Genomic DNA, 144,179 nt, shown 5'->3' with positions numbered 1-144,179 from the left:
CAGACTAACAGGGCATTCCATCCAGCATGTAGACAACTTCACATCATCAAGCCACCCGGACCCCCACTTCTCTTGTAAAGTGGGTAGGGTGGCCAGCAGGGCCCAGATTATGGGATACTTGCCTATTCTTCCCGGGATCAGGGAGATTTACCTGAGATTCATGAATCTCCCTGACTTCCATGAGCGAAGGCAATTACAGTATCTACTTTATGTCATGGCACCTGGGGAGATTGGTGCAGATCAAGCCCCAGTTCTTACCCGTGCAGCCGCTATTTCAGGTCCAGCAAGCAGCTTCTGACACCCGGAGGTGCTCATTTCGCTCTGCAGCGGTGATCACCAGAGCCGGCAGCGGTGAGGGAGCAGAGTGTGCGGGCAAGGTGCAGGACTCTGGGCGTGAACTCGGCGGGTATCAGGGCTTGGTTCTCATGGTGTCAGGGCACAGGGGACAACCATCTTGCTCGGTGTCATGTGATTGGGTTCATCCAATCCCAGTCAGTTTAGGATCCAGCTTACAGCTCCAGACATGGCCACATGTATAAAACACCCAGAATCACTGGGCCAAGGTTGCCAGTGCCATAAGTCACACAGCTCTGTGTGTGAGCTATGAAGCTGCGCTCCTCTGGGTATTCCGTTACTGCACAGTAACTGCTTTCTCTGAGCTTCTGTATTTGCTATCTGCAATAAAGTACCATCCGCATTTCCAAGGGATCATCCAGTGTCATCATTCCGGATCCAGCCCGGTCAGCACTTCGGCCCCAATCAGTAACATAATCGGAGCAAGTCCGATACTCCTAGACCATTGGTGAAAGTCCGATACGCCTAGACCATCGGTGCAAGTTCGATATTGCAGTCATTGGTGCAAGTCCGATATCTTCATCCATCGATGCAAGTCCTGTATCTTCAGTCATCGGTCAAGTTCATTTAGCTACTGTATGCTACACTATTCAAGAGTGGCATCATAAGGGGGGTGCGGACTGCACCCAGGTGTCACCCGCAGAGGGGTGACACCAAAATGCCGGATCCTGCTCAGTGACAGGAGCCAGGTGCTGCACTGTAACGTGACATGCAGCACCTGGCTCCTGTAACCTTTCAGAAGCCGGCACTGCAGCCATATCACTCTCTGGGGGCAGCCCGTGTCTCCCGAACCCCCGGAATGCCAATAACGTGTGTTCAGACTGCGAGGCCATGCCCCCATCCCACTAAGTTATGCAAGGCCATGCTCCGTGTGGCCGGAGGGACCCCAGCCACGAGGAGAATGGCCGCCGGCGGCACTGAAGGGGTTAACCCCTAGTGCCCGGCGCCATTCTACAGGACAATGGGCGCTTGGCGCCATATTTAAAAAGTAATGGGCGCTAGGCGCCGTGTTTCTAAAATGTTTAAAAACAATGTATTTTATGGTTGTGCCGTGGTCCCGGACCTCTCCGGAGACCACGGCAGGGAGGACAGCCCCCGGCGCGCTCAGCAGAGTGTGCGCGCCGGGGGAGAGGAGGCAGCCGCCGACCGCCGGAGTCCGGGAGCTCCGCTCCCGGCAGCGGTCGATGCAGCCCCGGGCGCACTGGAGTGTGCGCGCCGGGGAGAAGGGTGAGCGCTGCGGCTGGGAGCTCGGCTCCCGCTGCAGTGCTCTCTGTGAGAGCCGCCGCTGGGGGCCGGGAGCTCTGCTCCCAGCGCCTCAGCCCAGCACGGGTGGCCAGCCGCAGCAGCCGGGACGGACGTCCCGGGCTGCTAGCCGGCGAGGGGGGTGCGCTGCAGCCCGGCTCCCCGCCGGACGCTGCAGCGAGGCTACCAGTCAGGCGCCGCGCATGGGGGACCGGGCTAGCCGGCTCCCTAGCGGCGTGGGTGAATTAGGCGGGCGAGCAGGCTGATGAACGCTGGGGTCCGGGAGCTACGCTCCCGGCGCCCCAGCGCCACAACAAAGCCAGAGTCACGGCGGCCGGGACAAGTGTCCCGGGCCGCCGGGCTTAGGTACAGGGGGGTGCGCCGCTGCGTGCGGCGAGGCCACTGGTTAGTGCCACACTGGGGGGACAGGGAGAGCCAGCTCCCTGGAACCCCAGAGGCAGGAAGGCAGGCTGGAGGATGGGGGAAGCCAGCCCCATACCTCCAGCACTGAGAGGGAGAGCCCTAGCAGCCAGGCTGCAGGGCTAGGGAAGGCACTGCAGTGCCTGAGTATGTAGAGTCTGTGCAGGGCACAGGCTCAGTGTATAGTTACAGGGAAATGTACAGTGTGATTTAAAATGTAATGTATTTAAAGAGAAATTGCACTTACTTGATTGTGTGTCCCAGGAGGGGGGAATCCATGGCTGTGCAGGCTGATGGATTCTCCCAGACCTTTTTCCCTAAAAACGGAATGCTTTCCCATCCAGCCTCACAGTTCCAATGGGCACAGGGAGAAAGAGAAGCAGCTTAGCTATAAAACAAGCTGAGTGGTTTCTTGGAGCTCCATGGAGATCAGCCGTAGTGGCCAGGAAACCTGGACCGGGGAGCCAGGCTGCCCAGCTCTGGAGCCCAAATCCAGGCTGCAGGCAGTGAGAGGGGTCCCGGGCAGGTTTCTGGAAGTCAGTTTAGGAGGGAAAACCTCCCCCCAGCCAGACTGAACGGCACCGTGGGAGTACCCTGCTCTCCCAGATGGGAGAGTCCAAGGAGACCGACCACTCCCCACTGTCCATAGGGACCAATGTTGGGTGTGCATGAGACCAGAGCATGCACAGCTCATGGGTAAACATTGATTGGTTGTACACCACAGGGCGGGCTTACCCCCTGTGGTAAGGGGTCTTGGAGAGGGATAAAAGAAGGGCAGTTGGCCCATAGGATTGTGTATTGTAACATCTTCTTCTGCTGAAACATCTTAATTGTATGCTGTTGCCCCTAGCAATAGGGAGGAGCCTTTTTAAAGGTTTTTGAGCAATAAACACCTTTGCCTCAAGAAGACTGCTTCATCTTGTGACCAACAGGGTTAGGCCAAACCTAGCCCCGTTCTCCGGCTGTCCAGGGAAGCACCTGACGTCTCCAAGCTCCGCCTTCCGCCAGCTACCGGTAGAGGCCTAGCAAGTGGCTAGAGGGGATTCGTCAACACCACACAGCTGTGGTAAGGCAGTGCGTCGGCACATACAGAGCAGAACCGTGGTTCCAAACGCCACGGCAGGTTAGGAGTTTGGTGGTGGCAGCGAGAACCCGCCCACAGCGCAGTGGGTGGAGTCAGTAACAGGCGGTTACTGACGGTAAGCGGGAATCCCCTATGTGGTCAGGCCTCGTGCGGCTTGACCTTCCATTCTGTGCGCAGTCAACGGGACGCGGCAAGCGGCGAGTGCTTCCGTACGGTACCGTCCTGTCACACTCCCATTTAGCGGTTGCCCGCACTGGGAGTAATCAGGGGTAGTGATGCCCCTACCGACAGTCCCCAACTAGATCTCTCAGTTTAATTTCCCTTTCTAGTCCTAGATCAGGTAACCCAGACAGGTGGCCGTGACCTGCCTGTCAGGTGAAGCGAAACCCAATTCCCCTTGCGGGGTTACATGGAGAAGACGACTGATGGGGTAAGACTCTGCGCCTCTGATCTTGGTCTAGTCAACTACCAGATGCTAGTTTTCGCAACCCTTAGTTCCCCCCTGGGGTAAAGTAAGTGCTGTTGACTCCTCTATGAGACGGATCTATGGGTGTTATTCAGGTTTGTTAGCAAACCAAAAAAGTTAGCAAGTGGGCAAAACCATGTTGCACTGCAGGTGGGGCAGATATAACATGTGCAGAGAGATACTAGATTTGGGTGGGTTACATTGTTTCTGTGCATGGTAAATACTGGCTGCTTAATTTCTACAACAGAATTTAGATTTCAGTTTGAACATACCCACGGTATTTTAGCTTAGCAGAAGTGCGTACGAAAGGACTGCAGAGCGGCTACAAAAAAAATATTGTGCAGATTCAGAGTAGCTCCAGACCTACTCCTAGCTTGCGATCACTTCAGACTGTTCAGTTCTGGATTTTACATCACAAACACGCCCTGCGTTCGGCCAGCCACGCCTGCGTTTTCCCTGGCACGCCTGCGTTTTTTTGAACACTCCCTGAAAACGGTAATTTGACACCCAGAAACGCCCCTTTCCTGTCAATCACTCTGCGGAAATGCATCGCTAGACCCTGTGCAAAACTACATCGGCCGTTGTGAAAGTACGTCGCGTGTGCGTATTGCGCCATATACGCAGAAGTGCCTTTTTTGCATCATCGCTGCGCAGTGAACATTTTTAGCTAGCAATCAACTCGGAATGACCCCCTTTATCTCTCTCCATAGTACCTCTGCCCCATAGGAGGAAGTTCCTTGTTGTTCTGATAGTGTACTTGTGTTAGGTGTATGTTTAAATAGGGCGCTACTGTACAGGATTGGGGGCACAGTCATGTGAGTGCAGGAAGAGGAAGGTAACATTTCTCTTAGGTACAGTACCACCTTGAGTATATCTTACAGGAATTATATTTTATTAGATAGAGGTGTTGGCTGCTCTAGTTCTAATTGTAGTACAGCAAAGTACAGCGGCAGCATCCAAATCTCTCTCCTACTCCTCCACTTGTTTCAGTAGAGACTTATAACATTGTAATACTTCAAATAGGGAAAAGGTGTGAAATGCTTGTCTCTAACATAGATAAAAATAATCATGGGGCATGGGACAACAGATGTTGTATTTTTCCAATAAAGCCAGAGATCTAATCATTGTCACCTAAAAAAAGTCAAAGGCATATTTTCACCATTCCTTTCCAAAGGTTAAGAAGCCAATACATTATTAGCTCTATTATCAGGTCTTTTAGTTTTACCATAATAGACTTATCTTGTTCGCCTGTGACAAATGGGCATTAATATGTTGGTGCACTTCGTTGAATTGTTTGTCCTCGGTCTTACAATAATGAATAATAAACACAGGACCTTTCTAGTAATAACTCCAGTGTTCTTAGATCGGTATAAAGAATAGATAATGTTATTTCTCCCAGTTCAGTCTTTGGGCCTAATTCAGACCTGAATTTTGCACGGCTACGATCAGTTACTCAGACATGCAGGGGGACGCTCAACGCAGGGCTTGTCCACCACGCATGTCTGGCTCTGCCCCGCCACACAAGTACAAAAGCATGCTTTTGTAATTGATGAATAGCGCCCTACCAGCGCAGCTACTGCGCGCTGGCAGGGAGCTACTTGTCGCTGTCCAGGTCGCAGCAGCTGCGTGTGATGTCACGCAGCCGCCACGGCCTGCCCCCCGCACGGTCAGGGCACGCCTACATTGCCCGGACTGTGCCCCTAAAACGGCAACCAAAGGCCGCCCTCCCGCCCAGCGACCACCTATGCCTGTCAATCAGGCAAAGGCGATTGCAGGGCTGGGATGGCCATCGGCTGTCTGGAATGCACCGGTGCACTGCAGCGCAGTTCAGAAAACGCACAGCAGCAATCATTTCTGAATTAGGCCCTTTATTCTCAACCTTGCATGACTTTATTAACGGACTGGTTTGCACTTTTTTCAAGATTTCCTGTACCCGTCAGGTTGTAAAATACATTAGAAACGTATTACACTGACTGTTACTGCCAGGGGAGTTCTTTACTTTACCAAAGTATTTCATGTGAACCTGGTGCGGTATACACAAACCGCCTGTTGCATTATTTGACACATGCAACATTTGACACTATGGGACTAATTCAGACCTGATCGCTCGCTAGGGTTTTTTGCACTGCTGCGAGCAAATAGTCGCCGCCCATGGGGGAGTGTATTTTTGCTTTGCAAGTGTGCGATCGCATGGGCAGCTGGGCGGTACAAAAAATATTTGTGCAGTTTCTGAGTAGCCCAGAACTTAGACGTCAGACACCCGCCCTGCAAACGCTTGGACACGCCTGTGTTTTTCCAACCACCCCCAGAAAACGGACAGTTGACACCCACAAGCGCCTTCTTCCTGTCAATCTCCTTGCGATCGGCTGTGCGAATGGATTCTTTGTTAAACCCATCGCACAGCAACGATCCGCTTTGTACCCGTACATGTGCAGTTCTGACCTGATCGCAGTGCAGCGAAAAAACCTAGCATGCGATCAGGTCTGAATGACCCCCTACGTGACTCTTGTATGGTATACAATTAGTATTAATACCTAATACTTCTGGTACTACATCAGTCTTAATGAGTCCTTGAACAATAAATACAGACCTGCTGCTTCTACTCAACTGTGGCAAATTACCTGGATCCTAAAATGCCTCAGACTAACAGGGCATTCCATCCAGCATGTAGACAACTTCACATCATCAAGCCACCCGGACCCCCACTTCTCTTGTAAAGTGGGTAGGGTGGCCAGCAGGGCCCAGATTATGGGATACTTGCCTATTCTTCCCGGGATCAGGGAGATTTACCTGAGATTCATGAATCTCCCTGACTTCCATGAGCGAAGGCAATTACAGTATCTACTTTATGTCATGGCACCTGGGGAGATTGGTGCAGATCAAGCCCCAGTTCTTACCCGTGCAGCCGCTATTTCAGGTCCAGCAAGCAGCTTCTGACACCCGGAGGTGCTCATTTCGCTCTGCAGCGGTGATCACCAGAGCCGGCAGCGGTGAGGGAGCAGAGTGTGCGGGCAAGGTGCAGGACTCTGGGCGTGAACTCGGCGGGTATCAGGGCTTGGTTCTCATGGTGTCAGGGCACAGGGGACAACCATCTTGCTCGGTGTCATGTGATTGGGTTCATCCAATCCCAGTCAGTTTAGGATCCAGCTTACAGCTCCAGACATGGCCACATGTATAAAACACCCAGAATCACTGGGCCAAGGTTGCCAGTGCCATAAGTCACACAGCTCTGTGTGTGAGCTATGAAGCTGCGCTCCTCTGGGTATTCCGTTACTGCACAGTAACTGCTTTCTCTGAGCTTCTGTATTTGCTATCTGCAATAAAGTACCATCCGCATTTCCAAGGGATCATCCAGTGTCATCATTCCGGATCCAGCCCGGTCAGCACTTCGGCCCCAATCAGTAACATAATCGGAGCAAGTCCGATACTCCTAGACCATTGGTGAAAGTCCGATACGCCTAGACCATCGGTGCAAGTTCGATATTGCAGTCATTGGTGCAAGTCCGATATCTTCATCCATCGATGCAAGTCCTGTATCTTCAGTCATCGGTCAAGTTCATTTAGCTACTGTATGCTACACTATTCAAGAGTCAGTGGCATCATAAGGGGGGTGCGGACTGCACCCAGGTGTCACCCGCAGAGGGGTGACACCAAAATGCCGGATCCTGCTCAGTGACAGGAGCCAGGTGCTGCACTGTAACGTGACATGCAGCACCTGGCTCCTGTAACCTTTCAGAAGCCGGCACTGCAGCCATATCACTCTCTGGGGGCAGCCCGTGTCTCCCGAACCCCCGGAATGCCAATAACGTGTGTTCAGACTGCGAGGCCATGCCCCCATCCCACTAAGTTATGCAAGGCCATGCTCCGTGTGGCCGGAGGGACCCCAGCCACGAGGAGAATGGCCGCCGGCGGCACTGAAGGGGTTAACCCCTAGTGCCCGGCGCCATTCTACAGGACAATGGGCGCTTGGCGCCATATTTAAAAAGTAATGGGCGCTAGGCGCCGTGTTTCTAAAATGTTTAAAAACAATGTATTTTATGGTTGTGCCGTGGTCCCGGACCTCTCCGGAGACCACGGCAGGGAGGACAGCCCCCGGCGCGCTCAGCAGAGTGTGCGCGCCGGGGGAGAGGAGGCAGCCGCCGACCGCCGGAGTCCGGGAGCTCCGCTCCCGGCAGCGGTCGATGCAGCCCCGGGCGCACTGGAGTGTGCGCGCCGGGGAGAAGGGTGAGCGCTGCGGCTGGGAGCTCGGCTCCCGCTGCAGTGCTCTCTGTGAGAGCCGCCGCTGGGGGCCGGGAGCTCTGCTCCCAGCGCCTCAGCCCAGCACGGGTGGCCAGCCGCAGCAGCCGGGACGGACGTCCCGGGCTGCTAGCCGGCGAGGGGGGTGCGCTGCAGCCCGGCTCCCCGCCGGACGCTGCAGCGAGGCTACCAGTCAGGCGCCGCGCATGGGGGACCGGGCTAGCCGGCTCCCTAGCGGCGTGGGTGAATTAGGCGGGCGAGCAGGCTGATGAACGCTGGGGTCCGGGAGCTACGCTCCCGGCGCCCCAGCGCCACAACAAAGCCAGAGTCACGGCGGCCGGGACAAGTGTCACGGCGGCCGGGACAAGTGTCCCGGGCCGCCGGGCTTAGGTACAGGGGGGTGCGCCGCTGCGTGCGGCGAGGCCACTGGTTAGTGCCACACTGGGGGGACAGGGAGAGCCAGCTCCCTGGAACCCCAGAGGCAGGAAGGCAGGCTGGAGGATGGGGGAAGCCAGCCCCATACCTCCAGCACTGAGAGGGAGAGCCCTAGCAGCCAGGCTGCAGGGCTAGGGAAGGCACTGCAGTGCCTGAGTATGTAGAGTCTGTGCAGGGCACAGGCTCAGTGTATAGTTACAGGGAAATGTACAGTGTGATTTAAAATGTAATGTATTTAAAGAGAAATTGCACTTACTTGATTGTGTGTCCCAGGAGGGGGGAATCCATGGCTGTGCAGGCTGATGGATTCTCCCAGACCTTTTTCCCTAAAAACGGAATGCTTTCCCATCCAGCCTCACAGTTCCAATGGGCACAGGGAGAAAGAGAAGCAGCTTAGCTATAAAACAAGCTGAGTGGTTTCTTGGAGCTCCATGGAGATCAGCCGTAGTGGCCAGGAAACCTGGACCGGGGAGCCAGGCTGCCCAGCTCTGGAGCCCAAATCCAGGCTGCAGGCAGTGAGAGGGGTCCCGGGCAGGTTTCTGGAAGTCAGTTTAGGAGGGAAAACCTCCCCCCAGCCAGACTGAACGGCACCGTGGGAGTACCCTGCTCTCCCAGATGGGAGAGTCCAAGGAGACCGACCACTCCCCACTGTCCATAGGGACCAATGTTGGGTGTGCATGAGACCAGAGCATGCACAGCTCATGGGTAAACATTGATTGGTTGTACACCACAGGGCGGGCTTACCCCCTGTGGTAAGGGGTCTTGGAGAGGGATAAAAGAAGGGCAGTTGACCCATAGGATTGTGTATTGTAACATCTTCTTCTGCTGAAACATCTTAATTGTATGCTGTTGCCCCTAGCAATAGGGAGGAGCCTTTTTAAAGGTTTTTGAGCAATAAACACCTTTGCCTCAAGAAGACTGCTTCATCTTGTGACCAACAGGGTTAGGCCAAACCTAGCCCCGTTCTCCGGCTGTCCAGGGAAGCACCTGACGTCTCCAAGCTCCGCCTTCCGCCAGCTACCGGTAGAGGCCTAGCAAGTGGCTAGAGGGGATTCGTCAACACCACACAGCTGTGGTAAGGCAGTGCGTCGGCACATACAGAGCAGAACCGTGGTTCCAAACGCCACGGCAGGTTAGGAGTTTGGTGGTGGCAGTGAGAACCCGCCCACAGCGCAGTGGGTGGAGTCAGTAACAGGCGGTTACTGACGGTAAGCGGGAATCCCCTATGTGGTCAGGCCTCGTGCGGCTTGACCTTCCATTCTGTGCGCAGTCAACGGGACGCGGCAAGCGGCGAGTGCTTCCGTACGGTACCGTCCTGTCACAGAAATTGGTGGCATAGTGGTGGGATAATCCCAGGCGGCTTTTCATCACCCGATTGGAGAAGCCGAGTTACTCAGGAGAGGAGTAACTGCAGCGCAGGAGAACGCACAAGATGGCGGAATTCAGCGGAATGTCCAAGGAGGATCTGGAGATCGTATGCCAGGGGAAGGGTGTGGAAATCCCTTTCAACGCGTCCAGGAGCGTCATGCAGGCGGCGCTCAGGAGCTGGGAGGAGTCTCAGGTGGAGGTGGAAAACACTGACGGCGTCAGCATCGCAGAGGACGACCCAACAGTGGACCTTCGCACAGGACCGGTGAGATCCACAAGCCCCGCCCTCTCTCACAACAGCCATATTTCCCAGCAATCCCTAGCAGGGCCAGGATCCCAACGTCCCAGGGGGGGCGACCCGGATACCCTAGCAGATCGGCTAGCGGAATTGGGGGAAAGGGCAACGGAGCAAGAACGCATGCTTGTCATTCGGATGTGGCATGCGGAGCGGGCATCACAGGCCGTGGTACCCCGGGAGCCGTTGTCAGCTGTTGTACACAGATCAGGACGAGTTCAGTTTGCCAAGTTTGCAGACAGTGATGGGGACATTGATGGACATTTGCAAGTCTTTGAGAGGACTTGTAAACTACATGATCTACCCAAGTCAGAGTGGGTGAGACACCTTGTGCCCACTCTGCATGGAGAGGCCTTGGAGGCCTATCGAGGAGTGGCGACGGAGGACTGTGGGAACTACGACGAAGTCGAGAAGGCCCTCCTCCAGCGATTCTTCATCACTCCCGAGTCTTATAGGAAGAAATTCAGAGACTTGCCCAAGAATCCTAGCAGCACCCATGAGCAGTTCGCCACCCAGCTGCGGCAGTACGTGGTGAAGTGGGTGAAGGATTCGGAAGCCACTACATGGGACGCACTGATCGACCTGATCTGCAGGGAGCAGTTCTACCGCCGGTGCGCCCAAGAAGTGAAGGAGTGGGTGCTAGATCGGGAGCCACCCAGCTTAAAGATGGCTGCCCAATTAGCAGACAAGTATGTGGCAATTCGGCCACGGGGGCAGAAGCGCCCCGCCAGCAGCCAGCTCCAACAGACTGTACCACCAAGGGGACCACCCTCTTCAGCTCATCAACCCCAAAGACAAGCATCTGCCAACCCGGGTGCTCTTGGCCAGCAACCGCACCGCAGCGTCCCTGCAACTGATCAGAGATCATCGGTGCCACGACTGGAGAAGAAGTGCTACGGCTGTGGGAAAATCGGACATCTGAGGATGAACTGTCCTGCATCCCAAGCACCCCAGACTCGTGCCCCAAATCCGAGTGCTGGAGCCCGGCTTGCTTGTTTGACGAGAGGAGATGAGATTACAGAGACTGTTCCCCCTCCAGTCAGTCCGATGGAGTGTGGCGAGAGACAGGTGCACTCTGCGGAGAGAGTCACCTGCATGGCCAAACAGCCCCTACACAACATGTGGAGGCACCTGCAGCCGGTCCACGTGGGACCCCTGCAGGGGGAAGGCCTAAGAGACTCTGGGGCCTCAATCACTGTGGTGAGCCCCCACCTTATAGATCCTGCTGCAGTATTGCAGGGTCGCACTGCCACGATCACCCTGGCAGAAGGAACAGAAAAAGCGGTTCCCATGGCAAGAGTCTACCTGGACTGGGGAGCTGGACCCGAGTTGCGAGAAGTTGCCGTCATGGATGGTCTCCCAACTGATGTGGTCCTAGGAAATGATCTGGGTGGTGGGATCGTCACTATGTTTGTTGGCGCCATTCCCCGGAGTCAAGTTCCAAAACCACCATTGACATCAGCTACTCCAGCACCGCCCAGCCCAGAGGAAAAGACTACAGCTGCTAGACAACTGCCAGCACAGCCAACCACAGCATCAACCAGCCCAGAGGAAAAGATTACAGCGGCTAGATCAGTACATCGACCCCGCATGCCTTTTGCCTCTGGTATGCCTACGTCCCCTAGCAACGCAGAGGATGTCGGTTCCAGCTCGTTTGATCCTGTGGGGGTGCCCAATGATGCTCCTGACCCAAGTGGTTTGCCAACTCCGGCGGTGAGTATGAGAAACCACACTGACTTTTCCATGACTGACCCCTACCAGACTGACCCTAGTAGTCCCCACCTAGATCCCCCTGTAGTGTGTCCCAATTTAGGAGAGATTGAGGGCCGCAGGCAGGAGTTTAGGGAGGCTCAACACTCTGACCCATCCCTGAAAGGCATGAGGCGCCACTCTGGCAGCGGCCTTGACAGGGTTGGGGCAGGAAGTTTGACCGGGCGGGAAGGGTTAAGGTACAGGGTAGACAGGAAAGTGGGAGGGGATAGACCAGATAGGGAATGTGTCCAACTGGTCCCCTCAGGGAACGTTCCTGCGCAACCGGTGTCGGTTGCCAGCGAAACCCCTTTGGACAGCAACCCGGAGACAGACCGTACCCTGAAGTGCCTGATACAGAGCTTACCCTGGTCTGGAATGTCGGATGACGCCCAGACCACATGTAAGGCTGGTGCCATGCGTTGGCAGCCGGGGCACTCCAGCGTTTGTGTTGTCTCTGGGCCTCTGCCCATAGGAGAACCCTTGCAGCAAGTTGCTGTGGACATAGCAGGTCCCCTGCCTGTGCACAGTAGATCGGGGAAGACACGCAGCCTCCCTGTAGTGGATGCCACACAGGATCCAGAGGCTGGTGGTCTGGCCGCCATCACTGTGGCACAGATAGCGGACGAGGAGGAAGGAGTAGGCCTAGGTGACAGGGTAGGTTTCCCGAGTCATAGGTCGACAGAGGAGGATTGGAGGGCAGGTCTGACAGTTAGGGCAGACAGTTGCCAGATAGGTATGACGGAGGTGCAGTGCCTGGGGCACCATGTGGGAGGAGACAGGGGTAGGCCCAACCCAGAGGGGGTGGAGGCAACCAGAGGCTGTCCCCGACCCACATCACCCAGACCGGTACTGACCTTAGAACCTGTAAGGCCCTACGGACATGTTGTCATTGACTTTAGTCCTGTAGTGAACCCCTTGACAGAGATGGCTAGGAAGGGCATTCCCAAGTCAGTGGACTTTGCACCCGCTTGCGAGTTGGCATTCCAGTCATTGAAGGAGGCTCGGGTACCCGCTCCAGTGCTGATGGCGCACATTCTTGACCAGGACTGTGTGTTACGAACTATTGCGCCACTGCACGGACTGGGAGCAGTACCGAGCCAGAAAGAGCCATATGGGCAGGAGCACCCTGTGGCCTGTTTGAGCAGTATACTGCTATTGTGGGAGGTGGGGTATGCCACAGTTGGGGCACCGTGGGTGGCACTTGTTTGTAACCGGCCCCCCACAGTGGTGACTTACCACCTACCTGTTAGGTGGCTGCAACCTACCTTGGGGGAATTGGACAGACTTTTGTGGTGGAGCCTTGAACTTGGACTTCAGGTGGACTATTTGAACATTGTGCACCCACGAAGAGAGGCCCACTACACTATGGATGAACTGTCTAGGCCAGAGCCTACACCCCCCAGGTAGCGTCCCCTTCACCCCAACGGACTGCGGGACCAGGACCCAAATCGTTGGGACATGGGTCCCTGGTTGACCCGCTTGAATGGGGGGGGAGGAGTGTGGCCGGAGGGACCCCAGCCACGAGGAGAATGGCCGCCGGCGGCACTGAAGGGGTTAACCCCTAGTGCCCGGCGCCATTCTACAGGACAATGGGCGCTTGGCGCCATATTTAAAAAGTAATGGGCGCTAGGCGCCGTGTTTCTAAAATGTTTAAAAACAATGTATTTTATGGTTGTGCCGTGGTCCCGGACCTCTCCGGAGACCACGGCAGGGAGGACAGCCCCCGGCGCGCTCAGCAGAGTGTGCGCGCCGGGGGAGAGGAGGCAGCCGCCGACCGCCGGAGTCCGGGAGCTCCGCTCCCGGCAGCGGTCGATGCAGCCCCGGGCGCACTGGAGTGTGCGCGCCGGGGAGAAGGGTGAGCGCTGCGGCTGGGAGCTCGGCTCCCGCTGCAGTGCTCTCTGTGAGAGCCGCCGCTGGGGGCCGGGAGCTCTGCTCCCAGCGCCTCAGCCCAGCACGGGTGGCCAGCCGCAGCAGCCGGGACGGACGTCCCGGGCTGCTAGCCGGCGAGGGGGGTGCGCTGCAGCCCGGCTCCCCGCCGGACGCTGCAGCGAGGCTACCAGTCAGGCGCCGCGCATGGGGGACCGGGCTAGCCGGCTCCCTAGCGGCGTGGGTGAATTAGGCGGGCGAGCAGGCTGATGAACGCTGGGGTCCGGGAGCTACGCTCCCGGCGCCCCAGCGCCACAACAAAGCCAGAGTCACGGCGGCCGGGACAAGTGTCCCGGGCCGCCGGGCTTAGGTACAGGGGGGTGCGCCGCTGCGTGCGGCGAGGCCACTGGTTAGTGCCACACTGGGGGGACAGGGAGAGCCAGCTCCCTGGAACCCCAGAGGCAGGAAGGCAGGCTGGAGGATGGGGGAAGCCAGCCCCATACCTCCAGCACTGAGAGGGAGAGCCCTAGCAGCCAGGCTGCAGGGCTAGGGAAGGCACTGCAGTGCCTGAGTATGTAGAGTCTGTGCAGGGCACAGGCTCAGTGTATAGTTACAGGGAAATGTACAGTGTGATTTAAAATGTAATGTATTTAAAGAGAAATTGCACTTACTTGATTGTGTGTCCCAGGAGGGGGGAATCCATGGCTGTGCAGGCTGATGGATTCTCCCAGACCTTTTTCCCTAAAAACGGAATGCTTTCCCATCCAGCCTCACAGTTCCAATGGGCACAGGGAGAAAGAGAAGCAGCTTAGCTATAAAACAAGCTGAGTGGTTTCTTGGAGCTCCATGGAGATCAGCCGTAGTGGCCAGGAAACCTGGACCGGGGAGCCAGGCTGCCCAGCTCTGGAGCCCAAATCCAGGCTGCAGGCAGTGAGAGGGGTCCCGGGCAGGTTTCTGGAAGTCAGTTTAGGAGGGAAAACCTCCCCCCAGCCAGACTGAACGGCACCGTGGGAGTACCCTGCTCTCCCAGATGGGAGAGTCCAAGGAGACCGACCACTCCCCACTGTCCATAGGGACCAATGTTGGGTGTGCATGAGACCAGAGCATGCACAGCTCATGGGTAAACATTGATTGGTTGTACACCACAGGGCGGGCTTACCCCCTGTGGTAAGGGGTCTTGGAGAGGGATAAAAGAAGGGCAGTTGGCCCATAGGATTGTGTATTGTAACATCTTCTTCTGCTGAAACATCTTAATTGTATGCTGTTGCCCCTAGCAATAGGGAGGAGCCTTTTTAAAGGTTTTTGAGCAATAAACACCTTTGCCTCAAGAAGACTGCTTCATCTTGTGACCAACAGGGTTAGGCCAAACCTAGCCCCGTTCTCCGGCTGTCCAGGGAAGCACCTGACGTCTCCAAGCTCCGCCTTCCGCCAGCTACCGGTAGAGGCCTAGCAAGTGGCTAGAGGGGATTCGTCAACACCACACAGCTGTGGTAAGGCAGTGCGTCGGCACATACAGAGCAGAACCGTGGTTCCAAACGCCACGGCAGGTTAGGAGTTTGGTGGTGGCAGCGAGAACCCGCCCACAGCGCAGTGGGTGGAGTCAGTAACAGGCGGTTACTGACGGTAAGCGGGAATCCCCTATGTGGTCAGGCCTCGTGCGGCTTGACCTTCCATTCTGTGCGCAGTCAACGGGACGCGGCAAGCGGCGAGTGCTTCCGTACGGTACCGTCCTGTCACACTCCCATTTAGCGGTTGCCCGCACTGGGAGTAATCAGGGGTAGTGATGCCCCTACCGACAGTCCCCAACTAGATCTCTCAGTTTAATTTCCCTTTCTAGTCCTAGATCAGGTAACCCAGACAGGTGGCCGTGACCTGCCTGTCAGGTGAAGCGAAACCCAATTCCCCTTGCGGGGTTACATGGAGAAGACGACTGATGGGGTAAGACTCTGCGCCTCTGATCTTGGTCTAGTCAACTACCAGATGCTAGTTTTCGCAACCCTTAGTTCCCCCCTGGGGTAAAGTAAGTGCTGTTGACTCCTCTATGAGACGGATCTATGGGTGTTATTCAGGTTTGTTAGCAAACCAAAAAAGTTAGCAAGTGGGCAAAACCATGTTGCACTGCAGGTGGGGCAGATATAACATGTGCAGAGAGATACTAGATTTGGGTGGGTTACATTGTTTCTGTGCATGGTAAATACTGGCTGCTTAATTTCTACAACAGAATTTAGATTTCAGTTTGAACATACCCACGGTATTTTAGCTTAGCAGAAGTGCGTACGAAAGGACTGCAGAGCGGCTACAAAAAAAATATTGTGCAGATTCAGAGTAGCTCCAGACCTACTCCTAGCTTGCGATCACTTCAGACTGTTCAGTTCTGGATTTTACATCACAAACACGCCCTGCGTTCGGCCAGCCACGCCTGCGTTTTCCCTGGCACGCCTGCGTTTTTTTGAACACTCCCTGAAAACGGTAATTTGACACCCAGAAACGCCCCTTTCCTGTCAATCACTCTGCGGAAATGCATCGCTAGACCCTGTGCAAAACTACATCGGCCGTTGTGAAAGTACGTCGCGTGTGCGTATTGCGCCATATACGCAGAAGTGCCTTTTTTGCATCATCGCTGCGCAGTGAACATTTTTAGCTAGCAATCAACTCGGAATGACCCCCTTTATCTCTCTCCATAGTACCTCTGCCCCATAGGAGGAAGTTCCTTGTTGTTCTGATAGTGTACTTGTGTTAGGTGTATGTTTAAATAGGGCGCTACTGTACAGGATTGGGGGCACAGTCATGTGAGTGCAGGAAGAGGAAGGTAACATTTCTCTTAGGTACAGTACCACCTTGAGTATATCTTACAGGAATTATATTTTATTAGATAGAGGTGTTGGCTGCTCTAGTTCTAATTGTAGTACAGCAAAGTACAGCGGCAGCATCCAAATCTCTCTCCTACTCCTCCACTTGTTTCAGTAGAGACTTATAACATTGTAATACTTCAAATAGGGAAAAGGTGTGAAATGCTTGTCTCTAACATAGATAAAAATAATCATGGGGCATGGGACAACAGATGTTGTATTTTTCCAATAAAGCCAGAGATCTAATCATTGTCACCTAAAAAAAGTCAAAGGCATATTTTCACCATTCCTTTCCAAAGGTTAAGAAGCCAATACATTATTAGCTCTATTATCAGGTCTTTTAGTTTTACCATAATAGACTTATCTTGTTCGCCTGTGACAAATGGGCATTAATATGTTGGTGCACTTCGTTGAATTGTTTGTCCTCGGTCTTACAATAATGAATAATAAACACAGGACCTTTCTAGTAATAACTCCAGTGTTCTTAGATCGGTATAAAGAATAGATAATGTTATTTCTCCCAGTTCAGTCTTTGGGCCTAATTCAGACCTGAATTTTGCACGGCTACGATCAGTTACTCAGACATGCAGGGGGACGCTCAACGCAGGGCTTGTCCACCACGCATGTCTGGCTCTGCCCCGCCACACAAGTACAAAAGCATGCTTTTGTAATTGATGAATAGCGCCCTACCAGCGCAGCTACTGCGCGCTGGCAGGGAGCTACTTGTCGCTGTCCAGGTCGCAGCAGCTGCGTGTGATGTCACGCAGCCGCCACGGCCTGCCCCCCGCACGGTCAGGGCACGCCTACATTGCCCGGACTGTGCCCCTAAAACGGCAACCAAAGGCCGCCCTCCCGCCCAGCGACCACCTATGCCTGTCAATCAGGCAAAGGCGATTGCAGGGCTGGGATGGCCATCGGCTGTCTGGAATGCACCGGTGCACTGCGGCGCAGTTCAGAAAACGCACAGCAGCAATCATTTCTGAATTAGGCCCTTTATTCTCAACCTTGCATGACTTTATTAACGGACTGGTTTGCACTTTTTTCAAGATTTCCTGTACCCGTCAGGTTGTAAAATACATTAGAAACGTATTACACTGACTGTTACTGCCAGGGGAGTTCTTTACTTTACCAAAGTATTTCATGTGAACCTGGTGCGGTATACACAAACCGCCTGTTGCATTATTTGACACATGCAACATTTGACACTATGGGACTAATTCAGACCTGATCGCTCGCTAGGGTTTTTTGCACTGCTGCGAGCAAATAGTCGCCGCCCATGGGGGAGTGTATTTTTGCTTTGCAAGTGTGCGATCGCATGGGCAGCTGGGCGGTACAAAAAATATTTGTGCAGTTTCTGAGTAGCCCAGAACTTAGACGTCAGACACCCGCCCTGCAAACGCTTGGACACGCCTGTGTTTTTCCAACCACCCCCAGAAAACGGACAGTTGACACCCACAAGCGCCTTCTTCCTGTCAATCTCCTTGCGATCGGCTGTGCGAATGGATTCTTTGTTAAACCCATCGCACAGCAACGATCCGCTTTGTACCCGTACATGTGCAGTTCTGACCTGATCGCAGTGCAGCGAAAAAACCTAGCATGCGATCAGGTCTGAATGACCCCCTACGTGACTCTTGTATGGTATACAATTAGTATTAATACCTAATACTTCTGGTACTACATCAGTCTTAATGAGTCCTTGAACAATAAATACAGACCTGCTGCTTCTACTCAACTGTGGCAAATTACCTGGATCCTAAAATGCCTCAGACTAACAGGGCATTCCATCCAGCATGTAGACAACTTCACATCATCAAGCCACCCGGACCCCCACTTCTCTTGTAAAGTGGGTAGGGTGGCCAGCAGGGCCCAGATTATGGGATACTTGCCTATTCTTCCCGGGATCAGGGAGATTTACCTGAGATTCATGAATCTCCCTGACTTCCATGAGCGAAGGCAATTACAGTATCTACTTTATGTCATGGCACCTGGGGAGATTGGTGCAGATCAAGCCCCAGTTCTTACCCGTGCAGCCGCTATTTCAGGTCCAGCAAGCAGCTTCTGACACCCGGAGGTGCTCATTTCGCTCTGCAGCGGTGATCACCAGAGCCGGCAGCGGTGAGGGAGCAGAGTGTGCGGGCAAGGTGCAGGACTCTGGGCGTGAACTCGGCGGGTATCAGGGCTTGGTTCTCATGGTGTCAGGGCACAGGGGACAACCATCTTGCTCGGTGTCATGTGATTGGGTTCATCCAATCCCAGTCAGTTTAGGATCCAGCTTACAGCTCCAGACATGGCCACATGTATAAAACACCCAGAATCACTGGGCCAAGGTTGCCAGTGCCATAAGTCACACAGCTCTGTGTGTGAGCTATGAAGCTGCGCTCCTCTGGGTATTCCGTTACTGCACAGTAACTGCTTTCTCTGAGCTTCTGTATTTGCTATCTGCAATAAAGTACCATCCGCATTTCCAAGGGATCATCCAGTGTCATCATTCCGGATCCAGCCCGGTCAGCACTTCGGCCCCAATCAGTAACATAATCGGAGCAAGTCCGATACTCCTAGACCATTGGTGAAAGTCCGATACGCCTAGACCATCGGTGCAAGTTCGATATTGCAGTCATTGGTGCAAGTCCGATATCTTCATCCATCGATGCAAGTCCTGTATCTTCAGTCATCGGTCAAGTTCATTTAGCTACTGTATGCTACACTATTCAAGAGTCAGTGGCATCATAAGGGGGGTGCGGACTGCACCCAGGTGTCACCCGCAGAGGGGTGACACCAAAATGCCGGATCCTGCTCAGTGACAGGAGCCAGGTGCTGCACTGTAACGTGACATGCAGCACCTGGCTCCTGTAACCTTTCAGAAGCCGGCACTGCAGCCATATCACTCTCTGGGGGCAGCCCGTGTCTCCCGAACCCCCGGAATGCCAATAACGTGTGTTCAGACTGCGAGGCCATGCCCCCATCCCACTAAATTATGCAAGGCCATGCTCCGTGTGGCCGGAGGGACCCCAGCCACGAGGAGAATGGCCGCCGGCGGCACTGAAGGGGTTAACCCCTAGTGCCCGGCGCCATTCTACAGGACAATGGGCGCTTGGCGCCATATTTAAAAAGTAATGGGCGCTAGGCGCCGTGTTTCTAAAATGTTTAAAAACAATGTATTTTATGGTTGTGCCGTGGTCCCGGACCTCTCCGGAGACCACGGCAGGGAGGACAGCCCCCGGCGTGCTCAGCAGAGTGTGCGCGCCGGGGGAGAGGAGGCAGCCGCCGACCGCCGGAGTCCGGGAGCTCCGCTCCCGGCAGCGGTCGATGCAGCCCCGGGCGCACTGGAGTGTGCGCGCCGGGGAGAAGGGTGAGCGCTGCGGCTGGGAGCTCGGCTCCCGCTGCAGTGCTCTCTGTGAGAGCCGCCGCTGGGGGCCGGGAGCTCTGCTCCCAGCGCCTCAGCCCAGCACGGGTGGCCAGCCGCAGCAGCCGGGACGGACGTCCCGGGCTGCTAGCCGGCGAGGGGGGTGCGCTGCAGCCCGGCTCCCCGCCGGACGCTGCAGCGAGGCTACCAGTCAGGCGCCGCGCATGGGGGACCGGGCTAGCCGGCTCCCTAGCGGCGTGGGTGAATTAGGCGGGCGAGCAGGCTGATGAACGCTGGGGTCCGGGAGCTACGCTCCCGGCGCCCCAGCGCCACAACAAAGCCAGAGTCACGGCGGCCGGGACAAGTGTCCCGGGCCGCCGGGCTTAGGTACAGGGGGGTGCGCCGCTGCGTGCGGCGAGGCCACTGGTTAGTGCCACACTGGGGGGACAGGGAGAGCCAGCTCCCTGGAACCCCAGAGGCAGGAAGGCAGGCTGGAGGATGGGGGAAGCCAGCCCCATACCTCCAGCACTGAGAGGGAGAGCCCTAGCAGCCAGGCTGCAGGGCTAGGGAAGGCACTGCAGTGCCTGAGTATGTAGAGTCTGTGCAGGGCACAGGCTCAGTGTATAGTTACAGGGAAATGTACAGTGTGATTTAAAATGTAATGTATTTAAAGAGAAATTGCACTTACTTGATTGTGTGTCCCAGGAGGGGGGAATCCATGGCTGTGCAGGCTGATGGATTCTCCCAGACCTTTTTCCCTAAAAACGGAATGCTTTCCCATCCAGCCTCACAGTTCCAATGGGCACAGGGAGAAAGAGAAGCAGCTTAGCTATAAAACAAGCTGAGTGGTTTCTTGGAGCTCCATGGAGATCAGCCGTAGTGGCCAGGAAACCTGGACCGGGGAGCCAGGCTGCCCAGCTCTGGAGCCCAAATCCAGGCTGCAGGCAGTGAGAGGGGTCCCGGGCAGGTTTCTGGAAGTCAGTTTAGGAGGGAAAACCTCCCCCCAGCCAGACTGAACGGCACCGTGGGAGTACCCTGCTCTCCCAGATGGGAGAGTCCAAGGAGACCGACCACTCCCCACTGTCCATAGGGACCAATGTTGGGTGTGCATGAGACCAGAGCATGCACAGCTCATGGGTAAACATTGATTGGTTGTACACCACAGGGCGGGCTTACCCCCTGTGGTAAGGGGTCTTGGAGAGGGATAAAAGAAGGGCAGTTGGCCCATAGGATTGTGTATTGTAACATCTTCTTCTGCTGAAACATCTTAATTGTATGCTGTTGCCCCTAGCAATAGGGAGGAGCCTTTTTAAAGGTTTTTGAGCAATAAACACCTTTGCCTCAAGAAGACTGCTTCATCTTGTGACCAACAGGGTTAGGCCAAACCTAGCCCCGTTCTCCGGCTGTCCAGGGAAGCACCTGACGTCTCCAAGCTCCGCCTTCCGCCAGCTACCGGTAGAGGCCTAGCAAGTGGCTAGAGGGGATTCGTCAACACCACACAGCTGTGGTAAGGCAGTGCGTCGGCACATACAGAGCAGAACCGTGGTTCCAAACGCCACGGCAGGTTAGGAGTTTGGTGGTGGCAGTGAGAACCCGCCCACAGCGCAGTGGGTGGAGTCAGTAACAGGCGGTTACTGACGGTAAGCGGGAATCCCCTATGTGGTCAGGCCTCGTGCGGCTTGACCTTCCATTCTGTGCGCAGTCAACGGGACGCGGCAAGCGGCGAGTGCTTCCGTACGGTACCGTCCTGTCACAGAAATTGGTGGCATAGTGGTGGGATAATCCCAGGCGGCTTTTCATCACCCGATTGGAGAAGCCGAGTTACTCAGGAGAGGAGTAACTGCAGCGCAGGAGAACGCACAAGATGGCGGAATTCAGCGGAATGTCCAAGGAGGATCTGGAGATCGTATGCCAGGGGAAGGGTGTGGAAATCCCTTTCAACGCGTCCAGGAGCGTCATGCAGGCGGCGCTCAGGAGCTGGGAGGAGTCTCAGGTGGAGGTGGAAAACACTGACGGCGTCAGCATCGCAGAGGACGACCCAACAGTGGACCTTCGCACAGGACCGGTGAGATCCACAAGCCCCGCCCTCTCTCACAACAGCCATATTTCCCAGCAATCCCTAGCAGGGCCAGGATCCCAACGTCCCAGGGGGGGCGACCCGGATACCCTAGCAGATCGGCTAGCGGAATTGGGGGAAAGGGCAACGGAGCAAGAACGCATGCTTGTCATTCGGATGTGGCATGCGGAGCGGGCATCACAGGCCGTGGTACCCCGGGAGCCGTTGTCAGCTGTTGTACACAGATCAGGACGAGTTCAGTTTGCCAAGTTTGCAGACAGTGATGGGGACATTGATGGACATTTGCAAGTCTTTGAGAGGACTTGTAAACTACATGATCTACCCAAGTCAGAGTGGGTGAGACACCTTGTGCCCACTCTGCATGGAGAGGCCTTGGAGGCCTATCGAGGAGTGGCGACGGAGGACTGTGGGAACTACGACGAAGTCGAGAAGGCCCTCCTCCAGCGATTCTTCATCACTCCCGAGTCTTATAGGAAGAAATTCAGAGACTTGCCCAAGAATCCTAGCAGCACCCATGAGCAGTTCGCCACCCAGCTGCGGCAGTACGTGGTGAAGTGGGTGAAGGATTCGGAAGCCACTACATGGGACGCACTGATCGACCTGATCTGCAGGGAGCAGTTCTACCGCCGGTGCGCCCAAGAAGTGAAGGAGTGGGTGCTAGATCGGGAGCCACCCAGCTTAAAGATGGCTGCCCAATTAGCAGACAAGTATGTGGCAATTCGGCCACGGGGGCAGAAGCGCCCCGCCAGCAGCCAGCTCCAACAGACTGTACCACCAAGGGGACCACCCTCTTCAGCTCATCAACCCCAAAGACAAGCATCTGCCAACCCGGGTGCTCTTGGCCAGCAACCGCACCGCAGCGTCCCTGCAACTGATCAGAGATCATCGGTGCCACGACTGGAGAAGAAGTGCTACGGCTGTGGGAAAATCGGACATCTGAGGATGAACTGTCCTGCATCCCAAGCACCCCAGACTCGTGCCCCAAATCCGAGTGCTGGAGCCCGGCTTGCTTGTTTGACGAGAGGAGATGAGATTACAGAGACTGTTCCCCCTCCAGTCAGTCCGATGGAGTGTGGCGAGAGACAGGTGCACTCTGCGGAGAGAGTCACCTGCATGGCCAAACAGCCCCTACACAACATGTGGAGGCACCTGCAGCCGGTCCACGTGGGACCCCTGCAGGGGGAAGGCCTAAGAGACTCTGGGGCCTCAATCACTGCGGTGAGCCCCCACCTTATAGATCCTGCTGCAGTATTGCAGGGTCGCACTGCCACGATCACCCTGGCAGAAGGAACAGAAAAAGCGGTTCCCATGGCAAGAGTCTACCTGGACTGGGGAGCTGGACCCGAGTTGCGAGAAGTTGCCGTCATGGATGGTCTCCCAACTGATGTGGTCCTAGGAAATGATCTGGGTGGTGGGATCGTCACTATGTTTGTTGGCGCCATTCCCCGGAGTCAAGTTCCAAAACCACCATTGACATCAGCTACTCCAGCACCGCCCAGCCCAGAGGAAAAGACTACAGCTGCTAGACAACTGCCAGCACAGCCAACCACAGCATCAACCAGCCCAGAGGAAAAGATTACAGCGGCTAGATCAGTACATCGACCCCGCATGCCTTTTGCCTCTGGTATGCCTACGTCCCCTAGCAACGCAGAGGATGTCGGTTCCAGCTCGTTTGATCCTGTGGGGGTGCCCAATGATGCTCCTGACCCAAGTGGTTTGCCAACTCCGGCGGTGAGTATGAGAAACCACACTGACTTTTCCATGACTGACCCCTACCAGACTGACCCTAGTAGTCCCCACCTAGATCCCCCTGTAGTGTGTCCCAATTTAGGAGAGATTGAGGGCCGCAGGCAGGAGTTTAGGGAGGCTCAACACTCTGACCCATCCCTGAAAGGCATGAGGCGCCACTCTGGCAGCGGCCTTGACAGGGTTGGGGCAGGAAGTTTGACCGGGCGGGAAGGGTTAAGGTACAGGGTAGACAGGAAAGTGGGAGGGGATAGACCAGATAGGGAATGTGTCCAACTGGTCCCCTCAGGGAACGTTCCTGCGCAACCGGTGTCGGTTGCCAGCGAAACCCCTTTGGACAGCAACCCGGAGACAGACCGTACCCTGAAGTGCCTGATACAGAGCTTACCCTGGTCTGGAATGTCGGATGACGCCCAGACCACATGTAAGGCTGGTGCCATGCGTTGGCAGCCGGGGCACTCCAGCGTTTGTGTTGTCTCTGGGCCTCTGCCCATAGGAGAACCCTTGCAGCAAGTTGCTGTGGACATAGCAGGTCCCCTGCCTGTGCACAGTAGATCGGGGAAGACACGCAGCCTCCCTGTAGTGGATGCCACACAGGATCCAGAGGCTGGTGGTCTGGCCGCCATCACTGTGGCACAGATAGCGGACGAGGAGGAAGGAGTAGGCCTAGGTGACAGGGTAGGTTTCCCAAGTCATAGGTCGACAGAGGAGGATTGGAGGGCAGGTCTGACAGTTAGGGCAGACAGTTGCCAGATAGGTATGACGGAGGTGCAGTGCCTGGGGCACCATGTGGGAGGAGACAGGGGTAGGCCCAACCCAGAGGGGGTGGAGGCAACCAGAGGCTGTCCCCGACCCACATCACCCAGACCGGTACTGACCTTAGAACCTGTAAGGCCCTACGGACATGTTGTCATTGACTTTAGTCCTGTAGTGAACCCCTTGACAGAGATGGCTAGGAAGGGCATTCCCAAGTCAGTGGACTTTGCACCCGCTTGCGAGTTGGCATTCCAGTCATTGAAGGAGGCTCGGGTACCCGCTCCAGTGCTGATGGCGCACATTCTTGACCAGGACTGTGTGTTACGAACTATTGCGCCACTGCACGGACTGGGAGCAGTACCGAGCCAGAAAGAGCCATATGGGCAGGAGCACCCTGTGGCCTGTTTGAGCAGTATACTGCTATTGTGGGAGGTGGGGTATGCCACAGTTGGGGCACCGTGGGTGGCACTTGTTTGTAACCGGCCCCCCACAGTGGTGACTTACCACCTACCTGTTAGGTGGCTGCAACCTACCTTGGGGGAATTGGACAGACTTTTGTGGTGGAGCCTTGAACTTGGACTTCAGGTGGACTATTTGAACATTGTGCACCCACGAAGAGAGGCCCACTACACTATGGATGAACTGTCTAGGCCAGAGCCTACACCCCCCAGGTAGCGTCCCCTTCACCCCAACGGACTGCGGGACCAGGACCCAAATCGTTGGGACATGGGTCCCTGGTTGACCCGCTTGAATGGGGGGGGAGGAGTGTGGCCGGAGGGACCCCAGCCACGAGGAGAATGGCCGCCGGCGGCACTGAAGGGGTTAACCCCTAGTGCCCGGCGCCATTCTACAGGACAATGGGCGCTTGGCGCCATATTTAAAAAGTAATGGGCGCTAGGCGCCGTGTTTCTAAAATGTTTAAAAACAATGTATTTTATGGTTGTGCCGTGGTCCCGGACCTCTCCGGAGACCACGGCAGGGAGGACAGCCCCCGGCGCGCTCAGCAGAGTGTGCGCGCCGGGGGAGAGGAGGCAGCCGCCGACCGCCGGAGTCCGGGAGCTCCGCTCCCGGCAGCGGTCGATGCAGCCCCGGGCGCACTGGAGTGTGCGCGCCGGGGAGAAGGGTGAGCGCTGCGGCTGGGAGCTCGGCTCCCGCTGCAGTGCTCTCTGTGAGAGCCGCCGCTGGGGGCCGGGAGCTCTGCTCCCAGCGCCTCAGCCCAGCACGGGTGGCCAGCCGCAGCAGCCGGGACGGACGTCCCGGGCTGCTAGCCGGCGAGGGGGGTGCGCTGCAGCCCGGCTCCCCGCCGGACGCTGCAGCGAGGCTACCAGTCAGGCGCCGCGCATGGGGGACCGGGCTAGCCTGCTCCCTAGCGGCGTGGGTGAATTAGGCGGGCGAGCAGGCTGATGAACGCTGGGGTCCGGGAGCTACGCTCCCGGCGCCCCAGCGCCACAACAAAGCCAGAGTCACGGCGGCCGGGACAAGTGTCCCGGGCCGCCGGGCTTAGGTACAGGGGGGTGCGCCGCTGCGTGCGGCGAGGCCACTGGTTAGTGCCACACTGGGGGGACAGGGAGAGCCAGCTCCCTGGAACCCCAGAGGCAGGAAGGCAGGCTGGAGGATGGGGGAAGCCAGCCCCATACCTCCAGCACTGAGAGGGAGAGCCCTAGCAGCCAGGCTGCAGGGCTAGGGAAGGCACTGCAGTGCCTGAGTATGTAGAGTCTGTGCAGGGCACAGGCTCAGTGTATAGTTACAGGGAAATGTACAGTGTGATTTAAAATGTAATGTATTTAAAGAGAAATTGCACTTACTTGATTGTGTGTCCCAGGAGGGGGGAATCCATGGCTGTGCAGGCTGATGGATTCTCCCAGACCTTTTTCCCTAAAAACGGAATGCTTTCCCATCCAGCCTCACAGTTCCAATGGGCACAGGGAGAAAGAGAAGCAGCTTAGCTATAAAACAAGCTGAGTGGTTTCTTGGAGCTCCATGGAGATCAGCCGTAGTGGCCAGGAAACCTGGACCGGGGAGCCAGGCTGCCCAGCTCTGGAGCCCAAATCCAGGCTGCAGGCAGTGAGAGGGGTCCCGGGCAGGTTTCTGGAAGTCAGTTTAGGAGGGAAAACCTCCCCCCAGCCAGACTGAACGGCACCGTGGGAGTACCCTGCTCTCCCAGATGGGAGAGTCCAAGGAGACCGACCACTCCCCACTGTCCATAGGGACCAATGTTGGGTGTGCATGAGACCAGAGCATGCACAGCTCATGGGTAAACATTGATTGGTTGTACACCACAGGGCGGGCTTACCCCCTGTGGTAAGGGGTCTTGGAGAGGGATAAAAGAAGGGCAGTTGGCCCATAGGATTGTGTATTGTAACATCTTCTTCTGCTGAAACATCTTAATTGTATGCTGTTGCCCCTAGCAATAGGGAGGAGCCTTTTTAAAGGTTTTTGAGCAATAAACACCTTTGCCTCAAGAAGACTGCTTCATCTTGTGACCAACAGGGTTAGGCCAAACCTAGCCCCGTTCTCCGGCTGTCCAGGGAAGCACCTGACGTCTCCAAGCTCCGCCTTCCGCCAGCTACCGGTAGAGGCCTAGCAAGTGGCTAGAGGGGATTCGTCAACACCACACAGCTGTGGTAAGGCAGTGCGTCGGCACATACAGAGCAGAACCGTGGTTCCAAACGCCACGGCAGGTTAGGAGTTTGGTGGTGGCAGCGAGAACCCGCCCACAGCGCAGTGGGTGGAGTCAGTAACAGGCGGTTACTGACGGTAAGCGGGAATCCCCTATGTGGTCAGGCCTCGTGCGGCTTGACCTTCCATTCTGTGCGCAGTCAACGGGACGCGGCAAGCGGCGAGTGCTTCCGTACGGTACCGTCCTGTCACACTCCCATTTAGCGGTTGCCCGCACTGGGAGTAATCAGGGGTAGTGATGCCCCTACCGACAGTCCCCAACTAGATCTCTCAGTTTAATTTCCCTTTCTAGTCCTAGATCAGGTAACCCAGACAGGTGGCCGTGACCTGCCTGTCAGGTGAAGCGAAACCCAATTCCCCTTGCGGGGTTACATGGAGAAGACGACTGATGGGGTAAGACTCTGCGCCTCTGATCTTGGTCTAGTCAACTACCAGATGCTAGTTTTCGCAACCCTTAGTTCCCCCCTGGGGTAAAGTAAGTGCTGTTGACTCCTCTATGAGACGGATCTATGGGTGTTATTCAGGTTTGTTAGCAAACCAAAAAAGTTAGCAAGTGGGCAAAACCATGTTGCACTGCAGGTGGGGCAGATATAACATGTGCAGAGAGATACTAGATTTGGGTGGGTTACATTGTTTCTGTGCATGGTAAATACTGGCTGCTTAATTTCTACAACAGAATTTAGATTTCAGTTTGAACATACCCACGGTATTTTAGCTTAGCAGAAGTGCGTACGAAAGGACTGCAGAGCGGCTACAAAAAAAATATTGTGCAGATTCAGAGTAGCTCCAGACCTACTCCTAGCTTGCGATCACTTCAGACTGTTCAGTTCTGGATTTTACATCACAAACACGCCCTGCGTTCGGCCAGCCACGCCTGCGTTTTCCCTGGCACGCCTGCGTTTTTTTGAACACTCCCTGAAAACGGTAATTTGACACCCAGAAACGCCCCTTTCCTGTCAATCAGTCTGCGGAAATGCATCGCTAGACCCTGTGCAAAACTACATCGGCCGTTGTGAAAGTACGACGCGTGTGCGTATTGCGCCATATACGCAGAAGTGCCTTTTTTGCATCATCGCTGCGCAGTGAACATTTTTAGCTAGCAATCAACTCGGAATGACCCCCTTTATCTCTCTCCATAGTACCTCTGCCCCATAGGAGGAAGTTCCTTGTTGTTCTGATAGTGTACTTGTGTTAGGTGTATGTTTAAATAGGGCGCTACTGTACAGGATTGGGGGCACAGTCATGTGAGTGCAGGAAGAGGAAGGTAACATTTCTCTTAGGTACAGTACCACCTTGAGTATATCTTACAGGAATTATATTTTATTAGATAGAGGTGTTGGCTGCTCTAGTTCTAATTGTAGTACAGCAAAGTACAGCGGCAGCATCCAAATCTCTCTCCTACTCCTCCACTTGTTTCAGTAGAGACTTATAACATTTTAATACTTCAAATAGGGAAAAGGTGTGAAATGCTTGTCTCTAACATAGATAAAAATAATTATGGGGCATGGGACAACAGATGTTGTATTTTTCCAATAAAGCCAGAGATCTAATCATTGTCACCTAAACAAAGTCAAAGGCATATTTTCACCATTCCTTTCCAAAGGTTAAGAAGCCAATACATTATTACCTCTATTATCAGGTCTTTTAGTTTTACCATAATAGACTTATCTTGTTCGCCTGTGACAAATGGGCATTAATATGTTGGTGCACTTCGTTGAATTGTTTGTCCTCGGTCTTACAATAATGAATAATAAACACAGGACCTTTCTAGTAATAACTCCAGTGTTCTTAGATCGGTATAAAGAATAGATAATGTTATTTCTCTCAGTTCAGTCTTTGGGCCTAATTCAGACCTGAATTTTGCACGGCTACGATCAGTTACTCAGACATGCAGGGGGACGCTCAACGCAGGGCTTGTCCACCACGCATGTCTGGCTCTGCCCCGCCACACAAGTACAAAAGCATGCTTTTGTAATTGATGAATAGCGCCCTACCAGCGCAGCTACTGCGCGCTGGCAGGGAGCTACTTGTCGCTGTCCAGGTCGCAGCAGCTGCGTGTGATGTCACGCAGCCGCCACGGCCTGCCCCCCGCACGGTCAGGGCACGCCTACATTGCCCGGACTGTGCCCCTAAAACGGCAACCAAAGGCCGCCCTCCCGCCCAGCGACCACCTATGCCTGTCAATCAGGCAAAGGCGATTGCAGGGCTGGGATGGCCATCGGCTGTCTGGAATGCACCGGTGCACTGCAGCGCAGTTCAGAAAACGCACAGCAACAATCATTTCTGAATTAGGCCCTTTATTCTCAACCTTGCATGACTTTATTAACGGACTGGTTTGCACTTTTTTCAAGATTTCCTGTACCCGTCAGGTTGTAAAATACATTAGAAACGTATTACACTGACTGTTACTGCCAGGGGAGTTCTTTACTTTACCAAAGTATTTCATGTGAACCTGGTGCGGTATACACAAACCGCCTGTTACATTATTTGACACATGCAACATTTGACACTATGGGACTAATTCAGACCTGATCTCTCGCTAGGGTTTTTTTGCACTGCTGCGAGCAGATAGTCGCCGCCCATGGGGGAGTGTATTTTTGCTTTGCAAGTGTGCGATCGCATGGGCAGCTGGGCGGTACAAAAAATATTTGTGCAGTTTCTGAGTAGCCCAGAACTTAGACGTCAGACACCCGCCCTGCAAACGCTTGGACACGCCTGTGTTTTTCCAACCACCCCCAGAAAACGGACAGTTGACGCCCACAAGCACCTTCTTCCTGTCAATCTCCTTGCGATCGGCTGTGCGAATGGAATCTTTGTTAAACCCATCGCACAGCAACGATCTGCTTTGTACCCGTACATGTGCAGTTCTGACCTGATCGCAGTGCAGCGAAAAAACCTAGCATGCGATCAGGTCTGAATGACCCCCTACGTGACTCTTGTATGGTATACAATTAGTATTAATACCTAATACTTCTGGTACTACATCAGTCTTAATGAGTCCTTGAACAATAAATACAGACCTGCTGCTTCTACTCAACTGTGGCAAATTACCTGGATCCTAAAATGCCTCAGACTAACAGGGCATTCCATCCAGCATGTAGACAACTTCACATCATCAAGCCACCCGGACCCCCACTTCTCTTGTAAAGTGGGTAGGGTGGCCAGCAGGGCCCAGATTATGGGATACTTGCCTATTCTTCCCGGGATCAGGGAGATTTACCTGAGATTCATGAATCTCCCTGACTTCCATGAGCGAAGGCAATTACAGTATCTACTTTATGTCATGGCACCTGGGGAGATTGGTGCAGATCAAGCCCCAGTTCTTACCCGTGCAGCCGCTATTTCAGGTCCAGCAAGCAGCTTCTGACACCCGGAGGTGCTCATTTCGCTCTGCAGCGGTGATCACCAGAGCCGGCAGCGGTGAGGGAGCAGAGTGTGCGGGCAAGGTGCAGGACTCTGGGCGTGAACTCGGCGGGTATCAGGGCTTGGTTCTCATGGTGTCAGGGCACAGGGGACAACCATCTTGCTCGGTGTCATGTGATTGGGTTCATCCAATCCCAGTCAGTTTAGGATCCAGCTTACAGCTCCAGACATGGCCACATGTATAAAACACCCAGAATCACTGGGCCAAGGTTGCCAGTGCCATAAGTCACACAGCTCTGTGTGTGAGCTATGAAGCTGCGCTCCTCTGGGTATTCCGTTACTGCACAGTAACTGCTTTCTCTGAGCTTCTGTATTTGCTATCTGCAATAAAGTACCATCCGCATTTCCAAGGGATCATCCAGTGTCATCATTCCGGATCCAGCCCGGTCAGCACTTCGGCCCCAATCAGTAACATAATCGGAGCAAGTCCGATACTCCTAGACCATTGGTGAAAGTCCGATACGCCTAGACCATCGGTGCAAGTTCGATATTGCAGTCATTGGTGCAAGTCCGATATCTTCATCCATCGATACAAGTCCTGTATCTTCAGTCATCGGTCAAGTTCATTTAGCTACTGTATGCTACACTATTCAAGAGTCAGTGGCATCATAAGGGGGGTGCGGACTGCACCCAGGTGTCACCCGCAGAGGGGTGACACCAAAATGCAGGATCCTGCTCAGTGACAGGAGCCAGGTGCTGCGCTGTAACGTGACATGCAGCACCTGGCTCCTGTAACCTTTCAGAAGCCGGCACTGCAGCCATATCACTCTCTGGGGGCAGCCCGTGTCTCCCGAACCCCCGGAATGCCAATAACGTGTGTTCAGACTGGGAGGCCATGCCCCCATCCCACTAAGTTATGCAAGGCCATGCTCCCATTTAGCGGTTGCCCGCACTGGGAGTAATCAGGGGTAGTGATGCCCCTGCTGACAGTCCCCAACTAGATCTCTCAGTTTCATTCCCCTTTCTAGTCCTAGCTCAGGTAACCCAGACAGGTGGCCGTGACCTGCCTGTCAGGTGAAGCGAAACCCAATTCCCCTTGCGGGGTTCCATGGAGAAGACGACTGATGGGGTAAGACTCTGCGCCTCTGATCTTGGTCTAGTCAACTACCAGAGGCTAGTTTTCGCAACCCTTAGTTCCCCCCTGGGGTAAAGTGCTGTTGACTCCTCTATGAGACGGATCTATGGGTGTTATTCAGGTTTGTTAGCAAACCAAAAAAGTTAGCAAGTGGGCAAAACCATGTTGCACTGCAGGAGGGGCAGATATAACATGTGCAGAGAGATACTAGATTTGGATGGGTTACATTGTTTCTGTGCATGGTAAATACTGGCTGCTTAATTTCTACAACAGAATTTAGATTTCAGTTTGAACATTCCCACCCAAATCTAACTCTCTCTGCACATGTTACATCTGCCCCATCTGCAGTACACATGGTTTTGCACAATTGTTATCTTTTTTGGTTTGCTAAGAACTCTGAATAAGGCCCTATATTTGCCGACCCAGTTTCCAGCCCATCACTACTCCAGCTGCTAATACCTCTGACGCTGGTCAGGAGACATCCACACACCAAATCCACACACTTTATATCTATATAGATTACAGAAAATTAAGGTGCACTGATGTAAACTCAAAAGAATTTACCAAACCAGTGCATCAGTCTAACTAATTTATATAATTTATTCTATAAAATCACATACCAACACATGAAAATTGGTTATCCACTTAAATGAGTATTCCCATAACCTTGCTATATAAATGAATCACATAAAAACATTGGTATTTGAATTACTCCAAAAATAACAATGTGTTGGCTACACAGCATCGTGTTGTAACAACGGGAACGGTATGTGATCTCGGTGGACGGGATGCCGGCAATCAAAATACCAACACCGGCATCCTGATGGTCAAGATCCTGACAGAGGTGAGGTAAGTATTCAAACAGCCCCTCCTACCCCCATAACCCCAACCCTTCCTTACCACAGCCTAACCCAAGCTTCCCACCTTTGGTGCTTAACCCTTACCCCCCCCCCCCTTGGTGCTTAAACCTAACCCCCCCTTTCTGCAGCCTAACCACCCCCCCCTAAGTGCCTAACACCTCCCCCATCCACGGTTGTGCCTAACCGTCCTTCCCACAGCCTGACTCTAACTCCCCCCCCCCCACCTCGCAAAGCCTAACCCTAACCCCCCTCGGTGGTGCCTAAAACTAAGCCTGCAGCCAAACCCTAACCCTCTGGGCTATACTTACCTTTGGATACTGGTGTCGGCATCCTGACCTGTATCTTGAACGTATACTCTTGAGCGTATACTCTTATAACATAACACAACACATGTTTTGCACTCTTCAATAACTTTTAATCTCTCTACAGTACCAGGAGTGTGAGTTGCTTAAGTCTACAGTGGTATTGTAAGTGCAATTAGCTTACTTATAGAGGATTAAAACAAACAAAAACAAAAAAAAATATTACGAAATAAACATACACTTCTCATATATAAATAACATACATTAAAACAACAATTCATTAATTGTATAAAAATATGTTCATATAAAACATCTCAACTGTAAAAGAAATTCATCTGGTGGAGATAATTTATATGAACAATTTTGATCCAATTAATTGTTGTTTTAAAATATTTTATTCATATATGATTAGTGTATGTTTATTTCGTAATAAATTGTTTTTTGTTTAAATCTGTTATAAGTAAGTTTATTGTGCCTCTTTAATGTCTAGAGTCAGCTTCATTTTTATTTTACTGTTTTGGCAACACAGTTTTGCCTGCTGGGGTGCTGCTTGATAGTTTTGTCTATCCTATTCATTAAGGTAGTACGGATTGCGCATGGATTTTGTTGTTTATTTCTACAGAGGTACAGTAAGTGCATGAGCAGACTGACTTGAGATTGCGACTTTATACTTTATTAAAACAATATTATACTTATACTTTCATTATACTTTATTAAAACAATATTGGGGGTAATTCTGAGTTGATCGCAGCAGCAAGTTTGTTAGCAATTGGGCAAAACCATGGGGGTAATTCCAAGTTGATCGCAGCAGGAATTTTTTTGCAGTTGGGCAAAACCATGTGCACTGAAGGGGGGAGGGGGCAGATATAACATGTGCAGAGAGAGATAGATTTGGGTGTGGTGAGTTCAATCTGCAATCTAAATTGCAGTGTAAAAAAAAAAGCAGCCAGTATTTACCCTGCACAGAAACAAAATAACCCAGCCAAATCTAACTCTCTCTGCAAATGTTATATCTGCCCCCCCTGCAGTGCACATGGTTTTGCCCAACTGCTAAAAAATTTCCTGCTGCGATCAACTTGGAATTACCCCCCATGTGCACTGCAGGTGGGGCAGATACAACATGTGCAGAGAGAGTTAGATTTGGGTGGGTTATTTTGTTTCTGTGTGGGGTAAATATTGGCTGCTTTATTTTTACACTGCAAATTAGATTTCAGTTTGAACACACCACACCCAAATCGAACTCTCTCTGCACATGTTATATCTGCCCCCCTGCAGTGCACATGGGGGGGTCATTCCGAGTTGTTCGCTCGTTATTTTTTTCTCGCAACGGAGCGATTAGTCGCTAATGCGCATGCGCAATGTCCGCAGTGCGACTGCGCCAAGTAAATTTGCTATGCAGTTAGGTATTTTACTCACGGCATTACGAGGTTTTTTCTTCGTTCTGGTGATCGTAATGTGATTGACAGGAAGTGGGTGTTTCTGGGTGGAAACTGGCCGTTTTATGGGAGTGTGTGGAAAAACGCTACCGTTTCTGGGAAAAACGGGGGAGTGGCTGGAGAAATGGAGGAGTGTCTGGGCGAACGCTGGGTTTGTTTGTGACGTCAAACCAGGAACGACAAGCACTGAACTGATCGCAATGGAAGAGTAAGTCTCGAGCTACTCAGAAACTGCACAGAGAAGTCTTCTCGCAATATTGCGAATCTTTCGTTCGCAATTTTGATAAGCTAAGATTCACTCCCAGTAGGCGGCGGCTTAGCGTGTGCAAAGCTGCTCAAAGCAGCTTGCGAGCGAACAACTCGGAATGAGGGCCCTGGTTTTGCCCAACTGCTAACAAATTTGCTGCTGCGATCAACTCAGAATTAGGCCCATAATTAGGCTGTAGAGTACAAAGATACTAAGAATATTCAATACTCCCCAAACTATTGATTACTCAATGTGATGCCCCCTTTAGATAGTAAAGGTACAAGAAGTTATTTGTGTGCAAACTATTGTGATGTGCGCAAATATTATACAGCATAGCAGTACACATGTCTGTCCAACAGAAGATGGTTTCCAGAGGAGGTGAGAGCTGAGAGGTCTACTGTAACACTATAGATTGTGACTGAGGATGGGTACAGTATAAATCAGTTTCTGGAGAACATAATAATAACAAAGTTAATCTTCAGTAGTCATAGAATGAACGCTGCAGTTCACTGGCAGAAAATAAAGTTGGTCACTATATACAGGGATTACATTGGATATAATGGAGCCGAGTCTATACTGTGATGCAGAAAACACACTAATACAATCACCTACCATAACAACAGAGTTTCATTCATAGGGAACATTGTAATTGTTAGTTACTGTACCTCAATTATGTATCTCTTCACTAGGATTTTGTGAGGAGCCTCCACACTTGTGCATCAGCTTTAGGCAAGGGCAGTGGCGTTAGTAGGGTTGGTGTCACCTAGTGCAAACCGGGAACCCAACTTTTGTGTGGTTTTGGCCTGTAAAGGGTGTGTGTCCTCATGTGGAAGGGATGTGGCCTTGTGGCCCACCATTTTCATCCTTCTGGGGGCATGTCCAGCCCTCCCGGAGATTCTGAGCTGCCCCCAGAGGCTCACCCCACACTGTATAGATGGATGGCATCTAATCACCTGCTGCTCTGCTTTTGGTGTTGCCTACTCGGATGGTGTCACCCAGTGCAGTCCGTACCACCCACATCCTCCTAGTGATGCTACTGGGCAAAGGAAAGAAGGGGACGTTTCAGGTGCAATACAAGTGCTAGAGCAAACTGTTGCCACCAAATATAGGCACACTGCTATATAATATGTGGGATGAAGATGAGGTTCTTAGAGGGTATATAAAAACAGTACACATCCATCAAATGTATCTAACAGGGCAATAATATAGTACAATGAAAAACCATGAGTGTTTTGCATTTAATATTTCCCTTTTATATCCCGAGTCCGTAACCGCTTTGAAAAGCTGTCTCTTAGCTATTATACTACTAATTGGGAGGGACCACTAGCGCAGAAATGGTCTAAAACCCCATTCATCAGGAGCAGCTAGGCTCAATGATAGTCTTGGCTCATAAATTAGTAAGCAGAAAAATACGTTGGAGTTCCTGCGCTGACCTTACGTCCTAACCCTACTCTTGGAATGTCCTTATGTGCCTGATTGCGTTGCTGTGTGTATATTGGGGGTAGGAAGGATGAAGAGTCAGGGGAGGGGGGCACCAATAATAAGGTCTGAACAGGAGGAGTTGATGAAGAGAAGGAAGTAGTGTGGTCATAAAAGGTGTGGAGAGCGATGAGTGGGGAGAGAGGGAAGAAGAGGGAGAGGGGGCAGGAAGAAGGGTGGACAGAGGAGGGGGTCGGATAAGAGTGGAATGGAATAGTGAGGTGATAGGAAGATATAGAGTGTGGGTGTGTTCTGGAGTGTTGACATCTATGATGAGTATAGAAGTGTTAATATTAATTGTGTGGTAATAATGCAAAATGAGGCTAGAAGCCTATCCTATGGTCAGTGACCGCCCCAATCTGGTTCGTCCTGCACAGCTGCTATATCCCTTGCTATACTTTCTCAGAAGACTTACAGACATAAATACCATTGCTTTCTTAATAGCACAGGAACAGAATGCACAGTAGCGTCAGGAAAGTGGTGCAGCAGTGTCAAACAGTGAAAATGAACATATGGCCATTTTAGACCATACAAAGTTTTTCCAGGTACAGAAGGGCAAATGTAGAGTCTCTATTATGTAAGAAATAGCACACATTAGAGACTCCTTACGTTTCTGGGATAGAATAGTAGAGAAATCCTGGAAAACGAGTATTCTGCTGTCTTGCACTACAAAGTTTTGGGATCTACACTAGAATAGAAGCATTTGTTTCTTTAGTTATATAGTCCAAGAACGTAGTTATTACTGGGCGTGGGTGTTGCCTGTCATCTCCCCTCTCTGGGCCCAGCTTTATGGCCTCTCATTGAGAGCATAGCTAACATGGGCGCAGTGAGTGCGGTTGCTACAGGGCCCACCTTTCCTTGCACGTAATCATGCATCACACTGTGACCACCGATGCCCAAGTTCCATAACTCTGCAGCACAGCTTAAAGATACAAAGGTGGTAGACCAGACTGCTCAGGATCTCCTCCCGACTTCCCCCCACCCAATGACACTGCAGCCATGCTAGGATGGACTGAGGGTGTAATGTAATGTGATGAGGCCAAATGTGACAAGAGTACACGTGCAGTCCACTGCTTTTTTAGCCCCATACAAGATGATCTCCATGCTGGGGGAAATAGGAGGGGGGTGGCATTGACAATTCAAGAACAGGGGTATCACAAAATTGAAAATTCAGAATGGTGGGGGAGGGGGGCTAGAAGGGAGGGCAGTAGCTTGCTGTGATGCCTGGTATCTTTTAGTTACGCCCCTGCTTCTCACATTCCCTCCCTGGCCCTTTGCCATTCTCAAGCACATCCAAAAATTGCAGATTATTTTGTAATGCCCATTTTCTAGGTCATCTACTTTACCTGAAGGGCCCTAGATTGGGAATCTACACCAGTTTGGCATGTGTGATTGCGATCCTCAGCATAATTTGTTCTGGATTCTAAAGCAGTGATGCGAGAGGCATGGGAACCTATGCGGACCAGGGAAGCTTCTAAACACATCTTTAATTCTCAGAATATTTATCCATGAGAGGCAGCATTAAGTCTGACATCTCCCACCTAGGCTGAGGAGGTAGAGGATTTGCGGGAAAAGGATTTCTGTGTGCCCACCTTGGCAGAGGAGATAGAGGATTTGTGAGAGGAGAACTTCTGTGTTCCCTTCTTGGTAGAGGATTTATGAGAGGAGGATTTCTGTGTGCCCACCTTGGTAGAGGATTTATAAGAGGAGGATTTCTGTGTGCCCACCTTGGCAGAGATGGTAGAAGATTTGAGAAAGGAGAATTTGTATGCAAACCTTGGCAGAGGAGGTAGAGAATTTATGAGAGTAGGAATTCTGTGTGCCTGCCTTGGCAGAGGAGGTAGAGTATTTGTGAGAAAGCTCTGTCCCTGACAATCCATTCCGCAGACTTCTCGGGGTACTTTTCACATAAAATACCCCTAGGTTGTGCTGCGACACCGCCATCACGGTCAGTTTATAGCAGACATCAGATGTTCGGAGGTCACAGTGCAGGATGCCGGTGATCAGATAATCGGAGACATGTGGGAGAGCATCGGGACACCGATCACCACACCAGGAGGGATGTAAGTATGTTTTGATTTATTTTTTTTAGGGTGAGTGGAATGTGGTCTTATTAGACACATATGGCTGATCACAGGAGCTGGCTCCCGACTGTACTCTGCCTGTCAGAGCGGAGTTTGGAGCCAGGAACCAGAGGGGACTGCGGATAATGCTGTCTGAAGATAGCGTTATTATTACAGGGCTGCCTATTGTATTTTTTCACTTCTTCTTCTTTTTTTTTTTTTTTTTTTGTAAATTCTGCCACATCACATTTCCCATTGCAAGTATGGGAAATGCGATCTGATTACTAAAACAAACTGCTCCAAAACCCCTTTAGTACATCCAGTGAAACTTAAATAATGTGAAAAGGGTGTGGCATTGCCCTTTACAACATCATTTTATTAAAAATAATATTAATAAATATGCCCAATAGTCTGGTAAGTATAAACAATAATAAAGAGAGCACTAAGTAGATATCCAGAAATTACAAAAGGCACTTATCAGAACCCAGCAGCAGAGGCAGAGGTCAAAGACATCTTGTATACTGTTATGGAGACCTCAGTGAGTGGGGAAGGTGTAGCTAGCAGCTATGCTCCTATGTAATTAATGGCTAACACTGCTCCTCACCTCTATGAGGGGAATTCAAGTGTGTTGCTGACCAGCGGACACTAGATGGCATCTGAAGGGGCAATTCAAGTGTTGCTCCATTCGGACGCACACAGCCGCCGGCACTGACATTACTGTAATGTTGTTCTGTCATTTTGACGGTCTGGTAACTAGTGTTACTCTATAATAAGATTAGGTCTGGTGATGACGGAGATGGCCTCTGCCTAATGCTGCATCAGCTAATCCATCCCCACCAACCCTCCTGTGTGTCCCTAGACATGGAACTCCACCATCGCCAGCTTTACCCGAGTGCATGGAGAGGTTTCTCCCCTCTCATATGCCCAGAAAGCAGCAGTGCCAGCACCTGGAGAGAGTATGGTGCGATTCCAAGATGGCAATGGCACCCGCACTGCTGGAGGTAAAGGCTGTTGCTTTGCCCGCGCTGACCTCTGCAGCATCTTTCCCTCTAACAGCCATGGCTTCACCCAGTGCCATAACTAGACATTTCCCACAGTGCCAGTAGCTCACACTTAAGGTGGAAACACACTGGTAGATATATCTGCTGATCAATCGATCTGCATATATATCTATAGCCAGATCGGGCAGTGGTGGTCATTCCGAGTTGTTCGCTCGTTATTTTTTTTCCGCAATGGAGCGATTAGTCGCTAATGCGCATGCGCAATGTCCACAGTGCGACTGCGCCAAGTAAATTTGCTATGCAGTTAGGAATTTTACTCACGGCATTACGAGGTTTTTTCTTCGTTCTGGTGATCGTAATGTGATTGACAGGAAGTGGATGTTTCTGGGCGGAAACTGGCCGTTTTATGGGAGTGTGTGAAAAAACGCTGCCGTTTCTGGGAAAAACGCTGGAGTGTCTGAAGAAACGGGGGAGTGTCTGGGTGAACGCTGGGTGTGTTTGTGACGTCAAACCAGGAACGAAACTGACTGAACTGATCGCAGTTGCCGAGTAAGTGTGGAGCTACTCAGAAACTGCACAGAGAAGTGTCTATTCGCAATTCTGCTAATCTTTCGTTCGCAATTTTGATAAGCTAAGATTCACTCCCAGTAGGCGGCGGCCTAGCGTGTGCAATGCTGCTAAAAGCAGCTTGCGAGCGAACAACTCGGAATGTGGGCCAGTGTGTTGTGCATATACACTGCCCGATCCATCATGACAGATGTTACTAACTGGTAGGACAATAGAACGGCTGATATATCGGCCAGTGTGTACCCAGCTTAAGACATGTCAGGATGTGTTCACTCTCAAGCAACAGCGTGAGGATCGCCATAAGCAGCATCTGCCTGTCATGAACAAACTGGATGATTTGGAGAATTGTTAAGATGGAACAACCTCCATATTGTGGGACTGGTTGAACTGGTTAAAGGAGAGGCCCTGACGTGCTTTCTGAATACCTCACTTTTGGATCTTCGTGCCTCCTGTTGTGATCTAGTGAAAGAAAGAGCACGGCGCATTGGCCCTACTACCCTAATGCCCGCCCTAGAGTTACCATCTTTCAGTAAAAACATATAGGAGTAATGACTCCTGGTGCTATGTTTATATCATAAAAAATCAGAACTTCCGTGCTAACTGAAAGCAAATAAATGACAGTTTATTGCATAACAGTAAGATTAAACTTCATATGGTGACCTTCTCAATTATGGTACCTGTATAATATAAACAAGGAGCCGTATATAGATCAATAGCCCTGCTTCATACAATCTATCTATCTATCTATCTATCTATCTATCTATCTATCTATCTATCTATCTATCTATCTATCTATATATATATAAATATAGAGGAGGTATCCTTCCCCACCTGTGGCTCAGGTGTTTGCAGCGAAGGAAATAAGGCAGCACTCCATGGACTTATGCAAAAAGGTTATTTGTATTTAAAACATGGTGACATCAAAATAGCATTGTGTCAATCAAAACAAAACAAAAACAAAAAACAGGTATCTTACCTTATATATATATATTTAGATAGAGATAGATGGTGATAGTAAAGTGATATGCTCGTAATAATAGCTCACAGAGCTTTTTGGTGGTACATAGGGATAAGGTGTTTTGTATCCGGCTGGAGATGCGGGAGTCGCAGCAGGTGTCAGCAGAGCATATCGGATAATGGCTCCCAAGCAGTCCAGCACACACAGGAACTGGGTCAAAGTGTTTAGAGCTATAATGAGAACAACAATATAAATGAATATAGATTAAAGGCATAAGATATGAATATTAATAATTGTCAATAAAAACGCAGTCTCATAAAATATATTTCATATAGTGTTTATACTACAATAAAAAGGGGAGGAAAATATTTGCACATGCACCATACTGCTCATGTGTAGAACAGGTCTGTGACGTAGGGTGCAGTAAGGCGTCAGACTGTAAGTGATTGACAGTTTGCTGCGATTTGGAGGCGGGGAGGAGGTGGCGGCTGCCTCCGTTTCTCATAACAGAGGCATGTCGCTGTCGTTATGGGGAAGTGCCAAAGACAGGATCACCAGCCGAGATCCTGGATTGTATAGGTGTGTGCCCAGCAGGGTTGGACTGGCCCACAGTGGTACAGGGGAAACCCTTGGTGTGCCCCACTGCCTAGGGGGCCCACCCCCTCCTCTAGAATCTTCCAGATTGTACACTTGAATTATAAATTAATTGCATATGTTACATTATACACAGGACTATGGTGTATTTTCTACAGTGCATTGCTGTTATTAATCTAGTACATTATCATGTGTGCGCTAGCAGTATTTACTAATTACTATATATATTATTTATCAATGGGCCCAGACCATGCACTAATGATTAGCCAAGCATCTAAGAAGAATGATTAGCCAAGCATCCCCTACCCCTGCATTTCCCCGGTGGGCCCTTCACGCCCCAGTCCGACACTGGTGCCCAGCATTACACACCCCTGCTCTATGAGTAGCTTAATAAGATACAAGTTTATATTGTTTTGTGTAAATAGTATAACAGAATGTGAAAGTAAATACAGAAATCATGAAACCTTCAGTGCTCCTCCCAGTCCGCACACAGGGTGGAAATAAGGTCATCCAGGGCCTTGTAATCTTGGCTCTCCACAAAGTTTTTGTGCTTAAGGCTTTCAAGATGCTGCAATATAATAATTTATATACAATATACAAAAAGTGTGAGAAAGCCAGAGGGAGGGGGTTGAATCAGGTGTGAGTAATCAGGAGGAGGAGGGGCTGACTAAAGCAGCTGGCTGAGCCTATATAATCAGTGATTAGACTCTTTGGAGTTTGTTCTTTGTAAGGGCTTGTATTTTAAACTGTTGCTTGGATTTGTAACTGTGAGTTGGTAACAGCAAAAGGTGAGTTAGAATACAGAAAAAGGTGAGTTTTATAATACACAATCAGGAACACACATATTTGCAGTACCATTACATTTCTGGTGAGGCTGCAAGGGGCTGACCTTGTGAGTGAGTGAGAGGGTCTCTTACTTGGAGTAGTAGAGGGGCTGTGATTGTGCGTGTGTGAGGGGCTTTTTATTTTATTTTTAGCAGGAGCTGTAAGCCGAGTGAAAAGGAGGTGCAGTGAGCTGGAACAACTGCAACTGCTAAGTGGAGTATCGGTGCCGCAGGAGAGGGTACTACGGCTGCATAAAAGTGGAGGACCAAGAACAGCACAAATATAGATAAGTATAAGCCAGCTTAATTATTGTATAAGTGAGATTGTTTGTCTTCTACTTTTTCTTTATGCTTCTTTTTGAGAGTAACAGGGAGTTAGACCTTACAAACAATATGGGAGGGGCTGTGATTGGGAACCTCACTCAGTGCAGGTCGTGCAAGATGTATGCACACCTGGAGCTACCGGCCCAGTGTGATTACATCTGCACGAGGTGTGTGCGAACGGTTGCCCTGGAAGCCCAGGTAACTGATCTAGAGCAAACCGTTACGCGACTGAGGGAGATTCACAATCTCGAGCGAAGTTTAAACAGAACGGTGGAGGAGTTGCGGGAGGGGTCACTGGTAGAAGAGGATGATGATCAGGTAGCCAGCTGGGTCACAGTTAGAAGGAAGAAAAAGAGGGGGAGGCTCGACATCTCCGAACTATCAAACCCGAACAAATTTGCCCGACTGGACGAGGAATCGGAGGATGATAGTGAAGAAATGATGGTGCCGGAGGAGACTGCTCCCTCTAGCATCCAGAAGAGCGGTCCCTCTGGCGCAGTTGGGATAAAAGATAGAGAGGTACCTAGTCAGATGGGGGTGGTAGGGGATTCTATCATCAGGAAGGCAGATAGGGCAATCTGCTACCGGGACCGTGATCACCGTACAGTCTGTTGTCTCCTGGGTGCTCGCGTATGGAACATCGCGGACCGGGTAGATAGATTGTTGGGAGGGGCTGGGAAAGACCCGGCGGTCTTGGTGCACGTTGGCACCAATGACAAAGTTAGCGGAAGGTGGGATGTCCTTAAGAAAGACTATAGGGACTTAGGAAAGAAACTTAAGGCAAGGACATCTAAGGTAATATTCTCCGAAATATTACCCGTTGCACGCGCTAGTCCAGGGAGGCAGAGGGAGATTAAGGAGGTAAATGTGTGGCTTAGGGATTGGTGCAGGAAAGAGGGGTTTGTGTTCCTGGAACACTGGGCGGACTTCTCAGTCAGGCGCCATCTCTTTTGTCGTGATGGATTGCACCTGACTGAGGAGGGGGCAGCGGTGCTGGGGGGAAGGATGGTTAGAAGGTTGGAGGAGATTTTAAACTAGGAGCCTGGGGGGGTTTAGCTAGAAACTACGGGGCATGCACTGAGAATAGTGGGGATGGCGGTAGTAAACGAAATGGGGGAGAAGTTGGGGGGAGGGTAAGAGCAGGCGGTAAGGTTACTAACATGGGTACTAAAAGAGATTTTACCAAAGCACTAACCAATGACGATTACAGGTCATCATTGCTACATAAGGTGAAAGATGTCCCTAACGCAAGGGAAAATACTTATCTTAGTTGTATGTACGTAAACGCTAGAAGCATTACTGGTAAAAAGGGCGAACTAGAAATACTTGCAGGAAGCAAACAGTATGATATTATAGGCATTACTGAAACTTGGTGGGACGAATCTCATGATTGGACAGTCAATCTAGAGGACTATACACTGTTTAGGAGAGACAGACTAAATAAAAAGGGTGGAGGGGTGTGTCTTTACGTAAAGCCGTTTTTAAAACCTGATATACGGGAAGATATTCAGGAGGGGACTGTAGACACTGTCAAGACATTATGGGTAGAAATTGCATGCGGGGGAAAAAGGAATAAAAAAGTTAGTATTGGGTGTATGCTATAGGCCGCCTGGTATCAACGTATCTGATGAGGAATTGTTACTGAAGCAAATTGAAAGAGCAGCAGGAGTAGGAGACATAGTAGTGATGGGAGATTTTAACTATCCAGAGATAAACTGGAAAAACGATTCATGTGATACTGCTAGGGGCAATATGTTTTTAAACACACTTAATGATAACTACTTAGTTCAACTAATTGAGGAACCAACTAGGTACAATGCAATCTTAGACCTGGTATTAACAAACAATGGGGATTTGGTATCAGGTATTATAGTAGGGGAACCCATAGGAAACAGCGACCACAATATGGTCACATTCAATATCAGTTTTCATAAACAGCCCTATACTGGCTCAACTAGGACTCTAAACTTAAGCAAAGCGAATTTTGAAAAGATGAGGGTATTTTTCAGGGATATTGAATGGGAAGGTTTGTTTTTAGGAAAAAATACTACGGAGAAATGGGAGGTACTAAAATTCCTGCTAGCTAAAAATACACTCAAATTTATTCCTACGAGCAGCAAAAAAAGGAATAAAAATCAGAAACCGATGTGGCTTAACAAAAAGATAAAGGAACTTATGGGCAAGAAAAGGCGAGCATTAAAAAAATACAAATCTGACGGGGAAGCAGAGTCATTTCAGCACTATAAGGAATGTAACAAAATATGCAAAAAGGAAATAAGAGCGGCTAAAGTAGAAACTGAAAAACTAGTAGCAAAGGAAAGCAAAGCGAATCCCAAAAAATTCTTTAAATACATTAATAGCAAGAGATTAAAGAAGGAGGGTATAGGCCCTTTAAAAGACAAGTTGGGAGTCTTAAGCAAAAATGATAATGACATAGCGGACACACTAAATGAGTTTTTTCAACAGTATTTACTCGAGAGGACCCAATTCAGGGACTAACACATAATCTCAATAATGAGAATATCCCACTGATAGGTACTTATTTAAGCGAGGAAGTAGTCTGTGCCGATTAAAACATTTAAAGATTAATAAGTCACCAGGTCCCGATGGTATTCACCCAAGGGTTCTAATGGAGCTTCACTCTGAACTTGCAAAACCGATATTTTTGATCTTTAAGGATTCAGTAATATCAGGTATGGGCCCTCATTCCGAGTTGTTCGCTCGCAAGCTGCTTTTAGCAGCTTTGCACACGCTAAGCCGCCGCCTACTGGGAGTGAATCTTAGCTTATCAAAATTGCGAACGAAAGATTAGCAAAATTGCGAATAGACACTTCTTAGCAGTTTCTGAGTAGCTCCACACTTACTCGGCATCTGCGATCAGTTCAGTCAGTTTCGTTCTTGGTTTGACGTCACAAACACACCCAGCGTTCGGCCAGACACTCCTCCGTTTCTCCAGCCACTCCCGCGTTTTTCCCAGAAACGGTAGCGTTTTTTCGCACACACCCATAAAACGGCCTGTTTCCGCCCAGAAACACCCACTTCCTGTCAATCACATTACGATCACCAGAACGAAGAAAAAACCTCGTAATGCCGTGAGTAAAATACCTAACTGCATAGCCATTTACTTGGCGCAGTCGCACTGCGGACAGTGCACATGCGCATTAGCGACTAATCGCTCCGTTGCGACAAAAAAATAATGAGCGAACAACTCGGAATGACCCCCATGGTTCCCAAAGACTGGCGTATAGCGGAAGTAGTGCCTATATTCAAAAAGGGAAGTAAAGCTGAACCAGGTAATTATAGACCAGTTAGTCTTACATCTATAGTGGGGAAAGTATTGGAAGGTATTCTAAGAGATAGTATTCAGAAGTTCCTTGAAGTCAATAAGGTAATTAAAAGGAATCAACATGGGTTTATGAAGGACAGATCCTGTCAAACCAACTTACTTGGCTTTTATGAAACAGTAAGCGCAAACCTAGATCAGGGTAAAGAGGTGGATGTAATCTTTTTAGATTTTGCCAAAGCATTCGACACTGTACCACACATGAGACTTATCTACAAGCTACAAGAATCAGGGCTAGGAAGCACAATATGCACTTGGGTCAAAAACTGGTTAAATAATAGGGAGCAGCGCGTTGTGGTTAATGGATCTTTTTCAACTTGGATTGAAGTGCTAAGTGGTGTGCCGCAAGGCTCAGTATTAGGACCGCTATTGTTCAATATTTTCATCAACGACCTAACAGAAGGTCTAGAGAGCATGGTGTCAATTTTTGCAGATGATACCAAATTGTGTAAAGTTATAAATGCGGAGGGGGATGCTGAGTCGCTTCAGAACGACTTAGTTAAACTAGGAGCTTGGGCAGCGAAATGGAGAATGTGCTTCAATACAGACAAGTGTAAGGTAATGCACTGTGGTAACAAGAACAAAAATAACACCTACCTACTAAATGGGGTAAAATTAGGGGATTCTGTACTGGAAAAGGACTTAGGTGTCCTCATAGATAGCAAACTAAGCAGTATTACCCAAAGTAGGACTGCAGCAAAGAAGGATAATAAGATATTAGCATGCATAAAATGGGGAATTGATGCTAGGGACGAGAGTATTATACTCCCGTTATATAAATCACTTGTGAGGCCACACCTTGAATACTGTGTACAATTCTGGGCACCTTACTACAAAAAGGATATCCTGGAACTAGAAAAGGTTCAAAGGCGGGCGACCAAACTAATTAAGGGTATGGAGACGCTGGAATACAAGGAAAGGCTTGCAAGACTAGGCATGTTTACACTGGAAAAGAGGAGATTAAAAGGGGACATGATCAACATTTACAAATATATAAGGGGACAATATACAGATCTTGCGCAGGACCTGTTTTTGGTTAGATCAACACAGAGAACTCGTGGACACTCGCTCAGGTTAGAGGAGAGGAGATTCCGCACAATACGGCGTAAAGGTTTTTTTACGGTAAGGACGATACATGTTTGGAATTCCCTGCCTGAGGGAGTTGTAATGGCCAACTCACTCAACACCTTTAAGAATGGGTTAGATAAATTCCTAATGGATAAGGATATCCAGGGTTACGGGGCATAGTCACGCACTATAGTTATTATAAAAAAAAGGGGTAAAACGTAACGGCAGTCATCAACTTCAGTCAAAATTTTATACAAAATAATCATGCATAGGAGACCACAAATAGGTTGAACTCGATGGACAATTGTCTTTTTTCAACCTTAGATACTATGTATGTACTATGTATGTATGTATATATAATAATTTGTATCCCAAATGAAAGAAATGTGCATCTGAGAATAAAGATCTTCATTTGTATTTTCTCCAACAGAAGACACATTAATGTCAGTTAGAAAGTGCAGGACCTGTATAATGATTAGGGCACAATTTTATTCTGGTTACTACATCCGTTCATTCTAGAATAAAGTTATTTAGAACAACATAAAGATACACATAGCTTTCCCCACTACCGAATTATTTATTTTTAAACTAGTTACCAACCCGTCAGAATGACAGAACAACATAACAGTAATGTCAGAAATGGTGGCTGTGCGTGCCCGAGCGGAGCGACACTTGGATCGCCTCCATCAGACGCCATCTAGTGGCCGCTGCCCTGCACAACACTTGAATTCCCTCCATAGAGCTGAGGAGCAGCATTAGCCTTTTATTATTTAGGACCGAAAAGTCCCTTGTGTTTAGAAAGTAATGTGAAAAGGTGTAAAAGGAATGGGATATAGACACATAATGGCTCTAACTGTGTGGAGTTTGTATGCTCTCCCGTGCTTGCGTGGGTTTCCACCGGGTACTCCGGTTTCCTCCCAATAAATATTTACTGGTAGGTTAATTGGTTCCCACCAAAACAAATTAACCCTAGTGTGTATGTGTGTGTACATGTGGTCAGGTCATCTTAATGTATAGGTACACTGGGCAGCTGCCCTGGGACCCACAATTCTAGGGGCCTTCAAACAGGGGTAGGTGGTGGTCACACAATCAGACCAGAGAGGACTCATACTCTACCTGCCTCCCAGCCTGGGGCAGCATGCTGATTGGTGGATGGCTGGTGCTATCCACCAATCAGAGTTACAACAGCGCATTTACTGTATGGAAGCTTGTTTAGAGACATTGCAGGACCGCAGGAGGAGCATGTTATAACTTTTTAATGGTTCCTGTGAATGGGTGTGTAGGGGTCCCAGTGCACTGCTTTACCCAGGCCTATAATGCTGTTAGATAGGGATTATAGATTGTAAGCACTGCTGGGGCAGGGATTTATCTGAATAGTCAAATATTCTTTGTAAAGTGCTGTGGAGTATGTGTGCACTATATAAATAACTGGTAATACATTAGTAAGGGACACAGCTTTACATGTGAGTTACCCAATTACCACCACAGTGATACCAGGTAATGCACATCCATGATCCCTGCACTTAGGGCCTTACAAGGTTTCTCTGCATTATTTGCAAAATTTTAGCCTACAGACCCACCCACCTTCTCATACCCACCAGCACCCACCCACCAATACCCACTTTTCAGCCCGTCTGAATTAAGTTTAACAAGGGTGCATCTCTCAGAGCTACCCTTAATTTTGAGATAAGTAAGCTCAGGGCTAAAGACTCTTCCCCTTACGCCCCAGACCCTGGCTCCCTAGTGAACTGCCTAAAGCGGCCTAATAACAGAGCCAGCCCTGCCTGCACAGTAAACCCTCCATAGAAAAATGCAGGGGGGTTCCAGTTGTCCAGAAACCACCCTCCTCTTAGCCAGCTGCTCAAATTATGACCACGATAGCAATAGTATATAATACGATTACTACAACTGTAGTACTACAGCTGTGTGTTGCTGCCACAACACACAGTTTAATTGACAGAGCAGAGCTGCTGCACATATCCAGTATAGCAGCTTCTTCCACCAAGCTTGCTGTGTGTGGAGATCCCAATGCTCAATCAGTGCACTACACCAGAGAGTAGCTGACAGGAAGAAGAGACAGGTGCTTTAGAATGTGTGCTTAGAAAGTGCAGTTCTGTGTCCTAATGGTTCTATTATGTTTCTTTCTTTCTTTCTTTCTTTCTTTCTTTCTTTCTTTCTTTCTTTCTTTCTTTCTTTCTTTCTTTCTATGTAACCTTTTCCTGACCACTTATGTTTACATTAATTAAATATGCTGGACTGTTAAGGCAGTGCCACTTTGGACGACATGAATGATGAACGATATTGTTCATTATTTTCCCTTGAACATCCCGGACTCCCGGATGAATGATAATGAACGAGATAGAGCGACTTAATGAACGACTGAACGATATGCATCGTGTCATAAATGATATAGCCAGAATTGAGCTGCAGGGACAGACTTCAGACAACTAGTTTGCGACGCGTCGTTCATCGTTTGTACCGGCCACACTGGGCGATATATTAAACTATGTCACTCAGAAGGGTGAAAATGAGCGATATAGTTGAAAATATTGTCCAGTGTGGCACTGCCGTTAGTGTGCCTTGAGAACTGAGGTTGGGATACACTGGTCTATACCATCTACACCATCTAGTATTAATTATTAATACTGTATTCCATACACTAGGTTCTTCTCCAGCAATCCCCGACTACTGCGCTTGCTCCAGTTTTCCGCAGACGGGAGATTGTTATTTCATTTGGAAACTCCCATCTAGAAATCCTGCATTTGCCCATGCACTCTGAACGCTGTACACAATTATCCTGCCCAAATAGGCAGGACATCCATACTTCCCTACTGTTCTGGATGCTTGGTAAAGTAGGCAACTCTCCCCCTTGTCCTGTGAACAGCCACCCACAGCCACCCACTTCCCGAGCACCATGTACCTTGCTGCCCCCTCCCAAAGTGAGGATCCCCCGGTCATCCGCTGCTCCTTACACAGGACTGTTACTAATACCTACTACACTAGGGCAGTGCACATACATCATTCAGTACTTACTTCTTCCAGATCAGGGTAGTTGCACCTGCAGCATTCGCAGTACCCTGGCATCTTGGTGGGGCCCTGGTGAGCTGCGGTCTTATGCTCACTGAGGGAATAACAGGCAGATTAGACACAATAAATACAACTACAGCAGCACATTACATGCCTTCTAATAGCGCCATAACCAAATACATAACTAAACCTAAAGAAAGAGTCCCCTCAAGGAGCAGTCACTGTCAGCAGCAACATGTTACACCTACATTATACACAGCTATACGGGGAAACAAAGCTGATTTATCAAAGAAACAGCAGTTGCTGGATTAGGGAATCTCCCTATGTACCATTCCCTGCAGCCTGTGATGGCCAACTCCTGGTATCACCACGCTGACCATCACCAGGGGATCTCCTGCAATAATTTTCGCTGGCAAAGCTGGTGACACTACTTGCTGCACATATATAGCATGACAGCGGTGTTACCTGTAGCACAGACTGCCCATCTCAGGGTGGTAATAGCAGATGAGGTGCTCACAAAAAAATTATTAGAAACATAGAGCATCTATTCTCTTCAGACTGGGGGCGGGATGTACTAATAATTTTTACGGGCCATCTGTGTTAATCGCATATGTACTAACGGGTGTAGTATGGTATGCCGGCGGCCGGGCTCCTGGCGACCAGCATACCGGTGCCAGGAGCCCGACCGCCGGCATACCGACAGCGTGGCGAGCGCAAATGAGCCCCTTGCGGGCTTGCTGCGCTCGCCACACTGCAGGCATGGTGGTGCGCTACGCGCGCCACGCTATTTATTCTCCCTCCAGGGGGGTCGTGGACCCCCACGAGGGAGAATACCTGTCGGTATGCCGGGTGTCGGGATTCCGGCTCCGGTATACTGTGCGACCGGGATCCCGACATTCGGCATACTGAAGACTACCCATACTAACATATGCCATTAGTAACGCAATGCGATGGCAGTGGCCCCCTGCAAAGATTGGGTGTGTGGGGGCCTCCCGGGGTCTCTGTCACCTCCCAGCACTGGAATGTGACATCTACTGTCAGTCCCGGGCTCCTCCTCCTCTTCCCTGCAGCTGGAAATACAGAAGGTTGTGTTCCTGGGGGTGGAATAGGCTAGGATCCGGGACTGCGACGGGAGCTGCCTGCATATAGGTATGGGGGATCCGACAGGATGCGGTAAGAAGCCCATAGGCTTCTATAGGGTATCTCCATAGAAAGATGGCGATACCTTCCGCAAAGAAAAGTGGCAGCCAGGTCTTAGTACATTTGAAAATGCGGTAAAACACCCATAAACAGGGGTTTTACTGCTTTTTTCCTTTAGTACACCCCGCCTGAAGATTCCACAGCTGTACATACGTGTGACATGGGTCATGTGTGCACAGAAGGACCCTGACTGGCCGCCAGAAAGCAGCTCATTAGATTTTCTATCACTCAAATTTGATAAGTGGACCCCAAAGTATAGCAAAATAAAACAGATCTTTCCTTGGTGTCCATCGGGTGACTAGGGCCATAGGGACACTCAAATATAAGGCGAAGCCCAAACAATGGTCTATAGTGGCTGTACAGGAAGATATGAGGTTATATTATTACAGTAGTGGTCGCTGACTGCACAGGAGAGTGTGGGAGGGCAGACAGTGATGGGACATACAGTAACACTCTCACCGCTCAGCTGAATGAAGAAGAAGAAGAGGAAGAAGAAGCTATTTGGGATTGCTAGTTAGAAATATGAGTTTTCTACACTGGTAAGAAAATGAAATGTATAAAACATATCACACATGTATATGCACACGTATGTGACACGTGACTAATGATCATACATTGAGTGTATGTGGCAATAACACTCACTGGTTGGCGTCTTCCACTTTAATAAAGGGATCCATCAGTTTCATAACTAACAGAGGAGAAAATGATTAAACAGATAAAACACCAAGTACGCGTCTTTTATCATTATTATCACTGAGTAAAGCAACATTTATATAAAAGATGATATAGAAGCAGAGGCGGATTGGCCATAGGGTTTACAAGGAAGATTCCCGGTGGGCCGACGCCCCCATGGGGCCTGTTTTGTTTGAGGACATGTGGTCCTTTTTTTAGACATAATGAATAAGATGCAAAATAATTTGCATATATGAAAATGTCTTTGCCACTTAGCCTGTGATTGCAGATGATCTAGTGTATGCTCTGTCTGCCTGCTTGGCTGACATATAAGATTGAGTGAATAGTGACTGGGATACGGTTGGTATAATAAGCAAGAAAATATATCTTTCTAAAAAATTATATAGTTTCCTAAATTCTGAAGGTGTATTATATAATGTGCTCATAATATTTAATTTTATTACTTTTTAACGTCCCCCTTGATGCTGGACATGCCCACTATCTGGAAAGTATTGGGTGCTGCCCATGTGGGGCCACTAGTACAAATTTTTCCAGGGACGCTTTTTGTTCCCAATCCGCCCCTGTATAGAAGCACAGACCTGGTATCGGTTTGGGCTCCGGCTCTTTAACCTCCTGCGCTCTAACCTGCTAAAAACATTTCAAATTGTGAAAATGTAGCATAGAATAACCCGCAACAGCCTCCAAACTCAGAAGAGGTTTCATAAACGGCACCAAGGAAAAAGTCTTGTGCTGAAATATATAAATATATGGCGTTAAAAAATCCCAAAACAAAACTCTGCAAAAGAAGACTACTAGGGTTAGGCTCACCATACTATCCCTTTACATCGGGCCACTCATGGATTACACAGGTTCTGCGGCTGATAAAAGCCAGATGAAATGCAGGATTAAAGTCATCCAGCCACAGAACCTGTGTAATTCATGTGTGTCCCAGTGTAAAGGGATAGTATGGGAAGCTTAAATATAGTGTACATTCTGTTTAAAGCAAGAGGTTGTTTTTTTTCCTATAAATATAATTATTTTAATTGTAGATCTCAGCATGCTGCATTATAAATCAGACTGTGACCGGTGGTCAGCAGACCGACGTTCACATGACCTCCCCCAAAATACCGCCCCCTCACTATACCGACGATTGGCATGCTGACCAACAGGGACTATTTCCACTCGTGGGTATCCACGACACCCATAGAGTGGGAATAGAACCCATGGCGACCGCAGGTCACCACCGAGCCTGCAAGGGGCTTGCTGCACTCGCCCCTCCCTGCTGGGATCCCAGTATCGGTATGCTGCTGGGCTCCCGGCGTCGGTATGCTGACCGGCGTTCAGGAGACCATCGGTCAGCCATACCACAGACTGATGGAGTTAGTTGGACACTGAACTGCTATAATTTTCCATTTCTTATTTAGGGATAGTCTATAGCAGAGGTTCTCAAATACTGTCCTCAAGGCACACCAACGGTCCAGTTTTTAAGTATATGCATGCTTGGCCACAGGTGACTTAACTAGCACCTCAGGCATTTTCATGTAACCATCTGTGCTGAAACCATGAATATACCTAAAACCTGGACTGTCAGTGCCTTGAGGGCTGCGGTTGAGAACCTCTGGTCTATAGCTTCCCTAAAAGCAATAGAAGATGCTGATCACATGAAAAAGCTGTGTTCTGCATTTACCTATTCAGGTGTTTGATACTATACAGCTTTAAACTATTACATCTGTAAAAGCATTATGGAGTATATATATTAATTTATTAACAGGTTTTTGTTTTTATAGTAAATGCTTACTGTTCATTGTTGAATGAGTATACGATGGATCCAATTTAATTATATTAATAGAGCTTTTCATATTTATTAAGTTATGTTGGAAATATAATTAATTGTTAATGGGGCCAAAATTGCAACACTAAAGGGCCCTACACACTGGCCGACATGACTGCACGATATGAACGATCTCGTTCATTAATGAACGAGATAATGTTCATATCGTGCAGTGTGGAGGCTCCAGCGATGAACGATGCGCGGTCCCGCGCTTGTTCATCGCTGGTCCCCCGTCGGCTGTGTATGCTGTGTATGCAGGCCAATATGGACGATCTCGTCCATATTTGCCTGCACTTCAATGCAGCCGGGTGACTTCACTCCCCCCGTCACTGTCCGACCGGCACCGGATCGCCCGTCGGCTGTATCCGCCATCGGGCAGATCGGCGGCGGATCGGCCAGTGTGTAGGGCCTATTAGAGGCAGATGTACTAATCCTTAGAGAGTAATAAAGGGAAGAGAGATAAAATACCAACCAATCAGCTCATGACTGTCATTTTTCAAAATACAAATATAGGGAAAATAGATGGTAATAATAATAAGAATATAAATAGAAATAATAATATTACCTTAACAGGTTTAGATTTTTTCTTATGGCTGAAACAGCAGCAAAAGCAGCTAAAAAACTGTCGAAACCTGGACGGCATGTCGGCAGTTATCTAGTCCAAATAACTAGTGAGCTTCAAACCCTTGAACACGGCAGTTGATGCAGTGAGCTGGGAGTTACCATGGAAACATCTATGATGTAACAATGGTGCCGGCAGTCAGGCTCATGGCTGCTCTCCATTTTTTATTGACCTTTTGTATATATTTTGTAAAAATTCATTTGTTGACTTAAAATAAAACCTTTTTTTATTCTGACCATTCTTCATAATTTATCACTATAACTGTAGTAATGAGGTATGTGAACGTATTTATACTTCATGTGCATCCCAAGAATTTATACATCGTCTTTCTGTCAGCTGGAATTCCTATGTCCATTCCCTCTCAGTGTATACTATTCCCAACTGCCTACGCTTATCTCATTACATTTCATCTGCCATAACGCCTAATTATATGTGTAGCAAATAACTACAGTGCTGTGTGTGTGAGTGACCTCAGTACCGGATTAAGGTCAGCGTGGGCCTGGAAATTAAATTCATGAAAGGCCTATTGTGTGCTGCCATAGGGGGTGTGACCAGTGCTGTGAGGGCGTGGTCTGCACAAGGGGGTGTGGCCTGTGCCATAGGGTGTGGCTAGCTCCATGCAATGCATCGCTAGTGTCTGCCTTCAACTTCATGTACTAAACATCAACAGAGTACATGTCAACATGTTCATCATGTCAACACAATGTCAGCATCTAACCCCGACATTTTCATTTTTTTAATGTGTCACATGTCGACAATTTGTCCATGTTGACATTATAATGTTCAATATTCTGGTGTCAACATTATTAATGCTGATCTACTGAGTGTCCACTTAGTAAATGCATGGCAGATATTTGTTAGTAAATAAGATAAATCTTGTGGGTCAATCCATATCAAATGGTCCAGAATTAAATTAATTGGTTGCTTGACCATTTTTTTAACAGTTATTTTTTGTGTGTGATGACCCCTGTAAGTTAGTAGTCAGAACCCACATTACTTTATTTTTATTTACCTTCATATGAAGATGGCGGCCATTTTTCTATCATGGCATATGACATTTTTCTGTTGCGGATGTTTGGAGTAAATGCAATATCTCAGCTGCATCTACTGTACAAGTAAACAGCGAGAGAGAGAACAAGCGAAAAATGCAAAAAAGAGCTTAAGCGACAGAGTAGAGACAAATAAAATACTAAAAATACTAACAAGAACAGCCTAGTTAGGAGACATGCAGCAAACACTTTGTTACCTAATTAGCAGTCACTCACAGGAGGTTCTGATCCCCTTTCTAAGACTGACCGTGGCTATGTAGCAACAAACGTCTGTATAATGCCATGGTACGTGACGCGGCTGTCACAGAGCCGCCACACACATCCTTTAGGTCAGTTTTTAGACATACTTTCTGAGGGGTCCTGAGGCCTCAGCTCCATCAAAAAATGGACACAGTGACGTGGATAACAGCAAATCAGAAGCGTATAGACTTTTATTGACAGTGCGGAGGATCAGTGATTATGATTTGTGAGAATAAGGCACAGGACGCCTCAGGCCCAGCTACAGATAAAACATTTCAGGCAGAAGTTTATACAAAATATACAGCATCTGTCTCTTCTCCATGAAATCCCAGCAGGGACCTTACGTCTTCTTTTTAAGGTCCTCCAGTCTTTTTGACAGATCCTCAAAGTCTATATCCTCATACGCTGAGGGATCAGATGTAGGGGAAATATGAGCAGGCCTGGCTGGTACAGATGGGAGCTTGGGCAGCGGCAAATGGTCATACTTCTCAGGGATGTGGTTTGTATTCCATGGAGTTCCTGGCTTAGTGTCAGCACCTACAAAAGACAATGGCCCTCATTCCGAGTTGCTCGCTCGCAAGCTGCTTTTAGCAGATTTACTCACGCTAAGCCGCCGTCTACTGGGAGTGAATCTTAGCTTCTTAAAATTGCGAACGACGTATTCGCAATATTGCGATTACAGCTCTCTTAGCAGTTTCTGAGTAGCTCCACACTTACTCGGCATCTGCGATCAGTTCAGTGCTTGTCGTTCCTGGTTTGACGTCACAAACACACCCAGCGTTCGCCCAGACACTCCTCCGTTTCTCCAGCCACTCCCGCGTTTTTCCGCACACACCCATAAAACGGCCAGTTTCCGCCCAGTAACACCCACTTCCTGTCAATCACACTACGATCACCAGAACGATGAAAAAGCCGTGAGTAAAATTCCTAACTGCATAGCAAATTTACTTGGCGCAGTCGCACTGCGGACATTGCGCATGCACACTAAGCAGAAAATCGCTGCGATGCGAAAAAAAATACCGAGCGAACAACTCGGAATGACCCCCAATATACTATTCCACCATTAACCATAGTTCCATACTATCCCTCATTATGCAGGAGACTCGCTGAAATAACAGCAATCTCCCTGCTTGCACCTTACCCCCATTATGTAGCTGTTATATTCTTGGGGAAAAAAAGAAATCAGAGATACATACATTGAAATGGGATCATCAGTGCAATTCCCCTACATTGGTTATATAAGGCACATTGATCCCTATGGCTGCATGCATTTTATATAAGGTTTCTCGTGGCCACTTACAGTATATGGAAGCTGTTGTAAAACACAATACACTAAAAAATCCGGCAAAATATCAGTGTATTTTCTTCAATAAGTAGATCTTACTAACTTTGGGGCTCATTTACATTAGTATGTAAGTCATTATTATGACACGCCGCGGCCTCACAGATGTAGTACACATCTGCGCTGATAGGTGTTACTTTCACAATCTCCCTAAAATATATTTTCAAAAGTAGGCAAGTATGCCATTAACCAATGTCATGTTCTGCTGCATTTCACAGTGAGGTAAAGCTCCATCCATTTCATTTATACCACAACCACACTGACAAAGTCCCTGTACATTAAACTTCTAAAGCCGGCTACACCGCGCAATCTAGCTGTTCTGTCTTATTGCCCAAAGGCCAGATCGCTAAGCAATTGGCAACCCAAGGTGTATAGATCTGGCAGGGCAGGCGCTGCACTCAGTGACTGTATTGCACTTGGTACCAGAACACTCGGTTCCGTGTCAGTGACATATACTGAGAATGACATGCTTTACAATGGATTACACAAGTGGTACTGTGCAGCTACCAGTGACATATACTGAGAATGACATGCTTTACAATGGATTACACAAGTGGTACTGTGCAGCTACCAGTGACATATACTGAGATTTACACAAGTGGAACTGTGTAGCTGCCAGTGACATATACTGAGAATTACATGCTTTACAATGGATAACGCAAGTGGTACTGTGCAGCTACCAGTGACATATACTGAGATTTACACAAGTGGAACTGTGTAGCTGCCAGTGACATATACTGAGATTTACATGCTTTACAACGGATTACACAAGTGGTACTGTGCAGCTACCAGTGACATATACTGAGATTTACACAAGTGGAACTGTGTAGCTGCCAGTGACATATACTGAGAATGACATGCTTTACAACGTATTACACAAGTGGTACTGTGCAGCTACCAGTGACATATACTGAGAATTACATGCTTTACAATGGATTACACAAGTGGAACTATGTAGCTGCCAGTGACATATACTGAGGAGATTTACATGCTTTACAACGGATTACAGAAATTGCACTGTGCAGTTTACAGTGGTATATAATGAGAATTACATGCTTTACATAGGATTACAGAAGTGCTACTATGCAGCTTTAAGTGACATGTACTGAGACTTAAATCCAGTATACAGTATTATATAATAGGTGTGGCGCAGCTCTCAGTGACATATACTGAGAATTGCATCCACTATACAGGAATGCTGGCTGTGTTAGGTATAAGAGAAATTATTGCAGCTGGTCTGTGGGTTACAGCTCCCAGCTCAGCTCTGCAAAAATAAAAGAGCAACAATGTGATTTGAGTGACAAGATGCAGAGATTAACCCTTTCTGTGACTGCTGCACAGGGATCACACAACCTCTTATCATAGGGCTAAATTAAATTAAGAGAGATGTTCTCACCCCGCCAGTAAGTGCAAGTATATACCGCAGTTACCATACCATTGGATTTGCAGATTTTTTTTGCAATACATCATATACATAGAAACAAAGCAGTTTACTATGGATAAGAACCACATGGCCCATCCAGTCTGCTCTTTAGAGTTAAGGCATTAGGGTTAGTTTAGGAGTCTGAGCTAGGGTCCAGGCTGGCAACAGTCATCTTCGGGCCCATTACAGACGACATGACTGGGGCCCCAGCAATTACCCTTGGATTACACGGGTGGTAGTCATGTGACCGCCGGTCGGCTGACCGACAGTCACATGACCTCCTCCGTGAGCCCGACGGCTCACTTTCCCGATGGTTGGCATGCCGACCAACAGGGACTATTTCCACTCGTGGGTGTCCACGACACCCATAGAGTGGGAATAGAACCCGTGCCCGCAGCGTGGCGAGCGCAGCGAGCCCGCAAGGGGCTTGCTGCACTCGCCCCTCCCCGCCGGTCGCCACCGAGCCCGCAGCGTGGCGAGCGCAGCGAGCCCGCAAGGGGCTTGCTGCACTCGCCCCTCCCCGCCGGGATCCCGGCGTCGGTATGCTGCCGGGATCCCGGCGTCGGTAAGGTGACCGGCGGTCAGGAGACCGCCGGTCACCCGTACTACACCCGGATTACACAAGTGGTACTATATTGTATATAGAAATAGGGTCGTGCTAGAGAACCATATTAAACAAACTGATTTGCCAGTGGTTAAATTAAAAAAGGTAACAATTTATTAGGTAGAATTCATATACACATATTTAAAAACCTAGATATAACAAGCAGCATGGGCCAGTTTCAGAGCATGGAACACTGCCCGCAATTCCAGAATGTTTATCAGGAGGAGAGACTACTCCCTGGTCTACCAATCCTGAAGAGAGTGTTGCTTCAACACCGCGCCCTAGCCCCTCAGACTGGCATCCGTCATCAGGAGGACCCAGTTGGAGATCCAGAAGGGACGACCCCTGCACAATTGTTGGTCCTGTAGCCACCAGCTCAGTGACAGATGAACCTCCGGAGACAAGGAGATCATGTGAGAACTGATCCAGTGAGACAGGCCATCCCACTTGGCAAGAATCAGCTTCTGCAGATTGCGGAAATGATATTGAGCGTACTCTACCATGTTGAAAACCGACACCATGAGGCCTAGTACTTGCATCGCCGAGTGTATCGACACTTGCGGGTGAGAGAGGAAGCATTGCATCCTGAACTGAAGTTTCAAGGCTTTCTCCTGAGACAAGAACGACCGTTGGTTGTGTGTGTCCAACAACGCCCCCAGGTGAACCATGCTCTGAGCAGGGACCAGGGATGATTTCGTCCAGTTGATGAGCCACCCATGGGCTTGCAGAAACTGGACCGTCAGATCCAGATGACGAAGGAGAACATCTGGGGAATTCGCCAGGATCAGCAAGACGTCCAGATACGGTAGGATACTGATACCCTGATGGCGGAGCAGGGCCGTCATCACCGCCATTACCTTGGCGAAGATTTGCGGAGCCGTAGTCAGTCCAAAGGGTAAGGCCCAGGAATTGATAATGGAGGTTAACAATAGCAAACCGCAGGCATAGCTGATGCGAAACGGCAATAGGTATATCTAGGTAAGCATCCTGTATGTCCAGGGATACCTTGTAGTCCCCTGGCCCCAAATCCAGGACAATAGAGCGAAGGGTTTCCATACAAAACTTGGAGACCCTTACAAACTTGTTCAAAGACTTGAGGTTGAGAATAGGCCGAGAGGAACCATTCGGTTTCGGAACTAGGAACAGCGTTGAATAGTACCTCCTGCCTCTCTGAGCCAGAGGCACCGGCACTACCACTCCTGTGTCCAGGAGGGACTGAACCACCAAACGAAGAGTCTTTGCCTTTACCTGATTCGAAGGGATGTCTGTCAGGCAAAAGTGATGATGGGGACGTTTCTTGAAGGATATGGCGTATCCATGAGTGACGACTTCCTGTACCCAGGCGTCTGAAGTTGTTTTCAACTCTGTTTTGGAAGCAGGCTGACAGGCAGCCCAGGCACGTTTAGGTTTGGGCTTAGTGGATTTGGAAGTGCGAGCCTGTATCGGGTACCCATGACCCTTTGCCTATTCTGGAGGTCGAAAGGAACGAAAGGAAGTACTCTTAGCCTTCGGAGTCGAAGGAGTAGTACTAGGCAGACATGCAGTCTTTTTTATTGATTTTGCTTGAAATGAAAGAAACATTACACAAAACAAACACAAACAGTAACAATAACTGTAACATATGCCATCAATAAACAGTCATATTGAGTATAGAGAAATGCGTGTGTGCGTGTCAAATCATTAGCCATACAGATCCAGGGTAAGTAATAAATATACCTTGAAAACAAAAAAAATTGGGAAATTTAAGCGCTTAATGGAGGTCTGCTCAGCCGTGAGCTACACCACCGATCCCACTTCTCCATAAATCGAGAGGCGGAACCTCGTACTTTAGACATATGTCTCTCATGTCTAACCACATCGTTCACCAAAGCCCTCCATTGTTCCACCTTAGGTATATCAGACGAGAACCAAACCCTTGCAATAAGAACTTTTGCCAGCGTAGTGAGGCATAGAACATATTTATACAACATAACAGAATGTGTTTCCTCAAGATCCAATCCGAACAAACATATACCAGGGTTAATGTTAGGGAGGGACGGAGCAGTTATAGTTATGTCATGCCACACCTTACTTCAAAAGAGAGAAATCATCCGACAGTCCCATAATAGATGCCAGAATCCGGCATCAACAGCCTGGCATCTGGGGCAGCAAGAGTTATCCCTAAGACCAGCCCTATACATAGTAACAGGAGTGCGATATACTCTGTGCAGAACATAAAAAAAACTTGTCTATATCTTATACAGGGCGTAGTACATTTAAGGCCAGGGTGGCCAAACCAGTCCTCGAGATCTACCAACAGTTCACATTTTCCAGACTACCTAGCTGGTGCACAGGTGTAGTCATTACTAATTAAGATGTGCTGCATTCATTCCTAACTGACAATTCTACAGGTCTCCAGGAGGCCTGGAAAACATGAACTGTTGGTAGATCTGGAGGACCGGTTTGGCCAGCCCTGATTTAAGGGAACCTAAAATTTGGAGCCACTGTTCATGAGACAAAGGTCCCAAATCCACCTCCCACTTTATGTGAAGATTAGTCAAATGATCAGGTCTAAATTTATCATTAAGAGCAGCGTACAAGATAGATATTTTCCCCCTTTGATTAAGAGAGGTGAGCAACACTTTAACTGGCGAGTCTAAGATTGCTGGGGAGCCATGAGGAAATTGGGCCTGCACAGCGTGACGAAGCTGAAAATATCGAAAAACAAAGCAGTGTTAGGTATATTAAATTCAAGTTTCAGTTGTTGGAAAGACTTGAGCACATCGTCATGGTATAGCTGATGCAGATATATAATACCCTTAATAATCCATATATTGTCCAATGATAACTTACATAATTCAGAGTATGTATCATTAAACCATAATGGAGTACAGGCATCCTGCCCTGACCATTCATATAAAGTGTGAGTATAACGCCAAATTAGTAAGGCCTGACGCAGCATAGGAGGTAAACCAGTAGTCGGATGACCAGAAAGAAGAAATTGAAGAGGAGAAAGGGAGAAAACAGGAGAACATTCCGTCCGCTCAGCCAGAAAACCCCGCAAAGTCGGGTCTAAGGATTCCCCAGTCCAATCTCGCAACTGGGACAGTTGTGCCGCTACATAGTACATTCTTAGATTAGGAAGACTCGCACCTCCTGAGAGTTGCGACCTACAGAGCGTCTTAATAGAGATTCTTGCTTGCCTGTCACTCCAAATAAATGAAGACAAAATGCCCTCAATAGCTGCAAATATCTTTTTCGGGAGATATACTGGAGAATTGTGTAGGGCATACAGGAACTTCGGCTGCATTACCATTTTAAATAGGTTAACCTGACCCAAAACAGACAGTGGTAGTTTTTTCCAGCTATGGGCCCTTTCCTTAAAAGTTGCCAAAATGGGGTCAATGTTTTGAGTCACATAACTTTGTGCCGTGGGTGTGATCCAGATGCTTAACTACTTGAACCTCAATGTCCACCGTTGGAGGTGCACCCTCTGTGTATCTTCAGGGATGAGACCAGAAATGGGGAAAATGTGCGACTTATTCCAATTAATTAACAAACCAGAAAAAACTCCAAAATCCCCTACCACCTGCAGCACAGCCTGTAAGGAATCCTTGGAGTCTTGTAGGAAAAGGAGCATGTCATCCGCGTATAGAGCCACTACATCTACATGATCCCCCACCTTAATACCCCGAATCCTATTGTTAGTGCGGAGCAGGCCAGCCAACGGCTCCACGGCTATTGCAAAGAGCGCAGGGGATAGGGGGCAACCCTGCCGAGTGCCCCTCCCCAATGCAAAGATCTTTGACATGAAACCATTAGCTGTCACACGGGCCACGGGCAGGGAGTACAATAACCTAAGAAACCGAATAAAACGAGGGCCAAAAGCAAATTTCTCAAGCACCTTCCACAGGTACGACCACTCCACTGAATCGAACGCTTTGGCCGCGTCAAGAGAAACCACCACTGCGTCCGACTCCACCAAATCACACCTCTGCAGATGACAAAACAATCTACGCAAATTCTGGGCTGTGGACTTACTCGGCATAAACCCTGTCTGGTCCGGGTGAACTATTGCCGTGATAACCAAATTCAATCTAGTTGCCAAGATCTTTGCCAGAATCTTGACATCAGTGTTTAGGAGGGGAAATGGGACGGTAAGACTCGGGCAGCCGGGGATCTTTCCCTGGTTTTAACAAAACAATTATGTTGGCCTCAGCCATAGAGCGTGGGAGAGTCCCACCCTCAAACAATGAGTCAAACAATCGTAAAAGATAGGGGGAGAAAAATTTACTATATTTTTTATAGACCTCTCCAGGAAGTCCATCTCAACCAGGAGCCTTAGACGCCGGAAGAGACAGAACCGCAGCCTCCACCTCCTCCAACGTAAACGGAGCATCCAAGGCCTCAGAGTCTTCCTGGGACAGACAGGGCAAATCCAACGAGCCAAATAGTCACTTAATTGATCATCAGAGTAAGTGGCTCGGGTGGCATACAGTGAAGAATAATAACTACGAAAAGTCTCCGTCACCTCTGAGCCAGAATAACACAATCGATCATTAGAATCCCGCACACACTGAATTACATTACTAGTAATCTCAGACCGAGCCAAAAAAGCCAAATAACTGCCATTTACCTCGGCCTGAAAATATCATTCATGTCCCGCAAAGAGGAGTCTACGCCTGGATTTTTCAAATAAGCAATCGGACCACTCCGCCTGCGCGTCCTGCCAGAGCATTTCATCAGACTGTAGCTGTGTAGCAACATAGCGGGACTCCAACCACCGACACGAGTCCTCCAACCGCACTTCCTCCTTCTTACTAAATAATTTAACATCAGAGATTCGTTTTATAAAGGAGCCTCGCATGAACACCTTGAAAGCATCATGTTTAATTGACAAATCTGCATATGGCAAATTGTCTACCTGGAACCCCTCCCAGGCAGCAATCAGATCCGCGCCCTCCCCTAATAAAGTTAGCCAAAAGGGATTAAGTTTCCACATTTTTGCACCCCGCTCCCAACCAATATTAACTATAAGGGATACAGGAGAGTGGTCCGATATACCCCGTGGAAGATAATCCACCGCTAGTACATCAGGAGATAAATCAGGAGAAATCAAAATCAAATCTATACGAGAAAGAGTATGATAAGTCGCGGAGTGACAGGAAAATTGACTAGCCGATGGATTACGACTTCTCCAAATATCCACCAGCCCCAGCTCCCCCACCAACTGTGCAAATGGAGTAGACAACATCAAAGGGGGAAGAGAGACAACTGACTCCCTCCATCTGTCTAGGGTATGATCCATAACATTGTTAAAATCTCCCAAACATATTATAGGGGTAGCGGGGGACTGAACAAGAAATCGGGCAGCGCAACAAAGAACCTCATTATTATACGGAGGGGGAACATAAACAGCCAATATATTAAACAATTTGCGATTAATATGGGCGCGCAGTAAAATGTACCTTCCATATTGATCCGTTTCACAAGCGTCCAGATGAAATTGTACAGATTGTCTCACCAGCACGGAGGCACCTCTAGCGCTACTAGAGAAAGTGGAATGGTACATATGACTAACCCAGGGCTTTTTGAGCGCCAACACCCTGCTACCAAACAAATGTGTCTCAGAAAGGCAAATTATATCCACCCGGTATTGTTTAACCTGAGCCAGGACTAGCGATCTTTTAATCTTTTCGTTCAATCCCCGGACATTCCAATTGAGCAGACGGAGTCCCTCAGAAACTACAGGCATAGAAATCAGAAGAAAAGAGGGTAACAGGATAGAACATAGAGACAGACATCAAAATATGGCAGTCTAGCATAGCGAGGCTGAGCAAACAAGAAACAAACAGTAAATGGGTATCAAGCAGTAATAATTGCACATACCAGAACACGCACATAAACAAGAAATGATGGCTTGAAAAAAAACAAACTAACCCCACCCACACCCTCCCTGTATGACCTAATAAACATAAGGTATAACTTTTATTATCATATAACTTTAAAAAAAGCCAATAACTGCGAAATATTAAAATAAAGACATACAAGTGCAAGACATAGTGCACCATATATTAAAAAGACACACTCCTTTGATCCAATGTGTTGTGCAATGTCGTGTATAATTTATGTAATTATCTTATGTTCTATGACCTTATATCTAAATTGAGTTGGTATTATCAGGAATAAATCCTATTAATCCTGGGTATATGAAGTGCGAGCCTAAGGTAAGTATCCTATAGGTGGTAAAAAATTCTAAATAGTGAAGTGGATTGAAGGTTTTTGTAATCCACAAAGATCAGTAAATGTATTGTGACATATCTCACTGTACAGGATACCTGCATTAGATGCCGCCTCCTAAATATAAAGGGAGGCCGTAATAATATATGAAAGACACTGCCTAGCATTATCAGGAAAATTAGACGGTAGTTCCGCCTCAACTTCCTGAACCCAGGCCTCTATAGCTTTAGCAGCGCAAGAGGCAACAATAGTAAGCATATGCATAGCTCAGGCAAGAGCGTAAATAGACTTCGAGCAACCCTCCACACGCTTATCCGTCGGCCCCCTCAGGGAGGTGACAGAAGTGACAGGCAGAGCAGATGAAACCACCAGAAGCGCAACTTGTGAGTCCACCGGCGGCGGTGTTTCCTAATTGTTACTTAACTCTGCAGCGAGGGGATAACGAGCTAGCATCTTTGTAGACAAGGAAAACTTCTTACCCGGTTTTCCCAAGATTCCTGACTAATATCAATCAAGTGGTCAGAATGAGGTAAAACCAACTTAGTAAACGTCTGACGTATAAACTTATCTGGTTTGCAGAGGTAGCTGGAAGCCCTTCATCATCATTGATTTGAAGTATCAGCCTGATAGCCTCCAAGCGGTCAGGAACATCCACCTGCGTCAGAAATTCAGAAGCATCTGCATCAGAGTCAGTGAAAGCGCCATCTACATGAGGTATCCAAAACATGTGTGGATTGTGAGGAAGTAATGGCCCATTTAGATGACCCCCTGGTCTTAAGCGGGCAAAAGTCAGGATTTTGCTTAGCAAGTGACTGATGTAATTGCTGTAACCGAGAGAACACAGTATCTGCCAACGGCGGATTAAGTGCAGGGACAATATGTGACTGTAATGGCACAGGAGGTCCCACAGGGGGAACAAGTCTAATTACTAGCGTAGTCAGTAAATGAGAGAAAACAGCCTAAGGTGGGTCTTGATTTGCCCCCGTTGCTGCAGACTGACAGTGGGGTAATGAATCCCCAGTACCTGAACCCTCAGCTGCTACGGTTTCCTCTGAGAAATCCGTGGCATCAACACTGCATGGTGCAGGATCCACCATGGATTTACCACCCTGTGTAGCAGACATGATATGTAAGCGTAACTCTAGGGTGTAACAGTACACGATAAGCAGACAAACTACCTGACAAAAATCCCCGGTATGGTGTGACTGCAAGGCAGAGCACAAACAGAGGATTATTGAGGTAAAATGTGAGGTAAAATGTGACTGAAAAACACAGAGAAAAATACAAAATCCGTATATTCTGTGCAGTGCTGTTTCTTGGGGCGGGCGAGACGTGCAACCGCACGGGGCTCCTGCCGCGGCACTTCTGCTGCTCTTTGCTTCCCCCTCCTCACTCTTCTCGAGTACCCAGCTCGGGGGGCAGAGTTTCGCGGAATGATGCTGTTTTGTCGTGACGTCACAACGCAATCGCGTCATTCCATGAAACTCCGCCCCTGAGCGGAGTACTGCTGACAAGAGGAGGGGGAGCCAAGCTACAGGAAGGGCCAGGCAGACGGCGCGACGAGGGAGAGGCAGGTCGAAGAACGGGAAGAACCTCTTCAAACCTAAGTTTCTCTCTCTCTCTCTCTCTCTCTCCTCCCCCCCTCCTCTGCCACCTGCCGTAATGTGTAAAATTGTAAAATGGGGACACTTGCCTACCTAATGTGTAAAATGGGGACTCTTACCTGCTGTATTGTGTAAAATGGGGACTCTTGCCTGCCGTAATGTGTAAAATGGGTACACTTGCCTGCTGTATTGTGTAAAATGGGGACTCTTGCCTGCCGTAATGTGTAAAATGGGTACACTTGCCTGCCGTAATGTGTAAAATGGGGACACTTGCCTGCCGTAATGTGTAAAATGGGGACACTCGCCTGCTCAATGTGTAAAATGGGGACACTCGCCTGCCGTCATGTGTAAAATGGGGACTCTTGCATGCGTAATGTGTAAAATGGGGACTCTTGCCTGCCGTAATGTGTAAAATGGGGACACTTACCTACCGTAATGTGTAAAATGGGGATTTAATGTATCAAGGGCATTGCGGTGTATGGCATAGTATAATTTTTTTATTTTTTTTCCTGTGGTGGCTGTGATCTGTTGGTGCAAGGTCAAAAACTAGGACCACACCCATTTTAATGAGGCCACACACCCTTGCCGGGAACGCGCGCGCATACTTTTTCTTTTTATATCTATATGGGGGGAACCACATTTTTTTTTTATGTCAATGGGGGGGGGGGGGGGGGGGGCACATTTTTAAATCTCGCACTGGGAGCCAAATTGGCTAGAAACAGCCCTGATCCTGTGAAATACCTATATTATCTAATAACCCTGATGCACGGAGCCCCATCAGGGTACAGAATATAGGGATAGCCATATGTGTGAGATACACGAAATAGAGACCACACAGCAGCCATTGGCACACACTCAGTCACATATACAATGCAGAGATTATTATCAACAATAAAACTGCACTGGACCAGCAATGCTAAGTAACTATACCACTGAGTAAAGCTATATAGATATATATATATACATATATATATATATATATGTATGTGTGTGTACCAGGAAAGCTATCAGCGCCACAGATGCAGTATCTTAAATATTAACACTAGTATGGGAGCAGTGCAGAACAAATGAAAAAATCCGCCTGAAAAGTGCACTCCCTATGATCTGCCAGGGTGTCAGCTTGTTTACCTTAGATAAATATAGGTACTAATATAAGTGCCTGTGGACAAAGAATGAGGTAGTAATAAGCGACCAATGGTGCCAAACAATACCAAAAACAGGGCGTGATATAAAAGGTATGTACAAATTTATTGCAATGGAAAGCACTCAAACAATACTGATTATAAAAGCATACAAGCTAATATAAACATACTAGGTGATTCATCGCGCCCTAAGGGCGCTCTTCACACCGTCGGTTGGGGCTACGCCCCGTTAACCCCTGCACGCCTTTGAACATACGCAGGCTGGTAAATAACAGAATCAGAAATGCAGGGCAGTATAGAGGGCATACAGAAATGGTGTCCGGTTGAGAAACGATAGAGAGGCGTGGGGGGGGGGGGGATGTAGAGAAACGCTGTACGATCAGTAAAGGATAGGGAGAGGCAGGGTGGTAGGGAGAGGATAAAGAGAGGGAAGGTGTTAGAGAGAAAATGCCGTTGCAAGAGGCTCTGACCGGTTAACACCTGCACGGGCTTCAGCTGTGCTATAATTGTTATTATATGGAGTATTACCTGAAATTTTTTTTATGGCAGTGGGTAAATATTGTAAGGGGGGAGGGCGTGCGATTGTCAAGGGGGCGTAGCCCTTTGTGAGGGCATGCAGAGTGGCCGCAGGGCACAATGAATAACATAGTGTAGTATATACTGCTAGTGTCTGCATCATGAAGTACCAGATGACTAACAGCAATGCACTGTAGATAAGACACCAAAGTGCTGTGGCCACAGGTAGCAGAGCCGCTTATACACACAATGGCCACAGGTAGCAGAGCCGCTTATACACACAATACCCCCAGGTAGCAGAACCGCTTATACACACAATACCCAACAGGTAACAGTGTCGCTTATACACACAGTGCCCACAGGTAGCAGGGCAGCTTATACACACAGTGCCCACAGGTAGCAGAGGCGCTTATACACACAATACCCACAGGTAGCAGAGGCGCTTATACACACAGAGCCCACAGGTAGCAGAGACGCTTATACACACAATACCTACAGGTAACAGAGGTGCTTATACACACAGTGCCCACAGGTAGCAGAGGTGCTTATACACACAATGGGCACAGGTAGCAGAGCCACGTATACACACAATACCCACAGGTAGCAGAGCCGCGTATACACACAATACCCACAGGTAGCAGAGCTGCTTATACACACAGTGCCCACAGGTAGCAGAGCCGCTTATACACACAGTGGCCACAGGTAGCAGAGCCGCTTATACACACAATACCCACAGGTTGCAGAGGCGCTTATACACACAGTGGCCACAGGTAGCAGAGCCGCTTATACACACAGTGGCCACAGGTAGCAGAGCCGCTTATACACACAATACCCACAGGTTGCAGAGGCGCTTATACACACAATACCCACAGGTAGCAGAGGCGCTTATACACACAGTGCCCACAGGTAGCAGAGACGCTTATACACACAATACCTACAGGTAACAGAGGTGCTTATACACACAGTGCCCACAGGTATCAGAGGTGCTTATGCACACAATGGGCACAAGTAGCAGAGCCATGTATACACACAATACCCATAGGTAGCAGAGCCGCGTATACACACAATACCCACAGGTAGCAGAGCTGCTTATACACACAGTGCCCACAGGTAGCAGAGCCGCTTATACACACAGTGGCCACAGGTAGCAGAGGCGCTTGTACACGCAATGGGCATAGGTAGCAGAGGCGCTTATACACACAATGGGCACAGGTAGCAGAGCCACGTATACACACAATACCCACAGGTAGCGAAGGTAGGTGTGCGAATGAGGGAAGGTGTCTATAGATGATGGTGGTGGGGGAGGGGCCGGAGGTGCAGTGGGTGGGGGAGTAGCGGCTGTGGGGGAGTGGTGGGGGTCCTGATGCACGGCGGGTAGGGGAGGGGCGGGTGCGGGGATCAGAGGGCGCTGTGGGTGGGTGAGGGGCTGGTGTGGGGTTAACGCAGTTGGGGAGGGCCAGCTGTGGTGGTGTTGTGGGTGGTGGAGGGGCAGGTGCGTGGGTGTTGGGGGGGAGGGGCAGGTGCTGTGTGTGGGGGAGGGGGCCGTTTGCTGGGGTGGTGCGGTTGGGTGGGTGGGAGGTGGGTGTGAGGGTGCCACGGTTGCGGGGGTGGGTGGTGCCGCAGGTAGGGAAGGGGTGGGGGTGCTGGAGCAAGGGTGCTGTGCATAGGGGAGGGGTGGGGTGCCATGGGTGGGGGGTTGGGAGCAGGGGTGATGTGGGTGTGGGAGGGGTGGGGGGGCTGTGGGAGAAGCTGGTGTAGGAGTGCAGTGCGTGGAGGAGGGGGGGGTGCTGCGGGTGGTGGGCTGGTGCCATTAGTGGGGGGACAGGTGCGTGGGTGCAGGGGTGCTGCGGTTGGGGGGTGGGAGGCGGCTGCGGGGGTTTCAGAGGGTTGGGGGGAAGGGGGTTGCGGGAGCAGGGGTGTTGCGGATGGGGGAGGGGTGGGTGCAGGAGGGGCAGATGCGGTGGTGGTGCGGGTGGGGTGGAGGGTGCAGGGGTGTAGCGGGGGGAAAGGTGGGTATGGGGGTGGGGTGGGGGTGCCGCGGGTGGGGGCCGTTTGCCGGTGTGGTGGTGCAGTTGGGTGGGTGTGAGGGTGCCATGGTTGCGGGGGCGGGTGGTGCTGCAGGTAGGGGAGGGGTGGGGGTGCTGGAGCAGGAGTGCTGTGCATAGGGGAGGGTGGGGTGCCATGGGTGGGGGGTTGGGAGCAGGGGTGATGTGGGTGTGGGAGGGGTGGGGGGGCTGTGGGAGAAGCTGGTGTGGGAGTGCAGTGGGTGGAGGAGGGGGGGGGGGGGGTGCTGCGGGTGGTGGGCTGGTGCCATGGGTGGGGGGACAGGTGCGTGGATGCAGGGGTGCTGCGGTTGGAGGGTGGGAGGCGGCTGTGGGGGTTTCCGAGGCTTGGGGGGGAGGGGGTTGCGGGAGCAGGGGTGTTGCGGATGGAGGAGGGGTGGGTGCAGGAGGGGCAGATGCGGTGGTGGTGCGGGTGGGGTGGAGGGTGCAGGGGTGTAGCGGGGGGAGAGGTGGGTATGGGGGTGGGGTGGGGGTGCCGCGGGTGGGGGAGGGGGCCGTTTGTCGGGGTGGTGCAGTTGGGTGGGCGTGAGGGTGCCACGGTTGCGGGGGTGGGTGGGGTGGGGGTGCTGCAGGTAGCGGAGGGGTGGGGGTGCGGGAGCAGGGGTGGTGTGCGAAGGGGAGGGGTGGGGGTGCCATGGGTGGGGGGTTGGGAGCTGGGGTGATGTGGGTGTGGGAGAAGCTGGTGTGAGTGCTGTGGGTGGGGGAGGGGGGGATTGGGGGGGGTGAAGGCGTGGTGCCATGGGTGGGGGGACAGGTGCGGGTGGGGTGGAGGGTGTAGCGGGGGGAGAGGTGGGTATGGGAGTGGGGGAGGGGCGGGGGTGCCGCTAGTGGTGGAGGGGCGGGGGTGCCGCGGGTGGGGGAGGGGCAGGGTTTGCTGCAGGTGTGGGGGCGGGAGTGCTGCGGGTGGGAGTGGATGTGGGGGGATGCGTTGGGTGCCGCGGATGGGGGGGGCGCGGGTGTCGGTGCTACGGGCGGGGACGGGAGTGCCGCGGGTGGATGCCGCGGGTGGGCGGCCGCGGATGTTGGTGCTACGGGTGGGGGAGAGGGCGGGAGTGGCGCGGGTGTTGGGTGGATGCGGTTGGTTGCCGCGGGTGGGAGGGGGAGCGAGTGCGGCTGTCAGTGTCAGCATTGTCCCCTGAACTCTGCAGCAGCCGCTAGTCTGTGAGGCGGGTAGTGTGAGTTCCGCTCACAGTCAGCGGCTGCTCTGTCACCAGGGAGTGTACGGGGAGGAGGGAGACAGGGGACAGGGCGGAGACGGGGAGGGGACTGGGCGGGGATGGGCGGTCCGAGGGAGAGGACTTCTGGTAGATCTGTGCCTGTGACTCCGCCCAGCGTAACGGCCAGGCACAGAATCACAGAGTTGGGCTAATTTATAGGAGATAGGACTCTTAAAAATGCAAAAAGGAGCATAAAAACATAAGAAAAAAAACACCTAAAAGCATTGAAATAGCATTCGACATAAAAGATAAAAAAGTAAAAGTTAAAAATAGCGTTCAAAGAGAGAAAAAAACTTAAAAAAGAGGAATAAAATATCTTAGCTTTTTAGTGAGTGAGGTTAGATCAAGGTAGCACCCAATGCATTTCGTCCTATCTGGACTTCATCAAGGGGTGATTTGAGACTGGAGACAGACCATATATATACTCAACCTGGAGGGGAGTATATATAAGTGATGTACACATCACTTCCTGTGATTAATTAGCACCAGTGGTTAACTATGTCCAAAATATATATTAGTTGACAAGTTAGTGTAGTTATATTAGTGAGAACCTTGAGACATGCAAAACTAAACACACAGGAAACCATCAGTAAAACATAAAAGACGCGCAGAGCCGCGGACTTCCTGTCCGGGTTATGTGCGACATCATATCCGCCCCACGTCCGGTATCCGGCTCGTCATAGTGCGCATGCGTTGGTCTCGTGAGGCGGAAGTCTGTATGCAGCTGGCATGTTGATATCCTGTCTGTGCTGAAGTTAGCACAGCGGGATCCAGCAGCAGCCATTTCTTATTAGGTCAAAGTCCACAGTTTTTGCGGCGGCCATGTTTTTGGAGTCCAAATGAATTGTTTAGGGAATTTTCATGACTTATCGCTTGGATCCAGTTCTTTGTTTATTCATTCGCTCCATGTCAAATATAAAATGAGAGGATGAAATCAGGAATTAGGGTAATGCAGTTCAAATACATCCAATGCACTAAAGTGTCTCGGTACTTCTATTTAGTGTTAATATGTAATATATGGAACTTCAGATTGATGTTATAGAGTATCCATATACCAAAGAAATTTTAATATAAAATGGAAAGAAACTGAAAAAAAATATATATATGGAGGAAAGTAGTGGATGGAAAAGAGAAAGTTACATATAAATATATATGTATACGCTGCACGGGTTGAAAAAATATTAGTCATTACTACAGGGTGAGTGAGAGAAAAATAGAGATCAGGGGATATCTGGGACCAGAGTCCGCAATTGGGATGCAAATCCCTAGAGGTGCATATAAGAAGTGGAAATTTATTTAGACGAATAGGAAATTAATAAGAGGAACATCAGAGGAGACAATTTCCGAAGTTGAATGCGTATATATACACACAGTCATTTAGAGCATTCCTCCAACATCCTTATGTTTACAACACCCGATCTTCCAAGGAGGTCTCCTATCCTTGTACTAGCCGGGCCCAGCCTCGCTTAGCTTCCAAGATCAGACGGCATTGGGCGTCCTCAGGCCGGTATGATTGTAATAGTAAGGTGGAATCATGGAGAGAGCCCACCGGTGTCCATGTATACAACGAGTTATTAGCAGAACCTGAATGCTTCTTTATTTTATTATAATAGTTTATCATAGGTCAGATAACCAAATGGAAGTAGACATATTCTACAAAGATCAAAGTGACAGTGATGAGTGCAAAAAGATTAGTGAACTTGAGATGGGGTATTCCTAGAATTCAAGTCTCTTGTAATATCTTTTTACAGCACCTGGTCTCCCCTGGAGGTCCCCCACCCAGGTACTGGCCAGGCCCAACACTGCTTCGCTTCCAAGATCGACCGGAGTTGGGCATGTCCAGCGTAGTATGGCTGTAATACTCATGAGACAGGGGTCCAACTCGGAAAGGGGAATAAAAAGGGGGGGGGGGGAGAAGAATATGCAAAGTGAGGAACGGCTTACATTACAAGAAGGGTGCTATCTCGTATCCTTCATTGAAGCCATCCGGATGGAGGGTGTTCAGTTCATAAATCCAGAACATCTCCCTCCTAGAGAGGAGGTTGGAAAGATCTCTTCCTCTTTCTCCCAAGGATACCAGTTCAATGTCTTTATATGTTAGTTCCTCAGTATCCGAATTGTGGCATTGGTGAAAGTGTCTTGATACTACATGTGTGAGAACTTTGTTCTTTACATTCCTGATGTGTTCTTGGATGCAAAGTTTCAGGGCTCTTTTGGTTTTGCCAATGTATTTCAATCCACACGGACATTCTAGAAGATATATTACTGATGTTGTGTTGCAGTTTATAAACTGTTTGATCCGATATTCTTTATTGATATTGGTGTTGTGAAAGGATTTTCTGTTCTGATGAAGATACTTGCAGATATTACATTTACCACATTTGAAACTGCCCACACATTTTGGCACGGTGTTCCTTACTTCAGGATTTCTTAGCATACTAGGTGCCACCAGATCTTTCAAGCTCTGAGATTATCGGAAAACCAATTTAGGTTCCTTAGTGAGGTATTCTTTCAAAATGGGGTCCATTAGCAGAATATGCCAATGTTTCTTAAGTGTTTGCTTGATGAGGTTCTCATGCCTGTTATAGGTAGTGATAAATTTGACGGTATCCACCGTGTTATCCTTGCATTTGTACTTTAAGAGTTCTTCTCTTTCTAGACCTTTGGTTCTAGCGGTAGCTCCTTCCAGGAGTTGTACAGGGTACCCCTTTTCCCTGAATCTTTCTTTGTATACCTCCAATTGTAAATCTCTGTCTTCACTATTCTTGCAGTTGCGTGCTATTCTATTGAACTGGGAGAATGGAATGTTGTCTTTCCACTGTTGTCGATGATTACTCCTGTAGTGCACATAACTGTTCATGTCTACCTTCTTAATAAAATTGCTCGTAATGATTTCATTATCTGAGTCTGTCAAGACCAGGTCCAGGAATTCAATTCTTTCTGTATCATCTACGGCCGTGAAGCTTAAGTTCATGTTATTAGCCGAAATGTGTGCTAAAAATTCCTTAAAACTTGGCTGATCTCCTTCCCACACAATCAAAATATCATCAATGTAACGCATGTAAAAAATGATGTTATGCTGGTATGGATTATTTGTAAAAATATACTTATTCTCCCATTGTCCCATAAAAAGGTTCGCGAAGATGGGTGCGAAAATAGTCCCCATCGCTGTTCCACAGATCTGAAGATAAAACCCCTCTAAAAACTTAAAATAATTGTGTTTCAATATAAAATCCATAATTTCACATAAAAAGAGTCTGTGGTCCTCTTTAATTAGATGGTCCTTGCTGAGGAAGTCATTGCAAGCCTCAATCCCCTTGTCGTGCTCTATGCAAGTATATAAAGATTGCACGTCTATTGTGACCCATCTATACGTGTCTTTCCACTGGAAAGTTTCCATCAGGTTTAGGACTGATGTACTGTCCTTCAAATATGCCAGCTGTTCCATCACATACTTTCTTAAAAATAATTCTACATACTCTGAGAGGTGTGAGGTCAGGGAATCAATCCCCGCCACTATGGGTCTTCCCAGGGGATTTTCCAGGGATTTATGTATTTTGGGGAGGAAATAAAAAATGGGGGTGGTGGGGTTGGAATTTAAAAGATACTGGTACTCATCTTTAGTAATTATTTCACGTCTAAAACCCTTTAAAAGCATTAATCTTAATTCCTCCACAAAGGTCTCCTTAGGGTCATTAGATAATGGAATGTATGAGGATCTATCGCCCAGTAGTCTGTTTGCTTCTATGGTATAGGCTTCTCTATCCATAATAACCAACCCCCCCTTTGTCATCCGCTTTTATAACTATGTTCTTATTTTCCTGTAGTCTTTTGATGGCTTCCGTTTCTCTATTTGTGAGATTTCTTTCCTTGATTGGTGTAATGTTAGCATCGCAGAGGTCCTTCTTTACTAGTTCATAGAACAGGCCCACATTATGTCCCTTGGATTCTAGGGGGTAAAACTTAGAAGTGGGTTTTAGGCCAGATTTAGATTGTTCATAATTTTGTATGACCGCATCTTCTTTTTTAAGGAAATGGCGTTTGAGGGTGATTTTCCGTATGAATTTGTACAGGTCTATAAAAACGTCAAACTTGTTCATTCCCTTTGTGGGTGCAAATGATAGACCTTTATTTAGCAGGGTGGTTTCATGGTTTGTCAGTTCGTGGCTTGAGAGGTTGTAGATGCCTTTTGATGTTGGGGGTTCTACTGTAGGTTTCGTCTTTTGAACAGGCTTTTCCCTCCTACTGCCACTGCATCCTCTTCTTCTTCGAGCCTTCTTTTCCGTGGAGATGTATTGGTGGTTCTCCAGCTTTCGGTTACCCTTGCCGTATCTCGATGGTGCTGAGTTGTGCTTGGTGATAAAAAAGGCTCCTCTGTGTTGGAGTCCAATCTCTGTAGTGTTGAGAATTTGTTGGTGGTTCTGATCGGGTTCACCTGTGTTCCCCTCATGTTTGTCCTGGAGCTTCTCGTTTTTTTGGGGATGGATTGCCAATAGTCCCTATTTCCTTTTGGCTCCTGTTGTCCTCCTCTATTGAACCGACTCCAGTTTTTCACCATGTTATTCTCGTAATCCTGTCTGTCTCTAGCAAATTTCCTTTCCTTGTTCTTGATCACCTCCTCCTCTATGCGTTCCAGTTTTTTATTTAGAACTTTTTCATTAATTCTGAAATCCTCTTTGTCCTTATGAACCTCCATTTTACTCTCAGCCTCTTTGATCTCTATTTACAGGGCTGAGAGGATACGTTTCTTTTCGGCTATTAATAGTCTCATAAGGTTAATGGAACAGTTATGTAATGTGTTGTCCCACTCCTTCATAAAATCCTGATTGTCCAAACCAAAGGTGGGCTGTTTAGATATCCTAAGTCCTCTAGGGATCCTGTTAACACTAACATAGTGCTCCAGGCCCTAATGTCCCACCATGCCTTGACTTCCTTTGTTAGGACTCTTTCTATGCTCCAGAACATGTCATCAAGATTGTTGCTGTTATGTTCAATCTTAGAAGTAGTGGTTTCATTGAAGATTTTTTGACATAAATTGCTCCTTTTATTAGAGTGTTCCTTTGTTCCAAACATGCTGTGTATGATACCGACTTCCTCCAGGCAGCTGAAAACAGTAATACCAGAAAAATCTTTATGCACTCATTACTGTCACTTTGATCTTTGTAGAATATGTCTACTTCCATTTGGTTCTCTGACCTATGATAAACTATTATAATAAAGAAGCATCCAGGTTCTGCTAATAACTCGTTGTATACATGGACCCCGGTGGGCTCTCTCCATGATTCCACATTACTATTACAATCATACCGGCCTGGGGACGCCCAATGCCGTCTGATCTTGGAAGCTAAGCGAGGCTGGGCCCAGCTAGTACAAGGATGGGAGACCTCCTTGGAAGATCGGGTGTTGTAAACATAAGGATGTTGGAGGAATGCTCTAAATGACTGTGTGTATATACGCATTCAACTTCAGAAATTGTCTCCTCTGATGTTCCTCTTATTAATTTCCTATTCGTCTAAATAAATTTCCACTTCTTATATGCACCTCTAGGGATTTGTATCCCAATTGCGGACTCTGGTCCCAGATGTCCTCTGATCTCTATTTTGCTCTCACTCACCCTGTAGTAATGACTAATATTTTTTCAACCCGTGCAGCGTATACATATATATTTATATGTAACTTTCTCTTTTCCATCCACTACTTTCCTCCATATATATATATCTTTTCCGTTTCTTTCCATTTTATATTAAAATTTCTTTGGTATATGGATACTCTATAACATCAATCTGAAGTTCCATATATTACATATTAACACTAAATAGAAGTACTGAGACACTTTAGTGCATTGGATGTATTTGAACTGCATTACTCTAATTCCTGATTTCATCCTGTGTGATGGAACTGCCGGCATATTTGAAGGACAGTACATCAGTCCTAAACTTGATGGAAACTTTCCAGTGGAAAGACACGTATAGATGGGTCACAATAGACGTGCAATCTTTATATACTTGCATAGAGCACGACAAGGGGATTGAGGCTTGCAATGACTTCCTCAGCAAGGACCATCTAATTACAGAGGACCACAGACTCTTTATGTGAAATTATGGATTTTATATTGAAACACAATTATTTTAAGTTTTTAGATGGGTTTTATCTTCAGATCTGTCGAACAGCGATGGGGACTATTTTCGAACATTTTTATGGGACACTGGGAGAATAAGTATATTTTTACAAATAATCCATACCAGCATAACATCATTTCTTACAAGCGTTACATTGATGATATTTTGATTGTGTGGGAAGGAGATCAGCCAAGTTTTAAGGAATTTTTAGCACACATTTCGGCTAACAACATGAACTTAAGCTTCACGGCCGTAGATGATACCGAAAGAATTTAATTCCTGGACCTGGTCTTGACACACTCAGATAATGAAATCATTACGAGCAATTTTATTATGAAGGTAGACATGAACAGTTATGTGCACTACAGGAGTAATCATCGACAACAGTGGAAAGACAACATTCCATTCTCCCAGTTCAATAGAATAGCACGCAACTGCAAGAATAGTGAAGACAGAGATTTACAATTGGAGGTATACAAAGAAAGATTCAGGGAAAAGGGGTACCCTGTACAACTCCTGGAAGAAGCTACCGCTAGAACCAAAGGTCTAGAAAGAGAAGAACTCTTAAAGTACAAATGCAAGGATAACACGGAGGATACCGTCAAATTTATCACTACCTATAACAGGCATGAGAACCTCATCAAGCAAACACTTAAGAAACATTGGCATATTCTGCTAATGGACCCCATTTTGAAAGAATACCTCACTAAGGAACCTAAATTGGTTTTCCGAAAATCCCAGAGCTTGAAAGATCTGGCGGCACCTAGTATGCTAAGAAATCCTGAAGTAAGGAACACCGTGCCAAAATGTGTGGGCAGTTTCAAATGTGGTAAATGTAATATCTGCAAGTATCTTCAACAGAATAGAAAATCCTTTCACAACACCAATACCAATAAAGAATATCGGATCAAACAGTTTATAAACTGCAACACAACATCAGTAATATATCTTCTAGAATGTCCGTGTGGATTGAAATACATTGGCAAAACAAAAGAGCCCTGAAACTTTGCATCCAAGAACACATCAGGAATGTAAAGAACAAAATTCTCACACATGTAGTATCAAGACACTTTCACCAATGCCACAATTCGGATACTGAGGAACTAACATATAAAGACATTGAACTGGTATCCTTGGGAGAAAGAGGAGGAGATCTTTCCAACCTCCTCTCTAGGAGGGAGATGTTCTGGATTTATGAACTGAACACCCTCCATCCGGATGGCTTCAATGAAGGATACGAGATAGCACCCTTCTTGTAATGTAAGCCATTCCTCACTTTGCATATTCTTCTCTCCCCCCCACCGCCCTTTTTATTCCCCTTTCCGAGTTGGACCCCTGTCTCATGATTATTACAGCCATACCACGCTGGACATGCCCAACTCCGGTCGATCTTGGAAGCGAAGCAGTGTTGGGCCTGGCCAGTACCTGGGTGGGGGACCTCCAGGGGAGACCAGGTGCTGTAAAAAGATATTACAAGAGACTTGAATTCTAGGAATACCCCATCTCAAGTTCACTAATCTTTTTGCACTCATTACTGTCACTTTGATCTTTGTAGAATATGTCTACTTCCATTTGGTTCTCTGACCTATGATAAACTATTATAATAAAATAAAGAAGCATTCAGGTTCTGCTAATAACTCGTTGTATACATGGACACCGGTGGGCTCTCTCCATGATTCCACATTACTATTACAATCATACCGGCCTGGGGACGCCCAATGCCTTCTGATCTTGGAAGCTAAGCGAGGCTGGGCCCGGCTAGTACAAGGATGGGAGACCTCCTTGGAAGATCGGGTGTTGTAAACATAAGGATGTTGGAGGAATGCTCTAAATGACTGTGTGTATATACGCATTCAACTTCAGAAATTGTCCCCTCTGATGTTCCTCTTATTAATTTCCTATTCGTCTAAATAAATTTCCACTTCTTATATGCACCTCTAGGGATTTGTATCCCAATTGCGGACTCTGGTCCCAGATGTCATCTGGTCTCTATTTTGCTCTCACTCACCCTGTAGTAATGACTAATATTTTTTCAACCCGTGCAGCGTATACATATATATTTATATTTAACTTTCTCTTTTCCATCCGCTACTATCCTCCATATATATATATATATATATATATATTTTTTTTTTTTTTTTCCGTTTCTCTCCATTTTATATTAAAATTTCTTTGGTATATGGATACTCTATAACATCAATCTGAAGTTCCATATATTACATTTTAACACTAAATAAAAGTACCGAGACACTTTAATGCATTGGATGTATTTGAACTGCATTACCCTAATTCCTGATTTCATCCTCTCATTTTATATTTGACATGGAGCAAATGAATAAACAAAGAACTGGATCCAAGCATTAAGTAGTTATCATGAAAATTCCCTAAACAATTCATTTGGACTCCAAAAACATGGCCGCCGCAAAAACTGTGGACTTTGACCTAATAAGAAATGGCCGCCGCTGGATCCCGCTCTGCTAACTACAGCACAGACAGGATATCAACATGCCAGCCGCATACAGACTTCCGCCACACGAGACCAACGCATGCGCACTATGACGAGCCGGATACCGGACGCGGGGCGGATATGATGTTGCGCATAGCCTGGACAGGAAGTCCGCGGCTCTGCTTGTCTTTTATGTTTTACTGATGGTTTCCTGTGTATTTTTATTTAGTTTTGCATGTCTCAAGGTTCTCACTAGTATAACTACACTAACTTGTCAACTAATATATATTTTGGACATATTAACCACTGGTGCTAATTAATCACAGGAAGTGATGCGTACATCACTTCCCCTCCAGGTTGAGTATATATATATGGTCTGTCTCCAGTCTCAAATCACCCCTTGATGAAGTCCAGATAGGACGAAACGCGTTGGGTGCTTCCTTGATCTAACCTCACTCACTAAAAAGCTAAGATATTTTATTCCTCTTTTTTAAGTTTTTCTCTCTCTTTGAACGCTATTTTTAACTTTTACTTGTTTATCTTTTATGTCGAATGCTATTTCAATGCTTTTAGGTGTTTTTTTTCTTATGTTTTTATGCTCCTTTTTGCATTTTTAAGAGTCCTATATGTTTATATTAGCTTGTATGCTTTTATAATCAGTATTGTTTGAGTGCTTTCCATTGCAATAAAGTTGTACATACCTTTTATATCACCGCCTTGTTTTTGGTATCGTTTGGCACCATTGGTCGCTTATTACTACCTCATTCTTTGTCCACATGTGTGTGTGTGTGTGTGTGTGTGTGTGTGTGTGTGTGTGTGTGTGTGTGTATAAAACAATGCACAGTAAAGACTGGATGTACATCACAGGGTACTTGTACTAAATAACCCTGAATGTATGCACTTGTTCTTAACTAACACTGTCTAGATGACATGTAGAATACTTATGTGCCCTGTAGATGCACAGCACTGATGAAGCAGGCGTCATTACAGAGGAGGCATTGCCCACCAGTCCCAGAGTCAGCGTAGCATGTGTGTAATGGCGCCCAAACGCTGACAGGGAGTGAGAGAGACAGAGAGATGCAGCTCCAGGGCGGGAACATTTACTCTAAACGGCACCCTGGGGCTGGGGGCTGGGCTACAGGTCAGAGCCTTCTGTGTGGTATACATTTTTTTTCCTGTCCGGGGCCAATGTGTTTTTTTTCCTGTAGGGGCCAATGTGTTTTATTGTTTTCTGTAGGGGCCAGTGTGTGTTTTTTTTCTGTAGGGTGCCAATATGTTTTTTTTTATGTGGGTGCTAATGTGTTTTTTATTTAATATCCTATGGGGGTCAGTGTGTTATTTTTTTTCATGTCGGTGGTCAATTTGTTGTTTTTTCTTGTGAAAGCTAGTGTGTTTCTATTTTATTTTTTCTGTGTTGTTCAATTCGGGTTTTTTTTTTCTGTAGGGCCAATGGTGTGTGTGTGTTTTCTGTGGTGGGGCAATGTGTTTGCTTTTTTCTGTGGGAGTCAAAAAAATTTGGGGGAATAAAACAAGAATGTATTGAGTGCGCTGTCAACAGCATCAAGTAAGGGATGGTCAGATCCCAGATGGTGTAATGGTTAGCATTACTGCCTCACAGCACTGAGGTCATGGGTTTGATTCCCACCATGGCCCTAACTGTGCGGAGTTTGTATATTCTCCCGTACTTGTGTGGGTTTCCTCTGGGTACTCCGGTTTCCTCCCACAATCCAAAAATATACTGGTAGGTAATTGGCTCCCAACAAAATTAACCCTAGATTGAATGTGTCTGTGTGTACATGTGGTAGGGAATATAGATTGTAAGCTCCACTGGAGCAGGGACTGATGTGAATGGGCAAATATTCTCTGTACAGCTCTGCGGAATATGTGTGCGCTATATAAATAACTGGTAATAAATAAATAAATAAATAATCCCTATATGTGAAAAAAAGAAAATATACTAAGGTATACCCGCGGTGGCTGTTAAATGATTATATCAATTCAAGACAGCTTGTTTAAAAAGTTATACCACATTTATTCATATAACACATTAAAATCCTCATAAATAAATTCACAAAAGGAGATATGCCACATGATATACTCGGCCCGTAATCATAATATCAAAGGAAAATAGTCCACAATTTGGATAGGACACACTTGCAAATATTTATCCCGATCTCAGAGGGACATTAATATTGAAGCACACCGAATAGCGGATCACCAAGATTCAGCATAAGGTGAAATTTGCATTACTGGTTAGGTCAGAGCTGAGATTGCAGTCCCATGTATATCAGCTGGATGGATTACTTTCAGTGCTGTAGGAATCAGTTCTGCCAATAAGGTGCTGGTGAAGTCCCAAGATTGCAGGCAAGCGGTGCAAATATCGCCAGTGGTACAGGTCAGGTCCAGATGCGGGCGTAGTGGCAAATTAGGCTCAACGCGTTTCGCATCCAGCTTCCTCAGGAGCAGATAACTAGTGGTCATCGGGGTCTCCTTTTATACCCCTCTAAGTAATAGAATTGATTACACCTTTATAAGGTCACACTATAATAAACAAGCCGTCTTACATATTTATAAAAACACATTCTAGATAAACACTCAAACAATCTGTATAGAATTTGTATTAAAACATCAAAATGAACACTTTTCGATATCTTTAAAAATAAATACCGTTATTAAATGTATTTCTCTTCCTGTTAAGATCCGATCACGTGATCCTAGTTGGAGCACATGATCGGAAATTGCCATTACATCACAGTAAATATCAGAATCTCATTGTTGGCAATTTTTTGGGGGGGCTGCAACTGCATTTAACTCAGAATCAGGCCACACCTTTGACATACCCCATCCCCTTTGACAGACCCCACCCTCTCAACAGGCCCCACCCCATTAGGGCTGCTTCTATCAATTTCCTGGGCTGGTTTTCCATCCCAATCCACCCCTGATCGCGATCCTCCATTCTAGCCTATGATGGGAACTTTGCGGTCTGCGGTTAACCGCAAAGTTAATTGGGGTCACCCACAAGGCTAGAATGGAGGATCGCAATGCAGAGCCTGATTGACAGGCAAGGAGCACACAGCCAATCAGGAGATCGCCATGACATGGCGCTCCCTGATTGGCTGGCGGGATCTCCAGTGACAGTAGTCACTGGGGGGTCCCGGCATTCAGAAAAAGGGGTTTTATGTGTAAACATGGAACCCCTTTAGTGCGAGGGTTCGGGTTTTGTCATTTTTTTTTTTTTAACCCCCTGGATGCTACATGAACTGAAGAGGACAGAACTACACCGGATAATAGGTGAGTATTTTGGGCATCTTTTAACAGATCCACCGTGGATTCTACGGGACAAGGGGACCGAGGGGCTCCGTGGGACAATAGGTAAGTATGTGAGCGTGTAAGTGTGCATGTATGTAAAATAAAGCTTTGCTTTCACGGTGTGTGTGCTGTGTTTTGTTGGGGAGTATTTTTTTTGTAGTAGAACTACAGGTACCAGCGGGCCCGTTATTTCCCCGCATGCTGGTACTTGTGGTTCTCCAAGTACCAGCTTGTGGGGGAGGCTTGCTGAGACTTGTAGTTCTACCACAAAAAACAATATTCTATTTTTTACACAAAGGCTATCAGCCTCCCATCCACCACCCACGGATGGAGGGGACAGCCTCGGCTTTCACCCCTGGGTGGCTGGAGGGGGGGACCCCTTGATTTAAGGGGTCCTCACTCCTCCAGGGTACCCCGGCCAGGGGTGACTAGTTTGGGGGGTAATGCCAGGGCCGCAGGGACCTATATAAAAGTGTCCACCGGCTTTGACATTATCTCTCTGGCTAGTGGAGCCCGGTGCTGGTTTGAAAAATACGGGGGACCCCTACATCTTTTCTTCCCCGTATTTTTTGAACCAGGACTGGACGCAGAGCCCGGTGCTGGTTGTATAAATATGGGGGGACCCCAGTCATTTTTCCCCCTGTATTTTTACAACCACCAACATTTTCATTATTCCCGTTTTATAGAACAGCCCCCAATATTGTATATGTAAAATTGTTTGTGTACAAATCAGCACAGGACTCTGATGAGCTGCTGAAGTGTGTTTTTCTACCTGCAAGTCATACTAAACAATAGCTGCAGCAGTACTTCCTGTATTACAAAACACATCCTGTATAATAAATACTTCCTGTGTGACAAAGGGATAGCAATGATACAATTCACATACAGTCAGAGGCAGATTTAGGGGTCATGCCGCTCCTAGGCACAATATTATTGGCCACCACCCCTCCTCCTTCAAAACTACCTCCAGTCTCCATGGTCATGGGCAGTTAGGCATAGCTGGAGAGTTAAGACAGGCAGCTCTGCATATACATGGTAGCAGGAGGAGGGGATGGTGGTAGTGGCAGGGGAAATGGGTAGAAGTAGTAGTAATTATAAAACACAGTAGTGCCCGTGACTCACATTATGCCAAATGTTGTGCCATTAATTCACATTATGCCACACAGCAGTGCCTGTAATTCACATTATGCCACACAGTAGTGCTTGCAATTCACATTATGCAACACAGTACTGTCTGTAATTCACATTATGCCACAATGTACTGCTCATAACTAAACATTATGCAACACAGTAGTGCCCATATTTCATATTATTCCATTCAATAGTGCCCTTATTTTACATTATTCCATACCGTACTGCCAGTAATTCACATTATGCCACACAGTAGCATCCCTCATTCACATTATTCCACAGTTCTGCCCGTAATTCACATTATGCCACACATTAGCATCCCTCATTCACATTATGCCACATGGTACTTCCCATAATTAAAATAATACATTTGTTTAAAAATCCACAATAAAAACACTGGAAGATAATACTCCAGGCACATACCAGCCACCTACTGTACCAGACAGCTGATTAATGCGCCTGTAAAATTACATAGCGGTGAGGCTCCTACTATAGATGAGAGTTCCAACACTGGTGACTCCTCCTGGTGGGGTACAATGAGTTTTGGATTGCAGGTGGCACACATCCCATGCCAAGGAAGGGGGTAGTTGGTGGGCAGCTGCTGGGTGCATACATCACGGTGAATGGAGGGGTTGCACATCACGAGTGAAAAAGGTGTGTGGGGGGTTTGTGACTGCCAGATATGCACATCATAGGTGAAGTTAGCACCAGCTTCCTAGTTGTAACCGGGAGGGGGGAAGGGGGGTGTACATTGCTGTATCCTATAACAGAGACAGCATTGAGCATGCCTCTAACAGATGCCACTGGCAGGGGGCCGATGGCAGGGCTCTCTCCAGCAGGTTCGATAGGAGTGGCCACACGGGGGGTTGGACTTCTAAAGGCGCCAGGCCATTACCTGCAGTGACATGCTCCTCCACCTCAAGCTGCTGGACTCCACTCTCCTGACGTCTCCCCCCGTGATACCTGCTGCTTCTCCCGTGACCAAAGGGAGCTTGTGAAGCGGGCACCAATCAGGGGACTTCCTATCTACCTGTGTCGGGAGCCGCTGTCCTTCAACACCAAGGCGGTGTTCGTGGTGAGCAGTCTGCTGCAGGGCTGGGTCGGGCGCTGGAGGTGAACCGGGATCAGGATGTTGTCAGTAGCAGCCAAAGCTGCTTCCACTGCAGTACTGTACTGCGTGGTGGTGATGGTGCTGAGCCCCGCAGAGCTAGAGGAGCGGGCAGCCGACCGCAGCCCATATGCAGCTGGAGAAGTTGTGTGAGTGAGAGAATGCCTGGATGGGGAACATGGGCTAAATGCCGAGGTGCTGTGGGCCCCACTGTTGCTGGTCCCAGGCTGTCAGCCCCCACCTCTTCCTAACCCCTGCCTTCCATTCCCTCTCCTTCTAGCCTGGGACCTATAGGCCCTGAACTGCAGCCGCCTGGACTAGAAGCGATTCCCTGGACTGGGTGATATGGATTTCCCTTCTCTCCCTCATGAGCTCAAAACTCACCCTCAGACACAGCACAGCAGCGGAACACAGCAGTGGGAGCAGCAGAGCCCGGCAGGCAGCGGCAGTGGTGAGTAGCATTACTGGGGGCCTATGTATATCTGGCACTATTGGGGGCATGTGTATCTGGGACTATTGGGGGAATATGTGTATCTGGCACTATTGGGGGGCATGTGTGTATCTGCCACTATTGGGGGCATATGTGTATCCTGCACTGCACTATTGGTCATGTGTAGCTGGCACTATTGGGGGCATGGGGGCATATGTGTAACTAGCACAGCTAAAGGCATATGTATATCTGCCGCTACTGGGGGCATATGTGTATCTGGCACTGCACTATTGGGGGCATATGTGTATATGGTACTGTGGGGGCATATGTATATCTGCCACTGCTGGGGGCATATGTGTATCTTGCACTGCTGGGGACATATGTGTATCTGGCACTGCTGAGGACATATGTGTATCTGGCACTGCTGAGTGCATATGTGTATCTGGCACTGCTGGGTGCATATGTATATCTGGCACTGCTGGGGGCATATGTGTATCTGGCACTGCTGGGGTTATGTGTATCTGGCATTGCTGGTGGCATATGTGTATCTGGCACTATTGAGGGTGTATGTGTATCAGGCACTATTGGGGGCATATGTGTATCTGGCACTTCTGGGGGCATATGTATATCTGGCACTGCTGGGGGTATATGTGAATCTGGCACTGCTGGGGGCATATGTGTATCTGGCACTATTGGGGGCATATGTGTATCCAGCACTGCACTATTGGTCATGTGTAGCTGGCACTATTGGGGGCATATGTGTCTCTAGCACAGCTAGGGGCATATGTGTATCTGGCACTGCTGGGGGCATATAATGTGTATCTGGCATGGCACTGCCGGGGGCATATAATGTGTATATGGCACTGCTGGGGGCATATAATGTATATCTGGCACTGCACTACTGGAGACAGATCTGTATTTGGCACTGCTGGGGGCATATAATGTGTATCTGCCACTACTGGGGGTGTATGTGTATTTGGCACTACTGGGGGTGTATGTGTGTCTGGCACTACTGATGGTGTATGTGTGTCTGGCACTGCACTACTGGGATCATTATGTGTATCTGACACTATACTGGAGACATTATGTGTAAGGCACACTACTGTGGGCGTTATGTATAAGGCTGCTAATTGTGTGTGTGTAGAGGGGACGTGAAAATATATTTATTTTGATTATATAAAATTGCGAGGCCACGCCCAGTTTTCCAGGAGCGCGCGTGCCTTTGGCATGCACATGGGGGGGTGCTTAATATTTCTTTTCACTCAGGTCGCTAGTAGGCCTGGAGCTGGCCCTGGCTGGTGGCTACGCACCTATAGCGCTCAGAACCACTCCTAATATTTACAATATATTTACATACATACTGTACAGCCAGAACTAAATGGAGGGCCACAACGGCCTAGGGCTGAAAATGTTCACGGGCCTATTGTGGGAAGCTGAGGAGGTGTGCTGTGTGGGTGTGACCAGCACTGTGTGGGTGTGACCAGTGCTATGTGTGCGTGTACATCCCCATACATTACCATTCCTAATGTCTACCTAAATATGCAAAGGTAGATATACAATTTTAACACATAATTTATGGCTGCCTGTGTGGACAGTTATCATCATTCTGTCATGATGATGGGCCTATTTTTATATGGAGGCCTGGAGCTGTAGTCCCATCATCTGCCCGATCATTGATCTGACCCTGCATGCGAGCCCCAAGGTAAGATCACAACACACACAGAGCGGCACCAGTCATTACACTGACCTCTGGGATGTGTCCATGTGTTCATCAGCCTCTGCATCTCCACTTTTATCTTCATTTCAGTGTCTTGTTGCCAAAGGAGAGGTGGAGGCTGGCGAATAGGTAAGTGGGCAGGGCTTTGGACACAGGAGGGCGGAGCTTTGAGCTGCTGTGACTAATGGGCTTCAGATGTCTAGAAGGTGAATGGGCAGATCTAAGGGCAGCCAGAGCTAGCTAGGCACGGCTATAAGGACGGGTGGGGCATGAATGAGGTGGGCTTTACAGTGCCAAAGTTGTTGACAGGCTAAAATGTGGGTGGGACAGCCCAAAAAAACACAAGCCACTCAGTATTAGGAGGCAGCTGTGAATAGAGCAGGTCCGCTCACTGTGTGTGTGTGTGTGTGTGTGTGTGTGTGTGTGTGTGTGTGTGTGTGTGTGTGTGTGTGTGTAAGGGGGGGGGGAGGAGGGGGGCGACCTCATGTGCCGCCCCCAGCAGGTGGCGCTTCTAGGCACATGCCTCGCATACAGCTGTAGTAAACGATATTGTTTTCTATAAATAATTTCACATTGGTACACATGAGTGCTCAATGTGAACACAGGGTGCAGCCTGAATACATGAAAATAATACGTTTAGACATCTTTAGTGATCAGGATGATGGCGCATGAAGCAATTAGTATTATATATTTTGTTAGTGATTTTATTTTGCTTTTGTTCAGTTTAAAACCCAAATAATGGAGATACATAAGTAAATTGATTAAAGGATTGGACTACAATTATCTCTCACGTGTAGTACTCTTACATGGCACAGTATAAATAAATAATTGCTCATGATTCAAATTGTTTAATTAATGCGGTGATAGATAAATAAAGATATACACTCTTTAACAATAAATATTCAGTAGCAGAATTGGTTAATACATGTGACATATAGGGCCTGATTCATATAAGGATTTGCACAGCCGCAATGAAGCAGTTCTGCAATATTTGTTTAATTAAAATTCTAATGCAGCAGTGCCCGGTGCAGCTCACGCTCGGCCCCCCCAAATGCCACAATATGGCAATCATGCTGCCGCTGACAGGGGGCTGCAAGGGACATGGCAAGACTCGTTCTGCACATGCAAACATCGTATTTGTACGAAAACCATCGGGTTTGTGTCCAGATATGAATTAGGCCCATATTATAGTTCCTCTGGACATTGTTAGTGCAGTTTGCGGGTACATAGCAGCAATGGTAGCTAATCATCCCCTGCTCACTAACATTTGATATTTAGAACCATAGAATGCTTGCACAAGTATCAATTCTGTGTAAAGTTCTATTGCCCATTGTAAGTGCCTATCATGCGATCCATACCACGATAACAACAGCAAACATAATGATAACTGTGATAAAGTAGATGATAAGGATGAGCCGGTCCACAACCGTTGCTGCAAAGTGCCAATCGGACATGGATTTACTCTTGGCGTTTGGGACAAGCAGTTCCTGGCGGATCTTGAGGACTTCCTCTAACAGCTTCTTTAGTAGTTTCACTTCTGTTGGAACTTTCAGGCCTGTCTGAATGTTCTTTTTCCTCTTCTCTGTTGACTTGTCTGCTTCACCTTTCTTGTAATCTCTATCACCTGCAAGAAATGAAAATACGTGTTGTTGCATCTCTCAGATTCTCTGTGGTTTGTTCAGTTTAAATGTTGTTCTTCCAAAGCAAGAACATTAGATCTTTGTTTGCTGTAACAATTGGAACCATCAAATCTTATATTACTGACATTTAGCAAAAAACTCCCCCCAAAATATCTTTGAGGGCTCCGCCATAGGCGTGCGCACGGGAGGTGTCCCCCTGCACGTCACGCCTGCGATCCGATCATCGCTGTCTACTACAGCAGCACACTGATAGCGATGATCGGATCACCTGCATTGCTGCCCGGGCTGTTCCACAGTCACCCCCTCCCGCTGCACCGCCGGTCAGACAGACTCACTGTTGTGGGTGGCTGGCCGCACAGCCCAGCCCACCCGCCGTCATGCTTCATTGTGGGTGGGTAGCTGGCCGCACAACTCAGCCCGCCTGCCGTCATGATCCGATTGCGCGGTGTGACGTCAGCACGTCACACCGCGCAGCCTCCCTCTTTTCCTTCCAGCCGCTAGTCCAGTCACTTGTGTGTGTGCCCTGCCCTGTTCAACAACACAACACATTCCAGGAGCACTGTCTGGAGCCTAGGACTAGCCGCCACTGGAGGAGCACAGTGATGGTCTCATCTGGACACAGCCTTCCTGCATGAACCTTCAGAGTGTGAGTGAGTCAAGACTTGAATGATCACTCACTCACTGTGTGCACCAGGCAAAAGACTGATAGGGGCTCAGGCCAGCCAGGGGTGGGGGGGGATAAAGTTCTGTATAAAAAAAATAAAGGGTTATTACCTTATTCTAAAAAAAATATATATATATATTAGCTGAGCCAAGCAATCAGTAGTTTCCTGAATGCACCTATAGTCTATAGGTTTACTCAGTAAACTACTGATTGCTTGGCTCAGCACGCGCACACACGTCACACTCACATACTCAGGAAAAGTCAGTAGCCGGGGTGTCCACCGGATACCAAGGTATCATAAATATAGAAACAGTCCAACAGGGGGCACTCTCCAGATTTCTATATATAATAAAGAATAATACATTTATTGAACACACTCAACTTGCACAGGTTACTTCCCAAATGTTTCCGCTTCCGTTTGGGAAATAACATGTGCAAGTTGAGTATGTTCAATAAATGTATTATTCTTCATTTTATATAGAAGTCTGGAGAGTGCCCCCTGTTGGACTGTTTCTATAGTACTGCAGTCTTTCACTGACTATATATCTCTATATTACTGAAGGCATTGACTGCTAATACATGGTGCTAGGCACGCCACTCCAGTCGTGCACCCCCTAATAAAATGCTCTGCACACGCCTATGTGCTTCGCTAAGCGATGCTCAGCTTCCCATGATACCAGATGGCAGCACCACTTCGCCGGCCAGACAAGGTCCCTTCTGCGCATTGCTTCCAGGTCACAAATGCACAGCTAGACGTGGAATTACAGTTGTATATGTTTTTGTTGGAATTAGGGCTCTTCTTCCAGTGATACAAGAAACAGATTCCATTAGTGTTTTGAGAGTTCTGCATATCAGCACATGTTATATTGTTTATATACAACTTTCTGATTCTGTGGCCTTTGATTTCCAAAGCTTCATGTTCTTGTGTTTTTTTAATAGCATGTTTAAAGTAAAGGGCCTTAGTACACTGCTTAATACCCCTTTTCCACTTGAGTACCGGGTCCGATCCGGGAAGTTTAACCCAGCTACTACCCGTGTCGGCCCCGCCGTTTCCACGGCACTTTGACACAGGTTATTCTCGGTTGGATCTGTTTCCACTTAACCCGGGTAAGCTCAGTAAAAGCCTATTGATGTCATGAAAAATTTACTTTTTACTGTCTCATCAAGATGATGTCACGAAAAGGAACAAAAGGGAGGGGTGGTGCCTGCTCACCGCATTGCAGCAATGGAGACCGATGCAGTAGCTGTGTCTAGCATGGAGTTGCAGACTGTTTGCAGTTTTGCTGCTTATATCTGCTACAGACAGCTTGATGCAGCTTCTCACCTTGTGCTATAGTGTCTGTTTGGAAGCTGCTGCAATAAATATCTGTATGTGCCCAGCGTGACTTCAGAGAGTGTTTGTTTGCAAGCTGCTTCAATGCCTGCATGTGCCCAGCGGAGTGTCTTTCTGCAAGCTGCTGCAATAGCTGTGCCCAGCGTGTCAACTCCACGTTTAGAAGCTGCAACGATGCCTGCAAGTGCCCAGCGTGTCTCCCAGGGATGACATCATCTTCCTGTGCCCCAGAAGCACCAATCAGCGTCTCAGAGCGTTACTTGGGTCTGAAAACACGGGTAATGACCGTTTCCACTGCACAATTACCCGGGTCATTACCATGTTCAACCCAGGTAACTACCCGGGTAGGATACCAGGGTCACTCAACCCATGTTGAGCCATTTCCACTTACTAAAAACCCGTGTCGTGCCCCTGTGCAAAAACACTTGTAAATTTAGCTAGTGGTAAAGGGGTATTAGTCAGTACTACATGCATCACCACTTGCCCTACTCACGTTTTCTTACTTCCTCAGAAACCAGCTGATCTTGTTGATGATATTTGACCTTGAATAACAGAACACGTGCTAGATGCTTCATGATCCAGAGTTTTATCCAAGCTGGCACATCCGGGTGAGATTCAGACAGCATTAACATATAAGAGATTGCAATGGAACCCATTATACTGATCACCATGGCGGCAAGACACACACAGCAGAAAATACCTGTGCACAAAACAGAAAATTAAATCATAGTTATAGGGGTAAATGTAAGAGCTTTTTAAATTATTGCTGCTTTAAAACATTAGCCAGACTCATTGGGAAGTCTTCAATATCTGTACACAAGCAACATAACATAGGCTCAGCGCACTACGAATGCTAGCCCCTCTATGACAGGCCGGGGATACGGTTACTTGGATACGATATAAGCAATTATCCTGACTGGCTGATGCAGATATCATATGGAAGGAAGTTCTGGCCCTCAAAATATTTAATATGCTCGGCGGGTTGGTCATTTAGCAACTGTTGCAGTATCTTTAGTAATTGGAAAAGAAATACCCTTGCACACAGCTGTCAACTATATAGTGGTAGCAATATGGCAACACAATGGGATTGGTCCATCCACGCATCTGATGCTAGGCGGATGTTAGGATTAGCCGAGGTGTGGGGCTACATGGATACTATATGCACACCCGCTGTGATTGGCTGTAGAACAGGCCATGTGAAACGGGTTTCCAGCCCACTCAATCAATAGACCATATTATTTTCCAGTGTATAAAAGGGGTGACAGGGCACCCTATATGCACTTGGTGATCAAGTCACTTCCCGGCAAAATGCACTTCCAGCAGGATTGAGACCCCAGTCTGCGCATGTGTCGGACTCTAGCACAGTACCTGGTAGCATACGTAATTTATTTCAAAGTTTTCTGTTTAAGATATACTACATAAATGCCATATTACCCCCGTGGTTTCTGGTACTCATACTTTTATGTGCAATTTGGAACTTTACCATTTCCCAATCTGTAGCCACTTTTCTCTCATTGTAGGGTGGCCCCCCACCACCCTTGCGCTCCAGTGATGAGGGGAACCACCTGAACAACAACAGATTCAATTGACTATACTTCCTTCTTTCAGGGTCAGATCTATCTCCCTGTGCTCTCACTCACCTGTTCACCTCTCCAGTTGGGAAGTAGAAACATAGGGGTATATGCAATTGCGGTCGAATTCGCGGCAATTATCGCCGTTTTTTAATTCGACCAAATTCGCCAGGTGAATCCCGGCAGGTGCCTGCCGGGATTCACCATATTCAATGAAAAACGGATTCGCCAGAATCGCGGGCGAAAATCGGCCGATTTGGCGGATTTTGCCGGGGAAAAAACGTGAAAAACCCGAAAAAAAAATGGCGTGGGGTCCCCCCTCCAAAGCATAACCAGCCTCGGGCTCTTTGAGCTGGTCCTGGTTCTAAAAATGCAGGGGAAAAATTGGCCAGGGATCCCCCGTATTTTTAAAACCAGCACCGGGCTCTGCGCCTGATGCTGGTGCCAAAAATACGGGGGACAAAAAGAGTAGGGGTCCCCCGTATTTTTAACACCAGCATCGGGCTCCACTAGCTGGACAGATAATGCCACAGCCGGGGGTCACTTTTATGCCGTGCCCTGCGGCCGTGGCATCAAATATCCAACTAGTCACCCCTGGCCGGGGTACCCTGGGGGAGTGGGGACCCCTTCAATCAAGGGGTCCCCCCCCCCCCAGCCACCCAAGGGCCAGGGGTGAAGCCCGAGGCTGTCCCCCCCCATCCCGGCATTCGGGAGAAAGGGGTCTTATGTGAAAACATTGGACCCCTTTCTAGTCCGGTATGGATCGGTGTTCGGTTTGTTTTTTTGCCAAGAACGTGGATTTACCTCTGGACGTGGATGTACCTCTGGACGCTGGAAGGTGAGTATAATTTTTTCACAGGTACCCTCGGATCGTCGGCGACCGTGGCAGTCGGCGTGTCAACATAGGTAAGTATGTGTGTGTCGGCAGTATGTAATAAAGTTGTACAAGTCACGGTGTCTGTGTCCTGTTTTTATTTGGGTATTTTTTTTCCAGTAGTACTACAGGTACCAGCGGGCCCGTTTTTCTCCCGCATGCTGGTACTTGTGGTTCTCCAAGAGGCTTGCTGGGACTTGTAGTACTAATGGAAAAAACAATATCTTTTTATTATCACAAAGGCTATCAGCCCCCCCATCCGCAGCCCATTGGATGGGGGGGGACAGCCTCGGGCTTCACCCCTGGCCCTTGGGTGGCTGGGGGGGGGGGGACCCCTTGATTGAAGGGGTCCCCACTCCCCCAGGGTACCCCGGCCAGGGGTGACTAGTTGGATATTTGATGCCACGGCCGCAGGGCACGGCATAAAAGTGACCCCCGGCTGTGGCATTATCTGTCCAGCTAGTGGAGCCCGATGCTGGTGTTAAAAATACGGGGGACCCCTACTCTTTTTGTCCCCCGTATTTTTGGCACCAGCACCAGGCGCAGAGCCCGGTGCTGGTTTTAAAAATACGGGGGATCCCCTGTCAATTTTTTCCCCGCATTTTTAGAACCAGGACCAGCTCAATGAGCCCGAGGCTGGTTATGCTTTGGAGGGGGGACCCCACGCCATTTTTTTTTATGATTTTACCCTTCCAGCATAAAAAATAAAAAAAATAATATTTTAAAAAATATATAAATAATATTTGTGCCTCCCAAAAAAAAAAAAAAGTACCTAATCCCTTCTAATATAAATAGATCTGCTATTCCCAAAAAAAAAAACACCAAAAAAAACATGTTTAAAATTTTTTTATTTGTTTTCACCCTCCAAAGTGTGGCGGATTGAAAATGACGAATTTGCTGTCTAAAAGCACTGCTGTCGAATTTCAAAACTTGAATTGAATATGCTTTGGTCGAATTGCAGCACTTGTATCATTGCAGAAAAGTCGAATTTGCAAAAATTCGAATTTCAAAAAGTCGAATTTTGAAAGTCCGTTTTTTGGTCGGAAAGCACTGGATTGCATAGGGGAATTTTTTTTTTTGGTCGAAAATGACCCGAAATTCGACAATTTCGGGAATTCGACCACAATTGCATATACCCCTTAGTGGTGATCGCTTGACATCTGATATACTTGATTTCCCTATAGCTCTAACTACTACTGTATTATTGTTTAATTATATTGTATTATTGTATTATACACCAACATATAAAACACTTTTTTCCATTAAGGCTTGTATACAATGTATGCTTTCAACACCAGGAATATTGTCCATGCTACCGAAGTTATAGTGCTCTATGGGACTAATTGAATTATTGTATTATGTATTATGTCTAATCGTGTGGGTCCCTTATACCAGTATTATTTACCTAACAAACTATTTTGTCGTATTGTATTTGCACATCATAATGATGTCTTACTTTTATCTGCAAAGACTGCTTTATACCTTCAGCATAAAAAAGACTAGTTCCCTATCCCAAGCGTTGGGGGTCATTCCGAGTTGATCGCACGTAGCAACTTTTTGCTGCTCGTGCAATCAACTAGACGCCGCCTATTGGGGAGTGTATTTTAGCATAGCAGGGTTGTGATTGCTTGTGCAGCCCAGCGAAGAACTGCTGCGTGCGAATGTGTCGGAATGACCCCCATTGTTACCAGTATAAACATTAGCTGTAACATTTAACTGTATGTCATTTCCACACCCGGAAAACGGTGAGTATCTGCCCCGGAACGCCTCCCTGCTGTCAATCTTCTTGCGATCGCGCTAGCGATCACTTTCTTCTGTCTTCTGGTCGTTACCCGGCAACGGCTGTCGCTGGGCAATGACGTGCGTGCGCATTGTGGGGGCCACGCATGCACAGTTCCGACCCGTTCGCACCGCAGCGAAGAACCGCTGCGTGCGAACGTGTCGGAATGACCCCTATTGTTACCAGTTTAAACACTGGCTGTAACATTTAACTATTTTTATACTCATATACTCATATACTGTATGTGTTTCTCTGTGTGACTTGACACTGGCTATCGGGGTGCTTGTTACTGTATGTCATTTTAACTTATATAAATAAAAGTTATATTTTATTACGCATTATCATTTATTAATGAGTGCCCAGCAAAAGTGACCTCTCTTCTCTCGTACTTTGCTGCAAGTCTCTGACATATGCAAGTCACATGATATTACATTTACTCCATAATTTTGCACAACACTTTTTTTCATACAAAGTGTGGGATGTATTAATACCAAAAACTATAGTTGTCATAGTGTTGGCCACATTTCCCCTATGTACCAAGCTCTATATTGCAGTACATTCAGGAGCTTTGACCTGATAGGCAACACCATCTATAGATGATGTTACCTAATAGAAGTCTTCTTTTCACATTGTACCCCAGGAGGGATTCAACAGATATCTTCCCAGTGTTCCCTGTGCCTCGAGCAAGCGCTGGCAGATGGTCATGCATGCCGATGGACTCCCAGTTCATAAACCCGGAAGTCCTATAATTGCAAAGGACAGCTCTTATGGGGAGAGCAGTCCAGTGTAAATGTAAACACAATGGCCCTCATTCCGAGTTGTTCGCAGCATTGCAAACGCTAGGCCGCCGTCCTCTGGGAGTGTATCTTAGCTTAGCAGAATAGCGAACGAAAGATTTGCAGAACTGCTACTAAATAATTTGCTGCAGTTTCTGAGTAGCTCCAGACCTACTCCTAGACTGCGATCACCTCAGTCTGTTTAGTTCCTGGTTTGATGTCACAAACACGCCCTGCGTTCAGCCAGCCACTCCTCCGTTTCTCCTGCCACTCCTGCGTTTTTACCTGCCACTCCTGCGTTTTTACCTGTCACGCCTGCGTTTTTTAGCACACTCCCTGAAAACGGACAGTTTCCACCCAGAAACACCCACTTCCTGTCAATCACACTACGATTACTCGAGCGATGAAAAAACGTTGCTCGAGCTTGTTTAAATCTACAAAGTTTTGTGCGAAAGTACTTAGCGCATGCACGCTGCATACCATGCGCAGAATTGCCGTTTTTTCACTTGGTCGCTGCGCTGCGAAAATCGGCAACGAGCGATCAACTCGGAATGACCACCAATAATACATATATAACAGCATTATTAATGCCGCTGTGTATGCAATAAGTGGCGGGATCAACAACTGCAAAGATTGATATAACCCACCCATAGAACCATAGAACTTTTGGAGGGAGATTCAATTGTAATTGCCAACTCCCGCACCCATTCCTGCCAGGAGCTATTCAATTATTTCTGCCAACACGAGCGTTAACATAATTTCTGTCCGCAGTCCCCTGTGCTGGCGAACAGAAATGTGCAAAAAGTGACCCGTTTGAGTGCCCAAGCAGTATTTTAAAACCTTACCTACCAACTGTTTTGCTTTTTGAGGGACAGTCCTACAAAATGGAGACTGTTTATACAACAAATTCTTCTCTGTGTTTGTGGAACAGTCCCAGTTTTAGAGGACTGTTCTGTGATCAAGACAATAATTCATGAGGGTTTAGGACATGATGCAGTGCTTTCACAATCTACAGGTGTCTCCACGGGATGCAGCATTATTTATTTTTATTTAAAAGAAAAATTTAAACATGTTTCTATGCCCAAATTTAACTGTGGCCATGCCTACATGACTTCCAATGTTGTAAGGTACAGTAGGGGCGATTCAAAAAAGTGGAGAGATACAAAGTACCAACCAATCAGTTCCAAGTTTTGCTAAATCTCCCCCAGTATGAGTTAAGGTTACATTTTATGAAATGGAATGTTGGACCTTTGATGTGATGTATGTTTGACACTAGCTAACTGTACAGCTAGCAGTAGCAACATGTACTGTAAGAGGGATTTTCACTGCTTTAGCGCTGTGAAAACAATAAGGGCGGGAAGTATCACACAGTATATAGCAATTAGGATGTGATACACCTCACCCCTATTCGCATGCATACTCCCTCATACCCTCTGTGTTTTCTATTTGTTTTCCGGTTTTGGTAAAACCAACCTTGTGTGTTTTAGATTTTTATAAAAAATTGCTAGAAATCAAGTAATTTGGGCCTGTTTTTGTTCCTACAGTATTATTAACCTTAATAACATTAATTTCAAGTCAATTACAGTCAATTATGACCACCTCATAGTCACAATATTGCTCACCTGTAATAATGGCTAAAGACTGGCTGGTTATACGAAGCTACAGAGCAGCGGCACAAACACACGTCAGTGTAAAAGAATATGTCACATCTATGAAACATCGAGGCACAGCATCGCAGACAGGGTGGCAGTTCAAAATATTATACAACCCCAGAGAAAGAATGTTTTCAAAAGAAGAGGGCCCAGGACAGTACAGATAAGGAAAATGTAGTGGCAGGTAGGTAAAGGATGGATTGATTGATTGATTGATTGATTGATTGATTGAAATGTATTGATTAATTAAAATTCAATAAAATAATTAGAAATTGAATACAATGTTAATAACAAAGGATTCCACAAGGGTTGAAAGAGAAGCCACCAAGAAAACGAATAGTTGCACTGCAAGAGCTGAAAACTCCAAATCAGCTTATCTTACACTAAAAAATATTAAGAGGCTGACCTGCTGGTCATACCCCCCCCCCCCCCCCACCTCCCCCTTTCCCCTTAATTGGATATGACACCCCTGTAGTATGAGTCTGAGTATGAGGGATAATACCTCATTTATGCAACAAGGACTAGGCTAGAGTAACAGCTCCAATAAACTCTGAGTAGACTGGGAATAAGCTCAGCCAGGACTTCCGCATACGAGGAGATTCCAGGACCAGTGTCCACAGAAACAGGACCAGAGAACAAGGCACAGAACCAATGTTCACAGGAAAAGGACTAGCAGGTTACCCCTAAGTATAAACTATGACTGGCAAGGCTATATATAAACTATGACTGGCAAGGCTATGTATAAACTATGACTGGCAAGGCTATGTATAAACTATGACTGGCAAGGCTATGTATAAACTATGACTGGCAAGACTGCCTTTTAACAGAGATAACACCCAAACAGCAGCCCTCATTGAAACAGTCCAATGCACACACTACAGCATTCTGGCTGCTAGGCAATAGACAGAACCAGGGACCACCTTGGCCGCCTGGAGTCCCGGCTGCTTAGCAACCACAGTGACCATCGGGCAGTGTGGCTAGTGTGACACAGCGTCCCGGTCACCTAGCAATGACTGGGACCTCCAGTGGAGGAGAGCCATGGCAGCTCGTAACAATTTGGTCCCACATGCTGGAATGTCACCTCATGTGCCGCCCCAAAAGGACCTGAATGCTTAATAATAATTCTATCCAAATCAATTGGATTATAATTGTGAATGTTGGGAGATAAGTAGTACAGGCCGGTACAAAAGATATGGACAATAGTTTAATGGAACAATATCTTTAATATGAAATTCCCTTTTAATGAAGATTAAGGGGGATGTATTATTTATCATAAATATATTGCACCATCTCCCTCTGTATTTAGCAACATACCGGTATGAATGAATAACTTCTTGCCTGCACAGTTCATCCGATATAGAGCATAGACTTCTGGGTTTATGACCTGGGGGCTAAAATGCTGCATGTAATGGAGCGGGATCCTTCAAATCCCTCTTCAGGGATTTTTGGGAAAAAAAAGCCCATAGGCTGCAATAGCCATTGCCATCTAATGATGTTGTTAGCTACCCCGCATAAGCTCTGGATTGTTATGTTTTCTAGAGCTTGATTAATGTGGCCGCATCATAGTCACATTAAAACCTGTATCTGATATTTACTGTGAACCATTATCATAGGATTTACTGCATTTACTGCATTTTTCCATTTGAAACATCCCAATCTAAATTACCCAAATTACCAAGCTTTGAGAATGGATAGTAAAAATACGACACATACTGTACCTAAGACTGGGGGATTGTCGGAACTCGGGAGTATGCCATTCAGGATCAGCAGGAGAACAGAGAATCCCAAGACAACGGTTATTTTGAAGCCAAGCCTCTCCTCATTTCCTATATGGATGAACATACTGGCAAGATCCAATAAAACCATTAAGCATGCTGGGATGATCAGGTTGATGACGTAAACTATGGAGGATCTTTGTATTGTTATCTGGAGAATGAGAATGAATATTTAAAATACTCAGCAAACACAAAATGTTTAATCAAAAGTAAAACAACTAATTAAATACAAAATTCATACCCAGCACCTGTGGCGGTTTGAGCTGGCTGACCATCAAGACCCACGAGCATAAGATTAGGACAGTCCCTCTTATCTCTGATCCACACCTACTTACATATTTGGAGATGCATTTATGAGATGAACCAGAGAGTCTAAGTATGAGGGATAATACCATGTTTATTTTCCTAAATCTAGTTCACAAGTGGTGAAGATGAAATTGTCCTTGGGCCTTGCCACCCTTATGTTGTATATTAAAAAGAACATGCACAGTTTAACAAAGCAAGCACTTCAGCGACAGGGACTGCCACTTTTGTGGCTGAAGTGCTTGGTTTGTTTGGGACACCACGACACAAGCTACCAATAGGCTCAAGGCAGCTAACATTGTTATTCATCATCACATTTGGAACATGTCAGACTCATTATCATCCTCATCATCACCTTCCTCACTGTTGTCAATTTCCTCATAATCATCACACAATATTCCCGCTGGTAGCCACCATTATAGAAGAAGTTTCTGCTTGTTGTAATTAGTGGCATAGGTCTTCCTCATAGAATTTGTAATTAATTTAAATAAACATCAGTTTTTCCACATTTTTTGGAAGGACTACCTCCGATCATTAATGAGGAGGTTGATGATGTGGGTGTTGGCGGTGGAGATTGCATGTGCTAGTCCAAACTGCTGGTAGCTGATACTGGACTGCTTGGTATTATTTTACAGGATATTTTCAGATTTTGATAAATTATTTGCCTGAACTTGCTCCAAATGATGTAACAGGGAGGAGGTGCCTAGATGGTTAACGTCTCTACCGCTACTAACTTTGGCCTCACAAATAGAACAAATGCTTTCACAAATGTCAGGATTTGGCTATAAATAATTCTACACACAAGAGGTGGCTCTTTTGGACTTATGCACAGGCAGGAAAATTGCCTTTTTTTATCACGAGCAAGCATTACTGCCACTGGTGGCTGACTTACCAAAACAACATCCTCATCATCAACATCCTAATTATACAAATACCTGAAGCCAGTATCTGAAGTAAATGGGTAGGACATGCACATACTGCCCTAGTAAGCTATACTACTTAGTAAATATGTATGCATAATTAAAAATAATGTCATAGTTAGTGGCTTTATTTAATGATTCTTTTAAATTGGCTATCATCAAATGAGGACTTATTATAAGCAATCAATAAATATAATAAAATTAGGCAAGTAGGGGGGCATTACTGTTGTGCCTAGGGGCATCCTTACCCCTAAATCCACCTGTGCACTGGTTATGAGACAAATGTAACTGGGGGAGAGGGGGCGCTAGCTATAGGATAACTATATCTGGGGAGGGTGCGCTGGCTATAGGATAAATGTAAATGGAGGGGGCACTAGCCATAGGATAAATGTAAATGGAGGGGGCACTAGCCATAGGATAAATGTAACTGGAGGGGGCACTGGCTATAGGATAAATGTAACTGGAGGGGGCACTGACTATAGGATAAATGTAAATGGAGGGGGCACTAGCCATAGGATAAATGTAACTGGAGGGGGCACTGACTATAGGATAAATGTAACTGGAGGGGGCACTGACTATAGGATAAATGTAAATGGAGGGGGCACTAGCCATAGAATAAATGTAACTGGAGGGGGCACTGACTATAGGATTAATGTAACTGGAGGGGCCACTGACTATAGGATAAATGTAACTGGAGGGGGTACTGACTATAGGATAAATGTAACTGGAGGAGGCACTGACTATAGGATAAATGTAACTGGAGGGGGCACTAGCCATAGGATAAATGTAACTGGAGGGGGCAGTGACTATAGGATAAATGTAACTGGAGGGGGCAGTGACTATAGGATAAATGTAACTGGAGGGGGCACTAGCCATAGAATAAATGTAACTGGAGGGGGCACTAGCCATAGGATTAATGTAACTGGAGGGGGCACTGACTATAGGATAAATGTAACTGGAGGGGGCACTGACTATAGGATAAATGTAACTGGGGGGGCCACTGACTACAGGATAAATGTAACTGGAGGAGGCACTGACTATAGGATAAATGTAACTGGAGGGGGCACTAGCCATAGGATTAATGTAACTGGAGGGGGCACTGACTATAGGATAAATGTAACTGGAGGGGGCACTGACTATAGGATAAATGTAACTGGGGGGGCCACTGACTACAGGATAAATGTAACTGGAGGGGGCATTGACTATAGGATAAATGTAAATGGAGGAGGCACTGACTATAGGATAAATGTAACTGGATGCAGCACTGGCTATGTGATAAATGTAACTGGAGGTGAGAAGGGGCATTGGTTATAGGATGAATACATATGATATTGTAATTTGCACGCAGTACACACCAGGCACCCAGGACAGACCACTTACCTCCCTAGCAGTGTGGTGGTTCCCTATGCTTCATCTGCAGTGCCATCTTTTTACTGATGTATTCAGAAACATGGCGCTCTCTTCTGTGCATCTTTCAGAATTTAGCACTGGAAGGATAGCGCCATGGCAGAAGCATAGGAGCCAGCACACCGCTCTGGGCCAGATTAACCTACAACTAAGCATTAAATAGGCCAGAAAAGCATGATGATAACCAGAATTCAAGCTGAACACATGTAAAATGTCAAAATTGTATTTCTATTTTCCTTACAAAATGATGCAAGTTTTCTACTTCTACAAATATAGGGGTGGGTCTATATTCTAAGCCTTAGAGAGAGATAAAGTGGACGGAGATAAAGTAGAAGCCAATCAGCTCCTGCCATGTTACAGGCTGTGTTTGAAAAATGACATTTAGGAGCTGACTGGTACTTTATCTCCATCCACTTTGTCTCTGGGCAGATGTACTAAGCCTTGGAGAGTGATAAAGTGGAGAGAGATAAATTACCAACCAATCAGCTCCTAACTGTCATTTTTCAAACAACCTGTAACATGGCAGCTAGGAGCTGATTGGCTGGTACCTTATCTCTCTCCACTTTACCACTCTCCAAGGCTTAGTACACAGACTCTTAAGCCGCATACACACGTTGCAATTTCCTGTGGGATATGGACTATATAGTCCATATATAGTCCATATCGCACGGAAACATAGTGCATATCGCACCGTGTGTATAAGCTTGTGATGCCGATGCACGGTCCAGCGGGATCGGCATCGCAAGAACTGGCCACAGCTCCTCTGCTTTTCACAATAGGGCCTTGTTAATTTTCAGCCCAAGACAAAAGTGGCCCTTAATCTGGCCATGACAATGAGCAGGAGGCACATTCACACTATTACAGGAAAGGAGGGGGAGGGGTGTATGCTGCACATGAGCCCCAACAGTTCAAAATATGTGACTGCATCCAGCATGCATGTCCCCATGTCACTCAGCACACATTGACAGCAGGAGGGGCCGGCAGATGTGACCTCTTAGCAGCGGAGCTAGTGTCATTTTCACAATGCAGAAAAATACACTGACTGTAGCACCGCCGCTGGCAGAGGTCACATCTGCTAGGAGCTCTTCTGTGCACTCTCTGCCACTTCAGCACAAGTGAGCAGCTGCCAAAAGACCACAAGATCTCTCCCAGCAGTGTGATCTCATCAGTGCCAGCTGCCAGTGAGGAGACAGTGGGCATCAGTTTGTGGCATAATCATGTGAACTGGTGGTATTAATGTGTGGTATAAGTGGTGTCACTGGGAGAGTGCAAAGTCTCACTGCGAGTCACCATATGAGGGGGTGACATCAACATGCCGGCTCCCCCTCAGTGACCGGGCATGAATCACTGGCTTGAATCACTGGGGATGAGCCGACAATGCAGGGAGAGTCTCTGGGGGAACGCCCAGCATCTCAGGGAGTTCTGGGCATCCCAGAGTGATGAAAAAAGGGGGACCACATCCCCTTCCCCATGCCCCCTTTTAGGGTCTTTTTGGAACACTGAATGACACCAACCCCAGTGATGTAACTGTCTGTACAGAACCCAAGCCATCGGATTTGTGCATATTCCGAATCAGGTCCCATGCCATTGATCCAGTATCTGAAGCTAGTAGCCTCTCTGATAACACATTTATTCCTCCTCTTACCTTGTAGATAACCTGACTGTGCTCTACACCTTCACTTGTGAAATTATCGTCCTTCACAGTGATGTTCAACAATGACCAGTCTCCTTTACTGGCGAAAATTTCCTGCGTGTTCTTACGGACCTGGCTGGAATTGGAATTTGATAACATGATGATGTCCTCAACTGTGAAAGAACACAACACAAGCATGGATAAATATCCTCTTTCCTGGCTGCTATCGTCATCTACGATGCAAGGGTGGCATTTGAAATGCCGGCTATCGGGATCTCGGCGCCCAGCATGCCGCCGTCGGAATCCCAACAGCCGACATACCGACAACTATTTTCCCTTTTGGTGCTGGGATCCCGAGCGCCTGCATACCATAGTAGACCCCCGATGTAACCCTGCTGCGCTGCCAGAGGATTCCTCTAATGGGGCAGCTGCAGAGTGCAGTGCAGATTGGTTGTGCCGACACATCTTGTGTGTTTTTGCACTGCACATGCTCTTCAGCAGAGCATATGGGATTACGGCAATGCAGTTGTACTGCATGGAAGTAATTACTCCCTTTTTCAGGTGGAACTTTTGCACCAATGATAATGCACACTGATGATGATGATGATGATGATGATGACAGCTATGAAACTCAGCGCATGGATAGAGAAGGTCTAACTGCACAGATGCATACATCTCCACATGTCATTTTGAATATACGCTGTTACCAGTGTACACAGTGTGGGAACAATTACGTCACACTTGCCTTCAACTCTGAATCAGCTCCCAAATAAACCCCATTCCTTCCTTCTTCTTTAAAGTAAAAAATCTGGAATACGATATATACATAGAGGTAAAAGGGAACAAGGCAGTGGCATAACTATCAAGATGATGACCTGAGCAGTGGCATCACTAGAGGGGCGCAGGCCGCACCTGGGTGATGCCAAAATGTAGACTCCTCCTGAGTGACAGGAGACGAGTGACATTACATGAAACACTCAGCTCCCGTCACAGTGAAGGAGCTGGCAGTACAGACGGAAAAGTCTCCAGTGGCAGCCCGGCAACTCTGGGCATCCTGGGCATGCCCCTGGAGTGATGAAAATGGGTTTGGGCTGTGAGGCCATTCCCCCTTCCCAAGAGGTCACTCCCCCTTTCCGCATTTAGCCCGTGCGGGGGGCCTTTTCATCACACTGAGGGGCAGATTTATTAAGCCTAGTGAAGTGATAAAGTGGAAGGTGATAAAGGACCAGCCAGTCAGCTCCTGTCATTTTTTAAACCCAACCTCTAACATGTCAGTTAGGATCTGATTGGCTGGTCCTTTATCACCTTCCACTTTATCACTTCACCAAACTTAATAAATCTGCCCCTGAGTGTCACTGACTCCAGTGATGCCCCTGAACCTGGGTCCGGGTAAACAGCCAATGGGACCTTACTGTACCTGGACACAGTGATTGTCAATGATGGGGTGGGGTCCAGTGGCTGGCCTTGTAATGCTCATTAGTCATATGGAACTGCTGAGACACTTTTCCATATACAGGTGCAGTGCCCTGTTAAACAAATAGTAGGATATCAGATTGTAAAATACAGTACATCATTGGTCTGCACAAGCATGGATCTTTGGCATACATAGGTGGATTGTTGCCGATGTATGCTGCAAATGTACATATTTACCCTTAGTACGTCAAGGAGAGAACCAGCTCTCTGCTTTGAGTACATGGCTCTCACAAATTAGAAATACATGTATGTGTACAGAAAGGAAACATGTCAAGAGATGCACTGTGCAAAAATATAAATGTCACATTGGGCAGCATGGATAATGTAATGAGTTTACTCCCTCAATCCAAAAAGAGTTATGGTAGACTTACCTTGGTTAGCCCTCTTTCTTCGAGGTTCATAGGGTCCACAAGGAGAACATCAGGGTTGTAGGTGGTGGATGAGAGTCTGGGCACCATACAGTTAAGCTTTTTGGCTTCCCGGAATGCTCGGCTCCTCTCCCCTATAGCCCCACCTCCATGCTCAGTCAGATTAGTTTTGTTAACAAGCCCAAAGATGGAAGTAGATAGCAGAGAAGAAAAATATTGTACACATAAGAACACATTCTCACAGACAGGAGAAAAGAACCAGTGACTAATGCCACAAAAACCCAGAGAAGTGAGGTGCATCAGGGTGGGCGCCCTGTGGACCCTATGAACCTTGAAGAAAGAAACTTGACAAAGGTAAGTCTACCATAACTCTTGTTTTCTTCTTCAGGATTCATAGGGCTCCACAGGGAGAACCGCGGGGATGTCCTATAGCAGTATTTTTAAGAGAGGGGAAGGCACCTGGGAGGGTAACAGAATCCTTCATCCAAAGAAAGCATCCTGGGATGCAAAGGTATCAAATGAGTAGAATTTTAGAAATGGGTGTAATGAAGAACACATAGCAGCCTTACATAATTGCTCAGGAGATGCCCCATGATGTGCCGCCCATGGGGGACCTGCACAACTAGTAGAATGGGAAGAAATTGACATTGGGACAGGCAAATCAGCTTGATTGAATGCTTGTGCAATAACCTTTCTAATCCACCTGGCCGGCATCTGTTTGTTAGCTGGCCAGCCACGCTTGTGAAATCCATAAAGTATGAATAGAGAGTCGGCTCTCCTGACAGAACTGGTTCGGTCTACAGTATGTAGATACATAAGGCACGTACTACCTCCAAAGACCGTTCTTTTACTAAAAGATCTGGTGAGACAAATGGCAGCACTATAATTTCCTGATTAAGGTGAAACCTAGAGACCACTTCAGGAAGTGTAGAACAGCCCTGTTATAATGAAAAATCAGGAAAGGTGGATGACAGGAGAGAGCTTCTAAGTCTGACATTCTCCTGGCAGAAGCAATAGCCAGCAAAAATATTGTCTTAGCCATCAGCCTTTTGAGGTCCACTGACTCAAAGGGTTCACAAGGGGGACCTTGAAGTGCCTCCAATACTACAGAAAGATCCCATGGAGCTACTGGGGGTACATATGGAGGTTGTACACGTATGCCCCCTTGAAAAAAAGTACATATTTCCGGTAGTGTAGCAATTTTTCTCTAAAACCATACTGATAGGGCAAAAATGTGTACTTTCAGAGAAGCAATGCATAAACCTAGATTCAATCCTCTATGAAGAAAAGCCAGTATTCTTGATACTTTAAATACAGTTGTATCGTAGCGCTTAGAAGCGCACCATGTGAAATAGGTATGCCATACTCTATAATATATATGTGCTGAAGCAGGCTTGCGTGCCTTAAGCATCATTTGAATTACAGAAGTTGAAAATCCTTTTGCTCTTAAAATGGATGATTCAAAAGCCACGCCGTCAAAGACAGATGGTTCATGTCCGGATGTAGACTTGGCCCTTGAAATAAAAGGTCCTGTAGCTGAGGAAGTTGAAGGGGTTGCTCTTCTGAAAGGCTCTGTAGATTGGAGAACCAGTGCCATCTGGGCCATGCTGGGGTTATCAGAATAAGGTTTTCTCCTTCTTGTTTGAATTTCCTTATTACCCTCAGCAGAAGGGATATTGGGGGAAATCTGTATGGTAGATCAAAAGTCCTTGTACTGCTAGAGCATCCACAAATGCTGTTTGCGGATACCGTGATCTGGATCCATATACTGGGACCTTGTGGTTGTGACATGATGCCATCAGATTCACGTCTGGCCTGTCCCACCTGTCCACTAGTAGTTGGAACACTTCTGGGTTCTCCACCCATTTGCTCATGGGCACATCCTGATGACTAAGGAAGTCTGCTTCCTAGTTGAGGAGGCCTGGTATGAACACTGCTTATATGGCCGGAAGATAACTTTCGGCCCACTTTAATGTTTTGGCTACCTCTTGCATTGCCCTTTTGCTGCGAGTGGCGCCTTGGTGATTGATATATGCCACTATTGTAGTGTTGTCGGATTGAATTTGCACAGTCCTGCCTTGGAGAATGCTGCATGCCAGTGTCAATGCTTTGTATACTGCCCTCAGTTCCAATACATTGATTGGTAAGTGAGACTCTGCCAGGCTCCCTCTCCCTTGAAATGAGAGTTGCTCGGTTACAGCTCCCCAACCGTGAAGGCTGGCATCTGTAGTGAGAAGAACCCAATTCGGGATCCAGAAGGGGTGACCCCTATCTAGGTAATTGCTGTGGAGCCACCAAGTTAATGATAGGGTAATCTCCGGAGTCAGAGTTATTATCTGCCGTTTGATCTGATGAGTCTGGCCATTCCATTTGGCTATAATCAACCTTTGTAAAGAGTTAAATTGGGCAAATTCTACCATGTTGAATGTAAATACCATCAGACCGAGGACTTTCATGGCTAAGTGAATTGACACCTGAGGATGGTGAAAGAACCACTGTATTTTGTCCCATAATTTTGATATTTTGTTCATTGGTAGAAAGAGTCATTGATTTTGAGAGTCTAGCAGGGCTCCCAGATGTACCATCCTTTGGGACGGTATGAGTGAGGACTTTTTGCAGTTGATAAGCCAACCATGACTTTGTAGGAAGGCCATCGTTGTTTGTAATTTGCTGTGCAATACCTCCTCTGAACTGGCCAGGAGCAGTATGTTGTCCAGATAAGGAAGTATACAGATTCTCTGATGATGCAGGTGTGCCGCCATGACTGCCATGACTTTTGTAAACATTCTGGGCGCTGTAGCCAGGCCAAATGGCACCACCTGGAACTGATAGTGTTGGTTTAGGATAGCAAACCTCAGGTATTGTTGACGTGACAGTGCAATAGGTATAAGCAGATATGCAACTTGTATGTCCAATGACACCATGAAATCTCCCGCCTCCACTGCTAGAACTATGGAGCATAGGGTTTCCATGCGAAACTTGGAAACTTTCACAAATCTGTTGAGAGATTTGAGATTGAGAATAGGTCTGTATGTCCCATTTGGCTTTGGTATAAGGAACAAGGCCGAATAATAGCCTCTTCCTTTTTGAGCCTGAGGAATTGGCACTATTACTCCTGACTGGAGGAGTGATTGAACCACTTTCTGTAGTATTCGAGACTTTTCTGTGTCTGATGGAAGGCTCGTGCTAAAATACTGCTGAGGGGGACGTCTTTTGAAAGAGATGGCGTACCCATGAGAGACTACCTCTTGCACCCAAGTGTCTGAAGTGGTCTTGTTTCAGGCTTGTGCGAAGTGAAGAAGTCATCTTCCCACCCTGAGGTCCCCCAGGGGGAGGCCCGCCCCATCAGGCTGTGGGTTTATCAGGTTTTGATGGGAGTTGTCTTGCTGCCTATGGCTGCTTAGTCTTGGGCTTAGTAGACTTTGAGGCATTTGATTACCTAGGAAACGCTTGTCCTTTTGTTTTTCCTTGTGGGCGAAAGGTACAAAATTTTGATCTTTTAGGCCATAGTGTAGAAGCTGAAGGGGGAAAAGCTGTTTTGGCAGCCCTAAGGACAGGCCCGGCACAGGTGTACAAAGGGTACACCTGTACCGGGCCCCAAGGTTCAGAGGGGCCCCAATGCCAGCCACATGATTTCAACTATAGATTGCGCCTTCCGGCGCAATACCAAGCACAAGCAATCTGCTGCCTCAGCGCAGCAGTAGTCATCAAAGAAGTCACGGCGGCGCCACTACTCGTGAAGCTACACCACGCCAGCCAGCCTGCCTATCTTGTTCCAGTGCCTACCTGCTACCACAGACAGAGGCCAGCTACACCTCCCGCTCACCACCGAGTTCACGGCTGCAGCAGCCGGAGCGCCCACTCCCTACCATAGAGACAAGGGGAGGCGGCGGAACAGTCTACCAGCCATAGACATGGAGATAGCGCCAGATCGTCGCCCTCATCATCAAAGTAGAGCCACCACCTATAAGGAGCAGGAACAAGAGATCTGTGCGGGATCAACATACGGGTCGGACGCCAGCTTGACAGAAAGCACCATCATCTGCTGCAATGCAGATGACCTCCCCACCCTGGAGACAGCAGCAGCATACACAGCAGCACTGCAGACACGGACTACATGAAGTTCACACTGACTCAGTGAAGATGATCAGTGTGGTAAGTGTATTTTTAGTTTAAATGCCATTCCAACCTGGGCACTTTTTTCTCTCCCTCTCCTCTCTCCTTCTCTCTCTGCGACTTCCACCCCTCTCTCCTCTCCCTATCCTCTCTCCCCCCTCTCTTTCCCTCTATTCCTCCCCCTCTCTCCCCTCCCTTTCATCTCTCTCACTCCCTCTCTCTGTGTCTCTTCCTTCCCTTTTCTCTCTCACCCCCTCTCCCCCTCCCTTTCCTCTCTTACTCCTTCTCCCTCCTGTCTAAGTCCCTCACTTTCTCTCTGTCCCCTCTCCCTCTCTCCACTCCTTTCCTCTCTCACACTCCCTCCCTCTCTCTCCACCCTCTTTCTCCCCCTCTCTTCCCTCCCTTTCTTCTCTTTCAGGGCAGAATGTATTAAAATACATCGCCGCCCACCGCAGCGATGCTAATTGCATTTGTATTAACGTTTGCAATTAACATCGCGATGCGGTGACGGAGGCCCCCCGCTATACCTGTGAGGTGGTGTGGGGGGGGGGGGTCTCCGTCACCTCCCTGGGCTCTCCCTCCCCTCCCTGGCCGTGAAGCAGGCAGAAGGCTGTCCCAGGCGTCTCCTCCCTGCAGCCAGAAGGACCTCCGGCTGTGGTGCTAGGGGAAGGAGGAGTTTAGCTTCCGAGACCAGGGCTGCCTGGACTGAGATATGCCGGGGGCAGGGGGGGCAGCGTCAGCATGGTTGCGGGATGTGGTGGCAAGAAGCCGATATGCTTCTATAGGGTATCGCCATCATACCCTCAGGAACAAAAACACGGCGGCTGGGGGTTAGTACATATGAAAATGTGGTAAAACCCCCAAAAATGGGGGTTTTACCACATTTTCCCTTTTGTACATCCCGCCCTCACTTCCTTTCTCTTTCGTCTCTCTCCTCTCTCCCTCCCCCTTCCTCCGCTCCCTCCCTTTTTGCTCTCTCCCTCTCTCTCTCTCTCTTCCCTCCCCAATTTCTGTCCCCTACCCTTCCTCTCTCACTCTTCCCTCTCTTACTCAGTCCTTCTCTCTCCCTTCTTTCTCTACACTCTCTTCTCTCTCTCTCCCTGTCTTTCCTCTCTCCCACTCTCTGTCCCCTCACCTTCTCTCTCTCTTCCCTCTCTTTTCTCTCTCACTCACACCCTTTCCCCCTCTTTCTGTACTCTCCTCCCTTTCTCCTCCCTCCCTCACTCCCCCCCTTCTTTCTCTACCCTCTCTCTTTCCCCCTCTCTCTCTCCCTTTCTTTATGCAGTAGGAAGAGAAGGCAGCTGCTTCATATTCAGTGGTACAGCCCTAGGGATATGTTTAATAGAGCGTCAGATTCTATTCGCAATGGGACTTAATGCGTGGCTGCAGCTCTGCTGTGAGCTATTCAGTTACTGAAGCTACCCCGTGTAGTGAGCCCACGACACAGGGTAATTCCATAGCTCTGGGGGCTTTAACAAGGAGCTATGAGTTAACATGCGTGAACTGTGGGCTTACAGCACGTGGAAATTGGCAAGTAATTGAACAGCTTCAGGCGTCAAAACCGGGAGCTGCAGCCATGCTACAGCCATGGTTAATTGAATCTGCCCCAAAGTGTAAGTGAATGCCACATGGCTCGTGAATTTGCACCTGTTATTTGTCCTGCTTCTACCCGGTCTGTGGTGTAAAATTAACATTTGGTACTTAGGTGTTACATGTATTGGCACACACAGGGAAAGGATATGTGGATGTGGGGGTCGAGGGTAGTGGGCTTGGGGATGGGGCTCATAAGAAATCAGTGTACCCGGCCCCAAGGTTTCTGTTGCCGGCACTGGCTAAGGATGCTGCTATTTTGTTTAGTTCTTCTCCAAACAGAACATCTCCCATGAAGGGTAGTACTTCCAAAGTTTTCTTGGAGTCTAAATCCACTTTCCAAGAGCGTAACCAAATAATGCATCTTGCAAGCACTAATGTTGCCGACGCTTTTGCTGTCAACACACCAGCATCATATAGTGCTTCCCCAATGTAAGAAGTCGCTTTCTTGATACAATTCAACTATATTCTGCACTCTTCTGATATAACTAGAGGCAGTTCCTCCTCTATTGCCTGCAACCAAGATTCAATAGCTTTTGCTGCCCATGAGGCTTCTATTGTAGGCCTATTTACAGCACCCGTTAGTGAAAAGATAGACTTGAGGCAATTTTCAATGCGTCTATCTGTGGGTTTCTTTAAAGGTAGTGACAGGTAAGTAGATGTCTTTACCAAACATGTGATATGAGAGGAGACGCTTAGACAGAGGAAACTTTTTGTCGGTGGTTTTCCAAGGTTCCTGTCTATTTTCCATCAGATGGTTAGAATGTAGAAATTCTGATTTGATTATTTTCTGTCCTTTAAATACATCAGTTTTCTTAGTAACAGCTGCAGGTTCATCCACAGCTAGCTGAAGGATTTGTTTGATTGCATCTATTAATGCTGGTACATCTACAGTAATAGAAACATCATCCACTGGTACACATGAATCCATGACAGAGAGAATATTCTTTTCACCCTCCTCCTCAGATGACTCATTGATATAACAGTGGACTGAGAGGAAGATGTAGTATTTCTAGTAAATCTAGAATGTTGTTTGTTCCCTGGCAGCATCTTTTGTAAAACTACAGATGTCTGTGCCAGACTTTGAACTGAACTCGCCAGAGTTTCCACTCAGGGTGGATTTATCTGGGGCTGGTACTGGCATAGGGGGCGCCCATGGCAGGTGTAAGTCTATCCACCAGAGTACCCAATAATTGTGTAAAGGAAGCCCAGGAAGGTTCCTGTGTAGTTACAGGAGATGTTGACTGACTAGGAGGTGTATAACAATTAACACATATCCCATTTTGTACAACATCTTGTGCAGATAACCCCACACAGCACATTGTACGTGAAAGCAATAATGGGTTTCTGACTGTTTGCAACCTTTTGCCTTGTTAGACATAACTGTAATATTTGTGTCGCATTCACACACTTTCATGGCAACAGTAACTGTATAGTATAGTGTAGTGTGTGACAAAAGTCCGCAATTTAGCTGCTGCTCAGAATAACCCTGAAAGCAACTGTCTCACAGGGTATAAAGAAAAGTTATAGCTATATAGCTATATAGATAGATAGATAGATAGATAGATAGATAGATAGATAGATAGATAGATAGATAGATAGATATTAGTAGAAAAAAAAGATAAATCAGACAGCATAACTGGCACAAGTCATATACTTAGCAGCTAAATACACAACAATATAACTGCAATGAGCACTTGAAGCAACTACTCAGCCTGTTTTTGAAAGCAGGTAGGATATAAGTATTTGTAAAAACCTGACTCCTTGGAGACATTTTTACAAGGAGGCTGAGCACAGCGTTCCTGGAGACTGTGCTTGCTGCATGCTGAAGATGGCTTCCCTGGTCTCTGAGGGAAAGAGAGAGTGTTGTTTACAGCTCAAGGGTGGGAAATCTGCAGTAGACTGACACCCAAAGCTGGGGGAGGGGCTACAGGTTAAGTGCCGCCTCCCCTTGCTGGTCTTCCACCCAAGGTACTAAAGGCCTTTATACATTTAGTATATACACTAAAACCTGTGCCTTATATGCTCTGGTGGTCTAATGGAATCCCTGACTGAAGCCAGTGTCCATGCCAGCGCCGCGGTCCGTCTCCCGGGACACGCGGCGGACCACGATTTAAATGTGGGTCCTTTAAGATTGGACCTTCTTACCTGCCCCCATATGCCAGCCATGCAGTCCTGGAGTCCCCACAGTGAGCGGTGCTAGACACGGTGTGCGGCCCCGCCGCAAGTACCCGTCTTGGCATTGGCCGTGTGTGAGTTTCGGGGGTGAGGGAGCTGTAGCACAGAAGTCTGCAAACTTACAGCGCTGACAAGCTCAGGAGAAAAAGGAACAAAAACTTTTGCTATAGCAGCCCCTCTAAAGGTGCATCCCAGCTTCCAACTGGCACCAACAAAAAACTGACCTGCCTGAGCATGGAGGCGGGGTTATAGCTGAGAGGAGTCGAGCATTCTGGGAAGCCAGAAAGCTTAACTGTTTGGTGCCAGGACTCTCATCCACCACCTACAACTCCGATGTTCTCCCTGTGGAGCCCTATGAATCCCGAAAAAGAAATATACTGGTAGGTTAATTGGCTCCAAACTAAATTAACTCTAGTGTGTATGTGGTAGAGACTCCACTGGGGCTGGGACTTATGTGAATGGCTAAATATTCCCTGTGATGCACTGCGGAATATGTGTGCGCTATATAAATAACTGGTAATATTAAAGTCAAACTTGCAATCACGTCAGAACCACTCATTTTACAAAGCGACATTTGTTTCTTTAAAAAAAAAAAATCCTTTGCAGTTTAGGGGTCTTTTTACTAAGCCTTAGATGGAGATATAGTGGACGGAGATCAGGGGCTAGATGTATCATCGCTTGGAGAGTGATAAAATAGAGGGTGAAAAAGCACCAGCCAATCAGCTCCTAACTCCCATGTCACAGGCTGTGTTTGAAAAATGTCAGTTAGGAGCTGATTGGCTGGTACTTTTCCACTCTCCATTTTATCACTTTCCAAGCGATGATGCATCTGGCCCAATGTACCAGCCAATCAGCTCCTAACTGCCATGTCACAGGCTGGGTTTGAAAACTGGTATTTTATCTCCAGCCACTTTACCTCCATCCAAGGCTTAGTAAATAGACACCTTATGGCTTAAACTAATCATACAAGAGATGGGACACTGAGTTGTTATTACATGTGGCTCCTTTGTTTGTTTAAGGCTTTATTTTACAATGAGCGTAGAGGGCTAACAAATGCACTTCTTCATCAAAGTGTCCCACTGGAAGTACACAGCAAGAGCTGACCTACAGTTCTAAGCAGGTGCAAGACAGTAGCTAGTACTTTTACTGTGTGTAAAATAGCCATATATGCAAATACTTAGGGGCTAATTCAGCACTGACCACTCAAGCAATCCCCTGTGCAGTTCCCTACTATCGGGAAACAGCGCAGGGACAGTTCTGCGCATCAGCAGAGCAGGTCCTGCTCGTGGCTCGCAATTTAACAACAGCCTCTGCCTGACTGATAGGCAGAGGCGTTTGGGGGCGGAGACGGCTAGTGTGTCTGGAAAAGGGGGTACAGTATATCTCCACGCTTTCCGGGAGTGGTGAGGCCAAGGTCTTCATCTCTGATGCAGATTTCTTGGCCTCGCAAGGTCCCCTGCGACAGCCAGCTTGAGTAAGCTGAGGCTTACTCAGCTGGCAGTTTGCAAGGAACATCGCAACCATTGGTCGCAGTGTTGACCCCAGGCTGTGACGCGCTTGCAGTGTTGGGATTGCAAATGCAGCAAGGAGGTTTTTAACAACTTCTACAGCATTTGAATTACTATGGATTGCTGCCTGCAAACAGCTTTACAAATGCGTTCCATGCTGAATGAGGGCCTTAGACCTGGTTTAATACATTTGGGGTATTTCTATTTGTTTGTAATTTGTACACCTCATTATATTGACATAATATGAATAAACGTTACGTTCTAGAAATGATGTAATTACCTAGCCCCATATATATGAGTTTTGAGTCTCCGGCTTTTTGTGTGTGCATACCCAATTAAAGCTCAGTGTTTGTCTTATGTGGCATGCCTGTGTACTTATACAATTAAAATACCTGAAAAAACATAGGAACCAAAGCTCAAAGTGCAGGTCTGGATATCAAAGGGGAACTTGAAGATGTTCATATCACAAGAACTAACAATCTGTAGTGGCATTGCATTAATGATTCTCCCAAAACTCGTAATTGTCAAGTACTGAAGGAGTGGAATGCTGTTGCCAGTTTCTGTCCTGGATAAGGAAAAATACAGAACGCTGTCAGATAGTAAACACTCTATGGAAAACCTAATGTGGGGTTTGGGGATAGGCAGGTAATGGGTATAGTTTATTTTAAAAATGTTTCTTGATACACGACACAGGGAGAGATGTATCAAGCCTTCTAAAAAGTGAGCAAGTGTAGCTTCTACCTGTCATTCTAAGGCATGTACATTATAAATGTTAGCCTGGGGTGTCACTGGGGTCAGTGATAAATGGTGAGCTTAAAAGTCCACCTGCATGTGGTGCCATAGACACGCTCGTAAAGGGGGCATGGCCTCCATGAAAGGTGATTACCTTGATCGGGCACGTGTTAAACCAGACACACATGCACCTTCGGCATATGTAGGAAAATACGTGCACAGGAAAAATACACTTCTGTCTCAAACATGATAGTACTTACACAAGAAGTACTCCAGGCATGCCAGCATGGGCTGACTGGGCAGGGGGGCAGGGTGCCATCTGACTCCCCCTTCCCCAGCCCATGCAATTTAAGTGTTCCAGGGAAACCTGACTTCAGATTCCCTGTAAAAAGCTGGGCCGCTTGCTTGAGTCTACCCCACAGGCTGAGAGTTGCCAGACAGCGCCTGCATGCCAGTGAGTATATGTGCACCTGACGGAACCATAGGACGCACAAGCATTTGGTTGTATGCGTTAGTGGAAATAGCATTCCCATGTTTGTACGCAACCTAATAAAATAATCAATCATTTTTATGTTGTGTACAGTGTACACATAGGATGATGCCGTCAGATACACAACAGCGAACAAAGTATTTTTATTTATTAAAAGGAAGTTTCATTTACCTAATAAAAAATGTCAGCACTTTATTTACCCCAGCAGCACCTGTTTAGGGCAACCTAAGGAGCTGTCTGACTGCTGGCCAACCTGTCCCCTCGTCCCTCTCTGGCATCTTCCGTTAGTCACATACCATACGGACGCTCTCTGCTCTGAAAACAATGATGCCAGTGCATAAAGTATTAGGGTGGCAGACGATAGATCGACAGACAATAGGTCAACAAGTACAAAATGTCCACAAGGTCAAAAGGTCAACAAGTACAAAATGTTCACAAGGTCAAAAGGTGGATAGGTTCAAAAGGTCGATATGACAATGGTTGACACACATATGGTCGACACAATTTTTGTTTTCAATCATTGCTTAATTTACTATCCATGTCACCATCTATTACCTTTAGTAACTTTGTGGTGAACGAAGCGAGCCCCCTTGAATGAAGTGTGGAAAGCAAAGCGTGCCCAGTGCCCACGAGGGTACACATTTCTACATATATGATTAAACTAGTGATGTGCACCAGACATTTTTCGGGTTTTGTGTTTTGGTTTTGGATTCGGTTCCGCGGCCGTGTTTTGGATTCGGACGCGTTTTGGCAAAACCTCCCTGAAAATTTTTTGTCGGATTCGGTAGTGTTTTGGATTCGGGTGTTTTTTTACAAAAAAACCCTCAAAAACAGCTTAAATCATAGAATTTGGGGGTCATTTTGATCCCATAGTATTATTAACCTCAATAACCATAATTTCCACTCATTTGCAGTCTATTCTGAACACCTCACAATATTATTTTTAGTCCTAAAATTTGCACCGAGGTCGCTGGATGACTAAGCTAAGCGACCCAAGTGGCCGACACAAACACCTGGCCCATCTAGGAGTGGCACTGCAGTATCAGACAGGATGGCAGATATAAAAAATATTCCCCAAACAGCACATGATGCAAAGAAAAAAAGAGGTGCACCAAGGTCGCTGGATGGCTAAGCTAAGCAACACAAGTGGCCGACACAAACACCTGGCCCATCTAGGAGTGGCACTGCAGTATCAGACAGGATGGCAGATATAAAAAATATTCCCCAAACAGCACATGATGCAAAGAAAAAAAGAGGTGCACCAAGGTCGCTGGATGGCTAAGCTAAGCAACACAAGTGGCCGACACAAACACCTGGCCCATCTAGGAGTGGCACTGCAGTGTCAGACAGGATGGCAGATTTAAAAAATAGTCCCCAAATAGCACATGATTCAAAGAAAAAAAAGAGGTGCACCAAGGTCGCTGGATGGCTAAGCTAAGCGACACAAGTGGCCAACACAAACACCTGGCCCATCTAGGAGTGGCACTGCAGTGTCAGACAGGATGGCAGATTTGAAAAAATAGTCCCCAAACAGCACTTGATGCAAAGAAAAAAAGAGGTGCAATGAGGTAGCTGTGTGACTAAGCTAAGCGACCCAAGTGGCTGACACAAACACCTGGCCCATCTAGGAGTGGCACTGCAGTGTCAGATAGGATGGCAGATTTAAAAAATAGTCCCCAAACAGCACACGATGCAAAGAAAAAAAGAGGTGCACCAAGGTCGCTGGATGGCTAAGCTAAGCGACACAAGTGGCCGACACAAACACCTGGCCCATCTAGGAGTGGCACTGCAGTTTTCTAGCGAGAGGATGAGTGCTTCCATTCTCATGTGAATCTGAACCACTAGCCATGAACATAAGCCTGGGCCTCAGCCGTTCCTTGCCACTCCGTGTCGTAAATGGCATATTGGCAAGTTTACGCTTCTCATCAGACGCTTTTAATTTTGATTTTTGGGTCATTTAATGAACTTTTGTAGTATACTTGACGACACAGAGGTAGAGCAGTGGACTACTGTACCGTACTACTATATATTATATACTGGTGGTCAGCAAAATTATGCACTGTCCTCCTACTATATATACTGCGCACAACAACTAAAATGCACCACAGGTATGGATGGATAGTATACTTGACGACACAGAGGTAGGTAGAGCAGTGGCCTACTGTACCATACTGCTATATATTATATACTGGTGGTCAGCAAAATTATGCACTGTCCTCCTACTATATATACTGCACAAAACTTAAATGCACCACAGGTATGGATGGATAGTATACTTGGCGACACAGAGGTAGGTAGAGCAGTGGACTACTGTACCGTACTGATATAATACTGGTGGTCACTGGTCAGCAAAATTCTGCACTGTCCTCCTACTATATACTACAATGCAGCACAGATACGGAGCGTTTTTCAGGCAGAGAACGTATAATACTGGTGGTCACTGGTCAGCAAAACTCTGCACTGTACTCCTACTATATAATACTGGTGGTCCCCAGTCCCCACAATAACGCACACTGAGCACAGATATTTGCAGCACACTGAGCACAGATATTTGCAGCACACTGAGCACAGATATTTGCAGCACACTGAACACAACTGAGAGAACGCTGCACGTACTCTCCCTATTATCTCCAATGCACGAGTGAAAATGGCGGCGACGCGCGGCTCCTTATATAGAATAAGAATCTCGCGAGAATCCGACAGCGGGATGATGACGTTCGGGCGCGCTCGGGTTAACCGAGCAAGGCGGGAGGATCCAAGTCTGCTCGGAACCGTGTAAAATGGGTGAAGTTCGGGGGGGGTTCAGATTCCGAGGAACCGAACCCGCTCATCTCTACATTAAACAGACAAAATGTACCTGTCGACCTTTTGTACAGTCTACCTTTTTCATATTGACCTTTTGACCCTGTCGACTTTTTGTACCTGTCAACCTATTGGCTGTCGGCCATATGGTGTCTAGCTACTAATATAAGTTAAGCGCTACTCGTACACTAACATTTACGATTTTGCACAGGGCGCTTCCTCAGATATTTCTAGCTTGACAAGGTGCGTGGAGACGGCTCCTGGGTGTGGGGAACAGGCGTGAGCCGTGATGTGCACACGGTGGATATATGGCAGAATAAACACAAAAAACCCTGCTGAAATCAGCATGCTGGGCTGGTTCTTCATAGACTTGTATTGGTGGATCATGCACAAGACTGATCACCTACTTACCCATCATTACCAATAGACCTATTCATTTTACATATTCCTTGTATCACACTTACATTTCATAGATGAAGAGGTCAGGTAACCAAAAATTAGAATTAGGGATTAAAAGTTGCTGAATTCCACAGAAATCGTCCGGATTCCAGGATATAAAATCGTTTTCCCAAGCCTGCAATTTAAAATTCAGAGTGGATAATTACTATATGCTGTTTAATTACAAATGTTTACTTATTTTTTTCTTGAGCTAATATAATCACATGTGAAAGTAATAAATTAGTTTTATGAAATGACTTCCATTATCATTACAGTCTGAGCCCCTGAGTGCTGCCATTATGTTTTCCCTCAATGTGATTCCACCTCCCTTTGCCAGAACTGTGAGGTTCCATTTTCCGGACCCCTTATGTCAGGGGTACTCATAGGGCCGTAACTAGTGCTGTGCCAGTGGTGCCTTGCACACAGCGCATATGCACTGCGGGTGCAGAACAGCCGGCAGTACGCACTCAGCCGCACCACCACCGCAGTGTTATTGTCCGTGCGGGCGATGCTTGGTAGTTGCAGTAGCCAGCTACCTCTCACATAGGTAGCCGGGCAGCTTCCCATCCCTCATTAGGTTCTGCCCCACCTGACTTCCTGTTCTGTGTCTGCAGCATGTGAAGAGCCGCAGCTTTGGAGCTGGAGGAGTCAGCTGCTGTAAAGTGTACCGGAGGCAACTGTAAGTATAACCCCCCTCCCCCCCCCCACCCCCCCCACATACACACAAACACACTGCCCTACTTTGTGATACCTACTGTAAATACATACTTTGGGCCGGGGGGTGGTGGTGGTGGGGGTTTTGGTTGGTTCACTAGAGAGGCAGGTTAGCTCCAGCCACCCCCCCAAGTCTTAGACCTAGCTGCCCCCCCCCCCCCTTCCCAAGTCTTGGACCTAGCTGCCACCCCAGGTGGGTTAGGGGAAGGATAAAATAATTACCCCATCTCCTGTTGGCATTCTCATTGCCTGGATGCCGGCGTCGATCATGTGACCGCTAGCATCCAGACCGCCGAGATAATGTATCACAGCCCTTTGAATGGTATAATCGTAATTGCTATATTCTATTAAGATGGCCAGGTATAATAATTAAGCTGATAATATTTATTTATTTATTAACAGTTTCTTATATAGCGCAGCAAATTCCGTTGTGCTATACAACTAAAAAGAACAAAAATATAACAAAACTGGGTAATAACAAACAGTCATAGGGGTATATGCAATTCCGGGCGAATTGCGGCACTTATTCGCCCGTTTTTAAATTCGACACAATTCGACCATTGAATTCCGGCAGGTGGGTGCCGCAATTCGACATATTCAATAAAAAACGGATTCGACAGTCCCGCTGTCGAAAAACGGGCCAATTGACGGATTTTGATTTGATTTTTAAAAATAAAAAAAAAAAACGGTAAAAAAACCCTCAAAAAATTGCGTGGGGTCCCCCCTCCTAAGCATAACCAGCCTCGGGCTCTTTGAGCCGGTCCTGGTTGCCAGAATACAGGGAAAAAAATGACAGGGGATCCCCCGTATTTTAACAACCAGCACCAGGCTCTGTGCCTGGTCCTGGTGCAAAACATACGGGGGACAAAAAGAGTAGGGGTCCCCCGTATTTTTTGTACCAGCACCGGGCTCCACTAGCTGGACAGATAATGCCACAGCCGGGGGACACTTTTATACCGCTCCCTGCGGCCGTGGCATTAAATACCCAACTAGTCACCCCTGGCCGGGGTACCCTGGAGGAGTGGGGACCCCTTCAATCAAGGGGTCCCCCCCAGCCACCCAAGGGCCAGGGGTGAAGCCCGAGGCTGTCCCCCCCATCCAAGGGCTGCGGATGGGGGGCTGATAGCCATGTGTAAAAATGAAAGAATATTGTTTTTTGCAGAAGAACTACAAGTCCCAGCAAGCCTCCCCCGCAAGCTGGTACTTGGAGAACCACAAGTACCAGCATGCGGGGGGAAACGGGCCCGCTGGTACCTGTAGTTCTTCTGCAAAAAAAATAGCCAAATTAAAACAGGACACGCACACCGTGAAAATACAACTTTATTTCACACATGCCGACACATACATACTTACCTATGTTGACACACCGACTGCCACGTCTCCAATGTCGACGAATCCGGGGTACCTGAAAATAAACTTAATACTCACCTTAATCCAGTGTCCTGTGATATTTGTAATCCATGTACTTGGCAAAACAAAAAAACGCATTTACCCGATCCACACGGACTGAAAGGGGTCCCATGTTTACACATGGGACCCCTTTCCCCGAATGCAGAGACCCCCCGTGACTGCTGTCACAGAAGGTCCCTTCAGCCAATCAGGGGCATAACTAGATATATTATAGGCCCCAAGGCACAGGTTTGTAAGGGCCCCCATGTATTTGGCAAAAGTGAAAAATTATTTCTATAACACATATAACAGTGACAGGGATTGTAGGCCCCCTCTCAGCTCTGGGCCCCATAGGAGCTGCACACCCTGCACCTATGGTAGCTACGCCCTTGTATACAATGTAAATTCAGAATATCACAACAACTATACAAATACTTACAAGATGCAAACACATAATTATTTACAATGCAAAGTGACATCGCAAAATACATTTATATTTATTATAATTATTTAGGGTAGAAATTGATACATCCAACCACACATCGCATGCATATCTGCTTTTTTTTTAACGCCATATGCATGATGATTTTGGCAAAGGACAGCTCTCCCGGTAAAAGCTGTCCTTTGACGATAGACGGAATTCTAGGTTTAGGACCCAGGAGTCTTTCTGCGCATGTGTTGAGTGACACATATGCTGCAGGAGTTGCTGGGAGGGATCTGACTGGATCCATCTCAGGGGGAAATATGGAAAGAAACAAATAACCTACTAGAGGATACACCAGCTAAAGATGGCATTGCACACTGCGTCCAAGCTCCGGAATGTATTGTGTTCCAGAGCTTGGTGCATATGCGGTAAAAGTCCAAACCTCCGAAGACGACATTTTCCCAGGTTTGGCAGTTTTTTTAGGTTTGCTGCATCCTGCCCTTAAAGTCCAATGTTATAGGTGGCTATAGTTTGCAAATGGCAATGGCCTTTTATGTTGTACACTTACTTCATCCAATAAATATTATACGATGTGATATTTATTACACCTTGGCCCTCATTCCGAGTTGATCGCTCGCTGCCGATTTTCGCAGCGCAGCGATCAGATGAAGAATTGGCATTTATGCGCATGCGCATGTTACGCAGCCCGCATGCGCTAAGTACTTTCACACAAAACTTTGTAGTTTTACACCAGGTCGAGCGACGCTTTTCAGTCGCTCGAGTGTTCATTGTCTGATTGACAGGAAGTGGGTGTTTCTCGGCGGCAACTCAGCGTTTTCAGGGAGTGTGCTAAAAAACGCAGGCGTGCCAGGTAAAAACGCAGGAGTGGCTGGAGAAACGGGGGAGTGGCTGGCCGAACGCTGGGCGTGTTTGTGACGTCAAACCAGGAACTAAACAGACTGCAGTCACCGCAAGGTAGGAGTAAGTATCGAGCCACTCTGAAACTGAATGGAATTTTTTAGTAGCAGAACTGCTAACCTTTCGATTGCACTTCTGCTAAGAAAAGATACACTCCCAGAGGGCGGCGGCTTAGCGTTTGCACTGCTGCTAAAAGCAGCTAGCGAGCGATCAACTCGGAATGAGGGCCCTTATGTGCAGTTTCTGTTTCTGTACCTACAACGGAACATGTACAGTTTTTTGCATTCTAACAAAGGGGGTCATTCCGAGTTGTTCGCTCGCTAGCTGCTTTTAGCAGCATTGCATACGCTAGGCCGCCGCCCTCTGGGAGTGTATCTTAGTTTAGCAGAATAGCGAACGAAAGATTAGCAGAATTGCTACTAAATAATTCTTTGCAGTTTCTGAGTAGCTCCAGACCTACTCACAGATTGCAATCAGCTCGGTCCATTTAGTTCCTGGTTTGACGTCACAAACACGCCCTGCGTTCGGCCAGCCACTCCCCCGTTTCTCCAGACACTCCCGCGTTTTCCCCTGACACGCCTGCGTTTTTTAGCACACTCCCGGAAAACGCTCAGTTACCTCCCAGAAACTCCCCTTTCCTGTCAATCATTTACCGATCAGCAGTGCGTCTGAAAAGCGCCGCAGGATCCACAGCAAAACTGCTAAGTTTTCAGTTAAATAACTAAGCGCATGCGCCCTGCGTGCGTTGCGCATGCGCAATTAGCAACAAATCGCAGCATAGTGAAAATCGGCAACAAGCAAACAACTCGGAATGACCCCAATACACCTACCAAAAAATAACATTAAAAAATGAAGTTCACAGTTTATTAGTAGAAATGAGTATAATCACTGTATAATTCGGTCTTACAAAAGAAGCAGATAGTTTTCAGTGTGGCTATGTTCCAGCAATACCATTCTCGGGCCCTGATTTATCTGTACCACGCCACGAATGCTGTGCTGCACTACTGTGCTGATACTGAGTCAGACAGACCAGGTCCTGCTTAATCTGCACCACCCCACGAAGGCTGTGCTGACCCCCAGCTGATACTGAGTCAGACAGACCGGGCCCTGCTTTATCTGTACTACTCCATGAATTCTGTGCTGCACTCCTGATTGATACTGAGTCAGACAGACCGGGCCCTGCTTTATCTGTACTACTCCATGAAGGCTGTGCTGCACCCCCAGCTGATACTGAGTCAGACAGACCGGGCCCTGCTTTATCTGTACTACTCCATGAAGGCTGTGCTGACCCCCAGCTGATACTGAGTCAGACAGACCGGGCCCTGCTTTATCTGTACTACTCCATGAATTCTGTGCTGCACTCCTGATTGATACTGAGTCAGACAGACCGGGCCCTGCTTTATCTGTACTACTCCATGAAGGCTGTGCTGCACTCCTGATTGATACTGAGTCAGACAGACCGGGCCCTGCTTAATCTGCACCACCCCACGAAGGCTGTGCTGACCCCCAGCTGATACTGAGTCAGACAGACCGGGCCCTGCTTTATCTGTACTACTCCATGAATTCTGTGCTGCACTCCTGATTGATACTGAGTCAGACAGACCGGGCCCTGCTTTATCTGTACTACTCCATGAAGGCTGTGCTGCACCCCCAGCTGATACTGAGTCAGACAGACCGGGCCCTGCTTTATCTGTACTACTCCATGAATTCTGTGCTGCACTCCTGATTGATACTGAGTCAGACAGACCGGGCCCTGCTTAATCTGCACCACCCCACGAAGGCTGTGCTGACCCCCAGCTGATACTGAGTCAGACAGACCGGGCCCTGCTTTATCTGTACTACTCCATGAATTCTGTGCTGCACTCCTGATTGATACTGAGTCAGACAGACCGGGCCCTGCTTTATCTGTACTACTCCATGAAGGCTGTGCTGCACCCCCAGCTGATACTGAGTCAGACAGACCGGGCCCTGCTTTATCTGTACTACTCCATGAATTCTGTGCTGCACTCCTGATTGATACTGAGTCAGACAGACCGGGCCCTGCTTAATCTGCACCACCCCACGAAGGCTGTGCTGACCCCCAGCTGATACTGAGTCAGACAGACCGGGCCCTGCTTTATCTGTACTACTCCATGAATTCTGTGCTGCACTCCTGATTGATACTGAGTCAGACAGACCGGGCCCTGCTTTATCTGTACTACTCCATGAATTCTGTGCTGCACTCCTGATTGATACTGAGTCAGACAGACCGGGCCCTGCTTTATCTGTACTACTCCATGAAGGCTGTGCTGCACCCCCAGCTGATACTGAGTCAGACAGACTGGGTCCTGCTTTATCTGTACTACTCCATGAATTCTGTGCTGCACTCCTGATTGATACTGAGTCAGACAGACCGGGCCCTGCTTTATCTGTACTACTCCATGAAGGCTGTGCTGCACCCACAGCTGATACTGAGTCAGACAGACTGGGTCCTGCTTTCTCTGTACCACCCGATGAAGGCTGTGCTACACTCCCGGCTGATACTGAGTCAGACAGACTGGGTCCTTCTTTCTCTGTACCACCCGATGAATGCCGTTCTGCACAACCAGCTGATACTGAGTCTGACAGACCAGGCCGACATGTCTGTAGGGCCTATAAGGCGCCCATAATTTTATTGCGATTGACATAAACACTTCTTTAAGCTAGCTTATCACTAAAATAACGACACACACTAAAATAACGACACGGACACGGTTAGCTGTAGTTAAAGGTCAGACGATATTTATTGATCGCTGACCTGTTCTTTAAACTATAATTGTAATTGAATTGATTTTATATTGGAGGATGGCAAAGGACAAGTCGCTACCAGACACCAGCTCCAGTCCCTTGGATGAAATCCAACCACCAAGGAGGGGAGTACCCAAACCCCGCCTCCTCCCTGCATAACCCGCATTGTGCAGGACTCACCACTCTTTTCTCTGGCAAACGTTCGGTTCCCGCAGGGGAACGTCTAAATGTCCAACTGCAAGGTAAGGACACACCTGCCGTCCTTCTAAAGAGGGTGCCCCACAATGACCACTAATGCCCATCTGACCGCTGGTTGGTAGCAACTTCCCGCCACAAAGGTTTAACAAACCGCCCCGCCATCCAAACCAATAAAAACCAAGAAAACAAGAAAGCTAACTGAAAGGACCAAAACCCCAGGTAAGAAAAACCTACAACACTCCAGCCGGAGAAGACGAACCCCTTCCTCCTTGTCGAAACTGCGGCTGCCGCAGTACGGGTAGCGGATGTCTGACCACCTAAAAGCCATACCCAGAACATCAGCTGTCCTACGCGCCAAGTAATGCCCTGCCGCCCTAAAAGGTAAGAGTGGCCAAACCAGCCATTCCTGTTCAAACCATCGACGGCTGCAAAAGAAAAACACCCTAAAACCATCACACTGACATACATCAAATAGGAAAACCAAGTGACAAAAAAGACCGAATTAACCCAAGTGAAGGAGAAAACTCAAAAAACCTCCCGTGGACCTTTGATGAGCCAATTGTAATTAGGCCCCCTCGGAGGAAAATTTAAAAATTCACTTCACACCCTCGATTCCTGAACGCTACCCGTTCAAAAACCGACGGGTAAACACGTTTTTGGGTTAGCGCAACAGGCGCAACTAAACATTATCAACATGCAAAGGCTTATAGTAAGCATCCCTCCACGGAGCACCTCCTGAATAGCTGCCGTGGAGGACCCTGTGGCTGCCGCACGGTAGCCACCCCCATCCGCAAGGCATAGGACCTAAAAAGTATACCTCCAATGGCCCACCTCCTGAATAGCCGCCGTGGAGGAACCTGTGGCTTCCGCATGGTAGCCACCCCCATCCGTATGGAATAGGACCTAAGAAGTATACCTCCAACGGACCACCCCTTGAATAGCTGCCGAGGGGGACCCTATGGCTGCCGCACGGCAGCCACCCCCATCCTCAAGGAATAGGACCTAAAAAGTATACCTCCAGTGGACCCCCTCCTGAATAGCTGCCGCGGAGGACCCAGTGGCTGCCGGATGGTAGCCACCCCCATCCGCAAGGAATAGGACCTAAGAAGTATACCCCCAACGCCCCAGCTCCTGGACCGCTGCCGTGGGGGACCCTGTGACTGCCGCACAGCAGCCACCCCAATCCGCAAGGAATAGGACCTATAAGGAGTAAGCCTCCAACGCCCCAGCTCCTGAACAGCCGCCGTGGAGGACCCTGTGGCTGCCCATGGCAGACTCCCCAATCCGCAAGGAACAGGACCTAAGAAGTATACCTCCAACGGCCCAGCACCGGAACAGCTGCCGAGGGGGACCCTGTGGCTGCCGCATGGTAGCCTCCTCAATCCGCCAGGAACAGGACCTGCAAGAAGCATACCCCCAACGACCCTGCTCCTGAACCGCTGCCGCGGAGGACCCTGTGGCTGCCGCATGGTCAGCCGCCCCAGTCCGCCAGGAATAGGACCTATAATAAGCACACCCCCAACAGCCCTGCTCCTGAACAGCTGCCGAGGAGGACCCCGTGGCTGCCACAAGGTAGCCACCCCAATCCGCAAGGAATAGGCCCTAAGACGTACATCTCCAACGTCCCAGCCCCTGCATAGCTGCTGTGGAGGCCCCTGTGGCAGCCTCCCCCATCCGCAAGGAATAGGACCTAAGAAGTATAGCCGCCAACGGGCCAGCTCCTGAACAGCAGCCGAGGAGGACCCTGTGGCTGCCGCATGGTAGCCACCCCAATCCGCAAGGAATAGGACCTAAGAAGTATACCCCCAACGGCCCAGCTCCTGAATAGCTGCTGTGGAGGCCCCTGTGGCTGCCGCACGGCAGCCTCCCCCATCCGCAAGGAATAGGACCCAAGAAGTATATCGCCAACGGGCCAGCTCCTGAACAGCTGCCGTGGCGGACCCTGTGGCCGCCGCATGGTCAGCCGCCCCATTCCGCAAGGAATGGGTACCGAACCCAAACACAGCTGCAACACTGTACCTTAGTGAGAGGACCAGCGAGCGCCTGTATCAGCAACTGGTCGCCCTCCCGGAGGCCCATCTATACTCATGCGCCAGGTGCAGCGGGCAGACACCCACCACCTCCTGGGCCTCCAAGGACACCCAGCGACCCCCAGCTGCTTGATCCGATTTGGATCACACCATCCTGCAGAGCAACCGACCACCCTGCAACCCGCGTCACAGAGAAAGGTCCCGGAATCCCGAAATGCCTGCTGCTCGTCACCCTTCGCTTACCCGCAAAACCCAGAAGAAAGCTAAAGCAAAGGCTAATCTCAAACAGGGCCACCACCAACACCGACTCGGCGACAGGAGGCAGCACACCCAGCAATTACGCCAAAAGTTGCCACGTAGCAGGCCTACGGGTATCCGCGGGGTGCACCCTAGCCCAACCCTTAAGCGCTCATGAAAGGGGGCGAAAGACCAGTCGGGGTCCACCAGCTCGTGCAGCCCAGAACAGTAGGAAATGTCCGCAAGGGCAGGATACCGGGCAGCCTAGGACCGACCTCCCAGATAACGCTCGAACACGAAAACCATCAAACCGTCTACCAGGGACTCACTCGCTGTAGCCCACCTACCGAAAGAACACCCGGACGCAGCCGACGCCCCAAACGAGGAAGGAGCCAATGCGTGCCTAGTCCGAGTAGCCAACCCGCCTGGACAATCCGCCCGACAGAAGACGGGCATGAGAAAACCTTATGACGCCACCCCCGACCCCCACTCACGGCACTCATCAAACTGCAAAGAGACAAAGTATCCGCCAACCCATTCCGACTCGGGAGCGGGATGTTAAAACTGCATCACCAGCAGCCAAGCAGATGTCGCAACAGCCGCAAAGCCTGGGGGGACCGTAAGGAACAAGGAGGAGGAGGCCCAAAAAACCTCCCCGCAAAAAAATATAGGAATGAAGATCAAATCCACCAACACATCTCTGATACCGCGGGAAGGGAAACTGCGGTACGCTACCCGGCCGACCCCGCAGGGGCCCTTAGGTATCTTGCAAACTATGCCACCCCTGGGGATAAACCTGCTCGCAAAAGGGGAGGAGCTAACAACAACTGCACCGGCTTAAACCGCATTTCGCGTTCCCCCAGCAGTCGTTAATAAAACCCCAAAACTGTCGGTACCTTGTCAGTGGGGAGGCGACAGCAACCCGCAATTGTGCCCAGCGCCAACCCCTGAAACCTCCAGCAACCGGTAGGGCCCTAGCCGCGTACCGGGGGCAACGGGATCCCTCAGGACCCTGAACAAAAACCTGGCAACCTACGGAAGGATAGCTGCAAACAAATGCCTCCCAGACCCATGAAGAGAAAATAGTCCCTGTAGCGATAAACACCGAAGGGGCCGGATGCGGACAGAACGCGCCAACGCAAGAAGGTGCAGAATTTCTCAAAAAAGGTACATGAGACAGAAAACCCCAGGGGCACCAACCCGTCAGCATAAAACAGGTCCCTAATCGAGGCCCGAAAAATTGAAGGTAATAGGGACGCAGGGGAAGCGGCGAAAACACGACCCAACGCATAAGTTAACCAAAAAGGAGGTACCCGGCCCATATTCACGAAACAAAACGCAGAGTCTCTAAAAGACTAATACTCACCCCGCACGCGGTCTCGGAAATGGAGCATGAAAAGAAAAACCCCATGAAGATACGACAAATGTAGGCTAAGGCGGCACTAGCCCGGGTTCCCTGGCACCAACCCCACCGGGAAAAAGCACAAGACGGGAAGAGAAAATGGCACCGGGCCCACCCTAGCCCCAAGCCTGTTCTGTGACCACCCTCCGCCGGACCTGATGCGCGAAAGCGTGAGCGGACTTACAACACCCGCTCGTGGCTGGGGCACCGTCACTGGACGGGAGACAGGCCTCCCAAATTTGCACGAGTGATGAAAACGGGAGTGGACCTATGGTGTTCTAGCCCCTGCCATAAGCGAAACCCCCCCCCCCTCGAAGGAGCGCAAAACAGAAACGCCAACTGCGATGGGCCTGCGGTCTGGAACCCCACTATGCGGTCCAGCCTGCCGGGTGACCCCCAAACACAACCCTTTAAAATTTCAATTCACCAAGAGAATGACTTTACCCCCCGAACACGATGGACTTCACGTCGTAATCATCCCAAGCGCAAACCTCGGATTTAAATTGCGTGCTCTGACACAAATACTGCACCATGCGGGGATATTCGGCAGGTCACGACCCGGTGCAACCAGCCGTAAAATCCAAAGACCGTAAATGCCCTCTCCCCCCCCGCGCGCCCTCTCCGCGAACCGCAGGGGGGAGCGGAGGGAACAGTAGCCGTCGGCGCCTTCCCATTCCGAGACGCCTAACGCCCCGCGCCACACAATGAGCAGAGCCCACCAACGCGGGCGCCAAGAAGAACCAGAGGAACACTACAGAGGTTAAAAGGAATACTGTAACAATAAGGAAAACAACCGCATGCTCACCGATGTCTGAAGGACCTGGAACACCATCAGCCGCCTCCACCGCTACCGACCACGGCGGTGCGTCTTCCGCTGCATCCCACCTCGGCCTCCGGATCCTCCGCGCCGAAACCCTGACTCCCACGGACCCGTCGACACCTGCGCAGACAAAACAGAGGGGACAGCAAGCGCAGGAAGCGCCTGTGCTTCGGCCACGCAACAGGAGGCACAGGTGGGAGGGGCAAGTCGCACACCGCAAACCGGAGGGAGGCGGGACAGCGGGACGAGGCGTGGGGCCCCCCGCACGGCAGGGAGAAATAAGTGGCAGAAGGGCAGCCATGACCCACGGGGCGTCCCCAATCGTGTGGTACGAGAGCCATGGGGAGGGGGGATAACCCGCACCCAGGAAAAAACATAGGAGGAACGGTGGGAGGGGGCCAGGCGGTGGAACGATGCCGCCGGAGACCCTGCACCGACACCACCCGCACCGTACAAACCTTTACATACGGGGGTCCCTGCCAGCCGGGAACGGGGAGGGCGGAGGACAGAACAGCCCGACCTGAGAAACGGGTGGGGGGCAACACGCAAGAAAAACCCAGACGAGCCCAGCGGCCGGGGCCCGGCAAGGGGGACTGCCCTGCAAACCCGCGGTAACACGGACGAAAACCGCCCAAAAAACCCAGGGCGCCCCGGCCATCAGACCATCCCGAACCCAGTGAGGTACCCCCCCCCAAAAAATGGAAAAATATAAATAAATAAATTAAAATTAAATTCATAAAACACCAGCCCCCCCCACGAGGGGGGGAGGGGGCACCCGGACAGCACCAACGTACCAGAAGCCGGGGGCACTCCGGAACAGCTGCAGTCCCGGACTACCCCGGCCCCCCGGGCCGCAGGCACCAAGTGGGCACCTGATCATCTAGCCGGGACGTGATGGGGAGGATGACGGGGAAGCGCCCAGAGAAGCCGGGCCGAATGACTGCGCCGCCCGCAGCCCCACGGCCGCCGGGAGTGACCCCCGCGACCGCGGCTGCACACGACTCCCGACCGAAACGGCATGCGCACCGCGCCCCCCGGCCGGACTCGAGCAGGGGGAGAAGCGCGGGCCGCAGCGGCCTGCCCCGCCGCGCCACACCAGGCGCCGAGACAGGGACATGGGGAGGACGAGCTCCGGGCACGAGAGCCCCGGAAGCTCGAGACCCCACGAAGAGGCAAGGGGGAGGGGGGGAGGGGGGAGCAGACCGCCTGTACAGTGGCGTGGGGAACGGGAGCACGGGGTAATGAAATAAGGCTAAAGCCGGTGGGGAGGGGGTGGAGAGAGGGGGGGCAAGCACAACGTACAGTGAAAACAGAATACAAAAAGCTTAAACAACAAGAGTAATAAATGTAATGGGTACTCAGCCTTCCTGGGCCATTCCAACATGGCAAGAGGAAGTCTGAGGCACATGACCATGGCTTATATATTATTCCAAGACCAACCCCTAAACCCTTGATGGACAGCCCTATAATCCTATAGGAAAAATACCCACGAAAACACTGATCTGCCTGGCAACTGCTTAGTCACCAACAACCAATCACAAAAAAATTGGGCTCTTCTATGGCCTCAGGCTTATGCAGCCTTCAGCTTATCTTTTGTGTGTTGTCATGTGGCTCCACCCCCCACATGACAGGCAGCCCACCATATTCAGTACACTGCACTGTCCCCATTCATTCTGTTATTACATCTCTGCAGTACAGCCACTCATGGCCACATGGTATGTTATACGTCTTGTGCTGCTCATGTCCCACCCCCTCAACAGACCCCAACCCCTCATCAGACCGCACCCCCATTAGGACTGCTTCCATAAATTTCTCAGACTTCAACCAGTATGCTGATAGCTATTCACTGTCTGGCCATAGAGAATGCTGCACTCTGATTGGTTGATAGCTCCAGTCATCCACCAATCAGAATGCTGACAGCCATTCACTGTCTGGTTGTAGCCTGGGACGCAGGTAGAGAATGCTGCACTCTGATTGGTGGATAGCCCAGACTATCCACCAATCAGCATACTGACAGCCATTCATTGTTTGGTTGCAAGCTGGGAGCAGGTAGAGAATGCTGCCTGGTCGTTCTGGATCAGATCGGCTGGAGAGCATTTTCTACCTGCCTCCCAAGAAGCTCAGGAGGCACCAGCCCAGCCTGTCCATGCTTGAAGGACCCTAGAATTATGGGGCCCTGGACAGCTGCCCAGTGTGCCTATACGTTAAGATGGTCCTGAGTGGGTACTCCAGCTTCCCACTTGAAACTGCACGCATTAGCACTGCAGAATTCTCATCAGCATAAATCAGGCTTCAGGAATGTAGGAATATTATGCAGAAATGTAATAGAAATTCCAATGATCTGTATTCATTAGAAGTATAAAGTTTCAGTGACAAAAAATGTCAGAGATCAACAACCAAAATGGTTGGCTACAGTAAAAATAAAATAAAAACACTGGCAGATTGATATAGTGAAATTCAGAGAAAGAGTCAAATAGTCCAAAAGGTACAGGAAACTGGACTTCTTACCATGTTGAACCAGATATATGTGGTGAGAGTCTGTAGGCTGGTGTCCTGCAAAAAACAATTAGATTTCACTTCAATTTAATTTTTATATGCAATAGTCATGACAACAAGGATAGGAAGATTACAGTGAAAGATGCATGATGCTTACTGTTCAACTCCCAACTAGTAACTCAGATTTAGATGATTGGTCTGTAATTATATAGGCGTTAATTATGATGTGGAGTCAATCAAAAATAAAAATAAAGAGCAAGTATTGTACAGTAACTGTATCATGGCAGAACCATGCTGCACTGCAGGTGGGGTAGATTTACATTTTGCAGAGAGATTTAGATGTAGGAGGGGTGTTCCCTAGCTGAAAGTTAAAGTGCAGTGAAAAATAAAGCTGTCCAGTATTTGTGGGCTGCATGCAAAATAAGTAAATGCATGCACTTGCACCCCTTGCATTGTAACATGGTTTATTCCAGGTACCGTAACATACCTCACAACTTTCTTTAAAATTAAAATGGGACTTTTGCTTGCACCCAAAAAGGAGGTGTAGCCTTACAGAAAATGCTGTACCCGCAAGCCTCACCCTCTGTTTTCTTCACTCTGGGTGCATGCATAGCACTGTGGTGTCATGGGTGTTATCAGAGACAGCACATGCAGAGATCAGCACATTATCAGCACATGCAGAGATCAGCATAGACCAGCACTTTTAGGTGCGGTCCATGCGCTCCGAAATGCTGCTCCCAAGGGAGTGATGTCGGCGATCAGAGACCGCAGCCTCACTCCGAGGGGATTGCTGCATCAGGGGGAAGTGCAGAATGGTTTTCCACCATTTAAGATGGGGGAAGCAGCAGGCCAGCCAGACATACAGTATGTGATGTGACCTAGCCAGGTAACACACTCCTGGCTGCAGTCGCATCACATACATTATTGCAATGCAAATGATTAATCAAGTAATCAAATCAATTCAACAATGACTTGCTTTATCTTCGTTCTTCCACACTACATGTTTGTAAGGCCCAGGTCTTCGTTTTTCTTTTCTCTATAGTTATAAAAGTTTCTCTGTTCTTAATCATATAATCATTAATCAACCAACCAAATCAGTCAAACAATGACTTGCTTTACATGGCTTCCACTGCATAAACAGTATTAAGATACTCTACCCCCATTTACTTGCCCTGGCCTGGGGCCTCTGATCTAGTTCTTGATTAATGATGATATTTCATAGAGCCGTATTGTTTATTTAAACGGCCATCCTGTCTGCTATTGCTATGCCAGTGCCACTGTGTTTCTTAGTCTTTTAGGGGTATATTCAATTAAAGTCGGATCCATTCCATTATGTATTTGTCGGAATGGATCTGACAACCCCTACTCAATCCCATCTAAATTCGACTTTTTCAAGTCGAATTTAGATGGGACCCAGCGGAGGAGAGGGGGGGGGGGGCTGCCGTGAGGTCGGGCAGGTGAGTGACATCCGGCTGCAGCACTACTGTAGCGCTGATCCCCTCTGGCTGCCGCTGGCTCCCCCCCCCCCCCCCCCGTCTCCCTGCGGCTCCCCCCCCCCCTCGCCTCCTCCGGGTCCACATCTCAGTCCGATATCATTTTGATGTCGGACTGAGATGGTTGAAAAGGGGGCCGAAACCTGTCGGATTTGGCCCCGTTTTCGACATTAACACGTGGATCGGCAGGTATTCCGCCGATCCACGTGCTTTTCAACAAGTCGAATTTATCGACTTGTCGAAAAAAAATAGCAAAATATTGAATATGTCGAATCTGGATTCGACCAAAAAAAGTTGAAAACTGCCGTCTTTTCGACAGACTGCAGTTTTCGACCTCAATTGAATATACCCCTTAAACTGCTGTGTTAGCCAGATAGCTCTGTGCAGTTTTTGGACAATACCGCTAAAGGCAATATTGTGAGCTGGGAGGTTGTCAAATTTACTGAAAATGACTGGAAATTCATATTACTGATGTCAATAATACAGTAGGAAAAAAATATGTCAAAATTACATGATTTTTCACTATTTTAATCAATTTTACAGAAATCCAAAACCAAATCCCAACCAAAACACTAGAGCGAGGTTTTGGCACAAACAAAAACAAAACACTGAAAGTGGCTTTGGCAAAACCAAAACACGAGGGTCCACGCATCTCTAGTCAACATGGGCATATTTAGTGTGTCAGAAGAATAGAGCTCTAAACTATGGATACAAGACTAATTTGGAATACCCTAATTTCAAGAATTCCAGAGAATAGATCCTATAGTTATATGTATGGGTGCAGTATATAACCACACTTTAGGCTATTATATTATAGAGTATTTAGAATAAAGTGCAGGATTTACTGACCTGCTTGTAAGATCCTACCAAAAAATATTCCTTCACATTTTCCAGAAGTGGTGACTGAGAGTAACAGCAGAAAATTATAATTGCACACATTGGGGGTCATTCCAACCCGATCGCACGCTGCAGTTGTTTGCAGAGCAGCGATTGGTTCGGAACTACGCATACGCCATGGCCGCAGTGTGCCGGTGCATGCCAGACGGCCGAAGGCTGTCGTTACCTAGCGATCGCCTCTGCCTGATTAACAGGCAGAGGCGTTCGCTGGGCGGGAGGGGACGGCATGGCGGCGTTTAGCCTGCATTATCAGGGCGTGGTCCGGCCAACGCAGGCGTGGCCGGACCAGCGACGAGTAACTCCCGTCCAGCCGCAGGAGCCACGCTGGCCGGGAGTTACTCTTCAAGTACAAAAGCATCGCCGCTGTGAGATGCTTTTGTACTTGTGTGTGGGGGGCCGGACTGACATGTGGGGCAGACTAGCCCTGTGCTGGGCATCCCCCCGCATGTCTGGGAAGATGATCGTAGCTGTGCTAAATTTAGCACAGCTGCGATCAACTCGGAATGACCCCCATTCACCTACAGTATGTAGTAATGAGTTTGGACATCGTCATCGTCACCATCATCATTAGCATCATCATTGTGCAATATAACAATCAGAAAAAGACCAAAATTAAAAGCATATAAATTGCCTTGAGGTCTCACCAAACTGACGATGGAGTACAAGGACAGATCTATGTAGACAATAGAGGGAGATCTCCAGTTCTTCACTGGCCGCTCTTCAGGACCTGGTATGTTTGTCAGATTCTGCAGCACATCATTAAAACTGCAGATAGATTGGCAGTGGCATGTACCTAGAACAGCACAGAAAACATGAGATTGATGGAGCACCAATGTTGTATTACAGAACACAACCAATACTGAATAGGATACTCTTTGAATAAACAGGTTCTATAATGGTGAACACTCCTTTACACTCCACCCATACTGTCCTCTCCAGAGTTCCAAGCCGGCACTGCAGAAATCAGCATAAAATTGGTGTGGTAGCCATTTTCATGAAGATTTCTGCTTGTGCAATAGAGAAATCACACGAAAGATGGAGTTGGCACCATGGTTGTGGAGACCTGGACATGCACAGTAGACTCAGGCACAGTACCAAAGTCTACTTTGTAATTATGAAAGTGAGGGGGGATAGGGGCAGATATTGCATACTGTAAACCCTTAAACATCTTTCTCACGTCTTCAGCTACTTCGACAATCCCAGATGCGCTTGCTCTGTTTTTTATGTATCGCATGTATTTTGCATGATTTGCTATACTAAGTTTCCTGTACTACAGAGATTTGTGTCACCTTACAAATAAAACATAATGATTATCTGCGACAGAAGAGATTTTTATAAGAGGAACAGTATTAAACACGTTGGGTTCCCTCTTTCAAATGATATACCAACCTAATACCCAGGGGCGTAGCCAGAACTTTGTGGGCCCCATAGCAACATTTTGAAGGGGCCCCCGTCACAATGCTTCTAGAGAGACACTTCTCTGCAGCAGTTCTTAATTTTATGCCCTATAATAGTGCCCTAGTTCATTTTCTGAATCATAGTAGAGCCTTATTTAATGTTATGCCCCATAGTTTCTTTTCTGAACCATAGTAGAGCCTTATTTAATGTTATGCCCCATAGTTTCTTTTATGAATCATAGTAGTGCTAAGTTCACCCTGTGTTACATTTCAGAGCTGCCAGTAGACATTATGCCGCACAATACCCCCAATTCACATTATAATATATAGTTCTCCCCATTCATATTGTGCCTCATTACAGTGCCCCGGTTTATATTATATAACGTTGAAATGCCCTCCAGTTCATTTATTACCACACTACAATGAGCAGGTCCAGGGGCATACCTAGATATATTGCAGGCACAAGGAAAAAGTTTTAAAGGACCCCTATGTACCACCCAATGGCGAAAAATGTATATAACACATGTAACTTTGACAGGGAAGGTGGGCCCCTCTCAGCTCTGGGCCCCATAGCAGCTGCACTCCCTGCACCTATGGTAGCTACGCCCTTGCTAATACCTATTATCTGGTGATGACACATGATCACCATACAACATTGCCCAGTGTTACATTCTCACCCCCAAAGTGACACCAGCAACTTTGTGGGCATCAATATTTGCCACTGTTGTATATTGAATTGATGCTGTGTGAAAACCACAGAACTTCCAGTGCCCAAATCCTTCACAGTGGTAACAGCACTTTGCACTGCAACCAAACATCTAAAACACGACAGATATAAAAGCTGTAAAAATGTCTCATTCCCAGCTCTGTGACAGTAATAGTCTCTTTATTAGGTTGTTCACCTTCTTTGATTCATAAGACTATTGGTTATCAGAAGTTGTATAAGAACCTATTACATTACAGGTATATATCTATACGCACACCGATTAGCAATAACATTAAAACCACTGACATCTTGTTATAATGGCCCCAGTCAAGGGGTGGGATATATTATTTGGCAGCAAGTAAACATGATTCATGAAGCAGTGATAAGAGTGGAGAAGTGAGTTAGTGGAGAAGTTGACCATGGCAACCAATCAGCTGCTCTGTATAATTTTCTAGTATGCAAATTATAAATGTTACATCAATGCTGATTGGTTGCCATCAGCAACTTCTCCACTGGTTCACCTCTCCACACTTTTCACTGCTTCATGAATAGACCCGTCAGTTGTTGAGGCTGCTGGGCAGGGATAAGGATCTGAGTGACTTTGAGAAGGGCACAAACTGCTGAAAGCTTTAATGCTGGCTATGATGTAAAAGTGCCAGAACACACATTGCTGATTAGGGAACAGCATAGCCACGGACTGTTAGAGTTCCCATGTCCACCACCAATTTAAAACCTACATTGGGTATGTGAGCATCAGTACTGGTCCATGGAGAATTGGAAGAAGGTAACCTGGCCTGATAAATCATGTTTTATACATATATATATATATATATATACACTGCTCAAAAAATAAAGGGAACACTTAAACAACACAATGTAACTCCAAGTCAATCACACTTCTGTGAAATCAAACTGTCCACTTAGGAAGCAACACTGATTGACAATCAATTTCACATGCTGTTGTGCAAATGGAATAGACAACAGGTGGAAATTATAGGCAATTAGCAAGACACCCCCAATAAAGGAGTTGTTCTGCAGGTGGTGACCACAGACCACTTCTCAGCTCCTATGCTTTCTGGCTGATGTTTTGGTCACTTTTGAAAGCTGGCGGTGCTTTCACTCTAGTGGTAGCATGAGACGGAGTCTACAACCCACACAAGTGGCTCAGGTAGTGCAGCTCATCCAGGATGGCACATCAATGCGAGCTGTGGCAAGAAGGTTTGCTGTGTCTGTCAGCGTAGTGTCCAGAGCATGGATGCGCTACCAGGAGACAGGCCAGTACATCAGGAGACGTGGAGGAGGCCGTAGGAGGGCAACAACCCAGCAGCAGGACCGCTACCTCCGTCTTTGTGCAAGGAGGAACAGGAGGAGCATTGCTAGAGCCTTGCAAAATGACCTCCAGCAAGCCACAAATGTGCATGTGTCTACTCAAATGATCAGAAACAGACTCCATGAGGGTGGTATGAGGGCCTGACATCCACAGGTGGGGGTTGTGCTTACAGCCCAACACCGTGCAGGACATTTGGTATTTGCCGGAGAACACCAAGATTGGCAAATTCGCCACTGGCGCCCTGTGCTCTTCACAGATGAAAGCAGGTTCTCACTGAGCACATGTGACAGACGTGACAGACTCTGGAGACGCCAAGGAGAATGATCTGCTGCCTACAACATACTCCAGCATGACCGGTTTGGCAGTGGGCCAGTAATGGTGTGGGATGGCATTTCTTTGGGGGGCCGCACAGCCCTCCATGTGCTCGCCAGAGGTAGACTGACTGCCATTAGGTACCGAGATGAGATCCTCAGACCCCTTGTGAGACCATATGCTGGTGCGGTTGGCCCTGGGTTCCTTCTAATGCAAGACGATGCTAGACCTCATGTGGCTGGAGTGTGTCAGCATTTCCTGAAAGACGAAGGCATTGATGCTATGGACTGGCCCGCTCGTTCCCCAGACCTGAATCTAACTGAGCACATCTGGGACATCCTGTCTCGCTCCATCCACCAACGCCACATTGCACCACAGACTGTCCAGGAGTTGGCGGATGCTTAGTCCAGGTCTGGGAGGAGATCCCTCAGGAGACCATCCGCCACCTCATCAGGAGCATGCCCAGGCGTTGTAGGGAGGTCATACAGGCACGTGGAGGCCACACACACTACTGAGCCTCATTTTGACTTGTTTTGAGGACATTACATCAAAGTTGGATCAGCCTGTAGTGTGTTTTTCCACTTTAATTTTGAGTGTGACTCCAAATCCAGACCTTCATGGGTTATTAAATTTGATTTCCATTGATAATTTGTGTGTGATTTTGTTGTCAGCACATTCAACTATGTAAAGAACAAAGTATTTAATAAGAATATTTCATTCATTCAGATCTAGGATGTGTTATTTTAGTGTTCCCTTTATTTTTTTTAGCAGTGTGTGTATATATATATATATAGCAAATAGATGTTGGTGGCACTCACGGTCTTATACGGACACCAAGAAATGAGATCACTCAAATCCGTGTAGCTTAACGTTTCGGTCTTTATTTGACCGTCATCAGAAGTCACAATAAACTATTACAAAAGCTTACCTATATACAGTCAGAGTAAATCACCACACATGCAGCGTCCCCGGTTCTCTCGGAGACTTACTTCAGGTTGCGTCATTCCCCATGGACAACGTTGCCCTGCAGGTGTCGCATACCGGTGTGCGCATGTCCCATCACCATAGTAACATATACACAAAGAACAGGCTCAGCGTTCCGGACAGTAACACTGCTGAAGAGAGCAAAAATAATACAAACATAGCAGCTTGGGACATACTAAAAAAATGAATGAAAAACAGTTAACCATGAGGCGTGCCGATGCTTGATATGGATAACAAGATATACATCTAAAAGATGTACAAAATATATCAATTATTCCATACACAACAAATGCCATAATTATTTACAGGAAACAAGCAAATGAAAGGGTCTCATTGAGCCCGTTGGGTGACACCGTATTTAACCGGTGTATCCAGCAGGCTTCTTTCTGTAAGAGGGCTCTATGTCTATCACCTCCCCGTTTGGAGAATGGGACCTGCTCTAACATTTTGTAACGTAAGCTGGCCAAACCATGCTGGTACTCTTTAAAATGCTTGGCCACCGGTTGGTCAATGTGCTTACCCTCTAAAATTTGCTTGATCGCACTTCTGTGCTGTGACATCCTTTCCTTATAAACTGACAACTAGTCTTACCTATGTAAAGGAGCCCACAGGGACACCGGATGCAATAAACAACAAATTTGCTAGTGCAGGTTAAAACCTGCTTAATCTTAATCCTGTTACCATTATGTGGATGTAATACATAATCACCGGTCTCCAAATAGAGACAGGTGGTGCAACCTGTGCACTTATAATTACCGGGTTTCTTGGAAAGAAAAGTCACCGCGGTGGGGGGCAGAAAATGGGGAGACATCATTATGCACTACCTTGTCTCTAATATTGCTCCTCCTCCTTTCCAAGAAACCCGGTACTTATAAGTGCACAGGTTGCACCACCTGTCTCTATTTGGAGACCGGTGATTATGTATTACATCCACATAATCCACATAATGGTAACAGGATTAAGATTAAGCAGGTTTTAACCTGCACTAGCAAATTTGTTGTTTTTACATAGGTAAGACTAGTTGTCAGTTTAAGGAAAGGATGTCACAGAACAGAAGTGCGATCAAGCAAATTTTAGAGGGTAAGTACATTGACCAACCGGTGGCCAAGCATTTTTAAAAAGAGTACCAGCATGGTTTGGCCAGCTTGCGTTACAAAATGTTAGAGCAGGTCCCATTCTCCAAACGGGGAGGTGATAGACATAGAGCCCTCTTACAGAAAGAAGCCCGCTGGATACACCGGTTAAATACGGTGTCACCCAACGGGCTCAATAAGACCCTTTCATTTGCTTGTTTCCTGTAAATAATTATGGCATTTGTTGTGTATGGAATAATTGATATATTTTGTACATCTTTTAGATGTATATCTTGTTATCCATATCAAGCATCGGCACGCCTCATGGTTAACTGTTTTTCAATAATTTTTTTAGTATGTCCCAAGCTGCTACGTTTGTATTATTTTTGCTCTCTTCAGCAGTGTTACTGTCCGGAACGCTGAGCCTGTTCTTTGTGTATACTGTATGTTACTATGGTGATGGGATATGCGCACACCGGTATGCGACACCTGCAGGGCAACATTGTCCATGGGGAAGACGCAACCGGAAGTAAGTCTCCGAGAGAACCGGGGACGCTGCACGTGTGGTGATTTACTCTGACTGTATATAGGTAAGCTTTTGTAATAGTTTATTGTGACTTCTGATGACGGTCAAATAAAGACCGAAACGTTAAGCTACACGGATTTGAGTGATCTCATTTCTTGGTGTCCGTATAAGACCGTGAGTGCCGCCAACATCTATTTGCTACATGACCTTTTCGTTGTGGATGGCACCCGGCATGCTGTTTATCTGAATATATAGGAGTGCCGAATACCCTCCTTTGACTATATGTATATATATATATACACCAATATCCAAACCCGGCACTCACTGAGGGCAGCGCGGTCCCACAAGTGTAACTTCCTGGTGCCTTCCTGGGTATATGCGAATCCCATATACACAACGTAACCCCATGTTATTTAAAGATGTGTGGCACACTTTCATAGCACAGTAATGAATATTTCGTATATCACTACTCTAGTTTAAATCACTGTTTACCAGTATGTATACATTAATCAATGCTGTGGTGTGTTTTTGCTGGAAATAAAATCTATACTCTATTCTGTATATAGTAAGAACTACTAAACATGCTTGGGTTATTTAACCCTACATTGTACATTTAGCACACCGCTACTCAGGTGCCTTGTTAATTTTACACATATACTGGCATAACAAAACTACTCATGTTGTGAAGCATGTTTTGAGAGATACTCCACTACACTAGTATTAACTTTGCAAGAAGAACTGATGTTCTATAAAAGACGATAGGCTCAGGGACTCATTCAACCCCTTGGGATTGACTGTATCGAGGGTGAATATAAACCTGGCCTCAAGTTGGAGAAGTTTTTTTGCACAGTCACCTCCTCTTAAAGATTTCGGAACCTGGGCAATCATTCTGTAGCGCAGCGTTGACATGCTGTGTCTGGCTAATGACGTCAATGACTAGAAGCCGGAAGTGTGCAGACGAGTCCCGGGGCTGCGGCCGGCGGCGGGGCGGGAGAACGAGCAGTCCGTGAGTATAAATATGTACTACCTTTTTGTACGCTTGTTATCCTGATGATGGGGTGAGAGCCCCCGAAACGTTGATGAATCACTAAAGATTTTTCACTTGTCAAACTGGTAGTGCCGCCTCATCGGTTACATTATCTATATATATATATATATATATATATATATATATACACACACACATTCTGTACAATATCTTGGTACAGAGCAGTGGTTACCAAATTCGGTACTTAATGACAGCCTACTGGTCCAATTTTTATGCATAGTCATGTCTGAGCACAGGTGGCTTAACTAGTAGCTCAATAGTTTTGATTATACCATGTGTGCTCAACCATGGATATCCTTAAACCCTGGACTGTTAGGGTGCCTTGAGGACCAGTTTGGGAAGCAGTGGTATAGAGTATTCTGTCATTTTGCATTAACTTTTCTTTGGGCTCAATAAATGAAAACCAATAGTTCTGCACAATAGGCACTTTAGAACACGTCTAATACAAGACCTATAAATCTATTCCATAACCTGCCAAACATGCAAAGACTGCATACAATATTGACTTCTCATATGGCTTCTGGAATATCACTAACAAGCTGCCACATGCTTTATTTAATATAACTTACCGAGCAGGATGACAGTAAGAAGTATGGAGACACTGTAAGGAGACATTCTGTGATCCTAAGCGAGTGTTACCGATCATATTACTTAATATTCAGAGACTTCTGTTGGGACTGGGAGGGATCAAGCTTGACTTTTAAAAAAAGTAGAGAAACCTGTTTAAAAAGAACAAATTGCATGATTGTAACAATCCACTTACATTCTTATTATCAATTATATTATATAAATGTGCCTTTTACTTGGTATAATTTGTTTTGTGTCATTTGTGCAACTGTGCCATTTGTAATATTTGGTGCTCTATATATAAGTGAAGAACTAATTTAATTTTGTGGATGACTTCATCTTTATTGTTTTGTCAGATCTTTTATGAGGGATTTCAATTATGCGCCAAAATTTTTTGGGTTGATAAAAGGAGCTTTACCACAATTTCTTGCCCAATGTTTTTTTCAGGCATTTAAATTGAACCCCTTTTTCTTCACCTGAAAATGTACTTGTTTTTGGATGAAAACACATAGGATCTAGGATAAGTTCCAGGACCTATGTGTTTTTGAGATCGCGGGAGCAAAAACAGGTCACTTATTGGGGATTTTTTTTCTGGACCTCAGCAGGTCCCCCCAAAAAAATCCCCCATAAGTGCTAGCGTCAGGGCTAATTGGATAGCCCTTGGGGGGGGGGTCAATTAGCTGCAGTAAATTATCGCGGCTAATTAAATTCACTCTTAATTAAATTCACTCTTGCTGGCCTCTTTAAAAAACTCACAACATGTATCTGTTCTATTTGTCTAAAATGGATATTCAAATATTTTACATAGAAGTATCATAAAATACCAGAAGGAGAGAGAATTGACTGCATAGGAAAGGAAAGAGTTA

General features: G+C 47.8%; 1 protein-coding gene and 5 pseudogenes across 1 annotated transcript; 3 read left to right on the top strand and 3 right to left on the bottom strand.

Annotated features, from left to right (window-relative positions):
- Positions 1 to 72,705: 72,705 nt before the first annotated feature.
- LOC134971557 (5S ribosomal RNA) lies at positions 72,706 to 72,824 on the bottom strand (annotated as a pseudogene).
- Positions 72,825 to 73,045: 221 nt separating this feature from the next.
- Positions 73,046 to 73,164, bottom strand: LOC134971300 (5S ribosomal RNA; annotated as a pseudogene).
- A 3,432-nt stretch (positions 73,165 to 76,596) lies between these two features.
- Positions 76,597 to 76,715, top strand: LOC134971551 (5S ribosomal RNA; annotated as a pseudogene).
- Positions 76,716 to 78,769: 2,054 nt separating this feature from the next.
- On the top strand, positions 78,770 to 78,888 carry LOC134971189 (5S ribosomal RNA; annotated as a pseudogene).
- A 221-nt stretch (positions 78,889 to 79,109) lies between these two features.
- LOC134971494 (5S ribosomal RNA) lies at positions 79,110 to 79,228 on the top strand (annotated as a pseudogene).
- Positions 79,229 to 88,434: 9,206 nt separating this feature from the next.
- Positions 88,435 to 143,361, bottom strand: LOC134970177 (5-hydroxytryptamine receptor 3A-like). Its single transcript, XM_063946196.1, has 9 exons — positions 143,316 to 143,361; positions 136,015 to 136,163; positions 132,993 to 133,037; positions 119,613 to 119,722; positions 115,517 to 115,689; positions 103,904 to 104,064; positions 99,572 to 99,779; positions 91,694 to 91,900; positions 88,435 to 89,187 (listed from the first exon to the last, which is right to left on the bottom strand). Exons 1-9 carry the CDS (start codon positions 143,359 to 143,361, stop codon positions 88,907 to 88,909), a joined length of 1,380 nt encoding a protein of 459 aa, XP_063802266.1. The 3' UTR covers positions 88,435 to 88,906.
- Positions 143,362 to 144,179: the final 818 nt, after the last annotated feature.

The sequence above is a fragment of the Pseudophryne corroboree genome, chromosome 11, assembly GCF_028390025.1.
Source record: "Pseudophryne corroboree isolate aPseCor3 chromosome 11, aPseCor3.hap2, whole genome shotgun sequence".
NCBI lineage: Eukaryota > Metazoa > Chordata > Amphibia > Anura > Myobatrachidae > Pseudophryne > Pseudophryne corroboree.
Note: the sequence above shows the minus strand (reverse complement) of the source record. Positions and strands in the feature narration are given on the sequence as shown.

What these genes read in the sequence shown, in the direction of transcription:
- LOC134970177 (XM_063946196.1), bottom strand. Translation starts at nt 143,361, where the DNA reads ATGTCTCCTTACAGTGTCTCCATACTTCTTACTGTCATCCTGCTCG. An exon ending in TGTACTCCATCGTCAGTTTG is followed by an intron (nt 133,038 to 136,014) that starts GTGAGACCTCAA and finishes TGTTTTTTGCAG; the next exon opens with GACACCAGCCTACAGACTCT. An exon ending in ACAGTCAGGTTATCTACAAG is followed by an intron (nt 99,780 to 103,903) that starts GTAAGAGGAGGA and finishes CTCATTCTCCAG; the next exon opens with ATAACAATACAAAGATCCTC.